Here is a 118,303-nt window from a genome sequence, read left to right on the forward strand (position 1 = left end):
GTAGCGTTAGGGTTGAGGGCTACACGGACTTGAGTTTCCAGTCTGATGTCGATGATAATAAGTCTAATTCAATGAATGTGTTCCTCCTGAATGGAGAAATAGTATACTGAAAGAATTCTAAGCAATATACTACTGTTGACTTGATCACATAGGTAGAGTACATTGCTACGATAGAGGCAGCAAAGGTAGAAGTTTGGATGAAAAAGTTCATTATAGATCTTAGAGTCATGTCGGGCAACAAGGGGCTGATTCCCTTATATTGCGACACTTGAATAGAGAGATTGTGGCATGAGGAGATATAGTAGTGGAAAGAGTTTCATCCGAAGATAACATCGTAGATCCACTGATAAAGTCACTGTCTTATATTGTCTTTGAGCGTAACAGAGGTTTGATAGGGGATCAAACACATAGGTAATTGACTTTAGGTTAAGTGAGAAATTTCTAGTCATAGGTGCCCTACAAGCTAATCACGTGAGTGATAGCATGTGTGACATGATATGTACTTTTTTGTTTATTATTTATTTGATTTTTTTTTCACTTTATATTGCTTATTGTATATATTGTGATATACATGGATCTGTATAATGAGAATCGGATCATGATGAGATCATGATAATGAGACCAATTCACCTTTAAACATAGACCATAAATAATTCTAATCATAAGTCACTCGAAAGGAACATTGAGATGATCGAATAGACTGGTATATCGTATACACATCCATACGATGAAGATGACTGATCTCATAGCTACTCGTATGAGGATACTATATATACTACGCAAGTGCTCATTGGAGAATAAGTTTACTTATTGATCCGCTTATAGAATGTTGGATGATTGACAATACCTCATTGTAAGATAATAATTCCGTTGTCTTAGTGGTGTATCTGATCCTTAGACTTGAGATACTAAGGATATAATATATGAGTACTCCACTCTTTGATACCAAACTTATAGGCCTAGAAGTTCCAAATCTAGTATAGTCGGCCATCGAGAGTGGTAGCCAAGCTTACGAGAACTATTGAGTGTCGATAGAGGATTATCCATTCTCGGTGTCATGAGAGGATTATCTCATGTGTTCTTGCTCAGGGAAATCTCTAGTCATGGTCATTTGGATTGAGAGAGAAAGAGTTCTCTAAGAGAATTCGATTAGAGCGAGACTCGAGTAAAAACCGTATGAGCCTAACAACATTATGCCCGGTATATGGTCTCTAGGATATTATATTGATGAGGGACTATAGATACACGGTAACTATGGACAGATAGATTCAAAGGATTGTATTCTCTTGTATCGTTTGAAGACTACGGCGTAGTGGCATAATACATCCACCATTGATGAGTCGAGTGAATTATTATGGAGATAATAATTTACTGAACTAGAAGGAGTTCTGATAGGTCTGACTCATGACCAGCTCAATATTAAACTTAAAGGGTCACACACATATGGTAGGTATTACAACGAGTAAAGGTTTGAATATGAGATATCTGTTATAGCCCATATCTTATTAGATATCTAATAAGCTCATGAATTATTTGATAATATAGATGAGATCTAATAAAAATTAATGAGAGATTATTGGATAGGGACCCACTAATCTAAGAGGCTTGGGTAGTTGGATGTATATTCAATACCCAATATGATAGGATCCATTAAGGTTAAGTTGATAGAGAGACTCTAGAAATAGAAGTAAACTAAAGAGTTATAGGCTAGACCCCTTTTAGCTACCACATCTTATTCTCCTCTCTCCCTCTCCTCCTCAACCAATAGCTCTTGCTTGTGGCATATGGATAGCAAAAAGGACCAGCCCCTTCTTGATTATGTGGTGTGCATAGTGAGAAGATTTCGAGTAGCAATTTGAGGAGCATCTTCGTAGCCCATGCCATGTGGATCACCACTAGAGAGGAGGATAGTTGATTTCATTCATCCTCTCCCATAGATCTACAAGTTTTTAAGGATATACGATCTCCCTAGGTAACACATCTTTTTTATACGCGTAGTTTTTTGTTCAGTCGATTTTTGCACACCAATCTTCACACGATGACAAGAGACTATTTCTCTGTAAAAATTTAAGATTTTTATTTCTGTTTTTCCACTATGCATATGATGTCGCCCAAGATTTCCTAATAGATACATGCTATGTTCTTAAAATTCTAAAAATTTTGGTTCTTTACCTAGAATTGTTTAGGATATTATTTCTCTCTTAATGGTTATATAATTAGTATAATTCAATAAAAGTTAACCTTTGGATTCTACATGTTAGTCACTTAATATGAATCTCGAGCTTATAACGTTCCTATAATCAAATATTGGGATGAAATATAGTTTCATAAACTTCTTAAGATTATATATGCTTATATATGCGGGTCACTCCATGTTTTATTTTAATGAAGAAACCTATTGAGATATGACTATATATATCTAATTCACATCAGTTCTTGCACCTTTATGCATACATAAATTAAGTCAAGAGACAATTAGATAAGAAAAATTAAAATTATCAAATCTGATAAGGATGATAAATTTTATGATAGTTATGAAGAACCCAATTATAATTCTAGTTCTTTTACTAGATTCTTGAAAAAGTAGGATATTTGTGCTTAGTATAATTTACTTGATGTGTTATAATAAAATAAAATTGCTAAAAAGTGAAATTATACTCTTGTGGATATAACAAGGAGCATGATGAGTTATTATTCTATAACTGAATTAATGTAAGGAGAAACTCTAAAGATGATTATATATATCTTGAATATGATTACTAATAAGTTAATTTTATTAACTTCTTTTTGTTGAATCTCGGATTTTGATGATGAAGTCAATTGTCATTTGTTGTCTAATCTATGTGTTGAGATAAGTGTGCAGGATTAACTACGATGAAAGTCAGACAAGCAGCAGGAGTTGCGCTGGAGTCAAGATCATAATCACATTGGGAGTTCGAGAGTTCGACGGAAGTTCGGACGGTCGTCGGAGGTTCTGCGAGAACAGATCCGAGAAGTCCGGAAGCTTGCCAAGCGAAGCTCGTCGGAACTCGCCAAGTGGATCGTCGCAAAATCCAGGAGTTTGTCGGAAGTCCGCAGAAGCATCACCGAGGGTTCATCGGATGATCGACGGAAGTTCGCCGGAAACTCGCCGAAAGAAGCGATTGACGTACCGAAGCAAAGCTACAGAAATTGTCTTAGATTTAATCGTAGTTAGCACGTTGATTAAGTTAGAAATGGGAGATGATCCCATTAGCTTAATCCTGTGGCAATTGGGCCCCTGAAGAACTCAGATTGGGTCGAATGGTTCAACCCATTCGGACCCAAGTTGCTGTGGGCGGTGCAACCGCCCCATCCAAGAGGTGCAACCGCCCAGGCTATGTCTCCCAACGAGACTGGGCGGTGCAACCGCCCCAGCCAAGAGGTGCAACTGCCCAGGGCTCAGTCTCCAAGCGAGACTGGGCGGTGCAACCTCCTCTGTCAAGAGGTAGCACCGCCAGAGCTCAAGTTTCGAGCTCTGCCAAAAGATGCAACCACCGAGCTCTGGCAGAGAGGTGCAACCTCTCTGGACAGGAGATGCATCGCCTGAGCTCGGTCTTCGAGCTCTGGCAGAGAGGTGCAACCACCTCTGGCAGAGAGGTGCAACCTCTCTGGTCAGGAGATGCACCGCCTGAGCTCGGTCTTCGAGCTCTGGCAGAAAGGTGCAACCACCCCTGACAGAGAGGTGCATCCGCCTGAGCTCAGTCTTCGAGCTCTGCCAGGCGGTGCAACCTCTCCAGTCAAGAGGTGCAACCGCCTGATCCCGGAATTCCGGGATTTGATCGTTTTGAGCTCCAAATTTGAACTGGGTTAGGGCCTATAAATACCCCACCCGTTCAGCACAGAAAGGGTACAGATCCACTCCGAATTCTTGATCTTTTCTGTGATTCTAAGAGCTCAAAATTGTGTAAAGTCCAAAAGTTCTCCTCTTTCTGTTCTTCAAAGTCTTGAGTTATAAAGAGAGGAGAGAAAGGATATGTAAAGGTTGTCTCCTGAGCCTGTCAAAAGGAGAGAAACTGTAAAAGGGCAGTTGGCCTTCGCCTATTGAAGGAAGGCCTCTAGTTGATGTCGGCAACCTCATCGGTGGAGGAAGCCAAAAGTGGAGTAGGTCAAGACTGACCGAACCACTCTAAATCTCTGGTTTGCGTTTATTTTTTAGCACTTTATCATTACTGCAAACCTCCTACATAGCTACTCTCCTCTGCGCTTTTACGAACGATTCTCTAGACGTAAATCGGTGTTTTCGTACGATCTTTACATCGCAGTTTATGCTTACGCTTTGATTCCATTCATAACTGCGAACTGCTTTCTGCACATTCACAAAAAGATTTTCAAAGTTCAGTTTCTGCGTTTAGACGTAAAACTGCATTTAGACGCAAAACTATGTTTAGACGTAAAACCACGTTTAGACGCAAAACTGCGTTCAGACGCAAAACTGCGTTCAGACGCAAAACTGCGTTCAGACGCAAAACTGCGTTCAGACGTAAAACTGCGTTCAGACGCAAAACTGCGTTTAGACGTAAAACTGCGTTTAGACGTAAAACTGCATTTAGACGTAAACTGCGTTTAGACGTAAACTACTCTTAGACGCAATGTGCGCTTAGACGCAAACTGCGCTTAAATACAAACTGTGAATCGGCTTTTGCATCATAATAGATTTCATTGAACGAACGCACCTTTCGGTTTTAAATTGCTGTAAGATTTCCGCTGCACTAATTCACCCCCCCCTCTTAGTGCTCTAGATCCTAACAATTGGTATCAGAGCAAGGTTAACTCTCTAACGGATTAAAACCCAAGAGAGATGGCATACGCCGGAAACCAAGAGGGGCATTCTATTACACGTCCACCCATGTTCAGTGGGACGGACTACACCTACTGGAAGACCCGAATGAGGATCTTTCTTATTTCTATGGATTTTGAACTGTGGAACCTTGTTGAAAATGGATTTTCAAAGTCTTCTCTTCCAATGATCGATTGGAATGAATTGGAGAAGAAGGCTTTCGCTCTTAATGCAAAGGCTATGAATGCCTTATTTTGCGCACTTGATAAAAACGAGTTTAATCGTGTTTCAACTTGCGAAACTGCATTTGATATTTGGCACACACTCGAAGTGACCCACGAGGGCACAAGTAGAGTGAAAGAGTCAAAAATCAATCTGTTGTTACATTCTTTTGAACTTTTTCGAATGAAACCAAGTGAAACCATTGGCGACATGTTTACCCGTTTCACGGATGTCGTCAACGGTCTAAAAGTACTTGGAAAAAGTTTTTCGGATTTTGAACTCGTAAATAAGATACTAAGATCCCTTCCTAAGAGTTGGGATCCTAAAGTGACTGCTATTCAAGAGGCAAAAGATCTGCGCAACTTCCCTCTTGAAGAACTAATCGGGTCATTAATGACCTACGAAATGACTTGTAAAGCTCATGAAGAGCAAGAAGACATCCTTCCAAAGAACAGGAAGGATATGGCACTCAAAACTTCTGAATGCCACTTGAGAGAAAACTCAAGTGATGAGGACTGTGATGATGACTTGGCACTTCTAACAAGAAAGTTTAAAAAGTTCTTTAAAAGAAACAAGTTTAAGAATGATACAAAAAATAAACTTGAACCCAAGAATGACCAAGTAATCTGCTATGAATGCAAAAAACCGGGACATTACAAGAGTGATTGTCCCCAAGTCAAAAGGAGAACGTCAAAGAAAAAGGCGCTTCAAGCAACTTGGGATGACTCAAGCGCATCCGAAGAAGAGGAGTCCAACACCGAGCAAGTTGCTCATTACGCCTTAATGGCCATCAAAGATGAGGTAACAAATTCAATAGATGCAGATTTATCATTCGATGAATTATTAAATGCTTTCCATGAATTGTTTGATGAGTGTAAGATTATCAGTAGTAAATACAAACTGCTAAAAAAGGAGCATGATAGCCTTATTTGTAATTTCGATAAGTTAAATACTGAATATCATGATAGTTTAAGCCCATGCATGAAATGCCATGATCTAGAAACTCTCAAAAAAGAAAACTTGCTACTTAAGGATACCTTGAAGAAATTCGAGGTTGGTAGCAAGTCATTGAACATAATCCTTACAAACAAGGGTCACGTTCCCAAAAGAAGTGGTATTGGATTCGTGAGAAGTCCTCACCAAAATCCAACCACCTTCATAAAAGGCCCCATCTTACATGTTAGACATCAAAGCAAATGCAACTTTTGTTGCAAGTTTGGACACAAGACGCACTATTGTCCATTTAAGAAAATTAGTCCAAACAAATTGATTTGGGTTCCTAAAGGAACCATAATAAACTCTATGCAACATGATAGAAAATGTAGATCTATTTGTGAGGCACCCAAAAGCAAATGGGTACCTAAACATCATCCCTTCTTGTAGAAAACTAAACCATCGCAAGCTAGGAGCAAGAGATGGTACCTTGATAGTGGATGTTCAAGGCATATGACCGGAGATCCATCTCAATTCTCTAAGCTCACTAGCATAGACGAAGGATATGTCACCTTCGGAGACAACAACAAGGGTAAAATCATTGGCAAAGGAACCATAGGTAACAAATCCAACTTCTCTATTAAAGATGTTTTGCTAGTTGATAGTTTAAAACATAACCTCTTGAGCATTAGTCAATTATGTGATAAAGGATATATTATCAGATTTGAATCTAATGCTTGCATCATTGAAAAACCACACAAAAACATATCTATGATTGCATTAAAACAAAATAACGTATACACTATTGACATCAATAATTTATGTAATGAAATGTGTTTTTCTGCTTTGAATGAGGATGCTTGGATATGGCATAGAAGATTAGGTCATGCTAGCATGAAACTAATCACTCAAATATTATCCAAAGAACTTGTAAGAGGAATTCCTCATATCAAGTTCATCAAAGACAATGTATGTGATGCTTGCCAATTAGGTAAACAAATTAAGAGTAGCTTCAAATCTAAAAACCAAATAAGCACCTCTAGGCCCTTACAATTGATCCATATGGATTTGTTCGGACCTATCTCCACATCAAGCCTAGGAGGTAGCAAATACGCCTTTGTCATCGTGGATGACTATAGCAGATACACATGGACTTACTTCTTAAAACAGAAGAATGAATGCCTTAGATATTTTACCAAGTTTTGCAAACTTGTTCAGAATGAGAAAGGTTCTATGATTTCGTCAATTAGAAGTGATCATGGTGGTGAATTTCAAAACCATGATTTCCAGGAATTTTGTGAACTCAATGGATACAATCATAATTTCTCTACTCCTAGAAATCCTCAACAAAATGGAGTTGTAGAAAGAAAAATTCGAAATTTACAAGAAATGGCAAGAACCATGTTGAATGAATACAACTTACCCAAATATTTTTGGGCTGAAGCCGTAAATACTGCATGCTACATTTTGAATAGAGTTCTAGTAAGACCTCTACTAACCAAAACTCCCTATGAGTTATGGAACAATAAAAAAACCCAATGTTTCATATTTTAAAGTCTTTGGGTGTAAGTGTTTTATCCTAAATGAAAAGGACAACTTAGGAAAATTTGATGCTAAATCTGATGAAGGAATCTTTCTTGGTTATTCTACTGTTTCTAAAGCCTTTCGTATCTTCAATAAAAGAACTTTAATTATTGAAGAATCCATTCATGTTGTTTTCAATGAGATTTCCGAAATCACGAAAAATGATCTTGACGAAGATGTTAATTTTGATTCTTTGAATTTAAACGAGACCCCTTCTCCAACGAACAACTTGGATGCATCCACTCCCGAAATATCCTTACCCAAGGATTGGAAGTATGTAGATGCTCATCCCAAGGAGCTAATCTTAGGAGACACGTCAAAGGGGGTTCAAACACGATCTTCTCTTAAAACCTTTTGTGCAAATGCCGCCTTTCTCTCCCAAATTGAACCCAAATGCGTTGACGAAGCCATGAAAGATGATTCATGGATTATCGCAATGCAAGATGAATTGAATCAATTTGAGAGAAATGAGGTGTGGAAGCTTGTTCCTAGGCCAAATGACCATTTAGTTATTGGTACTAAATGGGTCTTCAGAAACAAGCAAGATGAAAATGGTATCGTGGTTAGAAACAAGGCTAGATTAGTGGCCAAAGGTTTCAACCAAGAAGAAGGTATCGATTACGAAGAAACCTTCGCTCCTGTGACTCGATTAGAAGCCATAAGGATGCTCCTTGCCTACGCTAGTAGTAATAATTTTAAACTGTTTCAAATGGATGTTAAAAGCGCTTTTCTAAATGGCTTTATTTCCGAAGAAGTTTATGTTGAACAACCTCCTGGATTTGAAAATAATAGCCTCTCTAATCATGTGTTTAGATTAACTAAAGCTCTCTATGGTTTAAAACAAGCCCCAAGGGCTTGGTACGAGAGACTTAGTTCATTTCTTATTGAAAATAATTTCACAAAAGACAAGGTTGATACTACATTATTTATCAAGAATTTTGAAAATAATTTTCTCATTGTTCAGATTTATGTTGATGATATTATCTTTGGCTCTACAAATGAATCTCTCTGTGAATCTTTTGCTAGAACCATGAGTCTTGAATTCGAAATGAGCTTAATGGGAGAATTAACATTCTTCTTAGGTTTACAAATCAAACAATTAAGCAACGACATCTTTATTAGTCAAACTAAATATGCTATGAATTTATTAAAAAAGTTTAATATGAACAACTCAAAGGCTATTAGAACCCCTATGAGCACCTCCACTAAGTTAGAAATTGATGAAAGTGGAGAAAGCTTCAATCAAAAGACTTATAGGGGTATGATAGGAAGTTTACTTTACCTCACTGCCACCAGACCAAACATCATGTTCAGTGTAGGACTTTGTGCTAGATTTCAATCAAACCCTAAGATATCTCATCTCAAAGCAGTTAAAAGAATACTTAGATATCTTAATGGAACCACAAATCTAGGATTATGGTATCCAAAATCAGAAAATTTTGAGTTAACAGCTTATGCTGATGCAGACTTCGCTGGCTGTAGACTAGATAGAAAAAGCACATCAGGATCATGTCAATTTTTAGGACATGCCCTTGTTTCCTAGTCATCTAAGAAACAAAGCTCGGTTGCTCTATCAACAACCGAAGCTGAATATATTGCAGCAAGTGCATGCTGTGCAAAGTTGTATGGATGAAAAACACTTTAGAAGATTACAAAGTTAATCTTAAAGATATTCCCATTAAATGTGATAACACGAGTGCAATATGCTTAACTAAGAATCCTATACAACACTCAAGAACAAAACATATTGATATTAGACACCACTTTATACGAGATCATGTCACTAATCATGACGTAACCATAGAGTTCATCGATACTAAACATCAACTGGCTGACATTTTTACAAAACCTCTAAGTGAAGAACAATTTGATTTCATTATAAGAGAATTAGGAATGTTGATGTGTCCGAATAGATAAACTCAGTTTTTCGGACTATATGATTGCCATGTTTATATGTGAAAATGTGCAACAAAATCTTGTCCAAATGTATCTTATTTGTTCGAATGCTATAAAACAGATTTATTCGTACACTTTCATGAAAAATAAGTTCCTGAAATAAATCTGATAAAGTGATTCCTGTGTATGTATTTCATCCTGTAATATCTTTGCGGGTTAAATGGATTATAAAAAAAGGGGGAAGAAGTGTTCAAAGCAATCTATGCAAAATTCCTCTATAAGCTTGCTAATATTGTTTTCCTCGTATCACAATTACAATGCTTTTTGTTGATGACAAAGGGGGAGAAACATATGAATTGATAAACACTGCCATGATCATGTCTATGTCATAGTTGCAAATACTTGAGTGATGCTATAAACTATGTTATGGTTATGCCATCCTTGCATCACCAAGGGATATATGAACGTGTGCTATAGTTTGCATTATGTCTTGAGTTGATATCCTATCTTGTGAAGTAAATGCAAACTTGCTAGAATGATAATATGTGTGCATCATGTAATAGTCCCTCGCAGCTTTAAATGATAATGTTCAATTACATGGTAAATAGTTACAAACACTATCATACAAACTTGATGATGTATGTCAAGCTTTGACATCATTCTTGAAGAGATACATCATGATGAGTATCATGATGGGAGTATTGATAAGTTTAACTGATCTAACTTATCAATACGTCACTTGAATTCTTAGGTCTTGAATTCAAGGTTGACTTATCTCAACAATAGCATATAGATAGGGGGAGTTAAGGATAACTCCATTATCAATTGATTGTCATCATCAAAAAGGGGGAGATTGTTGAATCTCGGATTTTGATGATGAAGTCAATTGTCATTTGTTGTCTAATCTATGTGTTGAGATAAGTGTGCAGGATTAACTACGATGAAAGTCAGACAAGCAGCAGGAGTTGCGCCGGAGTCAAGATCATGATCACATTGGGAGTTCGAGAGTTCGACGGAAGTTCGGACGGTCGTCGGAGGTTCTGCGAGAACAGATCCGAGAAGTCCGGAAGCTTGCCAAGCGAAGCTCGTCGAAACTCGCCAAGTGGATCGTCGCAAAATCCAGGAGTTTGCCGGAAGTCCGCAGAAGCATCACCGAGGGTTCATCGGATGATCGACGGAAGTTCGCCGGAAACTCGCCGGAAGAAGCGATTGACGTACCGAAGCAAAGCTGCAGAAATTGTCTTAGATTTAATCATAGTTAGCACGTTGATTAAGTTAGAAATGGGAGGTGATCCCATTAGCTTAATCCTGGGGCAATTGGGCCCCTGAAGAACTCAGATTGGGTCGAATGGTTCAACCCATTCGGACCCAAGTTGCTGTGGGCGGTGCAACCGCCCCAGCCAAGAGGTGCAACCGCCCAGGGCTCAGTCTTCAAGCGAGACTGGGTGGTGCAACCTCCTCTGTCAAGAGGTAGCACCGCCAGAGCTCAAGTTTCGAGCTCTGCCAAAAGGTGCAACCACCGAGCTCGGTCTTCGAGCTCTGGCAGAGAGGTGCAACCTCTCTGGATAGGAGATGCATCGCCTGAGCTCGGTCTTCGAGCTCTGGCAGAGAGGTGCAACCACCTCTGGCAGAGAGGTGCAACCTCTCTGGTCAGGAGATGCACCGCCTAAGCTCGGTCTTCGAGCTCTGGCAGAAAGGTGCAACCACCCCTGACAGAGAGGTGCATCCGCCTGAGCTCAGTCTTCGAGCTCTGCTAGGCGGTGCAACCTCTCCAGTCAAGAGGTGCAACCGCCTGATCCCGGAATTCCGGGATTTGATCGTTTTGAGCTCCAAATTTGAACTGGGTTAGGGCCTATAAATACCCCACCCGTTCAGCACAGAAAGGATACAGATCCACTCCGAATTCTTGATCTTTTCTGTGATTCTAAGAGCTCAAAATTGTGTAAAGTCCAAAAGTTCTCCTCTTTCTGTTCTTCAAAGTCTTGAGTTGTAAAGAGAGGAGAGAAATGATCTGTAAAGGTTGTCTCCTGAGCCTGTCAAAAGGAGAGAAACTGTAAAAGGGCAGTTGGCCTTCGCCTATTGAAGGAAGGCCTCTAGTTGACGTCGGCAACCTCATCGGTGGAGGAAGCCAAAAGTGGAGTAGGTCAAGACTGACCGAACCACTCTAAATCTCTGGTTTGCATTTATTTTTTAGCACTTTATCATTACTGCAAACCTCCTACATAGCTACTACCCTCTGCGCTTTTACGAACGATTCTCTAGACGTAAATCGGTGTTTTCGTACGATCTTTACATCGCAGTTTAGGCTTACGCTTTGATTCCATTCATAACTGCGAACTGCTTTCTGCACATTCACAAAAAGATTTTCAAAGTTCAGTTTCTGCGTTTAGACGTAAAACTGCGTTTAGACGCAAAACTGTGTTTAGACGTAAAACCACGTTTAGACGCAAAACTGCGTTCAAATGCAAAACTGCGTTCAGACGCAAAACTGCGTTCAGACGTAAAACTGCGTTCAGACGTAAAACTGCGTTCAGACGTAAAACTGCGTTTAGATGCAAATTGCGTTTAGACGTAAACTGCTCTTAGACGCAATCTGCGCTTAGACGCAAACTGCGCTTAAATACAAACTGTGAATCGGCTTTTGCATCATAATAGATTTCATTGAACGAACGCACCTTTCAGTTTTAAATTGCTGTAAGATTTCCGCTGCACTAATTCACCCCCCCCTCTTAGTGCTCTAGATCCTAACACTTTTGAGTTATGAATTGATAGAAAACTCAACTTGATAGAAAACTCAATTTAAGATATTTATATATTTAGGACTATCCTACAAACATAATGGTGTTCAATTTATATGAAAAGAAATTGATTCAAAGATTATTTTTAAATATTTTATTATTTATCTAAAAATATTCTAAGGGTACAAATTTTATTACCTTAATCATAGTATGAGAATAATTGAATCTCGTAATATAATATTCTTAGAAAATTACGAACCAATAAGAGAAAACTCTCAAAATTTAATCTTGACATTGAAGATATATGGGTTGATACTCCTTTATCATTCAAGAGATTGTTATTATTCAAATTATTTGATAAAGGTAAATAATAAAATAACATTAGTGAATTCTCACATAATATTGATATCGCTACTAATGATCTTTTAGAACAACTACAATCAACTGTTTTAAAAATATCTCAGAAGAAAAAGAGACATTATTTTTATTATTATGGTATATCTACAAGAATTAGATTATGATATTAGAATTAAAAAAATCTTATTATTTTCATAAGTTATTAAAAGTAATGATTTTAAAAAGTGATATGATGTAATAAAAAAAGTTGAAATCAATGACTAAATTAGTGTGAGAACTCGTCGAGTTACCCAATAATTATAAAAGAGTTTATTATATAAATATTATTTAAAGGGTAATATCAAATAATATAACGACCAGACTTATAATCAAATGTTTTATTTATAAAGAATGCATTGATCATAACAAGATATTTTTTTTATTTTTTTTAAATAAACTTGTTAAGAATCATCATAAAAATAAAAGAAATAAAAAATTTGGTATGCAAATTTAGAAAATCCATTGACCTTAAACAAACTTTCAAACAATGATATATAAAGTCTATTAATATTATTACTTTCTTCATATTTAAGAAAAATTTTGTTGATCAATATTTATATATAAAGATCAATGAGAGTAAGTTTATTATATTGGTCTTATATATGGATAATGTTTTGCTTATAAATAATAATCTTGATTTATTGTATTGAACTAAGAAATTTCTTATTAAGAATTTTAAGATTATTGATATGAATGAAGCATCTTATATTATTAGAATTGATATCTTTAGGAATAGATCTCAATCATTATTAGGATTGTCTCAAAAAAAATATATTGACCGAGCCTTACAGAGATTTAGTATATAATTCTATTCAGCAAATTTTAAAACTAAAAATTTTAATTAAAATAAGTATTTTTAAAATGACTTGGAGAAAATCAGATAAAGAAAAAAATTCTTTATGTATATATAGTTGGAAGTCTGCTCAAGCTTATATTAGATCAGATTTTAATTTTATAATTGAAATACTAGGTTTATATTAGAGTTACCTAGGAATAAAAATACTAAAGGACTATAAAGAAAATAATAAAATATCTAGAATAAATAAAGGATTATATGCTTAGATATATGAAATTAGATCAACTTGAAATGATGATATTTTCAAGTGTTGATTCTATAAATTGCCTTGATAAATAAGAAGTTTACTTTATAGTTTATATTTATATCTATTGGAAGGGTAATTTATAGGAAAAAAATATAAAGTAATATATTATTATATTCTTAATAACATATGTTGATTTTATGATATGTTTTGAGGCCACTAATTAAACTTTATGACTATAAAATTTTATCTCATAACTTATGTTACCAGATTCAATTATCAAGTCGTTAAAAATACTTTGTGACATATTGGAATAGCTTTCTTCTTTAAAAATGGTAAGTACTGTTGCTCTATGCATTATGGCATAAAGTATTTGATTATTAGAGAAAATAAGTCTAGAAATAATTAATATCAATTAATAACTTGAGTTTTATTGTATTAATTATTGATTTATTCACTTAGGCTCACAACCTAAAGTGTTTGAAAGAACATATTTTTATGATTGAGTTTACGAGCTATCCATAAAAGATATGATAATATATATTTAAGTGAGCATTATTAATTGATATTTTTATTTTTATACTTAAAGTTATTTATGTTTACTATTCTATTCATATTTTTATATGTACATATTACGGTTGAATGTAATAACAAAATTATATTGATAAAACTATTTGTAATAGTCATTTTGAACTACATTAGAAAAAACTAATATTATTATGGTACACTGAAGTAAGAATAATATTGATGACATAAAATAGTTATAACTTGCATTGCCAATCAAACTTAATATAGTATTATTATATTTATTAGATTTATCGGCCTATTTTATAAAATTCATACACACTTATAAAATATTTTCTTAAAAAAATTAGAATCTAATTGGGTAAATTATTTTTAAATAAATTTTATTATATTTATTTTTTAGTTTGAAACCTTTTGTATCTTATCAATTAATAGAAGTGAGAGAATATCATATTACGTGGCTCTATCTAATTAAGTAAGATATATTATAGATATAATTAGATTTTGATCATAATTATCGGTCAATAGTAAGGAAGTCTAATTATGGTTGGATTCCTTAGAGGATGACATTGATATAAGAGACTCTTCTAATTACTTATTATAGACCCTTTGCTCTTACCTATAAATAGATATGACTTCCTAGAGACTAATACACAATAATTAGATACGCGGATACGTGGATATGTGGATACGCGGATGTGTTGACGTGTAATATGATTGAGAGATTATAGATCTTCTCTCATCTCCCTTTAGTCATGTAAACTAGTCATTGAGAGATTACATATCTTCTCTTTTCACATTTTGTCTTTAAATCCATCGTTTATAATGGTCCTGCGAATGATAAGAAGAGAGAAGAAGACGAATTAGTTCTCCTTACAAATCGATATTACTATAAAATTCAAATATGACGACGGTATGCTTACGAAAAGTACGTATCTTAAATTTCAAGATTTATTGTTATTTGATTTTAAAATTTAATATTATTTTTTTTTATAAAATAATAACATATTATGGTTCTTTATGCTTATATCAGAACTATGCTATATACTCTTATGACAGAGAAGCCATCACTCGTGAAGCCATTGGAGTTTCTGATCAAGACAACAATGGCTTCGTTGGGGGCTAGTGATGAAACAACATTGTCCTCGAAGAGCTCAATGGGTAGGAGAACGATGTGAATGGTGAGGATGCATGCAATGGTGCTTGTGGAGCACGATGCTCATAATGCAAATGTGGGAGGTGTTCAGACAAATCAAATCAGATAAATCCAGTTTGATTCTTCTTCCACCCATTCCTCGTGAAGCCATTGGAGTTTCTGATCAAGACAACAATGGCTTCGTTGGGGGCTAGTGATGAAACAACATTGTCCTCGAAGAGCTCAATGGGTAGGAGAACGATGTGGATGGTGAGGATGCATGCAATGGTGCTTGTGGAGCACGATGCTCATAATGCAAATGTGGGAGGTGTTCAGACAAATCAAATCAGATAAATCCAGTTTGATTCTTCTTCCACCCATTCCTCTATCGTTCCTTCGCTATCGTCCCCTTGGCGTCATACCTAGAAGATGAGGAGGGAATGAAGTAAGAAGAGCATGGAGTAAGAAGTGAAAAAGAAGATGAGAAGAACAAAAAGAAAAACAAGAGGATGGTTGACATGAATCGGTTAACTGATTCGAACTAATTTAGTGAATCAATTTAAAGTATTTTGAAAAAAGAATCGATCCAAACATAATAGCAAAACTGAGATTTATAGAAAGGGAAACTTTTGAATAATTTTTCACTCGAGGGAGGTAAAAACTAATCAGTAATAACTTTTGTAAGTAAATTTCGTTGGATCAACATTTTAATTTGTTTAGAATTTTAAGTTTGAATAAGAATTAAATTATTGTATATCAAAATTAGCTGTATTTACCTTTATATATAGAGGTAAATTGTAATAACATCTAGAGATAACTTAAATAAAATAGATCAGCTCTTACATTGATATTGACCGATCGATTCATAAATCGGTCAAAATCAGGCAATTCCAACGACAACCCATAATGCAGTAATCAATTTGCTTGATTTCAGGATCTTTTTCTGACGTTGATATATCTCATTTTTATAGTTTACTATGTTACACTTAGAATTGATAATGATCAATATTAAATTCACATAATTATAAAACACGGACATTTTTCCGATGGCCATTGATTCAAAGAGGAATATAAGACAACATTGCTAACCATATGATTACAAGCTTTGTTGATGATTTTTTTCGTAAAGATAAGGTCTAAATAATATCTTTACAAGCTTTTAACTTTATGATCAATTATACCAAACCCCACTACTTATCAATTTTAATTCTATATTCTATATATAACATGTAATTAGAGAGAGAGAGAGAGAGAGAGATTATACAAATGACTAGTTAGCATTAACTAAGATATTGGGGATTCATCCCATGAACTGGTCTTGTTCTAATTCCGAAAAAAGCCCAACCTTTTTCACAATTGAAGTCATACTTAAAATGAATTATGTATTTGACAAACACTAATAAACTATAATTTTTAATTAAAAGTCAGTAAAAAAAAAGTAGGATCAATTAAGGAATTATATATTGTGGGTAAAAGAGTCCATCACCCTTAGCTGCGCCTGATGGATCTACGCCGTGCCCCGTTATCGGATTCGGATCCTTTAGGGTCCTCACGTGATAATGGCTTCTGACGCGTCGTTCTGCAGAGGTAACGCGTTAGTAACGCAGTTGGGCGACATGTCATGTCTCCATCTGCCCAAGGCTGACACATGTCAGACGACCCTCCTCTGTCCCATCGCCGTCTTTAACGACCGTCAAATGTCTACCTTTCCTTCCGACGTCCGGAGCATATCGCCGTCAGTTCCGTCACACACGAACAGTTCCTGGGGCCTTTAAACGAGGGGCAAAAGCGGGTTTTCATGACGAAATTGACGGCTCCCGGCCGGTCTTTTCTGACGGCGTCAGTCCGCGGTTCTTCTTATTCCTCTAGTCGCTAACCGGCCGGTCTTCTCATTGTCGTCGATGGGGGAGAGGAGAAGAATGTGTAGCTTGATGTCTCGACGAACACCAACCCGCCCTCTTCCTTCAAATCTCCTCACGCCTGCTCGCTTCGGGTTCTGAAGCCGGACGTGTCGTTCCCCGCGTTCCATGTCCCCAGCGTCGCTTTTCTTCTGTTGCCGGGTTCGGTATGCCGAATGAACCGGAGTCGCCGCCGCTGGAACACGAAGGAGAGGGAGAGTCGCAGAAGCCACAGCTGCCGCGGCAACAGAGCCTGCTGTCACCGCCTCACAAGGTCGCCCGCCTCTCATCGGATGAAGCAGGTACTGCTTCGGTCCTTCTTCACCCTTTACTCTGATGGAGGGGTTGTTTCTGAGATGGTGGATGTCATGGTGTTGTTGGAAGCGATGGTGACCATGGCGGCGCCTTCGCCATTGATGCTGGGTTTGGGGCTCGGGCTGGGAACAGGACCGGGAGCTTCCAAACCGGTCTTCACCTTTATGCAGCTGCAGGAGCTGGAGCACCAGGCCCTCATCTACAAGTACATGGCTGCCGGCCTCCCCGTCCCCGTCCACCTCGTCCTGCCTATCTGGAAGAGCGTCGCCGCTTCCTCCTTCGGCGCCTACCACTATCCATCCTGTTGTGCCCCATTCTGCTCTCCATCCTTTACGTCCAGTGTTTGGGGTTCTGGGTTTAGGCGACTAATCTGTGGTATTGGTTCGAGGCATGCAGTGATGGGCTACGGGAGCTTGTGCTTGGATTATCGCAACAGCATGGAGCCGGAGCCCGGGCGGTGCCGGAGGACCGACGGCAAGAAGTGGCGGTGCTCCAGAGACGTCGTCCCCGACCAGAAGTACTGCGAGCGCCACATGCACCGCGGCCGCAACCGTTCAAGAAAGCCCGTGGAAGCAGCCGCGACCTCCGCCGCCGCCGCTTCGACGCCACCCAGTTGTCCATCTCGATCCCGGCTGGTGGGCGGTTTCTGCCGCCCACCAACGCCGCCAGCGGCAGCAGCGGAACCGTGACGCTTGTCCGCGGACGCCTTTTCTTTTTTCCTTTCTGCGATCTTTAGTGTATTGTGTAGTCTCAGTGAGATTTGGCTGTCGGGGAAGAGAGAGACCTAAGGAGGGTTGACATAGGAAGGCAGGGCCCACGAGCTTTGCTCCGCCGAAAGCTCCCACGAGAGATGCGGTTCAGGTTCAGCCATTCCTTTGCTTCTGAGGTGGTCGAACGTGGCAGAGACAGTGGAGCGAGTGGTAGAACTGCTTCTGTGCCCTCATGGCCACAACGGTCAGTGAGAGACAGGTCAGTGTTTTGGTCTGCCATGGTAAATCGATTCCCAGCTCTGACGCACGTCCAGTGCAGCCTTTGCTTTGTATTTGAATTTGGCCCGTACTGACAGCCTTGGATACGACGGACTCCGCAGAGGGCGCACTGCGTGCATGAGGCACTGTTCTGTGGTTGCTGCGCGTTTCACCAATCCAAAACGGTAGATGCTTCTTTGTGGGCGACGGCACTCACCCATTGTTGACGCTCCTCTCTCTCACTCTCTCTCTTCCGACCGCCGTTTGACGTACAGCATTGAAGAAAGATGCCCCCCATCATCACCTTTTCATGCTCCTCTACGCTCTCCTCCTCACTCAGGAGTATTGAAGAAGCTTGATGGCTCCCATTCATCTTCCCCCAGACGAACCATCTTCTTCACTTGATGAGATAAGAAACCTCACGGCAAGTGAGATTTTCTCGAGAGTCACGATTAAAACAAAGAAAGTTGAGGATTTTCTTTTCTATTTTTGATTCAGTGAAGCTATTTGATCGTAGAAATCAAAGTAACTCATGTTTGAAAGATATGTTTGAGCTTGCTTTTATTTCTTAGTGAACTATATATAAACCATTATCAGAATCAAAATTTTCACGCCAAACTATGAGCCATTATCATCTAAATTTCACGCTTAATCAAGGCAAACCTTGGATTGGTTTAATGTTTCTTTTGGTATCATCTTGCAAAATGAATATTGTTTAAACCTCTGATGTAAAGAACAAAGTGATCAAAATAGAAAACCTCTCTTTGTGGAGGGGTTTTGTTAGAGCTAGTCCCAGAAAATTTACCACAAGGTAATTTTGGTAACACAACAAAGATAATAAAGCGAAAAGATAAAAGCGACAAGAACACCAGATTTACGTGGTTCGGTTAATTAACTTTGACCTACATCCACGGACGAAAGAGGAGCAAATCACTACTATGAAAAGATACTATTACAAATGCCTTAGGAAGATGTTCATAAGTCATAAAACATCCGAAAATACTAAACAAGAAAAACCCAAAGTATAAGTCCAAACTAAGAAATGAGTGTGGACTTAAACCAAAGTAAATACTTAGGTTTTCTTGTGGTGTATCTGACTTCAAAGCCCAGACCCTTATTTATAGTTCCAATACGAGATAACAAGCCTGGTTTTCCCGATGTGAGACTATGGGACTTGCCAACTTAACAAATCTCCACCTTGGCATGTCCTAACAAAACTTGCTCCACCTTTTCATAACAACCCCAACGGGCAATCATTAACAATGAACACCAACCAAGTCCAAGCACTGCTTGAACTTGTAAACCGGAAGAGGCTTCGTAAGCATATCAGCTGAATTGTCCTTCGTATGAATTTTCTGAACAAGGACCTTTCCCTCAGCAATAGTATCCCATTTGCATCCAACAATTTTCTTACCCGAAGGCGGCTTCACAAGATCTCAAGTTCTATTCCGATAGAGAGACTCAATTTCTTCATTCATCGCAATCAACCACTTAGCGGAATTATCACAAGAAACTGCATCTGAGTAGGAAGTAGGCTCACCAACTTCACTTGTCTCTTCTGTAATAGATAAAGCATATACAACCAAATTTGCATATCTTTGTGGTGGTCGAATATCTCTTCGTGGTCTATCCTTGGCTATGGAATATTGTTCTTCCTCTGGATCATCTGCGTCAGTAGACTCGGGACCACCTACTGGCATTCTTTGAGTAGAAGAGTTCGACTTAAAAGAATCTGAACTACCAATCTCAAGCTCCACCTGTTTCTGCGCACTATCATTTGCACAACTAGCCTCTTTGGAAGATAACATAGATAATTCATCAAAAGTAACATCTCTACTAATTATAAATTTTGGGGATTTGGGATCAGAACACCATAATCTGTATCCTTTCACCCTAGAAGCATATCCAAGGAAAATGCACTTTTTAGCCTAAGGCTCTAATTTTCCTTCATTTACATGCATGTATGCTGGACACCCAAAAATTTTTAAATCAGAGTAATCAGTAGAAGTACCTGACCAAACTTCCTCCGGAGTTTTAAAGTCAAGTGCTGCAGAAGGAGCGCGGTTGACAACGTAACAGGCCATATTAATTGCCTCTGCCCAAAAGTCCTTTGTCAACCCTGCATTTGAGATCATACACCTTGCTCTCTCCAAGAATGTTCTGTTCATATGTTCGGCCACACCATTTTGCTGAGGCGTCATCCTAACAGTGCGATGCCGAACGATTCCTTCATTTTTTGCAGAATTCTTCAAAGTCACCTTCACAAAATTTCATGCCATTATCTGTTCGAAGCCGCTTAATATGTTTACCTGTTTGTTTCTCAATCAAAGCCTTCCATTGTTTAAAGGTTAGAAAAACATTATTTTTATGCTTCAAAAAATAAACCCAAACTTTCATGGAATAATCATCAATGAAAGTCAACATATACCAGGCACCACCCTTAGACTAAACATGAGCTGGACCCCAAAGGTCTGAATGAATATAGTCAAGAGTACCTTTCGTTTTATGAACTACCAGAGAAGTGAAGCTGACTCTTTTCTGCTTTCCAAAAATGTAGTGTTCACAAAAGTCTAGTGGCCTAGTACTCTGTTCGCAAAGTAGACCAATGGCCTAGTACTCTGTCCGTAAAGTAGACCCCTTTTGCTCAATATGCTTAAACCTTTTTCGCTCATATGACCCAAACGCATATGCCATAATTTGGTGATGTCAGAATCAGACATTGATGATGACGAAACTACAACCGAACATGTGACAGTAGTTCCCTGCAGAATATACAAGCTACCAGACCCACAAGCTTTCATAACAACAAGAGCACTTCTAGAAACTTTCATAACTCCACCTTCAGCTGTGTATTTACACCCAAGGGCCTCTAGGGTAACTAAAGAGATGAGATTCTTTTTTAAATCAGGAACATGTCTAACATTAGTGAGCGTCCTCACAATACCATCATGCATTTTAATTCAGATTGTACCTCTACCAACAACATCATATGCGGCATTATTGCCCATCAAAACAATTCCACCGTTATAAGATTCATATGTGGAAAACAAACCCTATTGGGACACATGTGATAAGAACAACCTGAATCTAAAATCAATTCATTTTTAGACCTTGTCCTGTCATCAATAGCAGAGAAAATATTTCCAACATTCTCATCAGTTGCTACACTAACTTCAGCGGAATCAATAGTTTTCTCAATAAATTTTTTCTTTTGCTTTAATTTATTTTTAAATTTAAAGCAATCAGATTTAATGTGCCCCATTTTATGACAATATCTGCATTCCAAATTTCTATGTCTGGATTTAGATCTAGATTTAGATCTACTACTGTCAAATTCTCTTTTATCCATTCTCCCCCTAACAACCTAACAAAGCCTTATCCTCATCATCAATTTTTGCATATATATTCTCCAAATCCATAAATCCATAACCAAAGAATCAAACTTATCAAGATGCGAGAGTATAGATGTACATTCAATCATCCGAAGTATATACAGACTCTGCTTCAAGTAGAGACGATTCTCCACTGTCCTCTTCATGTATAAGGCTTTAAACTTGTCCCACATCTTTTAACATATCATCTGGAATGCTCTCGGCTCCCTGTAGTACCAAATCAACTCCGTTTTGAACTAGAATTGCCTCCATCTTGAGATACAAGTTTGTTAGAGCTAGCATCAGGAAATTTACCACAAGGTAATTTTGGCAACACAACAAAGACAATAAAGCGAAAAGATAAAAGCGACAAGAACACTAGATTTACGTGGTTCGGTCAATTAACTTTGATCTACATCCACGGACGAAAGAGGAGCAAATCAGACCCTTATTTATAGTTCCAATACGAGATAACAAGCCTGGTTTTCCGATGTGGGACTTGCCAAACTAACAGGTTTTCATGCAATATTTAAGGGTTGCTATGTTTATATACTTATGACATGCAATGAAGACAGTTTTTGCTGAGTGAAAATTAGATGTCTGAAATCGGAATTCTAGAAAAACAAAAAAGGATGCATTTATCTAGGAAATACTTTATCTTAAATGTTCTAATTCATCAGTTAAATCCATCAAAAATAAATTGAAGACAGTCAAACCCTTCGAATTTTGGATTGACCGTCAAACATATTTTTCGCTATAGGTTGGGATGGTCAGTAATAGACCCACCAAAATCATATAGATAGATGTTTGAGAGCATTGAAAGACAGCATAAAGGAATGAGATTAACTCTTCATCATGATTTCTACTATTACTGGCAAGCGAAACTTGTAAATCAAAGGTGTCTTTCGGGTGCCTTTATTCCTGTCATCTTTGTCGATCTCTGTAGCCGTTTCAATGCTCACATTATATTATTTCAAAAAGAAGGGCGAAAAAACGAGACTTCCATTTGTTAATACAATTGGGTATTTTATCGAAAAAAATTATAATATTGATTTTTTACCCATTCGTTTTTTACTTGTGAGCACCTCTTCTTTTTCAATTTGAATGAAAATATCCTCATATTTTTGCCCAAATGACCTGATCATAGATATTATTTTAAAATATTTAATTTTTATAATTAATTGTCATATAAATATAAATAAATATATATATATATATATATATATATATATATATATATATATAGCATGGGCAACCCCACAGCACGAGAGAAAGTGAGGTACGTCGACCGCAAATGGTCAACTGACCCGTGAAGGTATGCCAAACTGCGCTCAAAATTCGATCTCGCACTCCTCCCTGTCTCGCTCTTTAGATCCTCACTTTCCTCAGTCTTCCGGTGCGCACTTATCCTCGCGGCAAATCTCTCGCGTCCCCTCTCCCCACCATACGACACACCATCCCCCACCGATTCAACCTCTGTGACGTCTTCTCCTGCAGCTCCCTTCCCCCCTCGAAAAAGTCATGGCCACCATCCATCAGCAGCAGCCATTAACCAACCACCATCCCCGGAACATCGTCACGTTAATTATGAATCTGGTGGCTCTCGTTGCATGCACACGCACAGACATCATCCCATGTTGACATGCATACTATCCATCCCATATATCACTCTCTCCGTAACTCTCTATCCCTTGATCCATCTGTCCATCTATCTATCTATCTATATATAAATGGATGCTCTCTTCTTCTTCTGCAGCTAATCTGTTGCACCAGGCTCTTTTGATGAATCTTCGCCAGGTCTCACAAACCCTGCAACAACAATGGCCTCCACGCCTTCTTCTCCGAAAGAGCACCATTTCGTGGACATCCATCCCGTGCTGAGTGACGACAACGATAACCTGAACAGGCTCAGAGATCGCCAATCTTCCGATGCGACCGTCAATTTCCGAACAGGCGGGGACGGTGAGGGAACGGAAAGGAGGCTACAGCGTAATGTGTGGACGTTTAGCCGGCAGATCCCCCTGGAGAGTGGCATCGGTGTGTTCGACGTGGAGAAGAAGGGATCAGTCGAGGGTGAAAGCAGCGGCAATGCCAGAGGGAAGAGCCTGGGAGGCGTAGGCGCCACCGGCAGCGATGCCGGCCACAGAAAGGGATACTTCGACATGTTCCGGACGAAGTCCGCGCTCGGCGCAAAGCAGAACTCCTCGATACCATCGTGGAAGGAGAATGAACCCGACCCGGACAACGCTGAAGGTGTCGCCGGATCGGCCGGAGCCGACGACAGAGTCAACAAGAGCGTGCCCGCCGGAAGATACTTCGCCGCACTTCGAGGGCCAGAGCTGGACCAAGTCAGGGTGAGCGAGATCGAACCCGAAAATGGTGCAGTTCTAATACCGATCGCCTTACCAGTGCGCGTATTGGAGATGATTTCTATCTCTTGCAGGAGTACGAGGACATCCTCCTCCCGAAGGACGAGGTGTGGCCGTTCCTCCTCCGCTTTCCGGTCGGGTGCTTCGGTATCTGCCTTGGCCTCGGGAGCCAGGCCATCCTATGGGGAGCCCTCTCGTCGAGCCCTGCCATGGCCTTCCTCCGTGTCTCCCCCATCATCAATCTCGCCCTGTGGCTCCTCGCGCTCGCTATCCTCGTCTCCGTCTCCGTCGCCTACACCCTCAAGTGCGTCTTCTACTTCGAGGCCATCCGCCGCGAGTACTTTCATCCGGTCCGGGTGAACTTCTTCTTTGCGCCGTGGATCGCCTGCATGTTTCTGGCCATCGGGGTCCCGCCGAGGTGGGCGCCAAGGCATCTCCACCCGGCCATCTGGTGCGCCTTCATCGCGCCCGTGTTCGTCCTCGAGCTCAAGGTCTACGGGCAATGGCTATCCGGTGGGAAGCGCCGGCTGTGCAAGGTGGCCAACCCGTCGTCCCACCTCTCCGTGGTCGGCAACTTCGTCGGGGCCATCCTGGCGGCCAAGGTGGGGTGGGGGGAGGCCGGCAAGTTCCTGTGGGCGATCGGGCTGGCGCACTACCTCTGCTTGTTCGTGACACTGTACCAGAGGCTGACCACCAGCCAGGCCCTGCCCAAGGAGCTGCACCCCGTGTACTCCATGTTCATAGCGACGCCGTCGGCGGCGAGCATCGGGTGGCACGCCATCTACGGGGAGTTCGACGCCGTATCGAGGACCTTCTACTTCATCGCGCTCTTTCTCTACTGCTCGCTCGTTGTGCGCATCAATTTCTTTAGAGGATTCAAGTAAGGAAGGGCGGAGCAATTCTCGGTCTCTGATCCGCTCAATCATAAGACCATAAGTGGTAATATTGATGGTGGTTTCTGTGTTGAAGGTTCTCGGTGGCATGGTGGTCGTACACGTTTCCGATGACGACGGCTTCGCTGGCCGCCATCAGGTACGCGGAAGAGGTCACTTGCTTCTTCAGCAAAGGCCTGGCACTGAGCCTTTCGCTCATGTCCACCGCCATTGTGTCGCTGATGCTGGTGTCGACACTCCTCCACGCATTTGTCTGGCGCTCCCTGTTCCCCAACGACCTCGCCATTGCCATCACCAAGGATAGGAGCGACGGAGCGAAGACGCCGGACAAGGAGAAGAAGACTTCCAAGAAGAATTACGACCTCAAACGCTGGGCGAAGCAGTCCTCCCTTTCGCTTGTTTCCTCCATCAGGAGAGGCCACTCCGGAGACAAGGATTTGAAATAGCTGTTCATTGCATGCATTTAGGGACAAAAATTGATTCGGTACTCAAATTGATTTTTTTGTCGAATTTGTTTTTTTTTTTTTTCATTTTTTGTTGTTGTTTTCTTTGGAGGTGAGGGAAGTTTGATAATAAAATTGTGATCCAGAGATGTTCTCCTGAACTTGAAACAACGAGAATGATTACTTAATGTCTACAATATAGCCTGCAAATAAAACAGAGACCACGAACACGTTGCCCCCCTGGTGTTAAACTCGTCATAGCCTACAAGAGACGCAAGCATATTGCAGAGAGCCAAAAGTCTTGTGTGTTTTGCACCTTTAGCTGTAAAATACGACATCTACTAGAAAACCATGGTCCCAATGATACACAGATAATGTTAAATGGTTCTGTGAATCCTCCAACAGATGATGGTGGTCAATGATGTTGACAAGTGTAACAATCGTCTCCTATTTGTTTCCTTTTTCGTGTAATTGTCGTATCGTGTAATAGATCACAAGACACAAGTCCATTTCCCATTGGACACCAGCAACTCGGTCAAAGGGGAGAGGAACAGAGAACCAAAACGAAAGCTCTAAAGATAACAATCAACTTTACATGCTACTGCCAGGAACAGGTTTGAATTTGTTGAGCTAACTGAGCTCATCCTCGGCTTGGAGGTTTTGAAGAGTACTCTTGGCGTAGATAGTAATAGCTGCAGTCGCTGCTGCTGCAATGCAGAAGCCAATTATATCGTAGAGAACCTGCTGCACTGAAAGGAAACCACCAGTGTTGGTTGCATCTGCTAAGCTCCGAAGCACCCTCCCACTGCTCTCGCAGGTACGTCATACAACAACGAGAATGAAATAAGGTTAGCTGTTGCGTTGGAGATACAGTTTTTTTTCTTTTTTACTCTGTGAAATCACATCAATAATCATAAATTTCAAGAACACAGAAACAAAAGCAGCCTAGTAGTTCCAAGACAAGAAAAAAAATAAAAAAAATATGCATGCTGTCTACATTATTTTCAAGTTTTTGTACATTTTTGTTTTTTACAAGATATAAAAAAGAAAAAGGTAACACCATGCATGCTGTCTACATTATTTTCAAGTTTTTGTACATTTTTGTTTTTTACAAGATATAAAAAAGAAAAGGGTAACACCATACATGCATGCCCCATAGGATGTTTGGAATTCACCAAATCATTAAATTATGATAACATTTTTAATCTAAGGAAACTTGCAGACTGTTCTATTTAAAAGTTTCAAGTGGTAACAAATTATAATCACACTTCCCTTTCTGGTGCAAAAGCTACATGGATTCAATCTGTGCCAACAATGTGTAATCAACATGTCAGATTGATTGACATGAGGTAAATGATCCTAATTGCATTAAGACAGGAGTAACTATAGTATTCATTCGACTGAGCCAAGCCGATCTAATTATCAAACAGGTTAAATGGGTCAGATTGGAGTGCCTGTGTCAGGCCAATTCTTTAATTCTTGAGATGATAATTAAAAGAAACTAGTTTGAGTTGACACCTCATTCAAGAACAAGCATCTCAATCTGACACAAAAATGACATGGACAACCAATGTTCTCAAAAGTCGATCAAATTTCCAATATAGCCGTCCAATAAATTGGACCAAACAACCCAGAACTTATTCCAACCTTGTTCGACAGGTTAATTTGACTCGAAACTGGTAACAAACTTGATCCTGCACATATGATTACCCAGCTTCCTTTTAAAAGTTAAATATATTCATTTAACATCCAAATAGGAAAAATAGAGTAAACTAAATCATCAGTAACAAGTAAACCTTGAAACACAAGCTAATCAGCATGAAACAGCTCAAAAGTAATATCTTATACTACAACATCATGAAGAAATATATGTGAACTTGATAAAAGTACCTAGTCTAAAATCAAACTAAAAATATAGACTGCTAAAGACATGCTAAGAACCACAACAATCGCGCTATATAACAGGCACCAAGTGATAAAATAGATCAAACAAGACGGAAGTATATAAAAGTGATTACTAAATGACAACTGAAAATTTTAAGGAAGGATAAAGAACACTTAATGAGAAGGTCTCCACAATGCGAGACAGAAAATTTGCTTTTCTGTCAGGCATGCCTTCAAAGAAGGTAGTAAGAAAGTTTGATTGGCTGCAATGTCAGATGAAAAGAAGAGATGCAGAGAAAATACAGGACATAGGAAGAGACTTGCCATAGATAGGAAACACTGTTGCACGGAAGCAATAACTTCATAGTTGATATGTTTGGCTGTCACAGCCAATTTATTCTGATAACTAGTTCCACGTTAATTAATAGTTAACCCTATCACATGCATATTGCATATTCTTAGAGCATTTGATATTTTAAATTGTGCATTATAACAGCACAAAACTTGTGATGTGTCACCTAGCAGGTAGGACAAGTCTCTGATATTCTGATATCTCACTAACAAATACTTGTTTAACCAAACATATCCAGTCCAACAAGTGATAAGTAACTTCATCATAAGAAAAAGCTCATATAACTAGCAAGGATATTCAAGGATGTTCCTTTATGTACAAGATACAGTAGTATGGAAAGCAAATAATCATATGGCCCCAAAAGAAATATAAACCATAGCAAAGATCTTATAAAATGTAAATATACACCTGCAAAAGCAACAGACTTTGTAGAAAATTTTGCAGGCTCGAAGTTATAAGCATCATGTTAATATGCAACATTTATTTACATAATATGGTTGACCAAAAGTATGCATAACATGACTCGAAAAAACTCAGACTGGGAAAGGAAACCTAGTGTTTTACAAGTGGCATTCATCAGATGTCAGCCATCTCAGTCAAGTGGGCTGATGCTGGCCACTGCAAATTTAGGCAAAGTGTGCAAGTTGGCGGGTAAGAATTCTTTCTTGTTATAATTGCAGGTCCTATAGACTATAGTGATGTTTTGCTCTTAATAAGCTATTATAAAATTTATCTTCATCCAAATATTCCATAAGTGATCTGCTACCAATTTAGCAAGATAGTTTAGATTAAGTTTCCAATCTTCTAATTATAAACTTCAGCTGTCAGTTGTCTCCAAAAATCAACAGATGAAATATACAAATATACTCAGTCTGGTAGTGGATGTTCAGATAAAATTACTATATGCACAATTGTCCGTTTAGCATTTTTAACATAACAAACATTATTTATCAATGGAAGTAACCTTCTGTTTGACATGACTGTGGAACATCAATATATCCAATACCTTATTCTAAATCATAGAGGCAAAATTCTCAAACTGAAGGATTAGTTGTATAAGTAAAAAGAGGACCAAAATTGCTGTTTTCAGATGTTGGCACCAGGATTCGTTTAGCTCATCAAAACAACTAAATTGTACGGTGATAACAGTTTCGAGCAGGTCATACTATGTTGAGTATCTTGAGTAAACAAATTTAAATATATTCATAATAGATCTCCAGCATGCAATGAAAAGAATGGAAATCCAACTGAAATCAAGAAACACCAAACATGTGCCATCATAGAACTATCTTGAAGTATATGAATCTAGTATATATGCATTTAGATGAACCACTGAAAAGAAAGCTATTTGAGTCAACAAAGGGTAACAAAGGCTGGTAAAATTCTGTAGCAATAAAATGAAACTCATCTCTGGTAAATGTAGTCTACAAAAAACAGCTCTTTGAAAATAAAACTTAAAGTAACCCGTAACTTAAACATAAGTACTATACCAACCTGTAAATTGTAATAAAGACCTCGTGTACGGTTCCTATAAGTGAACCTGATATATATGGACCATATTTAACATTTGTTGCAACAGCTGCATAGTTAAAGATAATATATGGAAATGGTGAAATCCTGAGTAAAATAACAGCTCGGAATTGATGAAACCAATCTCCTTCACCAGCTAATCTTACAATAGCTGCTTTCTTGGGCCATTTCTCCAACCATCTCTACAAAATAAGGTATGGAGTTATAAAGAAGAATTTTAAGCTTTATAAGTAGATGGACATAAAAGAACCAGAAGTAGAGACTAACATGTATATTGTCACGAAAGAATGATCCAACAAAAAAGGGCAGCGACATGCCTATACAACTCGCTGATATAATTAACAGAAAGCCATAACCATAGCCAAATGTCATCCCCGCTATCCACATACAAGGTGATGAAGGTAACAACATACTCGGAAACAATGCAATACAAGAAAAAAGTAACAGTCCAAGGACCGATGTGCTGAATGTGGCTCTCTCCCAGTCCAAAATTGGTACAACCACCTGCAAGAAGAATAAATCTATTAATTTAAAACAGAAAGAACTAGAAGAAGAAGGCTAAAAGTTGGAAACATACTCTTCTATGACACAAAAAAAGAGTATTCATCTTATATTTCATTTTGAGAAACATATATTAGCACATATTTAATTGGCAATGCAAGTTAAATTTTGCTATAGGTTCTATGATAAGCATCTTAAAGATGCATAGACTTCTACATCACAGAACAAAATATTATGATTTCGAAAGCAATGTGGTCTGCCAGTAGCCTCATGTGTAGCTTTTCTGTTGCCTTGGGTTTTAGTAGCTTGAAGAAATCTAGGTGTAGAATATATGGAAAGTTTAGAATCAGTAACCAGATTTCTTACTTCAACTGGGTACTTTAGCTGACTTTTGGTTCTTAGTCGAAGTGCAAAGGATTTAATAACAATCAAATAACAGGGGAACTGGTCGAAACGAAACACATTAAAATGAAGTTAGCAATTGAACGAATAATCTAAATTCAATGATCAGTGTAAATTATCATCCTTAACTATCTTAACCACAAGCATCTGCATCATGTCATATTTTTTAGTAATTTTAGCACCTTGAGAATAAAAATTTCTTTTTCACTAAAATCAATCTCTTTTGTCTTTTATTAACTAATCAACATAGGTAATATGAACACAATAAACTATATATCTGATTACCCAAACAGATAGAAAGAAATAGAGGGAACCTTTTTGATGATCAAAGGGCCAGCAAAGATGACGAGAGGCACCGCGGCCGCGCACAATAAAACGCACAAGAGAGCCACCCTGACCCACCACCAAAGAGAACTACGCTTGGTGGAACAGCATTGGGGCTCGCCATCACCCAACCTCACGTAATCCCCATTCACCTCCCCCGCCCCCGACTTCGTCTCCAGATCCACGATGCCCTCGACATCCTGAGCCCGGTAGGTCATCGCGCCGCGAATCGTTCAACCGATCATCCGAGTAACGGAAGAAACCTCGTAACGGACCCGCAGATTGCCCCAAAGAAAGAGGTAGAAACCGATCCAGGCGGCTGACTCCCCCGAAAAGAACCGGATGGTGGGGATGGAGACGCTTGAAGGGGAGAAGGGGCCGGCTCCGCTCCTGGATTCCCGCTCGCGGAAGCGTAAAGACTTCAAGTAATCGATCGAAAGCCCTAACAATTTGGGCGAAGAGGAGCGGAGCTCCTTTTCTTTCTATTCTTCACCTTCGGGACGCTCACGAAGCCCAATTGCTAAAGCCGTTGCCCAATACACTATTGATAGGAAAGTATGAAGAGAGAGAGAGAGAGAGAGGGGAAGGGGGCGGTGGGGTGCGTTTGGACGGGTAGACGTCCTTCTTGAAGAACGGACAACGACATACCCCAAAAAGAACCACGGACACCAGCAGTGGGGCCCGCGCTTGTGACGCGATCGGGAGTTGGTCGTTGCTGGGACTTGGTGGATTCTTTTGGTGAAGTTCATGAGTCGATGTAGTTTTTAGGGTTAGGGACCCGCAGAGAGGTGACGGAGAGAAAGCTTTGGTGACTCGTTATTGTGCTCGTTGGTCACCCGCGTCAAACACTGGCTGAAAACAATGGACCCCATATCTGGGAAGAGTTCTCATCTTATAATGAAAAAGAAAAAAACAATGAGGGCATTTAGGGAAGATGATAATAAAATTTACATTTATTTTTAAATATTAATTGTTTTTAATAATGGAATATAAAAGAAATTAGTATTGGCAACTCCTTTTGTTATTCATAATCCTATTTTAAGAATTATAATAATCCTAAAATACCCATTTGTAAATGTATATAAATGTCTTTTTCTTTTTTTTCTTCTCTTCCTATCTTATCTACCCATATCCAGAAGTATGATTGAGAAATTAAGCGTGAGATAAAAAATATATTATCAAGAAAAATCTAAAAAATAAAATTATTGAATCGCCGGTGGTGGTGGAGGGCGCGGATGGGTGGGGCGGTGGCGGTGCGACGTGGGACCGCCACGCGTCCGTTGGCAGGAGTTTGTTTAGACTTGTGCAAACGAACGATGGAAGAGTTCTTTTTATTGCCCCCAATAAGAACATTAAGAAACATGCTATCGGCATGTGTCGTGGTGACGGATAATTCTAAACGTCCGCGGCCAGCAAGATCAAAATGGCCTCCGCGTGGCTCACAAGTTTGATGTGGGGGCCACCTGAAATCAGCAATTTCCTGTGAATGAACGGCTGAGGACGCGTGTATCGATTTGGGCCCGGCGCGCTCGTAGTGCAGCGCCCTTGGTTGACAAATGGACTCGCTAAATTTCAAGTTGAATTGGTTATTCCCACCGTTTCCAAAGCTGTAGAAGGTGAGGAATTGTTCGCGTCACTCGAGACGATCTTTTTATCTTTCAAAACAAAATGTCAGTCTTTAGTCGTAGAGATAGAGTTGACAAAGATGATATTACTATTCTCATACAACGTTCTATTTTATGATTTTTCATAAAGGATTCTCTTTTTCTTAAGCTTGATGTGACGAAATTGATTCCAACTATCGCAAAAATGAGACCTCAACATCAATACGTGAAATTTTAACATGATATTTAACAAATAATTCTTAAAGAATAATGAATGCTTTAGATCATACATAAAGTAACCATCCAAAGAATTATTATGTTTGACAAAAAAAACAAAGGTCAATATCAATAAACTTCATATGCCGGGCCTCCACCCCCAACCAAAAGGAACCTCCGGTTTAACGCGTGGTGGAATCTTTTTATCCACATAACTGAGCAACTCACAAAATTCTTCTGTATAATCCAAATCCTTGTTTGCTGGTGAAATTATTGCTGTGACCTGTTACCCATTGCTGTGTCAGTCTGCTGTTTCTGCAGTTGGTAGAGAGGCGTATGTGGAAGTTGCTGCTTCGGCTGAGGTTGAAACATCTGAGAATTAGCTGATGTTTGCCGGTGCAAGTCATTCGAAGGATGAGCATCAGCCAGCCCGGTAGCAGCAAGTTTCAGACGCTGGACTTCACCAGTCAGAGCCTCGTTTAGAGCTGCACAATGGCACAACAACATAATTCACTGCATTATGACTAAGGTAAATTGAATCATATAATAATATCAGCGCTAAGAAGTTAGCAGCAAGCAAACTCATCACATCGGTTTATCAGGACTGGAACGCATATGCATCAGGTAAGTAATGCGGCATTCATAGAATGAGTACTTTGCTAACTAATTAGAAGTTAGCATATATCAGATTCGACATTAATTTAACCTAAAACTAAGATTGTTGAATTGCGAGCCAAATTCAATATATGAATTATTATATCAACTAATTCATTTTTAAAATTTTAGCTTGTTGAATTGTGGGTCAAACCTAATATATATACTTATAATTTTTATATTTTTTATCAATGTGAGACTATTCTCTTAATCCTCTTTCAATTTTTACCTTTCTGAATATCTCATAACATCTCCTCTATTTATGTGTGATTCAATTGTTTTGTTTATTGGTAAGGGTAGATCAAAGTTCAAACTATGCTTAGACTTTTCTTTTATTTACTTGGCTGCTATTCTCTCATTCCTTTATCAATCTTCGCTTATCAATCTTTATCTTGTGTTTTTCTAGTTTTAATTTGAAATTTAAATCCAGCAATAACAAAAAAAATGTAATGGCATTAGGAAAACATGTTACATAAACAAAACCTAGAATCTCATGTTAGGAGATGGCATCTGAACAAAGACCCTAAGAGCATTACTGCCCCCTCATAAAAGAAAGCTGGGAATTGCTCCTAGATATATGAACCTTAGTACAACACAATTTCTTTAAAATTAGCCAGAGATAGAGCAATACAGAACAGCAGAAAATAATTTAGGGAGGCTTGATGTGTATTTGGCTTGGTCTTCAATAGTAAGGACAAGTTTTTCTATAACTAATAGATTTAATCTTAGAATATGAATTGACTTCATTGTTTTTCAATTTAATTGGAAGATGATACTTTGAGTGTAAGTCTAATGAGGAACATTGGGTTGGTTGCTCTATTTCACAATTTCACTTCTACCCCACAAACATTCAGTAGACAAGAGAAATAATAATAATAATTTTCTGCTAGTAGACTGCTGATGATGTTGGAAACAGAATCTCAAATATACAAACAAATATATATATTCAAGAACCAATGAGAACACCCAGTCCATTTCTCATAAGCATGGGTTTGGCTATAGACAACTCAAATCAACAACTTTCTTCATCACCCTCCAAATTTGGTCCCGAATCTGCTTCTAGATATCCAATCCTGGTTTATACAAATCAGGAAGGTTTGGAATTATAAAGAACCACACCCACTACTATCCTTAGTTTATACCATGTCAGTGAAGTTACTTGTAAATTTAGATTGGTGTGTAGTCACTGCATACAAGGACATGTACTACACTGTTCCCATGAATTCAGCCTTTCTATTGCAGCACACCTCAGCTATCACATACTACCCCTTCTGGAATCATAACTATCTAGTGATACCACGAGAGCCATCAATCCTTAAACTGGATGTTTTTGACATAGGAACAAGTTACAGTCCTCATGTATCTTCATGTGTGACATGTAGAAACTAATTAAGCAGAAAATATAATAAAAAAAAACTCAAAACCAGCATATTTTGCAGTTCTAAGATGGGGAAATTTTCGAGAATCAATTTATTTAAGAAAAAACACAGGGTCTTATGAATTAGAAATAAAGGTTAGGAAAGAAAGTGACTTGGTTTCTTCTCTATTTGATCAGACATACATGCACAGTGTCCAGAAACTAAAGTTCGGGGAATAGTTTACCTAACTGAGGAAGGCCAAATTATTTTGTAAAAGAATATTTCAGAAAGGTGCCCTCTGTCTATTCTATAGGCCACTTCAATTGGTAATTTCATCTAAATTATGATTGGTTTTATTGCTACTATTTCAAGAACTGCCTATTCTACAATTGGTAAATTCAGATAAATTATCATTGGTTTTATTGCTAGTATTTCAAGAACTGCCTATTCTACAGGTCACTTGAATTAGCAAGTTCATCTAAATTATCATTGGTTTTATTGCTACTATTTCCAGAATCACTCGGGTGATTCATGAATCTAACAGACAACATAATATCATTACAAGTTACCACAACAGGGACAGGAAAGCCAAAATTATCTTTCTGTAGAAGATATATATCCTTCTTTAGTTAACAAGAGACTTGTGTGGCCTCAGGACCAATGCACTGAATATATAACCCAACATTTTAAAGCATTGTGTTTATACATCTTGGAATTTGATGCATTCATGGGGACCAACATATAAGCCATCATTTGGATGCTCATAACAAGTCACCTACCAGAACAAACACAGTAGCATAAACTTTGTGGGATTGGTCCTAGGAACTGGCTCCAATTAAAAGACCACGGGCTTACATGAACATAAGGAAGTTTCCAACTACATGTTGTCCATTTACAAGATGCAAACTATGGCAGCTCTTTGCTAAAGCAAATATCTATCCAAGTGTAACAACAAATGCCAAAGACAAACTACTCAAGTTATAGCACTTACCATCTCTCAGTTGTGCCTGTTGTTCCATAGCTTGAAGACGAAACATCAACTCATTGTTCTGGTTAGCAAGGCCTGCTGAGTCTCTCTGCAGACAAAAAGAAAGGAACTCTAGAAAATGAATAAATATCTTCAAGATGGGTCGAATCACATTCATGTCAGCTATAGCTCTGTTTCAAGACACTGAGAACTGAGAAACATAATCCATATCTCACTTGCAACAAAGTCAGCTGTGCTGACAATGTGGTAGTCTGTGTCTGCAATGCCTGCACTTTGTGTTCCAACTCTGCGATATACTTCATCCTCCGCTCCTTAGAACGTGCAGCAGACTGCCGGTTGGCTAATATCCTGAGATTAAGAGACCAAGTCAGCCAGATATCACATAAATAGAAGATTTCTTCAATTATGAACACAAACATAAACCTTTTGACACGTTTGGGATCAGTCATTGCCATCTCAATGAGCTTTCCATTCTCCATGATCTTCTTCATCTCAGCCCCAGTAAACTGGCCATTGCCAAACTCTAAGCTGAAGGTGTTTGGAGCCCCGTCCCATGAATTGGCTTTAGAACTCTGCGCTGCTAGTATTCCAGGAGAAGGCAGCAGCTTCGGCGGCGGCGCCTCGTAATTGAGCTTCCCCGTGAAACGGTCCATGGAAAGACTCCTGCAGTGACTGAAGTTCGCCATATCAGGATTGACCTCAGAACTTGGTTTCATCCCTTCCTTCCTCGATGAATCGTTGGCGCACAACACTGTACTACTACCACCGACATGTCTCTTAGAATTGCTATCTGCTTCGTTCTCGCTACTGCCAGCGACACTGGTCTTGGATCCACTCTCTCTGCTGTTCAGATCCTCGTGATTGTCCTCGGAGGAAGTTAGCGCATCGAAGCCTTGCAAATTCATATAAGCGCTGAACAAGTCGCTACCCGTGACGCCATCGGCGCCCAATCCACGGTCCCATTGGCTCTCCCCCTTCGTTCCCGCCGCCGGCGGCCTGGCAGAGATCACGAACCCCGCGGAGTGGGGAGCGGCACCCGCAGCCTGGACGGGCAGTGATGACGGTAAGAAGGCGAACGGGACATCGCTCTGGGAGTGCCGGTGATCCTTGCGAGGTGGAAGGCCATCTCTGGCGGGGGTAACGCCGGCGGGGTCCTTGGGAGGAAGCGGCGGGGAGCGGGAGACGGAGGCGTCGTGGTCATCCACGGAGACGGAGTCGGATAGGGAGCCGGTCGGCGAGGAGTCGGCGCGATAGGACTGTGGCGACAGGGAGCAGAACGCCGGCTGGGAGAGGGAGCGGGAGTGGAGAGAACAGGCAGGGGGCAACCGATGGGCCGTCGTCGGCAGCGAGGGAGACGCCGGAGGGAAGCCGGGGTACGGCCCCTTCGTCATCGAAGGCAGTTGTTTGGAGATGGAGGGGAACGCATTCCCCTGGAATTGCTGCATCGGATCATTCCCAGTTTTCTCCATGCCATTCATCGCAACCGAGCCCAATAAGAAGGGCGAGGAGGAGACACAACACAGTCGTCGATTTGGACAAGAACAGTGGCGATATAAGAGAGAGAGAGAGAGAGAGAGAGAGAGAGAGAAAGGCGCTTTTGGAAGCTCACAAATGCGAGGCTACCCAGTGTGACCGTGTGGGGCCCAGGGGCATCGTGTCATCGTGCGCGCGCTCTAGCAGCGTTGATTACGTTTCCAAGTACGTAAAAGGGCACAAAGGGAAGGTAATGATCGCGCGTGTTTCCATACCGGTGTTCGGGAGGCCCGCGGTCTCCCCCCTTCGTTTGGAGGTCTCCGCCGATCCATAGCGTTGCCTTTGCCCGTGGGGGTGCGTGGAATTATTGCAAGAGGCGCACGAACCAATGGAGATCCGATACGGCGTGGAGTCGCGCTCACGTCGCTCGACGTGCGGCTGCCTCTGGAGTCCGTTCTTGAGAGCATTGTTATCGTCACATCATAGAAGCCTTCTTAAACGGACGCGCCAACCAAAACAACGTGGGGTAGCGTCAACATGCGATACCACGAGGCGGACGAGAGCAGCACTCGTGAAGCCGTATAAGGCTCGTCGTTACAAACATACAGTCTTTGGTATTATACTCTCGATGGTGTCAGCATCTCTTCATTTCTGGTCCCCTGGGAGACACGATGATTCAATTACACAGTCACAATCATTTTTCAGAGGATTGATGCCATTGTCATAATCCATTAACTAATGAGTTTTGCTGATAAATAATTTGCAGAAAATTAACAAAAAGAATATTGCATTTGTTCATTGCAATCATGTCCAACTATTTTATCAATTATATCGAGAATCAAAGCGGTTGACATCTGAAAATACTTAAATTCTAATAAACAGGGGATATTTAAAACACACTTCAAAAGGAATGACAACAAGCATTTCAATTGAGCTTGTACATGTTGTTGCTTAAAACAATCAGCACTACCAGCTTTAACTTGGGATCTGAAACACGTTGGTAACTCGTTACAATTGTGGTCTTTCCCATTAATCCGATGCCGTCTTCCTTTTCTTTGTCTCGTTCTCTATTCCAACTTTCCTTTTCTTAGCCTCGCGTCGCTCCCTCTTCAGTCCCTTAACGTCACTTGATAGTGTAATACCACCAACCTTGAGCAACAAAACATAGCCGTTATTGAGGATACTATCTTAAAACCCAATAGAACCAAGAAGGAGAAGACCCTAACCTTTTGGTCTGGAATGTAGATCTTCCCTATCTTACCCTGCAGTACATCACTGCTTACGTTTTTAATCTGCAAGAAGAATATTACAATCAGTCTTGAAAAAGTGAGGTATATGGACAACCAAGAATTTATCAAGAGTTCAAATAGTATATCTAGTCTTATTGGCAACCATTTGATGCCATCTGGACAAGAAAAAAATATATAATATATGAAATTACAGATACAGTATTCACAGCATCACTTGACAACATAATAGCAGCTATGGACTAAATTAGCAGTAGCACATACCTTCTTTTTAGGTTGCTCAGAAGTGGTCTTCATTGCCTCTTTCTTTAAGCTGTCATTAGGAAGCCGATGCCGCCGAACCACCAAGTCCATGGATGGTCCAACTTCAACCAGTTCCATCCTAGGAATTGCCGTGCCGGATCTTTTCAAACGGAGAGCACAGTGGGTTAAAAACACCGTACTTGAAGAGAGAGCCGTGCATACAAATACACGATCTATGCCAGCAAGATTTAAATTTTCCACAACCTGCACTAGCGAGAATGATAAACTCCCTTTAGTGCTTCAGCACAAATACACGATAGACAATGTTTCAGGAAACTAACCTCTCCTCTGAAAAGATCAAGCAAAACTTCCTTCAAGTGCTTCAACTCTTCAACGCTTTCAAAACCTTCTCCTATAAAAGCAAAGAATGGCTTCGATCCAATCCGCGGAGTTAATTTCTTGTCATACTCAAAAGATTCTATTGGTCTGAAGTTCTCCACTCCCACTTCAACAAGATCGTAAATATGATGATCAAACATCCGCCCCAAAACAAGATTGTTTGGTCTTTTCTTGGAATGAGAACCGAACTGCAGAACCAAATGATACAAGCTATCTTCAATGATTGAAATAACAAGATTAACTAAGATGATCCACGTGCAACTGTTACACTCCATTCCTTGATTAGTATTAGTCACTAGGAAACACAAAAAGAGCATCACAAGCAAATTCACACCCTGTACTATTCCTCAAATTGACATTTATCAATGCAAGGAAATGCAGATGAGTTAGATATAATGGGGTAAACTTGATTTGCTAATCTGTGATACAAGAGGTAAAAAAGAGATGACAATATTGGCAAAAAAATTTATAGAATTATGTCATGGATGCTAAACTTGATACTAAAGACATACCAAGTTCTTGAAGAATATATCCAGCAATACTTCACCCAAAATAAGCAAGCACTTCCTTAATAAGACTATCATAACTATGCTCATTTTATTGAGGAATGCAAATTTAAGACATATAACAGGACAATAGAACATGAAACAACCAAACAAACAGTAGAACCACGGCCAAGAGACATGACAGAAAATTTCATGCCGGAGTCTTTGAACATTGAACTACATCTATCAATCATTTACAACCAAATTACAAATAAAACATCAAGGAAGGGTTTTTTTTTTACTCACCACAAAAAGACTGCAGTCAGTTTTAAGGGAGAAAAATTCCAGAGAAGTCTCGCCGCCACTCTCAAAAGGCCTTATGTTTTCATTCTTCTTCGTGTACTTCACAGCGTTATCTCTCTTCAAATGATAAATTTGAGTAAGCACCGTGTTCAACACATCACTCGTCTTTGTGCCATGAAGTATCAGTGTTTTCTTGCCATTCTCAACCTACAGAAACACAAGTAATAACTCCTCACATATCATGTTCTCCGAGTCGACTCACCTGAAAGTTAAACAGTATCTAAATGGCTTGCTCACAAATTTCGGAGCGCGCTTTTCGATCTCACGTTTAGCTCGATGCGTCTTGGGGGTTTTGATTTTTAGCATCGTCGGCTGCTACCAAGAACATGCAAAGATGTAATCAACAAATTGCTAAAGAATAAGACAGAAGTGAGTTAATAGCGCCTATGAATGACCCAATCAAAGCAAAAAACAAAGATCTCAGTCCAAGCAAGCGGAGGAATGGAAAAAACCTTACCAGACAGCGATCGGGAACCTCTGCTATCCGCTGGGGTTGGAAAGGAGACGAGGTTGCAGAGGAGCGGTCGAGGAATCGGTGAGAAGGGTTATCGAGTTTTAGGGTTTTTTCAAGGGTCCAAATCCGACGGTGGATATCTGTTCGGATGGAATCAGACGGAATTCGATCCGATCCATCAACAACGCATGCTTCAGATATGATGGTAATCCAACGGCCACGATCATGAGGCCCATTAAAACCCTAATTCTCCAAACTATCCGATGGCGTCTCTTTAAATAGCCTCCCCCACATTCAGTTTCGCAATTGTCTCCCACGCCTCCGCCTCCTCCTCCTCCTCCTCCTCCTCTTGAGGTGAGGTCGTCCTCCATTTCTCCACTTATTCTCTCTTGTTGGGGTTCTAAATGATGAGCACTTCTGGGAAGGATGCATCCAATTCGCTAGATTGGGTGCGATGATCTTTACTTTCGATCGAATAGGAAGATCTGATAGATCCCTTCTATGTGCTTTCTTTTTTCTTTCGCTTAATTTTAGTTTATGGATTGCTTAGGCTTTTCTTGGTGACAGCAAAGTTGTGGATGATGAGACCATGAATGCAATACAGTTATCCCTGTCTGATGCATTACTATGGGTGCTGAAAGCAGTCGATCTGATGCATCCTTGCTGTTATCTTATGCTTCAATTTCTATTTCTTCTAGGTTTTGATTTCCGTCTCTGCTCTTTGGTTTCTGGTACAAGAGTCTTCCACAGATTGTTGTGGACGGGATTCAAATCCAGTTCATGTCTTTCTAATGTATCATAGTGATGCATTAGATGCCTGTTGCCGATGATGCCAACCTTCATTACCGAAAGCAAGTTCTTCCACTTGTACTATGTGGAAAATTTTAAGAACTAGGACGGTCTGAGGCATAGGCTTTGAGAATGATTCATATGGCGATCATTTCGTTTTCTTAATTACAATTAGCATAATATTGTAATTAAGAGAACTAAAGCTAAACCTTGTTTTTTTCATAAGATTGAATCGGATTTTTAACGTAATACCAAAAGTTTTGAAGTCATAATACAGTATATATGTATGTACGTATGTATTGAAGAATTGTTTAATTTTATAACATAGTAAAGAATTGGTATCTTGAAATGTTAATACTGTTCGAGTTAGTAGCAACATTTAAGTATTTTGAATGTAACATTTAGGTCAAATACGATTTGACAAAAAAATTATTAAGTAAATTTTTATTTAAGCAAATATACTAAAAATAAAATATACAGAATTAAAATATACTAAAAACAAGAATTTATTTAAGTAAATTCTATTTTAGAATATAGTAAATAGTCGAAATGAATTAGATTTAACTAAATCAACGGTACGATAATGGTATAATATGTTGTCATTGAACTTTTAGTAGTTTATAATATTCTCAGCATCTAAATAAAAAATCGTAATATTATTAGAAAATCCTGTGATGAACCAAACAAAAATAGGAAAAGTACCATTGGAGTTTGTGAGGAAAAAAGACATGGAAGTGTTTTCAGAGAAATAATCATTCTTTTTTTGCTACGTTTAAATAAAATAGGCATTTTTTAGACCTGGTATTTTAAGTGAAATTATGTATGATATCAAGCTATAATATCTCAAACTGATTAGTTAATTATACCCATGAAGTTTTATATTAGATATTGCTGGTATTCGTTAAATCTATATCATTACAAGACTATTTTTTAATAATATTATTTTCGGAGTTCTACTTCACTTGGATCAGATTCAAAATTATAGATCGTGTATACCAAGCATTTGAGCCTTGTTTACACGGTGCCTGTTCTTGATCCAAGGTAGGCTTGCCCAGTTCTTGATTTTGGCCCGGAAGATATCATTCTTTAGTAACATTATAAAAATTTTGATTCGGTGATCATTAATTGGAGTGGCGATGGGTATCCCCATAGATCTCTTTGGAGAGACGTGTTTGGTTCGATGAACTTCTATGATACGTTAGTCCCCTCATCGAATGAATGATACGTTAGTCCTTCGCCTCGTACTGATACGTTAGTCCCCTCATCGAATGAATGACTGGTGCCAGAAATTTGTCGTAGGTGAACGATGGTTGACATAACTCATCGATAGGATGTTGCAGATGGTGATACTATTTGCACATGCCATGCCACAGCCTTCTTCGGTGGCCAGTTGCTTTTGACGCAGTCTTGATACTGGTATCATCTGTCACGATAACATGTCGTGTTTCCAAGGTAAGCAGCGGTTGCTTGCATTATTAACTCGTTCCGACAACAGGCTCTAGTCACCAGTCTTTTCCAACCCACAAAAGAGAAGAATCTGAATTAGGCACTTTGCCACCAGATAATCTACCTTTATTATATGGAGTGGTGAATCTTTCACCGTTCGTCCGACTCAATATCGGAGCCTTGGGGACTTCGATGGGAAGTATTTCTCATGGGGTATACCTCGAACTATGCAGGAGGAAGGAGAGGTATCCTGCAGATCATACATTTACTTAGTTATTTGCTTGTGATTACGGAGCATCACTCACTCTTCTTATTTGTATTTATGTATATGTATTCATGGCTTGCTTTGCGGGGTTTCCATTGTCATATCGATAGCATGCACATGGGTTCGTTAACTATGATTAACATCTATACTTTAAAAAATAGCAATTTGAAAGTAAAACATTTAATCATAATTCTCTTTTGTTAATTTTGTCGAAAAAAATCTCACATGTTTCATATAAAAGGGTATGAATGAAAAAGATAAAAAAATAATTTTACTATATATTAATTTTATATAAAATTTTTTCCTCGCTTGAAGGCTTTCACATGCTTTTCTCCCTGTTCCTGGGTGAAGGAGAGAGCTGGTTCGGTGTTACTTCTGCAGTTGCTAATGGTGGTCATGACTGAGCCTGATGTGTTGATTGTACCCTTCTCATTGTCCTTATCCAAGAGTAACTCTTGCTATAGCTCTTGCAGTCGATCTTGCATTGCGGAGGATGACTTTTTGTTAGACCCCAAGCCAACTGCTGCTACTATAGTTGCTGGCGGAGGCAGCGACGACGATGACGTGAGATGTTGTATCGCATCGCTCCACTCGATTGTGGTCACAATCGAGCCTGACGCGTCGATCGCATCGTCCTTGTCCAAGAGTAGCTATCGCTCCAGCTCCTACAGTCGATCCTGCATCTCGAAGGACGTCATGTTGTCAAACCCCAAGCTAGTCGTTGCCATTGTAGTTGTTAGCAGAGGTAATGTCATTGACGTGAGCTGTTGCATCGTGTCGCTCCACTCGGCGATGTTCACGATCGAGCTTGACGTGTTGACTGCATCCTCTTCATCATCCTTCTCCAAGAGTAGTTGTCGCTCCAGCTCGTACAACCGATCCTGCATCATAGAGGATGATATGTTATTGAATCCCAAGCCAGTCGCTGCCACCGTAGCTACTAGAGGAGGCAGTGACGGTGATGTGAGCTGCTACATCGCATTGCTCCACTCGATGGTGGTCATGGTCAAGCTTGACTCGTTGATTGCGTCCTCCCCGTTGTCCTCATCCAAGCTCATCCAAGAATAGCTGTCGCTCCGAGTAGGATTGATGATTATAATCGTTTGTGTTTTGATTAAAGTAGTTTAAGTTTTAATTAAGTTGATTTTGAGTTTAATCATGTCAACTTAATTAAGGATCTATTGGGCTTAAATTCGGATCGAATTGGGCTTATTAGAAAGCTAATTTAGTGACCTGAAATTGGGTCAGACGGTGATACCACCAAACCAAGCGATGGAATCGCTTGTGAGTTGGAAAGTACGAAGTGTATGTTTTCGGAAGACTCAACGATGGTATCGCCAATGTAAGGTGATAGTACCGTCCAGACTGGTAATCGTATCGTTATAACATAATCTTCTAAGTTATGTCAGATAATTGTATCGCTAGTGCTCAGTGTGGTAGGCGATGGTATTGCCTAGCATTGGCAATAGTACCGCTAGTACCTCAAAAAATCGGGAATGTGAATTTTTGACTTTATTTTTTAAGTCATTTGGGGTCTATAAATACTCCACTCATTTTTTGCTATCTTACTCATTTTTGCTTGAGATAACAAGAAAAGAGTATGAAAATTTTATGATTTTAAGTGTATAAACTCTGTTGACAATGTTGAGTCCCTTTCTCTTTAAATTTCGAAGTCAGTCTAAGAGAGGTGTGAGGATTACTTGTAAAAGAAAGTTATAAAGATTTTCTCTTAAGCTTATGAAAAGGAGAAAAGAGTCGTAACAAGGGTTGACGATCTTCTTTTCAACAGACGAAGATTAATCGGGTGAAAGCTGGTGGCCTCAATGGAGGAGTAATTGAGAGTTGACGTAGGTCACGATGATCGAACCACTATAAATTCGGTATACATTTTCTTTTATGCTCTCCATTGTTATTGCTTATTGATTTAATTGTTTACTACACTAACTCATTCTAAGTTAAATACATTTTCAATACCGATTTCTTCGAATAAAATTTTATATCATTTCATTTTGAAAGCACTAATTCATCGCCCTCTCTTAGTATCTTTATGATCCTAACAGTTGGTATCAGAGTCAAGTTCTCTTAGTTGATTTAACACCAAAGAGAGATTATATGACTTTCTTTAGTAATCAAGAGGGTTACTCTATCACTTGTACTCCTATGTTTAATAGGACGAACTACACGGGAAGGTATAAATGTAAATTTTTTTTATTTCTATGGATTTTGATTTATAGAATGTCGTTGAATGTGGTTTTCAAAAATCCTCTAAAGGAATGATCTAGAGAAGAAAATATTTTTTTTAAATGCTAAAGTTATGAATGTTTTGTTTTATGCTTTAGACAAAAATGAGTTTAATCGGGTTTCTATATGTGAAACTGCACATGATATTTAGCATACACTTGAAGTTAGTCATGAAGGCACAAGTAGAGCAAAATAATCTAACATTAATCTTTTGATATATAGCTATGAATTATTTAGAATGAAGCGAAGTGAAACCATTGGTGACATGTACACTCGTTTTACGAATGTTGTCAATGGTCTGAAAGCTCTGGTAAATGTTTTGCTAATCTTAAACTTTTTAACAAAAATTCTAAGATCTCTTCTAAAAAGTTGGAAAGGTAACTATAATTCAAGAAGTAAATAACTTGAATAACTTTTCTCTTAAAGAACTCATAGGATCATTAATGACCTATAAAATAACTTTTAAGACACATGATGAATATGAGAATAATCTTTCAAAGAACATTAAGGATTTTACACTTAGAACCAAAGAAGACCACTCGAGTGAAAGCTCTAAGTGTTGATGATGACTTTAACACTCCTCACATGAAAATTTAAAATTTTCATAAAAAGGAACAAAACAAATCCTGTCAAACAAGACTCTACGAATAAAAATGAACTTAAAAAGGATACAATCATTTGCTATGAATGCAAGAAGCTAGGACACTTCAAAAATGTGTGCCCACAATTGAAGAAGAAGCTGTTAACATAAAAGAAGAAGAAAGCACTTAAAGTGACTTAGGATGAGTCTAGTATATCAAAAGACGAAGAGCAAACAAACGAAAACGAGATGATGAACTATACTTTGAGAGCTCTCAACGAGGTATGTGACTCAACTAAAACCTTTTTATCTTATGATAAATTACTTGATGCATTTCATAATTTCTACGATGAATTTAAATTAGTTAGTAAGAAATATAAATTACTAAAAAATGATCATGTTTCTCTCTCTATTAAATTTGATAAATTAAAAAATAAATATGATAATTGTATGTTAACTTCTTATACTAAATGTGAAGAGTTAGACTCAATAAAAAATGAAAATATGTCATTACAACAAATATTATAAAAAATTAAATTTAGAAACAAATAATTAAACATGATTCTTGCTAAGAAAGGTCATGTACATAAAAAAGAAGGAATCGACTTTGTGAGTAGTAACACTCAACAAAAGCCAACTATATTTGTTAAAGGACTTGTACTACATGTTTTTCCTAAAATTAAATATAATTTTTATAGTAGATATGGTCATTATACTTAAAAATATTTATTTAAACAAATAATTAAACATGATTCTTGCTAAGAAAGGTCATGTACACAAATAAGAAGGAATCGACTTTGTGAGTAGTAAGACTCAACAAAAGCCAACTATATTTGTTAAAGGACTCATACTACATGTTTTTCCTAAAATTAAATATAATTTTTATGGTAGATATGGTCATTATACTTAAAAATATTTATTTAAAAAATATAGCTCGTATAAATTAGATTGGGTTCCTAAAGGAATCATAAATGAGTTAATGTCAAAAGTTAAGATAGGTAGATCTAATCATGAGGGATTCAAAATTAAATAGGTACTTAAATTAAACTCTTTTTTTTTTTAATATGTCTACAATTGAAATATAAGAACGAGAGATAATATCTTGATAGTGGATGTTCAAAGCATATGACTGAAGATCCAATACATTTCTCTAAGTTCACTAGCCAAAATGAAGGATATGTAACTTTCGGAGATAATAATAAAGGAAAAATTATTAAAAATGAAATATAGGTAACAAATCAAACCTCTTGATTGAAGATGTTTTATTAGTAGATGATTTAAAATATAATTTACTAAGTATTTATCAATTGTATGATAAGAGATATAACATTAAATTCGAATCTAATGTTTGCATTATATAGATACTACATAAAAATGAATCTATGATTGTCGAGTAATAATATGTATGCTATTGATTTTAATGATTTTTATGATGAAACTTGTTTTTCAGTTTTAAACAATGATATATAGCTTTGACATTCGAGATTAGGTTATGCAAGTATGAAATTAATTTTATAAATTATAATTAAAGGACTTGTAAGAGGTATACTTAGAATTAAATTTGTCAAAGATAAAGTTTGTAATACATGCCAACTAGGTAACCAAATAAAGAATAACTTTAATCTAAAAATCAAGTAAATATCTCTAGACTGCTACAATTAATTTATATGGATTTATTTGGATCAATTGATATCACAAGTCGTAGCAAATATGCTTTTGTGATTGTTGATGATTATAGTAGATATACTTGGGCATACTTCTTGACACATAAAAGTGATTGTTTTAAATTTTTTATGAAGTCTTGCAAACAAGTTCAAAACGAAAAATGTTTTATGATTTCTTTTATTCGTAGTGATCATGGTGGTAAATTTTAAAACTATGATTTTTAAAAATTTTATGATTCAACTAGATATGACCATAATTTTTCTTCTCCAAGAAATCCGCAACAAAATAGAGTTATTAAGAGAAAAAAATAGGAGTTTATAAGAGATGACAAGAACCATGCTTAATGAACATAACCTACCTAAATATTTTTGGGTTAAAGCCGTTAACACGATATGCTATGTCATGAATATGGATCTTATAAGACCACTACTATCTAAAACTCATTATGAATCGTGAAACAATAAAAGACATAATATTTTATATTTTAAATTTTTTTATTATAAATATTTTATTTTAAATAAAAAGGATGCCTTAGGAAAATTTGATGCAAAATCCGATGAAGATATTTTTCTTAGATATTCCTATGTTTTTAAAGCTTATCGAGTTTTTAATAAAAAAACTTTAGTTATTGAGGAATCTATCCATCTTGTTTTTAATGAGTCTCCCGAATTTAAGAAAACAATTTTGATGATGATTTTGATTTTAATACATTGAATTTGAATAAGAATTCTCCTTTCCCAAGAAACTTAGATGCATATAATTTTAAAGAATCCTTACTCAAGGAATAAAAGTATATAAATGCATATCTTAAGGAGCTAATCATTGGAGATACATCAAATAAAAAGGTATTTAAAATTATTTTTTATTTAAATTTTTTTATACAAATACTATCTTTTTTGTCTCAAATTGAACCTAAATATATTGATGATGCTCTTAAATATTACTCATCGATTTTTACAATGCATAAAGAATTAAATCAATTTGAGAGAAATAAGGTTTGGAAACTTATTCTTAGACCTAGTGATCATATTGTAATTGACATCAAATGGGTCTTTAGGAATAAGCAAGATAAACTTGGTATCGTGGTTAAAAACAAGGCTAGATTAGTGACTAAATATTTCAACTAAGAAGAAGATATAAATTATGAAGAAACGTTCACTCTTGTGACAAGACTTGAAGCCATAAGGATACTCCTTTCATATGTATATTTTAATAATTTTAAATTATTTCAAATGAATGTCAAAAGTAATTTTTTTAATGGTTTTATTTTTGAAAAAATTTATATTGAGAAACCATCCGAATTTGAGAATGTTTATTTTTCAACCATTTTTTTAAGTTATATAAAGCTCTTTATGAGTTGAAATAAGTCTCAAGGGCTTGGTATGAGATACTTAGCTCATTTCTTATTAAGAATAATTTTTTTGAAAGACAAGATCGATACCACATTATTTATTAAATATTTTAAAAATAAATTTTTATTATTCAAATTTATGTTGATGATATTATTTTTGATTTTATAAATTTATATTGATGATATTATTTTTGATTCTACAAATGAATTTTTGTGTGAGTCATTTGTGAGCCAAGAATTCAAAATGAGTTTAATGGAAGAATTAATATTTTTTTTAGGATTGTAAATTAAGTAACTAAGTGATAAAACTTTTGTTAATCAAACTAAGTATATTTTAGATTTACTAAAATGATTTCACTTGAATAATGCTAAAGTTATTAACATACCAATAAAAGCCTCATTAGTTATCTTATTGAGTGAGTCCAAGGAAAGCCTTATTAGTTATAATGACCTAAGTCAGATTCTCTCACAATTGAGTGATATTAGGAATTACAGGTTACACTTAGTTGGATCATTAAACTCTATATTATATTATAAGAGAAGAGGGATGATAGTCGACATCATATCGATCAGAGTTATCTTATTGAGTGAGTCTAAGGAAAACCTCATCATAATGACTTGAGTTAGATTCTCTCGTACAGAAGAAAAGTGTGATCATTGAAGGGTCATCTATGATATTTTGGTTCTAGGGTAATTCGAATGATCATATAAATAAGAATGTATATGCTCCCGATTCGAACCTAATTGTATAATGGTAAAGAATGAGAGAGAAGTATTCTTGATGATCAATCTATTTATATCAATTTAGATAATTAATTTAAAATGATAAAATTAATTTGATGTAGTTCGAATATGTCATATTTAGAATTAGAAAAAAAGTGTGTTTTGAGATAAAAATATGATATGAAAATCCAAAGATAGAACTAACACGTTCAATGATTTGGTTGGAGGTGGATCCTTCTAATTCAAAATCAATTTAGTTCATAACTTGCTACTTGTATGAATATTATAAAATTTACATCAAAGGCATGTTGGATAATGTTCTTGTATAGTGTTCAAGTGAGCATTTGTTCATTGGATAACAAAGACGAAAGGAGGAGGATTTGAACAAATTATAAGAGTCCAAATAATATAAAAAAAGTATGTTTTTAATATGTAGTATTCATTCTTAAATGGTTCAGCTCTAAAAAATTGAAGTGAACAAATATTTTTCTTTAATGTTATACACATCTCTAGTTGGTGTGTAACTATTTCTTAAGTGATTATAGTAAAATAACACAAAAGTTTCTCTATGTAGTATCAAGTAATATAATCAACGAGCATCAAATGTATGGACAAACAAAGGAACGATGGGTGTCCGTGTTTACATCACTCGTCCTCCTCACTTGAAAACGGATACAAATGTTGGCTGCTTCACGTTGAACTGTTGTCCGTAGTACGCCATTTTGTTTGCCGAGAGACTCCGAGACAACTCCTGAGAGCATCCTATGATCTTATCAACGACACGTTACAGTGTAAGGATTGCATACGACGATCTCCTCAAATTGCTTGAAATCTCGAGCAATAATTGATCACAAGAGGAGGAGGGGAGAGGAAACGGCATGACTGACGTGATGCTGATATAGCATATCACGTGATGTCCATGTTGTGGTTGTCAGATTTTATATGCCCAGGAAATGCCACGTAGCCGCCTCGTCATCGACAGTTCCCCTCACGTTAGAATCTTTTGCAGCGAGTGCCGTCACATGGCTCATCGTATGATCCATAAATGAGGTTTCGTTTACCTGCCACTTGATTGGACACTGTGACGGGCCCCACGAGGGCCATAAACATTTCTCACGGGGTTTAACGTCATAAAAGAATGACCCGAATTTATCTCCCAGTACTCGAGGACGACTCCCTTCCTCGTTCATGGAAACAAATAGATTCGAGAACCAAATTGGACTGCGGTGGCACATTTAGGGAGCACGGTGTCCTCATCTTCTTCCTACCACTTCACCACCCCATCCCCATCCCCATCCCCATCCTCATCCGTGCTTAATGCAACGTCGCCGACCTCCTAATTGATTGACCCTACTACTCCTCCGTCCTCATGGCCCGATTCCAGCGCCACTTTGGTGGCTTCCGCTCCTCGCTCCCCTCGCAGCAGCATTGCTCCTTCGCTTCCTCCTCCTCCTCCTCCTCCTCTGAAGAAGAAGATGATGATGATGAAGAGGAAGAGGAAGTGGATGAGCAAGAGGAGGAGTGCCCGATTTCTTCGCCTTTGATCGTGCCGGGACCGAAAGCAAAAGAGGGGGAGAGAAGGGAAAACCAGCGGCAGCACCAAATAGTGACGGTGCTGGTGGCGGCGCTGAGGAAGTCGCTAGTGATGTGCAGCGTAGCGTGCGGCCAGCGCGGCGCCTCCCCTGCTTCCATGGAGATCGGATGGCCCACCGACGTGCGCCACCGCGCGCACGTGACCTTCGACCGGTTCGATGGCTTCCTCGGCCTGCCTGCCGAGTTGGAGCCCGAGGTTCCCCCGAGGGTTCCCAGTGCCAGGTCTATCTCCTATCTCTTTCTTTGCCTTTTCCTCTTCTTTTGCTGTCGATCGTCTCCCTTTTTCATTCGGTTTGTTAATTGTCAATCATGATGTGGTTTGTATACGCGGTAATCGTTTAAGATTGTGGCATCACCATCTGTGTCTCTCACGAACACATCTTCGTTACTTGTTTGCATGATTCAGTAGCTAAATCTGTTGGAATCGTGGTAAAATGGGACTCAAATGGATTACAATGCCAGACACTCAAACAGGATTCATGTACCAGTAATTATTCCTCGCCATCACTATGCAGCTCTATTTGTTGCCGATTAATTCCTAAATGGTATCTTCTTCAATTTCCGTGCTTGACTCTGATGCCTATCCCAGTCAGCCACCATTTCATCTCAGTTTACTTTATCTCATGTAAGGAGATAGGGGTGTACTTTCTTGTATTTATATAAGGTGCTCGAGACAATGCGACACACCTGAATGCCTGAGGAGAGACTTAATTATTTGGAGGAATGGTTGGAGCTACTGAGAGCTCCTGTTTGGTGGGCAACACGATGATGACAAGAAGAGCTATAGATTAATTGAGTGAATCCCTTCCCTTTTTCACTTGTCTAATATTTCGACTGATTTCACTTTTATGAATTATCATGTAGCGTTTGAGCCATTAAGGACTCAAAACATTCATTCATCTAGGTGGTCTTTTTTATATAAAAGAGCTTTTAGTCCTCTTTGGGATAGCAGTATCATTTGAATCCTTCCTCTAGAAATTTGCACATAGTTTTTCCGATTGTATCTTGGGATAAATTTATCTGTATCTTGTATGAGAACCTGATTTTTATCCTGGGATAAATTTATCCTCCACTAGATAATTCACTTTTATGAATTATCGTGTAGCGTTTGAGCCATTAAGGACCCAAAAAATTCATTCATCTAGGTCGGTTTTATATAAAAGAGCTTTTAGTCCTCTTTGGAATAGCAGTATCATTTGAATCCTTCCTCCACTAGAAATTTGCACATAGTTTTTTCGATCGTATCTTGGGATAAATTTATCCCTATCTTGTATGAGAACCAGATTTTATCCTTGGAAAGCATCCAATATGCTTCCAGATTCTATATTTATAACTTTCTCTTCATGTTTCAATATATATATTTTTTATATTTCTTAATTAAATTTGATCTAGTTTAATGTAGGCTCTAACAATCTAATGAAAAATCTTGCATACCAAACTTTTAATTAAGAATATAACGAGGAGCTAACCTTCTTTAAAACAAATTAATCATAAAAACTGTTGTTATGTCCAATTGATTAATTGATTAATGTATTATTTAAAAAAATGAGGTTAGGTTTTGATCAAATTCTGCATGACACTTTGATAATTGTTCGTGCATTTAGTTAAACAAATTAAATTACTTTTATTGATAAATTAATATTGTTTCCACTAGATTTCTTCTTAAACAGAACCTGATATTTTTACTGTCTTTACTATTTTTTATAATAATCCTGAATTTTTTTGGGTAATATTGGTTCAAACTTTGTTTCAATAGTCAAATCTGAGAGATTTTGTTTTAATGAACTTTTTCTGTACTATGTTAACATTTTAATTAATTTTTAAAATTTTAAATTTCTAGATCTGAAGACTCCTAATACAAGTTTTGAAGATCTTTGATCTTTGGACAACTTCAAATTCGTAAACTATTTTAACAAAACTTCCTACAATCAAATTCCTAAACAAAACCATGCCATATTTCTATTTTCATTAAAAAAAATCAAACTTTTCTATTTCTAGAATAACCAATTTAAATATATCTAAGCTTGATAAAGTGAAACAAGAAAGCTTAAAATCCAATTTTGACCTTTTTCTTTAATGATACACATAAAAAAGAAATTTGAATAGAAAATTTATTCTATAAAGAAACTTCTTTACTAACAAATTAATTACTACCTGTTTTATAGAAGTCTGTTCTGAAAAAGGATATCTAATTTTGAACTATCATAAATATTTTTTAAAAAATAGTTTAATAATTTTATGTTTAAAAATATTAAGAAGTTTTAAAAATTTTGAAATTTAAAGTCAGAAAATTCTAGACATCCATTTAATAATAATAATTCTGATTTTTCTTTTCCTTTAATTTTAATTTTTTTGAAAAATATTAAATATTTAAATAAGTTTTAATTGATATAAGAAAGAAATTATTTTTGATATATTGTGTAATCTCTAATTCTAAAATAAATTTTTGCTTAAAGGAAAATTATTTTCGGATTTAGTTTCCTATTTTTTGAATTTAAAATTTAACGATTTCATAACATTTAAAATTCAAAATTTTATAATTCTTGTATTAAAAATATTATCGTCTGTTTTCATTTTTTAAAAAATATCTTCTGTTAGAGACTTGTTTTGCTAACTTATATAATAATTTTATAAATTAATTTTGGTTTCTTGTCAAACAAACAATCTTGTACATGTTGTTTCATGTTCTAAATTGGACGTTTGATTCGATACTGTTCAAATTGATTAAGGTGATGTTTATTGTATAGTGGAAGTCATTAATGATATATTTCATTGCTCTTGTTGTTTGTATTATTTCCTTTATCTCAATTTTTAGTTCTACCGTGCACATTGTTTTTATCTTTGAGCAGTAGCAATAGAACCAATCATGCCTTTCCTGATTGAATAGCCATCATTTATTTGATTTTAACTGTAGAGATCATAATTAATCTAATAAGTCATCTCATCAAATGTTTTTTTTTTTCATAGTACGAGTATATTTGGAGTTTCTGTCGAATCTATGCAGTGCTCCTATGATAAAAGAGGAAACAGCGTTCCAACGATTCTACTGTCAATGCAAAGGCATTTGTATTTACAAGGAGGTCTACAGGTTAGCTCATTCTTGCATATATATATATATATATATATATATATATATATATATATATATATATATATGTATATGTACATGTACATGTACATGTATATATAAATATATATAAATATATATAAATATATATTTATGTATGTATGTATGTATGTATGTATGTATGTATGTATGTATGTATGTATGTTAGTATGTATATATTGGATACATATTCATCCATAGAATTCCTTATTTTCTTGAAGGTGGAAGGAATTTTCAGAATTAATGCTGAGAATAGCCAAGAAGTGTTTCTCAGAGAACAACTGAATAGAGGAATTGTACTACATGGAACTGATCTGCATTGTCTAGCAGGATTGATAAAGGTGTTATAAACATCCAACTTTATTAAAGAATTGAGTTTTTAGTTAAGCTATCTTTGATTTGCTAAGCATCTCCTGATTTAAGATCATTCATTTTGTGAACACAAATATACATTCTTTTGTACTGGGGGTGTTCTGAAGTAGAGTTAAGCGTTAAGATCGATTTCTTGCACTTTCTCAAAATAAAGAATATAGATTGATTCAAAAGAAGTGAATTTCCTGTTTCAGAAACTTTTTCAATTTCTAGAATGTTCTTGTTCTCCTTGAGTCAAGGTTCACAATTTCATGTATCAAGACTATACCAATCAGGGTTTGGACTAGTACCTATAAGTCCGTGGCAATGTACCAACACTCGATATGCTGGTATCTACCAAGTTTCAAAGACAACCTAAAAAGGTTGAAAAAAGAAACTATATAGGTATCGAGTGGTCTTGTACCAACCATATACTAGGCATACCATGTGGTATAGGTCTGGTACCAGACATACCACTCTGTTTACCATGGTCCGTACACCAGTAACATGTCAGACCAGGAAATACCATTTGTACTATCGGTGGTATTGCAAACATTACTTTGAACAACTCTTCTTATTGCAAATACTTATGCCAATGATTATATATTAATATTCCATGAGCCTACAAATTTCTGTTTGTTCCATTCAAACCCAGTGATAGTACTCTTCTGCATCAAGTCTAAAAATGTTCAATTTTATTATCTTTATTTATCTAAAAGTTAGTCTAACATAAATTTTTTTCAACTACCTATTTCAAACCTTGAAGGAGACTCCAATATGTACATGATAGTATTTGTGTATTTTTCTACTGTTGCATGGATGTTTAAGAAGTTGCTATATCTCTATTTTCTTACTCTTTGCTTGATTTCTAATAACCTCCTTACACATCAGAATTTGGCACTAAACATGATCAAAAGACTTCAATTCTTATAGTAAATGAGGAATAAGAGACAATCAATGCATAGAGCCATTGGATCTACCAATCTTAGATTACAGAATTAAGAAAACAAAAATGTTGTGCAGATGAAATTTAATTCTGTTTGCGATTGAAAAATTCAAATGTATTTTGGTTCTTTTTGAACAATTCATTTAGTATTTAGCTGATCAGAAGTTCTTTTGCTGCTGTAGGCATGGTTTAGAGAGTTACCCAGAGGAGTACTCGACTCACTGACACCAGATCAGGTGATGCACTGCAACACTGAAGAAGTGTGCTCTGAAATTGCAAGGATGCTACCACCAACTGAAGCAGCATTGCTTGACTGGGCCATTAATTTGATGGCAGATGTTGTGGAGCATGAACACTACAATAAGATGAATGCTCGAAATATTGCAATGGTTTTTGCACCTAACATGACTCAGGTTACCAGAGCTGAGTACTGTTCACGCAGAGTGAATCTATACTAAGGACTTTTTCATGTCTATTTTTCAGATGGCTGATCCATTAACTGAACTGATCCATGCTGTCCAAGTGATGAACTTCCTCAAGACATTGATCATAAAGACGCTGCGAGAAAGAGAAGAGGCATCTTTTGCGGCCATCGCATTCAGTTCGTACTCTGAATCTCCAAGTGACAAGGATGAAGCAACATTATCTAAACCTTCAGAAAAATATGCTCTGTGCACCAATGAGAAAATTCTAGGCATCTATGCCCTTGATAAAGTCGCTATAGGCAAACTCTTGTTCAATGGTGAACCATCATTGGGTAGCAGTGAAGGCAGCTTTGAGCCTAAAATTGAAATGACAAATGAATTAGATGCCACAAGAGATGAGTGTCAGTGTGGATATGTATATGGGGATGTGGAAAGTATGATGGATAGGGTGAGTTTTAGGAAGGTAGTGAGGAAGTTTTGCAGTCGCCCTATTTTTCAACTAAGTAGGTGCCCTAAGAAGCAGGCAAAGCTTGTAAATTTGGATGAAGGAAGAGAAGCTTGGACGTGATATGCTTTGTATGACATGCAGAATATGTATCTTTGGGCCATTTATGTACTTCAATGTGTATTCAAAAATTTAGGAGATGGTAGCTTCTTCTTGTTCATAGCTTCAGCTTGGTAATAAGCAGAGTAAAAGTAATGCAGCAGGAAATGCTCAGCATCAACATAGTAGTAGTAGCTACAGATAGGGTTTCATGCTTCTGATTTAGTGGGATGACACCTGATTACATTCGACAACATTCGATAAAATAAAGACAAATAATTAAAGATACAAGCCTGAAATATTTTATATCCAATTCAACTAATTTGAAGGTGATGTATAGTGCAGCATTACCTACACTGAACTGGTTCTGACAGGAGACAACATCTCAGTGATATAAATGGAGCTAAGGTTTGACCTTCCTGGCGAAGCAGAGAGATCAGAGCAGAGAAATGCTAGTAAATGAATTGATGGAGAATGGGTTACATGAATCCAGAGAACGGACTCTTGCCTGGGCCATGCTTCATCACTCTCCGTCCCCTCCCTCTACCTGAGAAGACGGGAGAATAGAATCACAAAGTACATCTCACACAAATATTGTTTCTTCAGCCGTTCATATGCTTTTATCTCACACAAAGTACATCTCTAATGCAATTCATCTTCATTCAAACTTATAAGGGCTTAATCCCTTTACTTTTTTTTTATCAATTTATTTCATTCAAATCAAATCTTGCCTGCTCATATCTCATCTTAAAATTTTAAAAAGATATAATGAGATTCGATAAACTTTAGAGATAGAATTACATTAATAATCAAACACTTGTATCTCATCCTCTTTTGCCTCTATCCTATCTCACTCTTTTTCTTTTGATTTTGAGCATTAAATTGCCCCTTATTCATAAAGGGCTTAAGATTCAACAAAACAAATGACTAATAAAAGCCTTAGGACTATAACTAAAACTAAAGACTCTTAGGTCAATGATATATATGTAAACATGAAGTCCAATTAGATCTACTTTAACACTTTAAAGTATTTATTCTTCTCCCCAATATAACATGTATATATCTTCAGATCAAGCCATTCTATAGCGTAGCTCATAGATGTTGAGTCATATGATCATGAATTATGGATCCATAAATAGCATAGTTTATGGATGGATCTCTATATCAATAAAGATTCATATAACATCTCAAATAGTTCAAATTTTACGATTTTATTAGTGTGGATTTACAAATCCTTCATACACGAAGCAGCCCGGTAACTCTACGATTTAATGAACATCGAGTAATTATAATGCTAACAACAACAACATGTCGCAATTGAATGCACACATTCAATGAACTGCATCACAATAGGAAATCTTAGCTACTCGTAGATAACTGATGTGGACTTGAGCTTTTACTTCTTCCTCTACATTTCAGTAGTGCCCCTTTGTCCTTGTTACTGCAATAATGTCCACTTCTTATCCATTGTCTCTTAGTAAGCAATTCAATAGAGGGGGAAATAATTCACAGCCTCTTTTTTTTACCTGTGACAACCTCTCGTTATTGATAATTTCTTAAAGAATAATAAAATATTATTTTAATATTTATAGCTCTAAATTTTATTTTACTTTTCTTTTCTTCTTCACGTCCCTTATTTCATCTTCATTGTCGATGTCCCTATGCTCCATTTGCGGGTCACAAAATGAGATTACAAATAGTAATTATCAAAAAAGGATAATAGAGAAGAAAGAACAAGTCCACATTTGTGGCAATTTAAGTATCCTAGAATTATTCTGTAATTATTCATTCCCGAATAAGGCAAAACTAAGATAATTCCTCACGGTTTAAAGTGGTCGGGCTAGTAAAGACTACTGATTAACCTTAGGAGATGACATCCACTGTGGTGGGCTAAAGAGGACTTGATGATGTTTGGTCTTGTATTAGTTGAAGAGCGTCGAGTCAAGGCTTCTTTGAGCCGATAGCGATTTCAGTGATCTTGCCTTTTTTAGGTACATCCCCATAAGAAAGTTAAGAGAGTTTGTACTGGTAAAGATTAGTGACCAACTTTATGAGATGACACCTATCCGAGTGCTCAAAATGGGGATTCTAATAAGATTACATTCAGCATTCAGAGCGACATATGCATCCATCTCGGCGCTCGAACTGACGTTGATTCCCAAAGTATGAGACTACGGTAAGATCACATTTAGTTATATTGGTTGAAGAATTGGAGTCATGACTTACTGCAATCACGACGGGCCGTCGTTTTCTTTGTATCTTCTTCCCAATCACGTGGCTTGCAGGAGGTTCCAATCCACAGTCTGCACAAAACACGGCAAAGCACAAGAATGGAAGTGTTCAGCTTGGGAGTTCAACCACCACCTACCCAGTTTCCTTGTTCGACGATGGACTTTAATGAAAGACATCGTCTCATGAATCTCCCTCTCACTCTCCACATACGTCCATTTACTTCCCAAATCATTGATATCCATATTCTCCGTCAATCCCCACCCCATTCTCTGCGTGGTTTGGCCCGTTGGAATGGTTGCGATCGCCCATTTCCGAGGACATCAAGCAGGCTTCTTTGGCTGCAGTTCTTCTCTGTCTCCTACCCTTTGCTGAGAGTTGCCATCATCAAGGAGTATAGTGCTCTGTTTTGGACGGCCGAGCTCATCACTGTAACTGGAAGATTAGCAGCTCTTGATTCGGTCATGGGCAGCGGAGCCGTGAGGACGGCGTTGGTGGTGGCGGGGCGGGTGGCCAACGACGTGCTCAGCTTCGTTGTCTTTACTCTGCTGGACGTGGTGGACGTGCTCCTCTGCTTCTTCTACAAGCTGGCGGATTATGCGCTGGAGGCGCAGTGGAAGCCCTGCTACTGCTCCTCCTCGCCGGGTGGAATCATCTCTGGCAGTAGCAAGATCTTCGTCGTCTCCATGATCTCCTCCACCAAGCTCCATCTCGAGGACATCTCCGATACTCTCTACTCCCGCCCTTCCTTCCTCTCCGAAACCTCCAAGACTGTCCTCGACGAGCTCCGCAGGCGAAAACTCATCCGGTGGCGGCGCAGCACGTCGCCGTCCTCTGTAACCGCCGCCACCACTGTCACCGTCAACTCCACCATAATCCAGATGCTACAGGGGAAGATGGGCAGCAAGAAGTCGCACCCCGTCCGCTCCTGGTCCGACTGTCCATGCGACAGCTGCTCCCCGTCCGGCTCGCGCGACACTCTCTTCGTCCATGCCGAATGCCCCAAAGGTTAGCCTTGAACCAGAGTTCCACAGTAGGTAAATCTAACGTGACGGTCATATGATAAGCAATGCGGCTTAGATGGAAGCATGGCAGAGGAGGACGTGCTGTTCATCCATGGATTCATATCCTCATCAGCATTCTGGACGGAGACGGTGTTCCCCAACTTCGGCGACGAGGCCCGGGCGAGGTATCGCCTGCTCGCGGTGGATCTGCTGGGGTTCGGCAAGAGCCCCAAGCCGGTGGACTCGCTGTACACGTTAAGAGAGCACGTCGAGACCATCGAGAAGTCCGTCCTGGAGTGCTACAACGTCAAGTCCTTCCACCTCGTAGCACATTCTCTGGGCTCTCTCCTCGCGCTCGCCCTCGCCGTCAAGCACCCCGGCGCGGTCAAATCCCTCACCATCCTCGCGCCGGTAACCCAGCCGACGTCTCTGCTAGCTATATTTCATCTCGTTCTTTGGTGTTCTCTTGTTGATCATCGAGCATCGGCAGCCGTACTTCCCGGTGCCGAAGGGGGAGCAGGGGACGCAATACGTCCTGCGGCGAGTGGCGCCGCGACGGGTGTGGCCACCGATCACATTCGGCTCGTCGGTGATCTGCTGGTACGAGCACATCAGCCGCACGGTGTGCCTCATCCTGTGCAAGCACCACCGCCTGTGGGAGCGTATCTTCAAGTTCGCAACACGTAACAGGTAGTTGACTATACACCAAGTTGCTCGATCCCATAATAATACTCGTGAGATGTAGAGAGGATGTCCACCGAAAACATGTTTGGCGTCGTCCCATGGACTGAATCATACAATAATACACGAAGACTTGGATGAGGATGACCTAAGAATGCCGCTAACTTAAGGGAACCACCATGGTTTCCTACGACGCCCCTGTTGGTATGAGTAGTTCACCGTCTCACCAGACACCGGTGAAGCGGCTGGTCCACCCACATCCACGAGTAAATGTGATGTACTGATCAGTAAATGTGGTGTGTTTAACTGGCAGGGTTAGGACGTACCTAATGGACGGCTTCTTCTGCCACGCTCACCACGCTTCGTGGCACACTCTCCACAACATCATCTGCGGCAGCGCCGGCAAGATGGAGGGGTACCTCGACGAGGTGAGGGACCGGCTAAGCTGCGACGTCGCGGTGTTCCATGGGAGAGACGACGAGCTCCTCCCGCTGGAGTGCAGCTACGCCGTCAAGTCCAAGATCCCGCGAGCTCGCGTTACGGTCGTCGACGACAAGGATCACATTACCATCGTTGTGGGCCGGCAGAAGGCCTTCGCCAGAGAGCTTGAGGAGATCTGGAGGAATGCCAAATCTAATTAAGAGCGTTACTATCAAAGAAGAAAAAATTAGGGAGAAAAAAGAAACTCGCCGCCAAAAAAAAAGGAAAAGGGAAACAGTTTGTATCCCTCAGGAGATATTTCCTCAGAGGAAAGGTGGGAAAAGTCTTCTATGCGTGTTTTTAAGGATTTGATATTATTTCCTTTATCAATAAAATTCATACAATTACCCACGCAGCCTTTTGTTCTTCAAAATTATTGGTGTAATTTTATATGGTGATACGAAATTTATATTGGATTTGAGACACGAATAAAGCACGGACTCGAGAGTGTGCATGGGTTTGCGAGCGTTGTCAGTGCCAAACTGGAGTTCCATAAAGTAGTCACCACGTCACGTGAATGGATTGTACTTCGTGTCAGACACAGTAACATCGCTGTAATAAATATAATAAATATTTATATATATTTATAATTATTATGAAACAATAAATCACACGTCCGTATACAGTAGTATCACATGACCGTAGTACCTCTTCCAATGGAGCGCTTCAGCATCTCCCGACGCCAAAGCACTCGATAGGATCGAGTTGGATGATGATATTGATACATCCGAGAAGAATATGAATCCATACGAACAAGAATATGGAATCGAGAAATTATGGGCAGTTTCATTCTGGTCTGTTGCCAATGTCTCACCACCTTCTGTGAAGAAGAACCCATCACTGTTCTCACCAACTAACACCCCAAATCCTTTTCTTGGAAAATAAAATAAGATTCATCTTATTAAGTAAGCACATGCAACTGCATAATATCCTTAATTACAAGCTTAAAACAGCACGGAATCACAATAATACCCTTAATTACAAAATATATTAACTATCCTGTTCTTCCTAACCCTTTCTATTTGCCCTCTTCAAGATATAACCATTTACTTATTCGGGTTATACTCATTAACATATGCCACTATCCTCCATACTAACTAACACCCAAATCCTATCAAACTTCATCAAATATGAGGCCCACTTCGGTGTCTGTCGGTACAGGCCCATATAAGCCCATGGCCAGGAGACAGACCGAACACGAACCCAAAACCAAAGCCCAATGATCATCAATGGTTGCATGATGCGTAATCGGGGATTTAGGGGCTCGCACGTAAATATGGCCGTCGGCTTCCGACCATTTTACCTTTAGTGGAATTCCTTTTCGACCTTTTCGTCTTCCCCCTTAGTTCTTCTTTCTTCCACCGTCCTGCGGGCCGAGAGGGGGAAGCTGGCTGCGCAGATCTGGAAGCGGCTGTTCCCGTCGGGAAGCGGCACGAGGAGGCTGCTGTTTTACGCCTCGGGGTCGGTGAGCCGCAGTTCGCCGCGGCGGGCGGCGGATCGCTTCGCCCGCATGGACTGCTGCCGCTCTGCCAACCCCTTCCGCCTCTGCTCGGCCCTCCGGGTGCTCGGCTCCTTCATGGTGTTTCTGGTGCTCGCCATCGTCACCCTCTCTTACTACGCGGTAGTCGTCGTCGCCTGGGGCCCGCGCCTCTCTCACGGCTTCCCCGTCTCTGTCCTTGCCTCTGTCATCATTGTCGTCTTCCATCTACTGGTACGCGGAATCCAAACTATACTCAATGTCCAATACCCTTGTAACCAATGTTGGGAGGAATTCTCTTACTTGTCATAACTCCTAATTGAAATTTTATCTGCCCAACGAACCAAAAGAAGAAATAGTAATTGTTGCAGGCGTGGATATTTGTGAAGCCGCCTCAAGATCAGATATTTCGAACAGAAAGGTAAAACTAATGGTGACTTTTTTGTAAGGCCCAACAATAGGCATAATCGATTGGGTTATTAGGTAAGGGCCTGAGAAAAGGACACAATGTAGATATGTTGCAGCTTAATAGTGCTCCTGCCTATGCTGTGCTAGTGAAGGTTTCCCCTTTTTGGTTTTCTTTGCAGAGGGGTCAAACGAGTCGATTCCTTTTCTCCTCACCTCCTCTTTATATGTCTAGTCCAGGTTGTTATTGAGCAGCAAAATGAGATGTGATGCTCTAACAGGATGCAGATTGAGGTGGTCTGACATTCAATTGTCTCTATGCAGATGACTGGCTTGTTTTAATGGAAGCTAATAACAAGAATACAGAGTGTTGTACCTGGTGAGATAGAATGGCTGGACTTTTGGGAGTTCAGAGACTGGAAGATTTTAAATTTTACACTTTGCTTTCAGTAGATTCCATTCCCCCAGTACAACCAATTGTTGGAATCAATTCTGATGGGGATCGTGAGCCTGTCTTATAAGTATGGAGCTGGATTTCTTATTAGAAATGAGCAGGGTCATATTGTTTGAGTTGGATATCATCACTTGGTTGTTCATTCTGTTAAATGTTAATAATATTAAATAATTCGGAGGTGCTTGGAGAGGGTAAGAAACAGCTATCTTTTTCATATTATGCTAGAGTAATTTGGATTGGACAAGTTTCAGAAACTATAATCTAGATGTCATGATGCTTAATCTCTAAATGTTGTCATGTGTTATACCGAGTATTGGTTAATCTGTGCTGAATTAATTGTATTTTGCTTGCTTTTGAAAGAGTTATGAAGACACAATGTGCTTTTGTAGAGAAGGTTTATGCCTCCAGTCAGGGATGTTGCAAGGGAATTAGTGATTAATGGGTACTTGGGGACCTCAGACATGCTTTTACTGAGAGGCTCTTCCTAAAGAAAAAGTAATTCAAGTATAAGTAGGAAATTGTAGAAATGCATAAGTGAGGTTATTTTATTGTAGGATTCGGCATTCTTAGCTAAAAGTTGCAGAATCAAGGGGTTACTGATGGATACTGTAGGTTCCATGTCTTGGAAGTTATATTATGATGTTATGCTGCATGTTCAATATTAAGGTTTCAGAAGGGAAGAGGTAGGCAGGTGGACATTTTCTTGTTATTATATGAACACGGTTTCCTCTAGACAAGCTTCATATTGTTGCATTAGAGTTCACTGATATGCTTCTAGATTTTTCAGAATTTATCTTTTTCTTTTTGCAAAAAGAAACATTAGTTAAGATTTAACAATTCTACCAAATGACCTATTGAGGTCGTTTTGGATAGTTACATACAGATCATGAGAGAAAAGGTCTTCCCATATGACAGAAAGCTTATCAGATCTGGAGTTTTTGGCAGCCCAGTGTGCTGCTAAATTACATTCTCTAAAGCCATGTAAAATGGCATGGGAATTAAGCTGTAACAATTGATGTTTGATGCCATTAACTGAATGCTTGATTAGCCATGGGGGTTGCTAGTTTGATTTGAGCAGGTTTACTAATGTGATGGAGTCTGTCTTAATTTGTAAATTGACGTAACTATTGTTGAGTGCATATTGGAGTCCCAATTCTACAGCTTTTGCTTCACACTGTAGTGCTGAGCTGCTGCATATATACTGAAGTCCAGCTGCTTTGCATCTTCCACGAGGGTCCCGGAGAATGAAGCCAGTTCCTCCATCTTGCAAAGAACAAGATCCATCAGTGTTTAATTTAAACTAGCCTACAGGAGATTTTTGCCATTGAAGATGTAGAGTTTTGGTTAGTATCGAGTCTTTAGACAGATGATCTGGCATAATAGCCAGTGTGAGCCAGAGCCTGAACCCCAACACACTTAATGGAAGGTGTTGAGTTATTAAAGAGGGCATTATTCCTTGATTTCCAAATGAACCATAGTTGGTTTGCAATGACTGCCTGTATTAACTTTCCCCATCCTGTGATTGTCCCTTCTTTCAGTCAATCACCCTGAAACCAGATAAGTTTATATTCAAAAGTGTATTGGAGATTGTTTTGCCACCAATACCATAATTGGTTGGAAAAGGAACGGGTAAAAAACAGATGTTCAATAGTATGAAAGGTCATATTGAAGTGGCGAAGTCTATCAGTAGTAGGTAGTCTTTGGTGAAGAAGTTTCCAATAGAAGAGGTGAATTCTAGGAATAACGGCCTAAGGGGAAGGCTACACAGATCACGCCAGCCATACCAACATTCTGAAGTATTTGTATTTAGGTTCTTTAGATGAATAAATGCACCCCTTGAAGTAGCTTTCCCAGAAGGGTGACCCTTCCATATCCAGGTGTCATCACTAGGAAACTTAGCAATCTCTACAGCTTTTATAGCATCCAAATCAGACATGCACATATCCAATAACAACTGGTATTTCTAGCTCCCAGATTGGATTAGCACATCAATCTTAGCATCTGTAGGCAGCACACTACAATTAATAAATGAAGGTTTGTATTGGAAATGTATATTATAAAGCCAAGGGTCTTGAGACAAAGATGTACTTGATCAACCTTAGCAGAATTTATCTTTTGCAACTGTGTGAATCTCTGTAAAATAAACATTGTCGAATGTGGTTGTTTCTACTGTCCTTTCACCTTGTGAATATTTAAAGTGTTTTTCTATTTACATGTTTACTTACACAAGTAACATTAAATGTTTCCTGTCATGTGCAAGATCATGATGGTGTTTTGTGTAGGATGACTTATTTTGAGTAATAGATAAATCTACTTGTCTTTGCTTAAACTTTGTTAAATTCAACTTATAATTGCTCATCTAGCTGTCATCATTATTGTGGATGCTATAACTGAAAAGGTTTGTTTGCAAATTATTCAAGACCGTGTTTTTCTCTGCAGCTTGCATTGTTAATATGGAGTTATTTTATGGTAGTTTTTCATGATCCTGGTGCTGTTCCTGCTAACTGGAGGCCTTTACTTGATGAAGAGGGTTTGGAAAGAACTGCTTCTGCAACACTGTCTGATTATATTGCTCCTGAAACAAGAGCTTCTACATCTTCCACTCCAGAGGGAATAGAAAGAAGACCACATACAGGATATTGCGCTCGTTGTCAAAATGGCAAACCTCCTCGTTGCCATCACTGTTCTGTTTGTATGTTAGTCTTGTTCTTGCTATTTGATTGTTCGTAGAACTAATTAGTTTTTGTTTTCCCAGCATTGTTTATCTTTGCGAGTACTTGCTTGAACTTTTTCTCAAAGTCCTCTTTTTATGCTATAAAAGATGAACTGCCAGTAAGAATTTGTCATTGCACTATATCAATCATTAATTATTTTTTCTTAATGTATAATTTAACAAATTATACTTAATATGCAGATTTTATATAACTTAATATCAGGTAGTTTGTTGGATATTAGTGATTGAGTAATAAAACAATGTTCAGTAATTGCTAGGAATTGCGGTTTCTGAATTTGGTCATAACATCTTCTTCAATGATGGACGGTTCTTCACTCATATTTTAAAACAGGCCTCTTGACTTCTGTGGTTGTTCATTTTCAGTCATCTGATTCTTGTAGGTCAAAGATGCGTGCTTAAGATGGATCATCATTGCGTATGGGTTGTTAATTGTGTAGGGGCTCGCAATTACAAATTCTTTCTCCTATTTCTGGTATGTCTAGTATTTTTCAATATGCATGTTCTACTACACATCAGGTCGTTAGATTTTGGATGATAAGTTCTGTCCATGCATTGCTTGAATTTTGAAGTTCAGTTTGTAAACAATGAATATGATTTAATGCATGACCAAGAACAACTCTACAAGATGGCATTTGAAAAGAATTTATGGTTTTGGGAAACTGAATATTATTATAGGATACGATGGAGTTGATACTTTGTGAAATAGAGATCTTTGAAAATTGCAATAATTTTTTAAGTCAAATGAAAAATAAATGATTGGTAAAATTTCATTTGTTATCATATTATGGGTTTTTATTAATAGATCTAAAAAATATTAGTATTTTTTACTTCATATTGTTTTGTGAGCTCTTTAATCTTTTTACTTAAAATTTGTTGTCTCAAATTAATGATTTTTTATTTTTATGAATTTAATAATTCTAGTTCCTTTTTATCCTAACCTGGACCTTGGATCCATATTGCTTGATCCAGTGATCTCATTTCTGATCTCAAATTATTTTGGATCACAAAATTTCAGTTTTAAGAGCTTGTATGCCTATAGACTTCAAAATGGAGCTTTCTACTGCCATAATGAGCCACGTGAGGTTGAAACAAGGATGCAAATGTTTCCAGCCTTTTTTGTACAATGCCAATAAGGCATGAAACAGGTAAAAAGACCTTCAACCTGAGATTTTGTAGGACAACGGCTGGAAACATTTGCATCCTTGTTTAAATTTGTACTAGTTGATATCGTTGAAAATTTTGTGGTGAATAGAAAACCTTGATTTGTCGCAGAGTAAGAACCAAAAATTAAAGTTTCTTTAGATTTGTCTAAAAATGCTGCTGCTGATTCATGAATCATTGGTTCGCTTGAGTAGGATGTCGTAATGTGCTAGCTTTTACTTTATGTGAAAGCTAATTACTGTTCAATTTTGTAAATTCTGATCTTCAATCCAGAATACAAATCGATCATACCATTCTGTCTTTCTACTTCAAAAAATTGTCCTAGAGATTAATTTAGTCATCTCCTTACCTATTCTGTGTAATTCTGTATTTGTATCTGTAAAATTTTAGTTTAGACATTTCTATTATGGAAATTTAGGTAGAATGTGTAGGAAGATGGAGACTGAATAACCAAATATGTGCACAGAGCTAACAGTTAAATCACTTGTCTGATGGACATTCACCAAAGACTTGATTTCCATGCTCAAGTATGAGGTTTCTAGGTGGAAGTGAAGCTAAATTGGTGACTTGATTTTTATCCAATAATTAGTTCAATTACATGGTATGATCCTGGAATTACAATTTGTTTAGACCTATCAGTTAATCCTTGATGATTTTCATTAACAACAAATGTGGGCACATACACATGCACAGAGGATCACATCTTCTGCTGCGCAAAAGGATGGAAGTCATATATGTGGTCATTCTTTGCAGTTTGTTTTATAGTCATTGTTCATTTTACAACTGGTTTACATGATTTCACTTGCTAATGATTATCTGCAACATTCAGTCAAGTAGCAAGCTTCTTCATTGTTGTAAATGTTTGCTGATGTTTATAAAAATGGTTATATGAATTTTTGTCCCTCAAAATGCACTTCTCTAAATTTTTAATCTCAGATATATACTTTCCTGGAGACGATTTTGGATACCTTTGTCTTGCTTCCAAATTTTGTCAAGTTCTTTGGTGATGCGAGGAAACATTCTAGTTCACCTGGCAATCTTGCGGTTACATTTCTAGCTTTTGGTAAGCTTTATTCCTACATCCAAAAAATAAGAGCTTACCTTTTATTCCAAGTTTTCCAGTGGTATATTTATTATGGCTGTTCTTTATTGCAGTTCTTAATTTAGCTTTTGCATTAAGCCTTCTCTGTTTCGTGGGCATGCACACATCTCTTGTCTTGAGCAATACTACCACGATAGAGGTAATATATGACTTTTGAGAGTGTATTTTGTTTCTCATTAGACTCTGAAATTGCTTATTACGCAAACTGGAATTTGCCTTTTGTTAGAAAAACACATTCAAACAGCTATTTTTAGGTGTTTAGGTGGTTATGAGTGTGGAAGCATATAGACTCATTTTCTTTTTATCCAAATACAATATGCATGCTTTAGGTTTATGAGAAGAAGAAGGCAGTTATCTGGAAGTATGACTTAGGAAAGAGGAAGAACTTCGAACAGGTACTTAATCATTTACCCTGACAGAGCATTTTTTTCATGATCTCATCTCTTTACTATATAATTTAGGTTTTCGGAACAAAGAAGTTGCTGTGGTTCCTCCCATTATTCTCAGCAGAAGATTTAGAAAAGATACCTGCACTAAAAGGCCTAGATTTTCCAACACGCTCAGATGTTGAGCTGTGAAGTATGGTGGATCTATGCAGTTTCTCCACCAGTCACACAGCTATCTTATGTCATTTGTGCCTTACAATGTAGATGTGTATGTTATGTATATTACTCGATTAACTTCGTTTTTTGGTTGATAAAAAGGCATAGTGATCAATAGGCAACCATCTGTCCATTTATTAACCTGGAATCTATATATATATATATATATAATATGAGAGTTAGAAAATTATATACTGAATTTTACAGATCCAATGAGAACCAATACTAATATGTGGAGTTTGGTTTAGGTATGTATTTATGTTTTATTATTATTATTTAATAAAACCAAATGAGTGTGAATACCAGATTGAGATTTTATTAATTTAGGAAGATGTCACATGTCCTATCTTGAATGCTGATAGCAAGGATTTGAGATCAAATCCTATCTATCTTGCTTATCCTTGCAGAAAAAGCCATACATCAAGACTTAACTGATAATTTAAAATTCATAATTGAACACGAAAATTAGATTATGGTTGTTTATGAATCTGTAGTGTTTCACATATACATGCAAACAGTTCTCGTGAGATATGAAGCTGTTTTATCCATCGGCCGTGACGGACGCTATGCTCGCAACACCACGACTAGCGTCGGCCACAAACCAAGTCGCAGACTATCGCATAAGCACAACAAATCGGTAAACTGTACACCAAGACAGTTCAAAGGAACCGCATGGAGAATAGAGAAAGATGTGATGATCTCCATAGTATTCGCAAAATTTGTTTTTTAGGGATCTTAACCTTTTCTATTCCTGTTTTTAGACAAAGTTGGACTAATCACAGAGGGCACAACAAGTTGGGGACTGAAATGTAACTTAGGATTGTAAAGGTACGTTTTTCTCTCCCCAAAATAATTCAAATTGATCTGTCAACTAGGTGAGATTTGCATCATACCCATACGTACTAGAGTAACAAAAGGATGATACATTCTAAATTGTAATATTTACTATTGAGTATCCAACATATACTCTCTCCCTCTACATTTGTTAGTTGTTAGGATCTAACATTTTGGGTGTGATAGATAGTTGATATGCATCCTGCATTACTTATTTTATGAATGCTTCGATTTGGGATGGGTACCACCATTGATGTGAAGTTTCTCTTGACAAGAGATTTTACTTATTTAACACATTGTATAACAACAGCCCACGCAAGAATGCAGGATCTGTGAAAATTTTGACCTTTTTCTTTATTGTTAATAAGTTGTTCTTTTACACAACTGTCATCACAATTTTTGTCCAACTTCAATTTGGTTTCAATTCATATGATATAGGAAAGCTATTGATGAAAAGCACTAAAAGCGGTTAATAAATTGATTTTGTCCTACTATCAAGTTGGATAATGTTATTGGTGTGGTGGTTGTAATTACCAAAGAAAAAGAGGCTATAGAGTCTAAAACAATCTGATATTATGTTTAGACACTTTCTGCAGTTCTGCCCATAAAACATTATTTAACTACTTTGATAACTTTGGTTCTAACACAGCTTTTTCTTTTCCTTTATGAATTTATTTAAATTTATTTATTTTACCTGTTTCTCTGAATCTATCTGTCGGATTTCTTGCTCATGAATCCTGCATGAAAATGAAATTAGGAATTGTATTAATTACATTTACCTCCTAATCTAGCGATTAGGAACCTGTTACATGATTGAATCAAAAATTTGTACCCTTGCCTGTTGATATTGAAAATATTTTATAGTATAAAATAATATTTGAATATTAATTATTATTTAATATTCCTTTAAAGTTTTATTTTCTTGATAGTAAATAATCAAAATAAGGGACATATTTTTCATAAAGCTTCAATATTAAAAATTTAAATAATTTTTAAAATATTTAATGTCACTGATAAAAAAAAATATTAATTTAAAATTTAAAATTAATACTTTATATTTATAACCACTTCATAGGTGAGATATCTAAATGAGAAGAGTCTTCAAAGGTGAGGAACCCTAACTTGATATGCCTAAGTGAAGAGAAAGCTTTCAAGAGTCACATATCATATTTTTCCATTCCTTGACTAGATTTGTCAATTTATTACTCAAACTAATTAAAAAATTAATCTAAGTTATGGTTTAGAAAATAGAGTTAGCATCCTCATTACTATCTTTTTATTTTTTTAATTGCTTTATCTAACATTATATATTATTTTTGCTCATCACATATTAATTTTATTTTTTTAGTTACTTGCATTGCTCATTTATTTTTTGAATAGTTCATTTACATTTATGAGTTTTTAGTTTTTATTATCAATTTTGTTTATTCATTTATGATATCTAAATATTTTAGTTATGCCCAAATTTGATATTCAGGAATGTGTGTCAAAAGCATCGCATGTAGCCTCATCAGTTGCCCTGAAACTTCTGTATTATTTTGATAATTTAGATATCTATTTATAGTGGTTTAATGTACCATCCCGAACCCCATAATGTTATACAAACTATGGAGGATCTAGATTAGGTTTTGTAATTGTGTTGGCTTACATAAATGTTAAACATGAAGCAAAACAAATCGCTTTTGAAGCCACTTGATTGCCACGTAGGTGGTGGTATAACTTCATCTTACGTGGAGATATATCGATCCAACATTTAGGTTCAACCTAGGTGGAGATATATATAACTTTGAAGAATTTTTGTCTTGGCTCAATCTATTGATGTGGTTGATGATTTATCTTGGCTCAATCCATTGATGTGGTTAATGATTTATCTTGGCTCAATCCATTGATGTGGTTTACGGTTTATCTTGGCTTAATCTAAGTTATATGTGAATTGGTATTGTATGAGCATATTTCATTCGTACATTAAGTATAATTTTTATAATTATAATATTATGATAGATAGGATAAGTATTCCGAATTCTCCTAATTAAATTTGGACTCAAATCTGAATCACGTTTATAATCTTACAATTGTTACAATTACCTACAAATGTATTAATTACAAAATTAATACCTACTACCTTGAACAAAATGAGAAAAAGATTAAGTTGGTCTCAACACTAAATACTTTTATGGAAAGAAGATTAATAAGAATGTTATATATCTTTCCCTTAAACTAATAACTTTAAGGGATAGTCTCAAACACTTACACCTACATCTAAGCCTTTGCATATTTTAAGATGTAGCCTTTTTCTTGTTGAACTCAAAGGCTCAGACTATTGCTTTTTGCCCTTGTAGTTAGAGAGGTTTGCCTTGAATCCTAGATCTAGTTATTCCACTTACCCTTTGCTTTGACCCAACACTTCAGATTAATTTGACGAACAGGGGTCTAAAGCTTGTTATACAAACACCTCAACTTGGATATATTTATTATCATTCAGTCCTATATAATGGCATCCTGTAACTCTAAACTGCTGAAAGCATTGTAGGTTCTAGAGTAAACGGTATCAACGTCCTAAAGTGTTTCAATTCAATTTCCATCTAGATAGAATACCCATTAGGCAGCTTAAGTTATCAGTGTATCTATGTGTCATATATAGCAAAACCTTCCTCTAATCTGCTAGCCAAGTTGGAGCCTTCTTGCCTAGAGGGCTATTGCTCCGACGACGTTGCCACCCTCACCTCCTCTTTTAGAAGGAGTCATCATCGGGTGTTTAATGGGATATTTATAGATCTTATGACCTACACATCCATAAGCAAAACAAACAAACAAACAGATACTTTTTATATGATAGTACTTGAAAATTATTCTTTTTGGATTTTCTGATCCAAACACCCATCCTAATGAATTATCCTCTCTTAAATGTCATGGAGTAATCATGTATCCTAAGAAATTGGTCAATTAACAAAGCAATATGACAAATCTTGACGTCGATGGGTGTAAGTGGGAGTGGGCGGCACGAGTATTGAAGTTTCATCTGTTCTGTATGACCAGGATAGATAATTTCGAAACTAGAAATAAAATCGACTGTTCCAAAATCATAACCACAGTAAAGCCTACTCATTACGCTGCGAACCACAGTAAGTAACTCGTCCAATAACATTCGTCTAAACATTAACACATAGGTTTGCTCGGAATACTTTTAAGAGTAATTACCGGGTTAATATTTTATTGAACGTTATAGAGAAATCTTAGATGATGCTTGCCCGTGAATTATTTGGAAGCAAAATATAGTAGTGCAAGTTGGCAGTCAGCATGCATGGCCAAGATTTTTCTGTTATACGTACATTCTTTTCGAATAAGGTCATCATCTTGTAAAGTTGATGTCAGTGTTGTCAGTTTCAATCGATTATTTCAAACCCCACCCCACCTGTCATATTTCTAATCTTTTGCATTATCATGTTTTTACATATATATATATATATATATATATATATATATATATATATATATATATATATATATATATATATATATATATATATATATATATATATATATATATACATATACATAAAATAACTACGTGAAAATATATCAAAATTAGGAAACGTCAGCAGCAGCAAAAGACGCTGAGAACCCAACGTGTTAATATGACTCTCCAATTAGCATCAGTGGCAGCAGCACCACCTAGCCTCACGACCGTCGTTTACTGTGGCCGATGGCGTCCACCTCCGCCAACCGAACCAAGACGACGACGCAGACGTGCTCCGCCTCCGCGGACGAGCCGGCGCACGAGGCAAAAGAACAGGCCAAGTCCTGGGCGGCACTGGCCGCCAGCTGCTGCCTTCTCATCGTCGGCATCGGCGGCGGCGCGCTGTTGACGTGGTGGGCTGTATCCTTCCACCACTCCAACGAGCGGCTGTGGATGGTGCCCGTCGGCCTGGTGTTGTTGGGCACGCCCCTCCTCGCGTGGCTATCCATCTTCGCCTCCGTCATCTGCAGGAGCTTCAAGCTGCTGTGGACGGAGCCGGCGGCGCCACCGTTGGACTTGGATCCAGAAAGATGATCAAGGGCAAAGAGGTGCAAGAAACTTCTTCATTCTCGCATGCTCCGTTTTCTGTTGTTGGCATACTTCCAACTTCTTAATGGTGAAGCATCTCAATCCTCAATCCCCATCATCTGAGAGATCAAAGTAGTCTGACAATAATGTCAAACACAAGCTATAGACTCCGTTTATGAGAACCACAAGAAACCACAAGCTATAATCCAAAAAATTTAAATGTCAAGAAACCACAAGAAAAGTAAAATAACAACTGATGATTGATAAGAAAAATAATATGCAACAGGGAAGGTAATCTTTAGAACTAGGAAGAATGCCATTTATCAAAGCTATAATTCACAGACTGCATGTCGAACATTCGAAAGAAAACAAAGATTTTACAAATAACTTTGACTAGCCATGTGTTTGAGTAATGCTTTAGCTAAATTGCATATTTATTATTTGAGAAAAAGGAATAGTATCATGCAAAATAGACACTGACGCTAGGGTTTTCTCTTACAAGAGGAGGGAGAAAATGGATGATTAGGATTGGTCTCCTAAGGTTTATAAAAAAATTAGAATAATATTTTATTGATAGGTAAAAATAAATAGATATTTCCATATTTACAGAGTTTCACCCTTAAGTCCGTTAAGACTTAGACTCTTGATAAATAAATAAATATCAAATAAACCTCTATCGAACTCTGATTGAGCTAGACAAACTCAATAACATATTATTCAAAGCTCAGAAAATAAAAAAATAATAACAATTCAGCTCTCTTCAAATCGGCCTTGTCCTCAAGGCTGAACAACATCAAATTTTAGAAGCTTCTCTTTCAACACTTTAGTTAGAGGATATCTGTTATGCATCACAACTCATTGATCAAGTATGATCTTCACTTCTTACTAGTGTGAGAAATAGGTTGACCTTTCGGTGTAGTAGTCATTGCAGTCTTTTGAAAAACCCTCTCCATCTAATGGCTAGTGGTAGTTGTGACCTTACTTCCACGTCTTCCCTTTAGGATCACATACTTTCCATTAATAAACAACTTCATGATTAATTTAGAAAAAATTCAAGAAACATCACATAGAGTTGATAGCTACTCAATTTCAAGTATCACTTTGAAGTATTACAAGGGTAGCAAAAAGAAATTCACAAGCAACTCTAGGCCTTGTATAATCAATTTTATCTTCGAACATTTGCTATTACAAATTAAAATACATCCATTAGCAACTTTTATTATAAATTTATCACAATCTTCAATGTGGCAGACCAATCGATCAGCAATCTTACCGTCCATAAAATTATTACTGTAACTAGTATTAATCAAAATTGGAATATACTGACATTCCAAAGTTCCTCCAACTTTCATAGTTTGCAAGATAGAGTAGCCAGCTAATGCATGCACTATATGTATGATAAGTCCAACATTTTTATTAGAATCCTTACTTTTATAATCGGAGTCCACGTTGTTAGCTTCCGGTTCTTCCCCAATTAGTTCAATCATCAAAAGTTGCCCTTATTTATATCAATGCGCCATACTCTACTTTTCATCATAGTGCAAGCATAAACTCTTTGTCGATCTTTCCTTGAGTTCTTTTCGAGTTAGTCTTGTTAGGGTTTCGGTTGGGAATAAATGGGGCCGGGAGCTTGCTGATCATTTATTTGTTGTCACTTCTGTTTCGACGATTTTTCCTGCTAATTTTTTCCTCATGCAAACATGCAAATGAGATTGTAGTTGTCATAGTGCGGTGTTGGTGAGCTTTGACTTCACACCGGATATTTGAATTAAGTTCTTCAATAAATGTTACCAATAATTATCGTTCAGACTAGTCTTTGTATTGATTTGATAATCATTCAAGTCTGCTTTGATATTCTAGCACTGTAGAAATCTAACGAATTTTAGTGAGCTACCCATCAATATTCTTATATTTAGATAATCCAAAGTGAACAAGAAGCCCTCTCTTAAATTGTTCTCAAGAGGGGATCTCATGATAAGTTTCGTATCAATCATACTATTATATTGTATCTCCATCTAGTTGGATTGAAGCTATTTCCACCTTAAATTATTTTAGAGTTATGTGAAAATGAAATTTTTTTTCTACCCTAGAGATCCAACTGGTCGGATTTCCATCTTCCAATCTTGGGAATTTCACCTTTATGCATAGGTAGCTTGTGTTCTATTCTTGGTTCCTTTTTCCTGCATCTCCAAATCGGTTCAAGGTAAGACTTAAACTTTTATCTTGTTGAAACTTGCTGAAGCTCTCCAATAGGCTCTTTTTTAAATCGTTAAGGATTTCTTGCAATCGGTTCTCAATTTTGATTTCAAAGGCTTCTATTTGGGCTTTCATTGAGTTGTCAATAGCTATTGCATAAGACTGTTAACCCTCATTTCTTGTTTCTAATATCTAGTCAAGGGCATCACACTGCCTATTCAATGCAACATTCAATGACGTCAGCCCGAGGCAGTGTTGAGGGTGTGGCTATGAGACAGTGATGGTAGCACGATTGGGAGTAATTACTAAGGCTGTCGTCGAGGCTGGGTGGTTGCTACCGAGGCTAGGAGGTTGCTACTACCGTGGGATGAGACACTAGGAGCAATGTTACTAAGGGCTAGGAGCAGCAATAACCAATTATCTATTTCTATCGCACTATGGAAGGAGATACTGGTGATTCCAAGGGATCGCGAGCAGTTGAGGACAAGGCTGTGGCAATTGCTATCAATTTCGATAGTGAAGAGGGGAGGAAACAACGGCAACCGACGGTTGTGGCAGAAGGTGCATAGGTTGCTTTGTTTCTATCGCACCATGGAAGGAGATATTAGCGATGTTGAGGGATCGCGAGCGGTTGAGGATAAGGCTACGGTGGTTACTGTCGATGCCGGTAGCGAAGAGGGGAGGAAAGAGCGACGATCGGCAATTGCGACGGAAGGTGTGAGGAGGTGGTGGGGGGTTTACGTTTCAGTCACTACAAGGAGGGAAGGTTGCTGCCTTGTTTCTGTCACTGCGTGGGGTGAGAGCATCGAGGGAGGTGGTCTGGGAAACAAAGGTGCGTGGGAGACGGTGGGATAAAAATCACTATTTTTTATTTTTTTAAACTTTAACAGTTTAATCACTAAAATTTTTATATTTACAAATAGGTCGTTATAGAAATTTCAAAAATGAGGGATATTACAACCTCCGCCTTCGGCCTTTCCTACCTCTACCTCGTCGCAAGGGAAGTGTCTTACAAGGTATGTGATACACGTTGGGAACGGAGTAAGTATCGTTCGCGATGGTGGGCGACATGGTGCCATGCGCCCTGGAGTTAGCAAGTGACATCCGATTGATCCAACTCATTAGTTCCAAGTCGCCCACCACGGCATTGCCCACCACTGCGAATGACACCCATTTCGATCTTGATTAATACCATCATACCTTGTAAGCCACCTCCCTTGTGAAGCATATCATCACAACGATGGAGAGTAAATGAAAAGAGTGGTTGAGTTGGTCCATGTAACCCTTCCACACCCACTCGCTCTCCTCGACCAACTTATCGAGGAAGAGGAAGCAGTACAGAGCGTAACGATGGATGAAGGCAAAGAGGTATAGATACAAGAGGTCGGAGGCGGAGGTAAGGGAGAGTTGGACTACCATGTCATAGGCATGATGGGTGGAGGTGTAAGAGAGGATGAAGTAGAAGGCGATAGGGATGAAGACGACCATGAGGAGGAAGAAAGATTAGGAGACTAATGCATGTTTAGCATCAAACTGGTCGATGCACATCCACCTGAGGCAAGATTGGAAGCTCCTTAGCTTGTCATTAGTGTGGGAGAGGCTACATGAGTACGACACCGTGCTAAGTAGCAACGACTCGGTATTGCTGGTGATGGTCACTTTCATTATATTAATATTTTGTTATGAGTTGACATATCACGTCAGCAAACTATAATGTCTATTAATTCAGACTTGACGGGAGGGGCTTATATACTATGATTTTTGAAAATATAAGAATCATTTTAGATACGAGTAAACCATAAGGACTTAAGAGGTCCATAACCAAAATTACAAGGGTTAAAATAGACCTTAACCCAATTATTGACTACTAATATAAAAAAATAAAATATATCCATAGAATATTTGAAGGAATAATAAGAATAAAATAAATGAGTATCAAAGTTTAATTCTAAATGGCATCTATCATATTAGCATTTTAAGTTTTATAATACTAATTTATACTCTTTATATTATTTAGGAAAAAAGGATCTTTTGAATATATATGATTAAGGTAAGTTTCAAATGATTTTGTCTAATTTATTTTTCAAGTAAAAAAGTTTATGTGTTATCGACATGGTTACTAGTTGATTTTTTAAAGAATTATTATTTTAAAAATATTACAATAAATTATGTAAGTTTGCAATCGTGGAAAAATTATAAGTTTTGTAAATATTATGTGAAATATTTATTAGCTTACAATATATTTTGTGGTTCAATAATGTTACAAAAACTAATTTTGATGATTTTGTCTTGAAATATTTCATAAAGAACTTCTCAATATTTCACATATGAGAAGTTTTACATTATCTTATTATATTATATGTCAATCGAGTAGTAAGGTCCATCTTACCTTAAACATTGATAATCTATTTATAAATGGGCAAATTATTGAAAAAAATCATAACTTTGAGAAAATTTTCAAAGCATCACAACTTTGAAAAATTCCCACAAAGTAACTCTGATTATATGAAAAGATTATTTTGCTCTCATAACTTTAAAATTTTTTTGCCTATAATCCTTACTACTTGGCTTATTGGCACTTATAGTGGTCGATCGTGGCCCTCACACAAGGTAGGAGGGGATGCGAGGGTCACAATCATCTCCACAAACCCTATTGGCTCATGTTGGATCCATCATTGCCTCTTCTCTATTCGAACTCTTCTCTCTCCTCTCTCGTTGATGATCAGGGCGAGGCATGTAATCAACCATGACAAAGACCAATAGACAACACCTGCTTTCTCGCATGAGGGTTGTAATTGACCATGGCGAGAGCTAATAGGCCACATAGCCAAGTGCGAGGTGGAAGGGGACTACTGGCAGGGGAAAGTGCGACCAAGCCGAGTGGAGGTGAGACGAAGAGTGGTGATCGATGAGGGCACAATAGATGAAACTTAGTTTTGATTTGCAGATTATATGAAATCTATGTTATAATTTTGTATAAGAAAAAAGAAATATCTATATTTCTATGTATTTAAAAGCAAATTTCGATTGTAAAATGATTTTGTAAGCTTTAATAAAAAGAGTGTTTTGGTATTAGTGAGTTTTTTGGTATATGGATGTGCCTAAAGGAATAATTAAATTATTTTATTTTTTTCTTAAACTTAAATTTTGTTCGGATTTGGATACTATGAATCTTAATGAGGTAATTAAATATGCATATGGATCTTTTATATAATTGATTGACTTCTAATCAAGTATATGAAATTTGGATTGTAAGTTATTTATATAAATTCTAGTCTTGCATTTCTCGTAAGGTAACTTATAGGGATAATGGTGTTGTGTAATATCCTAATTTTAACTAATGAATTGTTTATGACTAGAGAAATTATCAAGCACGAAATTGTAAAAAGTCAAAAATAATAGTTTTACAATCTAATTTTAATTTTTATAAAATTTTCTAAACTACCGCTATATAAATAGGTATAAATACTCTTTTTGTTTTCCTTCTTCCTCCTTGGAGGATATGACATCAAAGGGGCGGTGAGTGGTGTTGGTTGGCAACGAAATAAAGGGTTATGAAAAAGAAATCGATAATATTAAGATTATAAATTATAAAATATTATTTTATTATTTTTAAAGGAATGTCAATAATAAAAATATTATCAATAGTAAAAAAGGGGTAATGAATAATAAGCTTAAAAGAAATTTTACACACCTCGTCGTGCAACATCTCAATCTCTTTGGCAGCTTAAGATAAAAGGAAAAAGAAAACGAAACACGAGAGAAGGGGAGGAGGGAAGGATCAGAAGAAGAGAAGAAGAGAGAGAGAGAGAGAGAGAGAGAGAGAGGGGAAAGAAAAAAATCGTGCAAGTAGACGAGGGAGAAAGAAAGAAGGAAATAAAAGGAGGCTTAAAAAAAAAGGGGAGAAATGGAAAGAGAGAGAGAGGAATTGGTCTTTTGCGTACTGAGAATAGAAGGAAGAAAGAGAGAAAAAAGAAGAGAAGAAAATGAGAGGAAAATAAAAATAAGAGTGAAAATTTATTAGAACTCATTTTGATATCAAATGGATTCAGATGAAGTTTGAAAAATTATATTAGGTATGATTTAAAGTTCTCTTATATTCATATTAATAATATTATTGTCTATATTATATATTGATTGATTTTGATAATCCTAGTTAATTTGATATTTATCTCGTGAAGAGAATAAAAGAAGAAATAATAGTTATTTTAGAAGAAAAAAAACATCAAAATTGTATGATTCCATCGAGGACATACAATTCGGATAAGTATCTAATGATTCTTTCTAGTTTATTTTTAAAGGCATTAATGTATATTTTATGTAATTTAGAAGTCATTTTATTATTTAAAAGTATTATAAAAAATAAATATTGATAATAAAAAAATATTTTGAACCGTTATTGTTTTATAAGTATTTATTGATCGATATTCTTTGCATTTATATGAAAATGTTCATCTAACGTTATACTTGAAAAAGAATTTAAAAAATCTGATTATTATTTTTTTAAATGAAGTATAATTTCATTAGATTTGACATGATATAAAAAAAAGGTTGAAACTCTTAGTTTGATAAAATAAAAAAATTTAATATATTATTTTTTATGATAATTGTCTATTAAGTCTGACTATAATTTAGAGTCTATCAATGAGAGTTATATACTGGTTATTTATTCAGAAATTAATTTTTTTTATCTTAACACAAAAGATATGTGTTAACTATATGTGTGACTTCTATACTTATATATGATCTGTTATATAAATTCTATATAATATGAGTTAAAGACATTAAAATTTACCTTCTTCATTCTCCAATAATTATTTTTCAAATCCATTTTTATATTTACTTCTCTACTCGAATAATCTCAAACCTCTTAAACGTTTTAGTGTAGTTTAAGCAATTCTATAATATTTGTGTGGATATCAAAAATATTAGCATGAATTTATTTTATCTGATTCATTTCCTAGATGGATTAATTACTCAATTATTAAAACTCATCCCAAATCCAAATATCTATGTTTATTTTCGTAATCATATTAAATTAATGAACATCCAAAACTAAACAAAAGAGATGGAATTGATACAAATAATTGAAAAGTTGGATTTATTACCATCCATCTATTCTATCCAAATCCACGTCATATGCTGGTTATAATATTAGGCATCAAAACATCCCTTTTGGAAGGCCATTCCATCTCCCTCATCATTAAAAGCTTAGCAGGCATTGCAATCATTCCCAGCACTGAGCAGGGCTCGGCTACCTTTACAGTCTCCACCACCATCTAAATATTCTCGGGCGACAAGACAGAGGGCACGACTGTGACGACGAGCAAGAATCCAAGATGTGCCAACTGCCCGCCCCTTCATGGAATGCCCTACATGTCTTGTTGATTTGGCCATGCTCTTTCATGGCTAATAATGTGTGGGAGTCCAGATGCATGTCCCTGGATTTCCTCACTCGCAGCTAAAACTTGTGGGGACTATATTAAACATAACATTGATTGAATCATCAACGTATTCCTACATCTCTCCCAAATTAGAAATTAACATCGCCTTTGTCCAACGTACTTTTGATGCATCAATGGTATTGCATGATTCAGCCACCTGCTGCCCATAGGTTTTTTGGTTATCACAGTTATGTAGGTCTCTCGATTATGCCTTTTTCTATTTGGACAATTTCCAGTGAGGCTGAGGCCTCCTTTTTGTCTCGCCCTTTGCCTTTACATGTTTACTTAATCCTGTGTAGAGATCATCTTTCACTTAGTCGAGTTTGAATTGAGTCAAATTTAGTTTTGGTGTAGCTAAGTTTGGGTTATGGTAGAATTCGTGGGACCCAACCGGCTGCTGCTGTTTCTCTCTACCAATGCGCATGGTAGAGCTGACCGATTGCAGTAGGTGTTGGGACCCACGCATGATGTCTTGCCCAAATCGTGGTGGGCCCATCATGGGTCCATGAACTGGTTTTTATTTCTTTTTTCGGACGGGATGAGATGTTTACGTTCACCACAACACAGACTTTATCACCAACAAGATTTTTGCTTCATTGATTAACTATATATTGAAAAGAAGAAGTAAGATGTAATTAGTCATGTAATTGACTGATGGATAGTATATGATTTTCTTAAAAAAAAGATTAAGTTATTGATATTAAGGGAGAGATCCAACAAGTCATAGCTAAATTTATCCTCGATACCCTATATATCGTGGACCGTATCCACTGTTTATGTTACACGAAGAAAGACGATAGATCATAATGCTATTTTTTCTTTTATTCTTCGGTCAAACAAGAAAACTGGTTGTTCATCGTCAATCTTTTTTGGATATTTTATTTTAAAAAAATCTTCATTGTTGAGATTTTTAATCAAATGACGTATCCTGATTTTTATCTAGGATTTTTTTCATCAATTAAACAAAAATACTTCTTTGCTCTCTATCAATAAGCGAGTGGTGTCGCTTGTCACTTCCTCCTCCTTTCCCTCAATTGTCTCTGCTCCCACCACAAGCAACGTCAACCCTCGCCTTCTCTCCCTCTTTCCTTTTCTCCGTGTAGCATCACCCACTATATTGTAGTGGGACATTGATAAAAAATCTTGATTTGATTAATCATGACAAAGACAATCTCAAATTTGAATAACTGATTTGATTATAATTTAAGTTATTGAGTGAACAACATCTCTTCCTCAAAACCTATATAATCATCTTCGGTCAATAAAAACCATCTCTTTCATAGTATATTCTTCAATTCAATATGGTATCAAAGCATATCTTGCCTTGAGCAAGCCTTCCCTTTCTTGTTGTCCGACGATAGTAATCACTCCTTTCTTCGCTATCGGTTTTCTTCCTTCTTTGATGATCCCTTCACTTGATAGTAATTTCTCTATTGATCAGCTTACTATTGTTGTAGCAACAATAACCCAACTCTACACTGAGCGCTTGCCTCATGACCATCGTCGATCTACCGTAATAGCGTCCACTCGTTGATCGTTTTCCTTATCTATCGTCGATGACATCAAGACAACAAAACTTATGCTTAGCGATCTTTCTCAAATAACAATATCTTTCTTGGTAGAAGCAGTCTCCTTTGCTCGACGACATACTATGCTCACAACTACTACTAATATGATCGGTGGACTTCAAATCAGCATACCTCAAACTGGGTGATGAATATCGATAAGTTCAGGAACCGGGTCGGGATCATGAACCACCAATTCTCCTGTCCGACATACACTGCCCGGCCCGAGCCATCCTCTTTGCCACGACAACAGAATTGGATGAAAGCATTTTCATGAAGGACTTGTTTATCCTTCTTCATATGCTGCCCCGAGAGGTCACCAACAAGCTCACCTCCGATCGCCCATCCCCATGTCTTCCTCACTATCGGATTATATGAGGTGAGCACCATTGAAAAGAAATAAGAGGTGAGTGCCCCCTTCCTCCTTAATGAAGTCACCCATCGTAAACTTCAGGTTATTGCCCCTTCTTCCTTGTGTGGCTACTCTTCTCTACCATTGCTGATCTTCCTCATCGATGGATTTCAAGCAAGCCGAGTGCCCACCTCTTCTCCCTTAATCTGCCTCGGTATAGCCGATAGACTCCTACTCCCTACTATCATGGACAAAACTTTAAATAAGGTGTTTGATGTAATGCTCATATATATCCATGCTTTTATGTTTTGTTCATGCTTTGCACAATATGTAGAGGGCTGGTTGTAGGCTTGGCAGTCCTATTTTGCTTGGTCTGCAGTGACTATCTTGGACCATTTGTTGTGTGACCGTTCAAAGCTTGCAAAGTCCATGTTTGTAATTTTCATTAGTTATTATGTATTTGCTAAAATGGTTGCTTATGGATCCTAAGTGAAATGCTTTCTCTGACTCATCTTCTCTTTATATGTCCTTAACGGACCGTAGGAGGTTTCAAGGAGGTTGACCATTTGCGGATAGACATGCAAGGGTACTGCACGATTTAGATAAAATTAGCTAAGTTCGTGATAGTTGGTATCGGAGCAGGATAACACACTTAGAAATACTTGATATGCAAATGCGGGGGACATAGCGAGACTGCGTTGAATGTAGCCAATACGTGCAACCATTTGGGGGGAAACAAGCATTGAGGTGTACGAAAAGGAGTTACTTAGAGGAGTGGGCATTCGAGATTGATATTCAAAAGAATGGTCAACCCTTTGTGTGAGAGGCATGATGAGGACACCCAAGCTAGGAAGAACATATAGTGCATGATAGTTGGGATGACTAAGTTCAAGCTATAGCTCAATGTTGGCAACTAAACTTGACAATGCTCAAGGCAAGTAGGACGTTTGGTAAAGGATGAGACCACACAAGGTGGGATGAGTTGCTCAACGATTAAAAGAGTTATGCAAAGCTCACGAAGGTAAGGCAAATTGCTAATTTGAAAAATTCAGTACTCATACAAGGGCTTATATACGGACGATGAAATATCTGTTACCATCCCAAGGCGACCGAAACTTGGCATCATTGAGCATTAAAACTTTTTTTTGCAGTAAGTTCAACATGTTGGTAGACTTTGAGGGGTGCAGCGAGGGTTGTATTGGTGCACAGTCGCAATCAAACAAATACATTCGTGGCCTAGAATAATGCATAAATTTTTCAGGAAGACGGAGTAGTCCAAGGGGATGGTGGTCTCCAAAACTTCTAAAAGGAAGAATGCGAAGAGAAAAGTTGCTCTAATGGGACATATATCCAGGAGGGATAAGTCTCGGTTCTCTAAAGGGAAAATCATGTGTAATGAATCGTACATGTCGATGAGAGGGGTACCTCAAGACAATAACTCCACAAAGCTTAATGAATTGAGCAAGCGACAAGGAGTCATCATATGAGATAATGTGTTGGAGGATATAATGTGAGATCAAGTAGGGGAGCAACCCAAGACAATATCAAATGAAAGCATACTTGGAGCTAATATAGAGATCAGACTCAATGAGGGGCTGACTGTGGAATAGTGGGCACAAGAGCATGCTTATCATAGGTGCCCTACAAGCCAATCACGTGAGTGATGATACGTGTGATACGTTATGTAATTTTTTTACTTATTATTATTGATATTTTCTCACTTTATATTGTATGCTGTATATATTGTGATGTCCATGGATCTATGCAATGAGAATCAGATCATGATGAGATTACGATAATGAGACTGATTCATATTTAATCATAAACTATAAATAATCCCGATCGTAGGTTACTCAAGAGGGATATCGAGATAACCGAACAGATTGATGTACTATATACTTGTCCATATAATGGAGGTGGCTAGTCTTAGAATTATTTGTGTGGGGATACTAGGGATATAGTGCAGGTGCTCATTAGAGAATGAGTTCACTGATTAATCTACTCACGGAATGTTGGATGATTGATGATACCTTATTATCAAATAATAATTATGTGGTCCCAATTATATATATAATCCTTAGACTCGATACACCAATGATGTCTTATATGAGTACTCCACTCTTTGATACTAGACTTATAGGTTTAGAAGTTCCAAATCTAGCATAACTAGTCATCAGGAGTAGTAGTCAACCTTATGGGGGTAATTGAGTATCGATACACTTTCGGTGTTATAAGAGAAATATCCTATATATTCTTGCTCAAGCAAATCCTTGGCCAAGGTTATTCAAATTAAGAGAGAAGAGTTCTCTGAGAAAATTCGATTCGAGCGAGACTCAAGTAAATTCCGTATGGGCTTAATAGCACCATGCTTAATATATAGTATTTGGGATATTAGATGAATAAGGGACTATAGATATATGGTAACTAAGGATAGACATATCTAATAAATTGGATTCTCCTGTATCGTCCAGGGACTACGACATAGTGGCATAATACGTTTGTAGCCGATGAGTTAAGTGAATTATTATGAAGATAATAATTCACTGAGTCAGAATGAGTTCTGATAGGTACAACTCACGACTAACTTGATATTGAGCTTAAAGGGTCATATGCATATAATATGTGTTACGATAACTAGAGGTTCAAATATGAGATATCCGCTGGAGCCCCTATATTATTGGATATCCAATAAGCCAATGAATTATTGGATCTTTTAGGTGAGACTCAATAAGATTAAATAGAGACTATTGGATAGAGATCTACTAATCTAAAAGACTTAGATAATTGGATAGAGATCTAATACCCAATAGGACAGGATCCAATAGGGTTAAGTGATAGGAACCTATATATATAAGAGAGGCAAAAAGTTGACACAGGCTAGTCACCTCTTGGCCGCCCCTCCTATTTTCTCTCCTATCTTATTCATCTGATAACCCCAGTTGAGAGCATGTGGATAGCAAGAAGGATTGACCCCTTCTTGATTACGTGGTGTGTATGGAGAGGAAGATCGTGCAACGATTTAAGGAGCATCTTCATCGTATCTACCATGTAGATCACCACTAGAGAGGATGACAGTTAACATTATTCATCCACTCTTACAAATCTGAGATATTTTTAGGGATATATGATCTCCCTAGGTAACAAATCTCTCTGCGATTTTTGATTTTATATTTTGTTTTGCGCACTAATCTTCGCACGACGACAAAATCTTTTTTTGAAAAATATATAATTTTTATTTTCTATTCTTCTACTACACATGTGATGCTTTGATAAGATTTTCCAATAGTAGTATCAGAGCCAGTTTGACTCGTGCGACGATTAGTTTTTAAACTGCGTGTGTTGTGATGAATTGCGTAGAATTGTTTTGCACATAATTGCTACGATTTTTGTCAAAGTTTTTCATATATAGAACTGCATTCCAGTTTTACACATTAGTTTGTTAAAGTATATAGGAATGGTCCTTGAGGATAACTTCTATATAGATCTTATACTTTAGTCCCTTCTAGATTTCTTTTCTCGGTTCATTATAAATTTTAGCATAAACAAACTTGAGATGACTCTCCTTGAGCTCCTCAATATGTTGAGGGAGGCTAAGAGTATCATCAAGAAAGAGAAGTCAATTCTCTACGCTAGTGAGATTAGAAAGAGAAGGAAGATAGAGAAATCCCTTAAGAAGGCCAAGGGCAAGAGCAAACCGGGTAAAGCAAAGGTTGCTAAGGACCTAGAAAAGGACAAAGGTCAGTGCTTCAATTATGACAAATGTGGGCACTAGAAGAGGAACTACAAAGAGTACCTTGTAGAGAAGGTGAAATAGAAGCTTGGAGAAGCTTTAGGTATATTCATGATTAGTCGTCATTTGTTATATTTTTATGATAACACATAGGTATTGGATACCGATAGTTCTTATCATATCTGTAATTCGTTGGAGGTTTGGACAAGTCCTAAGAGATTGGCGAGAGGTGAGATTGACCCTAAGATAGACAATGGAGCAAAAGTTACTATAGTGGCTATTGGCGAGATCACCCTATATCTACTTGGTAGAGCTACTATTGCATTAGATGCATGTTATTTCGTTCCTTCTATTATCAAAAATATTATTTCTATTTCATGTTTAATAGTTAGTGGATATAAACTAGTTTTTGAGAACAATAGTTACTCAATAATATTGGATGATAAGATTATCATTAGAGGAACATTGCATAACAGTTTATTTATGCTAGATATTACTCCATATATGATGAATGTAAGTATGTCTAAGAGGAAACGAGATGAGATGACCAGTGTATACCTGTGGCATTATAGGCTAGGTCAAATCCACGAATAAAAAATCCAAAAGTTGTTAAGGATAAATACTTAGATCCATTCGACTATGAGTCATATATGACTTGCGAGCCATGCCTTCGTGAAAAATTGACCAACTCTCCATTTAGTGAAACTAAAGAGAGAGCCACTGAGCTATTAGAACTCATACATAGTAATGTATATGGTCCCATATCGACTCAAGCCATAAGAGGTTATTTTTACTTCGTTACATTCGATGATGATTTCTTAAGGTATGAAAATGTATACTTGATGAAGTACAAGTCTGAGGCCTTCAAGAAATTTAAGAAATAAAAGAATGAGGTAGAAAACTAGACTAAAAAGAGTATCAAAACTCTTTGATTAGATCGAGGATGTGAGTACTTAAGTACATTGTTCACCCAATTCCTCAAGGACTATGAGATTATATCCAAATGGACACATTCTTATACACCTCAGCTCAATGATATATAGAAAAGGAGGAAATGCACGCTATTAGACATAGTATGGTCCATAATGAGTTTTGCCGACCTACTTGTCTCATTTTATGTATACGTCTTAGAGTTCACAACTTACCTTATGAATAGAGCTTCAACTAAGTTGATAGTATCTACACCATATGAGATATAAAAATGGAAGAAGCTCGATCTTAATGTTGTTAAGATTTGGGGTTGCCTTACCTACATTAGGAGATAACCCCAATAAGCTAAAATCCAGGATAGAATGATGTAAGTCCGTGAGATACCCCAAGGAAACTTGTGGGTATTATTTCTATCACTCAAATGACCAAAAAGGTCTTTGTAGCTAAGAGAGCGATGTTTCTTGAGAAAGAACACATTCTTAGTAGAGATAGTGGGAGCGTGATAGAGTTGAGTGAGGTTGGAGAACCTAGCTTAAGCACGATTTCATAACCCGAGTGTATTCAAATACCTAGCATATAAATTCTTACTTTACATAGATCCGACAAAGTATCTCATTCTCTTGAGAGATATGTGAGACATATAAGAAGAGATGATGTTGAGAATATTGATCTTCAGACTTATGAGGAGGCTATCATGAGTATAGACTCTGGGAAGTGACGAGAAGCCATGAATTTCGAGATGGATTCTATATACTCCAACAAAATTTGGAACCTAGTTGATGCACCTAAGGGTATCGTACCTATTGATTGCAAGTGAATCTTCAAGAAGAAGCTCAGATTAAATGAAAATGTGAAAACCTATAAAGCAAGGCTAGGGGCTAAGGGGTATCGTCAAAGTAAGGTGTTAACTATGATGAAACTTTCTTACCTGTAGCCATGCTAAAATTCATCCAAATTTTATTGGCTATTATTGTACACAATGACTATGAGATCTATCAGATGGACGTGAAATCATATTCCTCAATGACAACTTTAAGAAGGAGGTGTATATGATACAGTTTGGGGGATTCGTGTCCAAGGAGAGTCCAGATAAGGTATACAGATTGCTTAGGTCCATCGATAGGCTAAAGCAAGTTTTCCGATATTGAAACATAAGATTTGATGAGGCGATCAGATATTGTGACTTTGTTAAGAACGAAGATGAGCCTTGTATGTACAAAAAAGTAAGTGAGAGCATTATCACCTTTTTGGTATTATATGTGGATAACATCCTGATCATTGGGAATGATATAGGAATGCTCTCAATGGTAAAAGCTTGACTATCTAGATATTTCTCTATGAAGGACTTAGGGGAAGCATCCTATATCTTGAGGATTCAGATCTATATAAATAGATCTAAGAGGATGCTTGGCTTATCCCAATCCAAGTACATAGACATTATTGTCAAAAGGTTTAACATGAAAAATTTCAAAAGAAACCTCAAAGGACTCTCAATCACGAACTTATTCTTCGTAAACACTCATCACTTCATCTACATGTCTTTGTCGATGTTGTTTGGGTAGGTAAAATTGATGATAGAATATCTACGTTAGTATTTAGCTTGGAATTCCACCATTGAAGCTAAATACTAAGTCATTGCCACAATTGCGGTAGAACTCAATTGGGTCACCAACCTACTATAAGAACTTGACAATAACTCCAAATTCAATCATACAATATACTATAATAATGTCGATGCTATCTACCTATGCACCAATCCAGTGTTCTATTCATGCATGAGACACATTGTCATTAACTTTTACTTTATCATAGATCAAATTGTTAGACATCAACTATATGTTTTTCACGTAAATACTGCTAATCAACTAACATACTCTCTTACAAAGCCTCTCATTTGTAAAATATTTTAATTATATTAGTCTAAGATTGACATCATTGATAAAAGTTCAATCTTGTGGGAGTATGATAGAAAATCTTGATTTGATTAATCATGATAGATATAATCTTAGATTTGAATAACGAATTTAATTATGATTTGAGTGATTAATCGAGGAAAATCTCTTCCTCTATAAATACTTATCTCTTTAGTAAATAAAAATTATTTCTTTCATAGTATATTCCTTAATTCAATAGACGTGGCTGCAATCGTTGCTGGTGGCCCTGCTCATCGTGCTCTCCCACACACCGCAAGCCGCTACCGATCTCATCATTCATGGTGTGCTCTTGGAGCAAGTGGATGATCGCGGTGCTTAGGGAGAGAGCACAGTGGGCAACGCTGCACAGAGGGAAGGGAGGAGGGTGAGGAGGCCACAGGCGATGAGAAAGCACGAGCAGTGAAGGAGGAGGAGTAGGAGAAGAGAAAGAGAGTGAGAGGAGGCGACGGGTGATGACAGTGGAAGGTAGAGAGGTGATGATGGCCATCGAGGGCGAGTAGCAATGCTATTTTTATTAAATTAATAAAAAGAGACATTCATAGATGAAAATTAATTATGAAAATGTCATTTAATAAAAACATAATAGTAAAAGTTTTTTCTAAGGTACAATGTCAATCATCGTTTAATTTTGTTAGGATCGAGTCATCAGCTATTCATAAGCTATTGAAGGAAAACGAAGCCTTTTGTCAGCATCCAGAAGCCGATTCGACGCACTCCCATAAACAAATTCACTTGTCCCGAAGGAAACACATAAAGAATTTGTCAAAGCTTATTAAACCCCAAGCAGAAAGGTCCATTTAGCTACGAGTAGTGATCAACTTCCCACCAACTTGCCCCACGTCCATCATTTCCAAGTCCCAAACTTTACGTCTACTACACAGACCAAACACTAATTGATATATAGCTGGTTGTAGAACTAGCTGGAGCACTCTGTATCAGCAATCACATGCTTGAAGAGGGACCATTTGCTTTGCTTGAAGTGCGAGGCGAAGGCACCGTGGGATGACCAGGCCTACAAAGCATGCACCCAAGTAGGCACCAGCTTCGTCAGAGATCTCGCGCGAGGAGAAGACAAGATGAGCTCGAGTGTGCAGCAGAAGAGGAGGAGCAGCAGCTCGTTTTTGGCCCTCGGTTGCGTCTGCACCGACTCCACTTCGGTCTCGGTGTCGAGCAGCTTCGGCAGTAGATCTAACATGACTCTGCGATCCCCACGGAGCATCAAGGACTTGTCCTCCGCGGACACCCTCACAATGACCTCCGCATCGTCGTCCTCCTCCTACGCGGAGCACCCGGAGCCGAAGACGGAGAGGTCGGCGAGCACGCCTAGCTTCTCCGATCTTCTGCGCCAGCTCAACGCCATCGACGATAAGAGGGAAGAGAGGATGAGGAATTGGCGGAGCAGCAGCCGAGGCGGGAAAAGAGTGGAGGAGAGCGTGGTGGTGGTGAAGGAGACGGTGGATCCGCTGGGTGAATTCCGGAGGTCGATGCTGCATATGATCGTCGAGAAGGAAATCATGGACGATGCGGAGTTGAGAGCGTTGCTCCGCCGGTTTCTTGCGCTCAATTCGCCGCGCCACCACGGCATGATCCTTCGTGCATTCGCAGAGATATGGGAAGAGGTGTTCTCCGGCTACGACCGAACCCCCGACCTCCTCCTCCGTAGGAGCCATTCCAGGCTTCCACCTCGTCTGCACTTGTGAGAAGCTGCAGCATCGCCATTCAATGGCGACGCATTATGTACATCTCTTCTCCTCTATCCTTGTCGATGCTGTAGATGCCACGGGTTGCAGTCCTGCCTGCTTCTTCTTCTCATTGCTACGACTCGTCACTGTGTGTTGGAGCACAAATAATTAATTGCCATTCGTTAACTCTATTTCCTCGAGTTCGTGCTGTTGGTTGTTTACTTTGCTTCCTGTACCCTCTTACTGTTTGACCAGTTAAGGTATCTTACCTTGTTGTTAGGCTTGACCAGTTAAGGTATCTTACCTTGTGTTTTCCGGACATGTTTCTTGTCCTTGTATGGTCAATTAGGAACGAAGGAGGGAACCATACGAGAGAACACCGGTAGACCTAACCACGGTTTGGCACGGGCGGTTCTATTTCTCCAATTTCTCAAAATCAGAAATCCAGAACCTCATGTTTCAGTTTCGGTTCAAACCGTTTAATTTTTTATTATTTTAATTAAAATTTTAAAATATAAAAAATAATTTTATTTTAAATAAATAAAAAAAAATTAAAATTATGAAACTAATGGTTCGAATCAAAATGGGAATCATCGATTTTGATACTGATAATTTTGATTTTTTAAACTTAAGAATCAAAATAAAATAATTTGGGATTAGTTTCAATTTGATTTGGAACTAATTAACCGTAAAATCGATTCGATTGGATTTCGGATCAAATCTAAGTAGGCAAATAGAAAATATAGAAACTACTCACGTATAATCTCACTGCCACACTTGAATCAACAGATCAATCATTGTTCTATCTACAATTATTGCATGTACCTGAATTGCCATTGTGTTCCATTAATATATACGATGATAAATAACTCTGTCCAAAATCTCTTCGCATTGCATAGGAACGGGACCGATTCATCGTTGATGCGACAAATAAAAGCACGTACCATGATGACTAGCTCTGAAGAATCTTTCCACAGTAGGAACGAAGAAGACGGGACCAGTCCAAGTGAGCAGTATGGTCCTGGCGTGCAATGGAACAGCCAGTATATATATATATATATGTTCATTCCATTAAACAATGATGATGTGGAAGAACTTGAACTATATCTTTGATATTCTATAATACTTTTGAAACCTTTATCGTGCTCCTTCACAGTCGATATATTAAACGTCAAATTATCTTAAGACCATCTTCCCTCATCTCATACATAAGAAAGAATATTTCCTAATATACATTCACCTCTAACTCTCTCTGATCTAGACTTATCTATTTGAGTATTTATATGTCTCACTCATTTTACATCGACAAAATATACATATATTATTTAACCAATTTGGTTGCATATAAAAGATGTCAAGTTGACTCAAGTAAAAGCTATTGAATTCCAAGTTAGAGAAACATTTTACTCGAAGCATAATACAAGGACAAATGATATGGCGAGACTTACAGCTAATCAAAACTTGACGGTTTGACATCCAATGAAACCATAGGCAATCAATTAGGACGATGTGGCATTAGCTAAGACCACATAGTTAGATAATGATGTGGTGTAGTCCATTTTTTATCGTATTTAAATGGGAATATTCCTTATTGATAATCTAGTTCGAGGCCTATAAAAGGAGGGCAACTCATCCTTTTAAGTTCTTTGTTAACTTAGCATCGAAAGATCTTGTCAGGTATATAAGGGAGTGCGATTTTGTATAATCGCATTCAGCTCAGATGTACGCACCTGCACTACAACAAAAGTGATCTTTCATTGCATATAAGGGAGTGCGATTTTGTATAATCGCAGTTATAAATCTCTAATACCAATTCATATGCGTTGTATTAACTCATCCTTTATATTGTGGTTTTCGAAAACCATAGATGAACTAAAAACTACAGTTTAATAAATGACTATAGGATAATGTGTGTTTTTTACTATAGATGAATACAAAACTATAGTTTAAGTGATCGCGATCGCTGTTTTTGAAATTGGGAGAAAAAATAAATTTAAGAGAGTCACTGTTGCTGTCATCGGTGTTGTTGTTGCCGCCACTTTTAAAGTTGGGATAGAAAAAAGAGAGCAACTCAGTCACTCTAGTAATTTTTCAAAATTGAAGCTTTATTACCTTTAAGTTTGGTAGAGGTGGGTAGTGAGTTCTATCTTTTACCTTTAAGTTTGCATGCGATACTTACATGAGTTCGTACTTGTATCTTTAAGTTCTCATGAAACAATCGTATAGTCGCTTCATATGTTTTTTCTTCAGATTACATATACCTCTGATCTGTTCATCAACATGGTTGAGGCAGACATTCAGCTTATATACTAAGTAGATCCATTATGTTTATCCTTAAAGGTTCATCTCTTCGATAAGCTTGGAGTGTGCCATCAAGTGGAAATAAACTAGCTTACTATCTTTCATCGCTCCTAGAAGTTCCTCAACTTGGGGGTTATTGGTCTACTTCGTTTCTAAACATTCATTCATATGCTAAATTACTCGCCAAAACAATTTCCATAGACCTTTTTTCTTTCTTCTTCTTAAGAATATTACTATCTTGTTGTTTGTCATGCAAAAAGAAATACTACATTGTTGTTTATTGCATATAAAGTATCACATATTAGATAAATGGAGGTTATGCAATTAATTTTCTTTGGCTTTCATTCTTCTAGATCTCGGAAAGGGAGAAAGAAACTATAACATAAGAAACACAAAGAGTATCTAAAAGAAAGTATGTGAGTCATTGTTATTTTATTTTGATGATCCTTGTAAAATTTTCTATAAGGAGAATTTAATTTTTCTTTTGCTTGTAAGAATATACATTGACCACAACAAAATTATGAAAAGCAAATATGTAATTATCGATCTAAAGTTAGAGAACTATAGTTCTAGAACTGAAGTTAGTAAAACAAAATTTAAATGATGTGTGTTTATCTATAGCTCTGTATATATATACACACACATATATATATACATATGTATATATATACATTTATACATATGTATATATGTATACATATACATATACATATACATATACATATATATATATATATACATATGTATATGTATATGTATACATATATACATATATATTTATATATAAACATATGTATATGTATACATATATATATGTATATATGTGTATATATATATATATGTATACATATATACATATATATATATGTATATATACATATATATATATATACATATATATATATACATATATATACATACATATACATATATATATATATACATATACATATACATATATATATATATATATACATATACATATATATATATATATACATATACATATATACATATACATATACATATATATATATACATATACATATATATATATATATATATATATATATATATATATATATATATATATATATAAAGACTCATTCCAGAAATGATTAGTTTGAATTTTTATTGATAGTGAGTATGAATATATATATACATAAAGAGATATTATAAAATATAATAATTACATAGTTTTCTTAATCAATAATAAAATATAAAAATATTTATCTAAATCATTTTATAATGTAGGAGATTACGTTGAGATAAATAATTCATAAATTTGAATATACAAACATATAAATTATATATTATGAAATTCCAATAATTTGAAATATCCAACACACACACACACACACACACTCTCTTACACACTCTTTCGGTAGTCACATTAGTTTCTCATGGTCGTCTCTTTATTTTGAAGAACCTTTAATTAATTAAAATATTTATAACAATTACTTTGATCACTATAAGCATTATAAATATCGATAAGATGTTGGGAAACTCGTCTCATTACTGGTGCCCTCTATGACGCGAGCGCAGTCAATCGAACTCAATCTACCAAGAAATGACTCAAATGTACAAATCGGTCCCAAATCAATCGAACCCAATCCACGAACACGCACAATCGTACTACCTTATCAACTCCACTGGAAGGTATAAACTACAACTCGTCTCAATCTTATCTCGATCCGTCCGCCGTCCTCCTTGCGGCCCAAATGGCAATCGCCGCCTCCGCTTCTGCGGTACGCTTCTCATTGCTCGCCGCTCAGCCTCCCCATCTTCCCACTCATTGGGAGCCTGCTATCCGCCTCAGCTCCACAACAACCCGGCAGGCCGTCAGGGCCTCCGCCGCCGCCGCCTCACCCCCGTCGCTCGCGTCGTCGCCGACCGGCATAGTTCTTGTGGACCGCACGGAGGCCGAGAAGGTCAACCGTCTCAAGACCGCCTTCCTGGAGAAGGTCGTCCCCCTCCTCAAAGAGGAGTTCTCCTACAAGAACATCCACGAGGTTAGGGTTTCCTCCTCAAGCTCACTCTTCTTCCTCCCCTTATCCGCTCGATTGTACTTCGTTAAAAGGCGTGGTCTTTGATGGCGTGAGTTTCTAGGTGCCCAAGATAGAGAAGGTTGTGGTGAACTGTGGAATGGGGGATGCGGAGCAGAACTCGAAGGGGTTGGAGGCGGCAATGAAAGACTTGGCGCTGATAACGGGGCAGAGGCCGGTGAAGACCAAGGCGAAGAACTCCATTGCTGCTTTCAAGCTGAGGGAGGGCGCCACTGTTGGCATTGCCGTCACCCTCCGCGGTAATGTAAGTGATCCCTCGGCCCACCTAAACTTATGTTTTTTGCTAATTGGTTTTGAACTGCAAATTTAGGAATTAGAATTCTGTAAGAAGTATATCATCTGTATAAGGATATTAATTCATAACAAATGTTTCAATATCAACTTTTCTCTGCTTGATCTCTCTTCAATTTTCTTCTTACTTTTGATAAACATCCTCTTTGACCTAAGAACAACTTTATAGCATTGATTTAGAAGTAGTTCATGGGATTTTTTGGCGAGAGAAACTCAGATTAAGGAAGTTAGCAGCAACACCCCTTAGGTAATGTAAAAAGAAACTCTTGTATGGAGTACTATGTTTTGGATAAAAGTTTCTTGTAATTCCATTAATATGTCACAGCCATAACTATGCTAAAAGTTAAATATATCAAGGACTGCAGTGCTTTATCTCTTGTGCTGGATATCGAGTGTTTTGCATAATTTTTTTGGTTCTGATTCCATGAGATGTGAGTTTGAGTTTTTGAAATGTTGCATCTTGGGCAGATAGCCTTTTGTCATGATGAATGGTTATGATTTCTTACTGCAACACTATCATGCATAGTCAATTCTTAGCTCCCAGTTTTGCGAGTTATGTATTTGATATGTTAATGTGTCCTTGATCTGTGTCAAAATGATGGGTAGCATGTCTGTTGGAAACACATGGAAAGTTTATGTATGGCCATGAATCAACATAGCTTGCAGTAATTTTTCATTAAACATTAATATAGATTAGATTGATTGTTTTTTTTTCATCTTTTTTGGGTATCGTGAACATTTTAAATCCTGTATACAGACACATGTCAATCAGGCTGTTATATCATTGATCCTGTAACAAATGCTTATTTGTAGGCACATGGCAAACCTGTAAAGCTCCTAAGTAATTCCATACATTTTAACTAAGGTTACTTGTGCCTTGTGCTATTCTTCTACATGCCAATCATACACTGTTTTTGCATTTAGCTGCTATTTGTTTCTGATACTTGTTGCCATTTTGTCATTAAATTGTGAAACATTCATTTTCTTATCCAAAAGTAGAGTTGGCAACTTAGGGAAAAATTCTTTTTTTTTACTCACTTGCCTGTTGTAGGTAATGTACTCATTTCTTGACCGACTCATAAACCTTGGGCTCCCAAGGACCAGAGATTTCCAAGGTGTCAATCCAAACAGTTTTGATGGGCATGGAAACTATAGCATCGGCTTCCGTGATCAGAGTGTGTTCCCAGAGATCCGACATGAAGCCCTTGGTAAGCAGAAGGGAATGGACGTTTGCATAACAACCACCGCAAAGACAGATAATGAGGCGCAAAGATTGCTTGCGCTTCTTGGCATGCCATTTAGACAGGGTGGAGGAGGTCCTACCGTGGTTGTGCACAAGAAGAAGAGAAAGGCTGCTCATTTTGACAGCAAATCACGAGGAAGAAAGTAGAATAGGCACTGTTCCATCCATCCTTGAGGTTTCAGTTTGTTGCTTTCTGATAAACAACAGTGTCTGTAAGGCCGACACCTGTTTCCAGGTATCTATTGTTATTTCCATGCAATGTTTATATGATTCACCCAGATTTGCCCTAGTTTAATCATTTTCATGTTTAGTGTGCTATTCATCCTGTTTCCAGCTTCTTGCTAGATTGTGAGATTAGTGCAAGTCATATATGTTTTAGCTGTAATTTTGAAGTATTGGGGATTGAATTTAACAGGGCCAGCTTCTTGCTAGATTGTGAGATTAGTGCAAGTCTTATATGTTTTAGCTGTAATTTTGAAGTACTGGAGATTGCATTTAACCGTGATTGCTGCGCTATTAAGTTCTATTCATTACATCGATCTCAAAATAGTTCATAGGTGAATGTACCTAAGCTTGGATAAACAAGACTAACAAAAAAGCCAAAAATCTTCTTTTTTGTCCCCATATGTCTTTAGTGCTTTATCTTCTTCGATTAGGATAGTTCGGTGTGTTTGTGATTCAGGTAAATTAAGCTAAATCAATCAAGAAAGTTGGAGAGGCAAGCATTATACAAGCAGCAGGTAATCATGAGGTATGTGGTTATGGAGATCTGCACACTTAACTTGCTTCTACAACTGATGATCAAATGCACACACGTATACGATGATGAAGGGCAACTCACCAAAGGACATCGAATACCATTCGGCTGGTCTCTCAAGAAAAGGAAAAGAAGAAAACAAATAAGCATAGAGCACAGCGCAAAACAGTCCGACGGTGCACACGTCCAGCCCCGGGGAGTCTATGGCTAAATCGTCTTCTTCAGGGAAGGCGCACGGCGGTGCATGAGCTCCCTGATCTGGAAGCTCCGCACATGTCGTAGGGTTCACGTTACCCGACCCACCATGGATGTAGGATGCAGTTCCATATGGGGTACTTCGACAACACGCCTTAGACAAGTTTGGACTTTCAATTTAGATAGTTTTACCCTCTCAACAACTAAATAACAAGTAGTTCGACTAACCAAATCTTCCCAAATCTCTCTATTGCTCTTAAATCTTCTCAGTCTCTTTGACACAACAAGTTAGATATCTTTCATATATCTTCAAATCTATTTAAGAAAATAACAAGTCTTGATGGCAATTATTGCCCCCAAAGTTTTATATCGATGCGAGTATCAGACGTTTAGGAAACACATTGAGAAAAATATCATCCTCGGGCAGGTTTTGAAAAAAACAAAGTCAAATTTCTTGGTAGGCAATTAATCATTCTCAAATATTTTATTTTTTTGTTAAAAAATATAAAGGAATTAGTCAAATTTATTTCTGTTGAACATTTCATTCTCATTTTTGATAAAAATTAGGTTTTGTTAATTATTATCAAAATATTTTAAATTCTATTGCAAAACGTGTTTCTAGGACCACTCTCACACACACTATTCATAAATTTTATAAAAAAAAATATAAATTTTATTTTGACCTTTTGATGGCTGTAAGCTATTTGTAGTGATATTTGGAGCAATAATTGGTAAATGCACTAAGAATTATTTGTCATTGGTTCATAGTCATTGAACCACATAAAAGTAAACAATTATCTTTAGAGGTATTGATTAAAGACATATTGTTCATAATATTTATAGAATAATTAGATGTATTTAAAAGAGTTAATTTAGTTTATTAATTTCTTTAATTTTCTTTGATAATGCATCATCAAATATTGCATCTATTCTTAAGTTGAAATAGGTTTGTCAACAGCTTTCGGTGATATATTTTTTCATGTTAGATTCACATGTCATACTTTAAATTTATGAGCACAAGAAGGTGTTAAATCTTTTAATATTTTTCTTAGTCCTACCAAACAAAGCAAATTTATTTTTTAGATATGTCCATAAATAAAAAAGGGATAAGATTTTACAAATTAAATGACAAAAGTTCAAAAGATTTTTAATGGATATTTTTTACTTGTTAAATTCAATATATGGATTGTTTAATATGAGTTCTGATTATAAAAATATAACGTACTTTTGTTACAAATGAAGTGAGAAATAATGTTTGTTATACTTTATACGATGTTTATTATCCAATAACTCTTCTTTCTAATTGAATTATTGGTGATATGAAAATTATGATGAGTTGAAGTTGGCTATTAGGGTAATAACTTAATTATTCTAATAGGAAGTATATTATCGATCAATCACTATCCAATATATGTCTAAAAGATATAAAAGCTATCCCAATCTACCCACGTGAACATAGGTCCAAAACAAATAGATATAGACTTTCTCCACCCTTATGGTCTATATGGACAATAAGATCAAATTAAGATTATTAAAGATAGTTAAAAGCTATTCTTGAATAATATTTCATAGAATATTTCATTCTTTTACTACTATATATAAAAGTTCACTTTTAATATAGTCAATGGATCACTTTTTGACTGCAGTCATCGACCTTAAGTTATTTAACTTGGATATAAGAGGAATCATGTCGAAAAACCTCTCTCAATCTTGGTCTTTTATGCAAATGATACCTCATGAGCTCGGTGTTTTTACCTCAAATAACCCTACGTACATGGATCTGAACCACATTGGGCTAACTCGGATGTTAATAATATTTTCCCATAATATTAAACGTTAGAAGGAGGACCCAATGTTGTAGGAACACTCTCCCATTAATCCTCTTAATGAATGCTCGAGTGAAGTGGTTTTGCCCCCGACCCATAATACTTTTACTCAAGGGGGGCAATAGCCATCCTTTCTACAAATTGGTGAAAGGATTTGGGGTATTCTTGAACCTCACATAGCAAGTATAGTTGCTAAGAAGCATGATACAAGATATCGCTCTACTTTTGCCCTAGTTGGTCTAACAAAGTTGTAGTCTCCAACTCCATTGCCATCGACACTTGTCGAAATTCCCAGATTTGATGCGATGTTGGCATCTCAAGAGCACTTGAGGCCTATTGAACCATTGGCCTAGGGGGCACTTTGGTCTATGATTGTAGAATTCAACTGACTGTACCATTCTCATCCTGTCTTACCTAAATTTGAGACCTAGTTAGCGGACTCGACAGAGGATTCTTTATGGATCCAACTATAGCAGATAAACTAACATTTAGAGAAGATATAATGAGCGTTATAACAATCAAATAGGGATACGTTGGTCAACCCTATCTTGAGTTTGTCATCATTCACCTAGAAAATATAGGCGGAACCGATTCTAGCGAACGTCTCTCTCTCATCCTTGAAAGCATTTGACAGTAGTACCTATATGATAGAACATATTGTAATATTCTACAACTATACATCATTATATAACACCTCGAATGTCCTAATATGTTATGTCGCCCCAACCATATTGAAGGTTCGACACGAGAATAGTATACTCATCGAAAGCAACTTTTCATCTTCTCTTTTGCCTAGCTAACGAGGGAGTTTGAACTTCACTTTATGCCCTTAGCTTCAGTAGCAACACTCCTTGAACTCAAGCAAGGGGAAGAAGAAATGCTCATAGATTTTATCGCTCGGTTTATAAATAAGATTCAAGGCATAATAGATATCAATCTATCACTCAAATACATACCTTCATGATGGGGCTTAAGCCATTTCGCCTTTTTTGGTCATTGATAGAAAAGCCACAAGTAACTATACCCAATACACTTCAAAGGGTTAATCAATATGTTATTGTTAAAGTAATGATCTCAAACAAGCATGAGGAGTCAACAAGAGGTTGTAGTAGGAGTAACCATAATCAGTTCCAACCCTGAGGTCATCACAGTAAAGGAGAAATGAATGATCTAAGCTACCTCACCCAAGGCCTAAGCTAATCCCTCTAAATATAATTAGAACCAAAGTTTTCTTATAGATAAAGGAGAAGTAGCTCTTCAGAGACCCTTACCCGTTGAAGGCCCCATTAGCAAAAAGAGACAAGTCTAAATATTTTAGGTTTCACTGAGATTACGACCACGACACTGAAAAATATTATGACTTGAAAGAACAGATTGAAGAGCTCATATATCGAGGGCACCTCAAGTGATTTGTTTCAAAGCACCGGGAACTCTCACCCCAATCTTAAGGACAAGTGGAGAGTAGATTAATATTATCATTGGTGGATGTGCCTCGGAGGGGGGGCGGATAGTTCCTCGGGTTGTAAGGCTTATGCCCGAGCTACTATTGAAAAACACTCATGGATAAAGGGTGACCTGGAGATAACTTTCAAGGAGGAAGAGGTAGAGCTCCTTAACCTAAATCATGATAATACCTTGGTGGTCTCAATGAGGATGATCAATATAGTGGAAGAGGGTCATGATAGACACAAGTAGCCCTACTGATATTCTTTACTTTGATGCTTTTTGAAAGCTTGAGTTTTCCACTAATGGCCTTACCTCAATGACTTTTTTTAAAATAAGATTCACTAGTGGCTCCATCTTGTTAATTATAGGTGCCCTATAAGTCAATCACGTGAGTGATGACACCTGTGACATAATGCGACAATCTCTTTGCTTATTATTACTTATTTTTTATCACATATTATTTGGATATATATTGTGATGTCATTGGATCTATGCAATGAGAATTGGATCGTGATAAGATCACAATAATGGTATCTGTTGAATCTCGGATTTTGATGATGAAGTCAATTGTCATTTGTTATCTAATCTATGTGTTGAGATAAGTGTGCAGGATTAACTACGATGAAAGATAGACAAGCAGCAGGAGTTGCGCCGGAGTCAAGATCATGATCACGTTGGGAGTTCGAGAGTTCGACGGAAGTTCGGACGGTCGTCGGAGGTTCAGCGAGAACAGATCCGAGAAGTCCAGAAGCTTGCCAAGCGAAGCTCGTCGGAACTCGCCAAGTGGATCGTCGCAAAGTCCAGGAGTATGCCGGATGTCCGCAGAAGGATCACCGAGGGTTATCGGTTGATCGACGGAAGTTGGCAGGAAACTCGTCGGAAGAAGCGATTGACGCATCGGAGCAAAGCTGCAGAAGTTGTCTTAGAGTTAATCGTAGTTAGCATGATGATTAAGCATGAAAATGGGAGGTGATCCCATTAGCTTAATCTTGGGGCAATTGGGCCCCTGAAAAGATTCAAAGTGGGTCGAATGGAGTGAACCATTCGGACCCTGATTGCACCAGGAGGTGCAACCGCCCCAGCCAGGAGGTGCAACCGCCTGGGCTGTGGGGTTGGGAGGTGCAACCGCCCCAGCCAGGAGGTGCAACCGCCTGGGCTGTGGGGTTGGGAGGTGCAACCGCCCCAGCCAGGAGGTGCAACCGCCTGGGCTGCGAGGCTGGGAGGTGCAACCGCCCCAGCCAAGAGGTTGCACCGCCAGAGCTCAAGTTCCGAGCTCTGCCAGGCGATGCAACCACCGAGCTCAGTCTTCGAGCTCTGGCAGAGAGGTGCATCAGCCTGAGCTCAGTCTCGAGCTCTGCCAGGTGATGCAATCACCGAGCTCAGTCTTCGAGCTCTGGCAGAGAGGTGGATCAGCCTGAGCTCAGCTTGGAGCTCTGCCAGGTGATGCAACCACCGAGCTCAGTTTCGAGCTCTGCCAGGTGATGCATTCACCAAGCTCAGTCTTCGAGCTCTGCCAGGCGGTGCCACCTCTCCAGTCGAGAGGTGCAACCGCCTGATCCCAGAATTCTGGGATTTGAACGATTTGATCGTTTTGAGCTCGAATTTTGAATTGGGTTGGGGCCTATAAATACCCCACCCATTCAGCACTGAAAAGAAACAGACCTATACCGAAATCTTGATCTTTTCTGTGATTCTAAGAGCTCAAAAGTGTTGTAAAGCCTTTAAGTCTCCTCCTTCTGTTCTTGAAGTTTTCAATTGTAAAGTGAGGAGAGAAAGGTCTGTAAAGGTTGTCTCCTAAGCCTGTCAAAAGGAGAGAAATTGTAAGAGGGAAGTTTGGCCTTCGCCCATTGAAGGAAGGCACCTAGTTGACGTCGGCAACCTCATCGGTGGAGGAAGCCAAAAGTGGAGTAGGTCAAGGCTGACCGAACCACTCTAAATCTCTGGTTTGCGTTTATTTTCGAGCACTTTATCATTACTGCAAACCTCCCTCATCACTACTGCTTTCTGCGCTTTCACGAACAAGTTCTAAGTGCTGTTCTTCCAAATCTGCATTCAGACGTAAACTCGTATTTTCATACATTACAGTTTACGTTTTCGTTTGATTCTGCAGAACTGTTTTCCGTGCTTTTACGAACGAGCTTCTTTGCAGTTTACGCTTACATTTTAATCCTATTAATAACTGCAATCTGTCCTCTACGATTTTACGAACGAGTTTCAACATTTAGACGTAAAACTGCATTCAGACGCAAATCGGCTTTCCTTGCTCAATCATCAGATTTCAGTTCACGTTTACGTCTTGATTTCAACTGCATACTGCCTTCTGCGAGTATACAAACGAGTTTCAAAGTTTAGACGTAAATCTGCATCTAAACGTAAAACTGCGTTTAGACGTAAATCTGCGTTTAGACGTAAAACTGCGTTTAGACGTAAAACTGCGTTTAGACGTAAATCTGCGTTTAGACGTAAAACTGCGTTTAGACGTAAATCTGCGTTTAGACGTAAAACTGCGTTTAGACGTAAAACTGCGTTTAGACGTAAAACTGCGTTTAGACGTAAAACTGCGTTTAGACGTAAAACTGCGTTTAGACGTAAAACTGTGTTTAGACGTAAATCTGCGTTTAGACGTAAATCTGCGTTTAGACGTAAATCTGAATTTAGACGCAAATCTGAATTTAGACGCAAAACTGCGCTTAGACGCAAAACTGCGCTTAAACGCAATCTGCACTTAGACACAAACTGCAAACTGAGAATTTGCTTTTGCATCATAATAGTTTTTGAACGAACGCAGCTTTTGGTTTTTAAATTATTATAAGATTTCCGCTGCACTAATTCACCCCCCCCCCCTCTTAGTGCTCTTGATCCTAACAATTGGTATCAGAGCAAGGTTAACTCTCTAAAGGATTAAAACCCAAGAGAGATGGCATACGCCGGAAACCAAGAGGGGCATTCAATTACACGTCCACCCATGTTCAGTGGAACGGACTACACTTACTGGAAGACCCGAATGAGGATCTTTCTTATTTCTATGGATTTTGAACTATGGAACCTTGTTGAAAATGGATTTTCAAAATCTTCTCTTCCAATGATCGATTGGAACGATTTGGAGAAGAAGGCTTTCGCTCTTAATGCAAAGGCTATGAATGTCTTATTTTGCGCACTTGATAAAAACGAGTTTAATCGTGTTTCAACTTGCGAAACTGCTTTTGATATTTGGCACACACTTGAAGTGACCCACGAGGGCACAAGTAGAGTGAAAGAGTCAAAAATCAATCTGTTGCTGCATTCTTTTGAACTTTTCCGAATGAAACCGAGTGAAACCATTGGCGACATGTTTACCCGTTTCACGGATGTCGTCAACGGTCTAAAAGGACTCGAAAAGAGCTTTTCGGATTTTGAGCTTGTTAATAAGATACTAAGATCCCTTCCTAAGAGTTGGGATCCTAAAGTCACCGCCATTCAAGAGGCAAAGGATCTGCGAAATTTCCCTCTTGAAGAACTAATCGGGTCATTAATGACCTACGAAATGACCTGCAAAGCTCATGAAGAGCAAGAAGACATCCTTCCAAAGAACAGGAAGGATATGGCACTTAAAACTTCTGAATGCCACTTGAGAGAAAACTCAAGTGATGAGGATTGTGACGATGACTTGGCACTTTTGACAAGAAAGTTTAAGAAATTCTTCAAAAGAAACAAGTTTAAAAACGATGTGAAAAATAAACTTGAACCCAAGAAGGACCAAGTAATCTGCTACGAATGTAAAAAGCCGGGACACTACAAAAGTGATTGTCCCCAAGTCAAGAAAAGAACAAAGAAGAAGGCGCTCCAAGCAACATGGGATGATTCGAGCGCATATGAGGAAGAGGAGTCCAACACCGAGCAAGTTGCTCATTACGCCTTTATGGCCATCGAAGAGGAGGTAACGGATTTATTAGATGCTGATTTATCTTTCGATGAATTACTAAATGCCTTCCATGATTTATTTGATGAATGCAAAGTTATAAATAGAAAATACAAGTTGCTAAAAAGGGTACATGATAATCTTACTTGTGAGTTTGATAAATTAAAAGTCGAACATCATGATAGTTTAAAGTCATGTATCAAATGTCATGATTTAGAAACTATACAAAAAGAAAACTTGCTACTTAAGGACACCTTGAAGAAATTCGAGGTTGGTAGCAAGTCATTAAACATGATCCTTACAAACAAGGGTCATGCTCCCAAAAGAAGTGGGATTGGATTTGTGAGGAGTCCTCACCGAAATCCAACTACCTTTGTAAAAGGCCCCATCTTACATGTTCAAAACCAAACCAAGTGCAACTTTTGTTGCAAATCTGGACACAAGACACATTGTTGTCCATTCAAGAAAATAAGTCCAAACAAATTGATTTGGGTTCCTAAAGGAACCATGATAAACTCTATGCAACATGATAGAAAATGTAGATCTATTTATGAGGCACCCAAAAGCAAATGGGTACCTAAACATCATCCTTTCTTGTAGAAAACTAAACAATCGCAAGCTAGGAGCAAGAAATGGTACCTTGATAGTGGATGCTCAAGGCATATGACCGGAGATCCATCTCAATTCTCTAAGCTCTCTAGCATAGACGAAGGATATGTCACCTTCGGAGACAACAACAAGGGTAAAATCATTAGCAAAGGAACCATAGGTAACAAATCCAACCTCTCTATTGAAGATGTTTTACTAGTTGATGGTTTAAAACATAACCTCTTGAGCATTAGTCAATTATGTGATAAAGGATATATTATAAGATTTGAATCTAATGCCTGCATCATTGAAAAACCACACAAAAATGTATCTATGATTGCATTAAAACAAAACAACGTATACACTATTGACATCAATGACTTATGTGATGAAATGTGCTTTGCCGTTATGGATGAGGATGCTTGGCTATGGCATAGAAGATTAGGTCATGCTAGCATGAAACTAATCAACCAAGTATCATCTAGAGAACTTGTAAGAGGAATTCCTCATATCAAGTTCATCAAAGATAATGTATGTGATGCTTGCCAATTAGGTAAGCAAATTAGGGGTAGCTTCAAAGCTAAGAATCAAATAAGCACCTCTAGGCCCTTACAATTGATCCATATGGACTTGTTCGGACCAATCTCTACTTCGAGTCTAGGAGGTAGCAAATACGCCTTTGTCATTATTGATGACTACAGCAGATATACATGGACCTACTTCTTAAAACAAAAAAATGAATGCTTTAGACATTTTACCAAGTTTTGTAAACTTGTTCAAAATGAGAAGGAATCTATGATTTCGTCAATTAGAAGTGATCACGGTGGAGAATTTCAAAACCATGACTTCCAAGAATTCTGTGAACTCAACGGATACAACCATAACTTCTCTACTCCAAGAAATCCTCAACAAAATGGGGTAGTAGAAAGAAAAAATCGAAATTTACAAGAAATGGCAAGAACCATGTTGAATGAACATAGCCTACCCAAATATTTTTGGGCAGAAGCTGTAAACACTGCATGCTATATTTTAAATAGAGTCCTAGTAAGACCCTTACTCACCAAAACTCCTTATGAGTTATGGAATAACAAAAAACCCAATGTCTCATATTTTAAAGTCTTTGGGTGTAAGTGTTTTATCTTGAATGAAAAGGATAACTTAGGAAAATTCGATGCTAAATCTGATGAAGGAATCTTTCTTGGTTATTCTTCGGTTTCTAAAGCTTTTCGCATGTTCAATAAAAGAACCTTAATTATTGAAGAATCCATCCATGTTGTTTTCAATGAGATTTCAGAAATTAAGAAAAATGATCTTGATGATGATGTTAATTTTGATTCCTTGAATTTAAACGAAACCCCGTCTCCAACCAGCAACTTGGTTGCATCCACTTCCAAAACATCCTTACCCAAGGATTGGAAGTATATAGATGCTCATCCTAAGGAGCTAATCCTAGGAGACACATCAAAGGGGGTTCAAACACGATCTTCTTTTAAAAACTTTTGTGCCAACGCCGCTTTTCTCTCCCAAATTGAACCCAAATGTGTTGATGAAGCCATGAAAGATGATTCATGGATTATCGCAATGCAAGATGAATTAAATCAATTTGAGAGAAATGAGGTGTGGACGCTTGTTCCTAGGCCAAATGACCATTTAGTAATTGGTACTAAATGGGTCTTTAGAAACAAGCAAGATGAAAATGGTATCGTGGTTAGAAACAAGGCTAGATTAGTGGCCAAAGGTTTCAACCAAGAAGAAGGTATCGATTACGAAGAAACCTTCGCACCTGTGGCTCGATTGGAAGCCATAAGGATGCTCCTTGCCTACGCTAGTTGTAATAATTTTAAGTTATTTCAAATGGATGTTAAAAGCGCTTTTCTAAATGGTTTCATTTCCGAAGAAATTTATGTTGAACAACCTCCTGGATTTGAAAATAATGGCTACCCTAATCATGTGTTTAGATTAACTAAAGCTCTCTATGGTTTAAAACAAGCCCCAAGGGCTTGGTATGAGAGACTTAGCTCTTTTCTCATTGAAAATAATTTCATAAAAGGCAAGGTTGATACTACATTGTTTATCAAGAATTTTGAAAATGATTTTCTCATTGTTCAGATTTATGTTGATGACATTATCTTTGGTTCTACAAATGAATCTCTTTGTGAATCCTTTGCGAAAACTATGAGTCATGAATTCGAAATGAGTCTAATGGGAGAGTTAACATTCTTCTTAGGCCTACAAATCAAACAACTAAGCAATGGCATCTTTATTAGTCAAACCAAATATGCTGTGAGTTTGCTAAAGAAGTTCAAAATGAATAATTCAAAAGCCATTGACACCCCTATGAGCACCTCCACTAAGTTAGAAATTGACGAGAATGGAGAAAGCTTCGATCAAAAAACCTATAGGGGCATGATAGGAAGTTTACTTTACCTCACTGCCACCAGACCAGACATCATGTTCAGTGTAGGACTTTGTGCTAGATTTCAATCAGACCCTAAGATATCTCATCTCAAAGCAGTCAAAAGAATACTCAGATATCTTAATGGAACTACCAATCTAGGATTATGGTACCCAAAATCAGAAAATTTTGAATTAACAGCCTATGCTGATGCGGACTTCGCTGGCTGTAGACTAGACAGAAAAAGCACATCAGGATCATGTCAATTTTTAGGACATGCCCTTGTATCCTGGTCATCTAAGAAACAAAATTCGGTTGCCCTATCAACAACCGAAGCTGAATATATTGCAGCAAGTGCATGCTGTGCACAAGTTGTATGGATGAAAAACACTTTAGAAGATTACAAAGTGAATCTTAAAGATATTCCCATTAAATGTGATAACACGAGTGCAATATGCTTAACTAAAAATCCTATACAACACTCAAGAACAAAACACATTGATATTAGACATCACTTTATACGAGATCATGTCTCTAATCATGATGTAACCATAGAGTTTATTGATACCAAACATCAACTGGCTGATATCTTCACAAAACCCCTATGTGAAGAACAATTTGATTACATAAGAAGAGAATTAGGAATGTTGAATTGTCCGAATACTTTAACTAGTTAAAATTATTCGGATGTTATTACTATTACATGCCTTGACAAACGCTTGATCAAATAACATGTTGCAAATTATGTGACAAATATTTTTAACCAAATGCATGTAAAAAGTTCATTTTTCGGGTTGTATGCTAAAAATGGGATGTTCCCGTACACTCTTATGAAAACTCTTTGAAAAATGACTTTCCTCCGTCAAGCAAAAACAATAAAGAGATATATGTGTCATGACTTCCTTTATATGCTTGATAATGCTATCATGCTTTTTGTTGATGACAAAGGGGGAGAAAAATATGAATTGATAAACACTATGTCATAGCTGAACTGCCATAATCATATCTATGTCATAGTTGCAAATACTTGAGTGATGCTATAAACAATGTTATGCCATCCTTGCATCACCAAGAGATATGTGAACATGTACTATAGTTTGCATCATATCTTGATTTGATATTGTGAAGAAAATGCAAACTTACTAGAAAATCTCAAATGTGAGCATCATGTAAAAAGTCCTTCGTAGCTTTATATGATTACATAATGAATGGTTACAAACACTATCATACAAACTTGATGATGTATGTCATGCCTTGACATAATTCTTGTAGAGATACATCATGATAGGCATCATGATGGGAGCATTGATAAGTTTAACTGATCTAACTTATCAATACGTCACTTGAATTCTTAGGTCTTGAATTCAAGGTTGACTTATCTCAACTATGGCATATAGATAGGGGGAGTTAAGGACAACTCCTTTATCAATTGATTGTCATCATCAAAAAGGGGGAGATTGTTGAATCTCGGATTTTGATGATGAAGTCAATTGTCATTTGTTATCTAATCTATGTGTTGAGATAAGTGTGCAGGATTAACTACGATGAAAGATAGACAAGCAGCAGGAGTTGCGCCGGAGTCAAGATCATGATCACGTTGGGAGTTCGAGAGTTCGACGGAAGTTCGGACGGTCGTCGGAGGTTCAGCGAGAACAGATCCGAGAAGTCCAGAAGCTTGCCAAGCGAAGCTCGTCGGAACTCGCCAAGTGGATCGTCGCAAAGTCCAGGAGTATGCCGGATGTCCGCAGAAGGATCACCGAGGGTTATCGGTTGATCGACGGAAGTTGGCAGGAAACTCGCCGGAAGAAGCGATTGACGCATCGGAGCAAAGCTGCAGAAGTTGTCTTAGAGTTAATCGTAGTTAGCATGATGATTAAGCATGAAAATGGGAGGTGATCCCATTAGCTTAATCTTGGGGCAATTGGGCCCCTGAAAAGATTCAAAGTGGGTCGAATGGAGTGAACCATTCGGACCCTGATTGCACCAGGAGGTGCAACCGCCCCAGCCAGGAGGTGCAACCGCCTGGGCTGTGGGGTTGGGAGGTGCAACCGCCCCAGCCAGGAGGTGCAACCGCCAGGGCTGCGAGGCTGGGAGGTGCAACCGCCCCAGCCAAGAGGTTGCACTGCCAGAGCTCAAGTTCCGAGCTCTGCCAGGCGATGCAACCACCGAGCTCAGTCTTCGAGCTCTGGCAGAGAGGTGCATCAGCCTGAGCTCAGTCTCGAGCTCTGCCAGGTGATGCAATCACCGAGCTCAGTCTTCGAGCTCTGGCAGAGAGGTGGATCAGCCTGAGCTCAGCTTGGAGCTCTGCCAGGTGATGCAACCACCGAGCTCAGTTTCGAGCTCTGCCAGGTGATGCATTCACCAAGCTCAGTCTTCGAGCTCTGCCAGGTGATGCAACCATCGAGCTCAGTCTTCGAGCTCTGGCAGAGAGAAGCAATCGGCAGAGCTCAGTCTTCGAGCTCTGCCAGGCGGTGCCACCTCTCCAGTCGAGAGGTGCAACCGCCTGATCCCAGAATTCTGGGATTTGAACGATTTGATCGTTTTGAGCTCGAATTTTGAATTGGGTTGGGGCCTATAAATACCCCACCCATTCAGCACTGAAAAGAAACAGACCTATACCGAAATCTTGATCTTTTCTGTGATTCTAAGAGCTCAAAAGTGTTGTAAAGCCTTTAAGTCTCCTCCTTCTGTTCTTGAAGTTTTCAATTGTAAAGTGAGGAGAGAAAGGTCTGTAAAGGTTGTCTCCTAAGCCTGTCAAAAGGAGAGAAATTGTAAGAGGGAAGTTTGGCCTTCGCCCATTGAAGGAAGGCACCTAGTTGACGTCGGCAACCTCATCGGTGGAGGAAGCCAAAAGTGGAGTAGGTCAAGGCTGACCGAACCACTCTAAATCTCTGGTTTGCGTTTATTTTCGAGCACTTTATCATTACTGCAAACCTCCCTCATCACTACTGCTTTCTGCGCTTTCACGAACAAGTTCTAAGTGCTGTTCTTCCAAATCTGCATTCAGACGTAAACTCGTATTTTCATACATTACAGTTTACGTTTTCGTTTGATTCTGCAGAACTGTTTTCCGTGCTTTTACGAACGAGCTTCTTTGCAGTTTACGCTTACATTTTAATCCTATTAATAACTGCAATCTGTCCTCTACGATTTTACGAACGAGTTTCAACATTTAGACGTAAAACTGCATTCAGACGCAAATCGGCTTTCCTCGCTCAATCATCAGATTTCAGTTCACGTTTACGTCTTGATTTCAACTGCATACTGCCTTCTACGAGTATACAAACGAGTTTCAAAGTTTAGACGTAAATCTGCATCTAAACGTAAAACTGCGTTTAGACGTAAATCTGCGTTTAGACGTAAAACTGCGTTTAGACGTAAAACTGCGTTTAGACGTAAATCTGCGTTTAGACGTAAAACTGCGTTTAGACGTAAATCTGCGTTTAGACGTAAAACTGCGTTTAGACGTAAAACTGCGTTTAGACGTAAATCTGCGTTTAGACGTAAAACTGCGTTTAGACGTAAATCTGCGTTTAGACGTAAATCTGCGTTTAGACGTAAATCTGAATTTAGACGCAAATCTGAATTTAGACGCAAAACTGCGCTTAGACGCAAAACTGCGCTTAAACGCAATCTGCACTTAGACGCAAACTGCAAACTGAGAATTTGCTTTTGCATCATAATAGTTTTTGAACGAACGCAGCTTTTGGTTTTTAAATTATTATAAGATTTCCGCTGCACTAATTCACCCCCCCCCTCTTAGTGCTCTTGATCCTAACAGTATCGATTCACTTTTAAATATAGACCTTAAATCATCCAAGTCATAGGTTACTTGAGAAGGATATTGAGATAACCGGATAGACCTATGCGTTGTATACTCGTCTATATAATAGAGGTGGTTGGTCTCGTAGTCAGTCATGTGAGAATGCTAGAGGTACCATACAAGTACTCATTAGAGAATAAGTTCACTAATTGATCTGCTTACGAAATGATACCAGACGTCAAACAGTGATTCCATAGTCCTAGTGGTGTGTCTGATCCTTAGACTTGAGATACCAAAGATGCCTTGTATGAGTACTTCATTCTTTGACGTTGGACTTACATGTTTGAAAGTTCCAAATCTAGTATAGTCGGTTTTCAGAATGATAGTCAACCTTACGAAAATAATTGAGTGTTAACAGATGATCATTCACTCTCGGTATCGTGAGAGGAATATCCTATGTGTGCTTGCTTAGACAAAATCCCTAGTTAGGGTCATTCAGATTGAGATAGAAAGAGTTCTTTGGGAGAATCTAATTAGAGCGAGACTCGGATAAAATTTCATATGGGCTTGACATTATCACGCCCAATATATGGTATTTGGGATATTAGATGGATGAGATACTCTAGACACATGGCAATTGAGGATAAACAAGTTCGATGGATTAGATCACTTATACCGTTTGGGGATTATGACATAGTGGCCTAGTACGTCTATAGTTGATGAGTTGAGCGAATTATTATGAAGATAATAATTCACTATATCAAAAGGAGTTCTGAGAAAAATAACTCACGGGCAACTTTGTTGAATCTTGAATTTTGATGATAAAATAAATTGATGAGTTTATGATTAATTCTGCGTTTTGAGTGATGTAGGACTAACTTCGATCAGAAAAGGCAAATCGATTAAAGTAGGAGGAATCGGATGTTGGGCCGGAGTGGAACATGTCAGAAGATTATATGTCGGGCTGGAAGATTGGTCGATACGTCATTAGAAGGCTTCATGCCATGAGTTCGGGCATCGGGCTAGAAGGATCGAACATTACACCAAGGAGATCAGATGTTGCAGAGGTTAATATACCAATTGAGCAATATGTCACAAGAGATGACGATGTGCTGAAGGATCGAATGAAGCGCCAGATGAACCAATGACATGTCGGACAACATAGGATTCATGCTTGTAATCGTGTTTAGATCGAGTTAGTTTAGAACTAATTGAATTAGTTTTGGGATGAAACAATGCCAACTTAATTATGGGTCAATTGAGACTGAATCAGGATTGAATTTGGTCTGTTGTTTAGCCTATTCAATGACCTATACTAGGGTCTGGTAGTGGTACCGCCCAGACAGTCTTCCAAACTATGTTAGGTGGTGGTACTACCTCCTCCCTTTCTAGTATTGTGATCATTCAAGAAAGGTGTGAGGCTTGTAAGGGTTGTCTCCTAAACCCGTGAAAATGAGAAGAGAGTTGTAAAAGGGTGTTTGGTCTTTGCCTATTAAAGGAAGACTTGTAAGGGTTGTCTCCTAAACCCGTGAAAATGAGAAGAGAGTTGTAAATGGGTGTTTGGTCTTTGCCTATTAAAGGAAGACTACTAGTGGATGCCGGTGGCCTCAACAAGGAGGAATCGAGAGTGGATGTATGTCACGACAACTGAACCACTATAAATCCGATGTGCTCATTTCCATTCTGCTTTTATTATCATTGTCATTACTTTCTAAGTCAATTGCTTAGTTCATTTACTTTAAGTCAAGTTTAAACACTCTTTTTCAAGATCGATTTTAACGAACGAATATTTTTCAAAACCGATAAATTTGTCACTGTACTAATTCACCCCCCTCCCCCCCCTCTCTCTTAGTGATGACTTGATCCTTATAATATCATGAATGTACTAATGTCCAAGATGAAGCGAGATGAGGTGAACAATGTATACATATAACATTGTAGGCTAGGTCATATCTATGATGGAAGGATTCAAAAGTTGCTGAAGGATGGATTTAAGTATCCATCCAGTTGCAATTTGCAAGCCTTGCCTTCGTAGAAAACTGACCAACTCTCCATTTAGTGGAACTAGAGAGAGAGCCACTAAGTTACTAGAACTCAGGCCATAGTGGTTACTCCTACTTCATTACTTTCACTAACGATTTCTCTAGATACGAACATGTGTACTTAACAAAATAGAAGTCCAAAACCTTCGAGAAATTCAGGGAGTATAAGAATAAAGTAGAGAACTAGACTAGAAAGAGTATTAAGACTCTTTGATCAGATCGAGGAGGAGAATACTTGAGTACAGAGTTCACCAAATTCCTCAAGGACCATAGGATTCTATCCTATTGGACATCTCTTTATATATCATAGCTTAATAGTGTATCAGAAAGGAGAAATCACATACTATTAGATATGATGCGGTCCATGCTGAGTTTTGTCGACCTACCCGTCACATTTTGGGGATATGTTATGGAGACCATAGCTTACCTTTTGAACAAAGTTCCATCTAAATTGATAGTGTCTATACCATATGAGATATGAAAAGGAAAGAAGCCTGATCTTAAGGTTATTAAGATTTGTGGCTACCCTACCCACATTAAAAGACACGATTCTGATAAGTTAGAATCTAGGACAGAATGATGCAAGTTCGTAGGATACCCCAAGGAAACTTGTGGGTATTATTTCTATCACCTCAAGAACCAAAAAGTCTTTGTTGCCAAGAGAATAGTGTTCCTTAAGAAAGAACACATTCTTGGCAGAGATAATGAGAGCATGATGGAGTTTAGCGAGGTTGAAGAACCTAACTCAAGCACTATTTCGGAGATCGAGTTTGTTTGGGTACTTGATACATAAGTTTCAACTTTGCATAGATCTAGTAGAGTATCACATCCTCATGAGACATTTGTAGGATATATCAGTGAAGAGGATACTCAGGATGTTGATTCTTAGACCTATGAGGAGGTTATTATGAGCATAGACACCTAGAAGTAGCAAGAAGTCATAAATTCTGAGATGAAATCTATGTATTCCAACAAGGTTTAGAATATTATTAATACACCTAAGGGTATTATACACATCAACTACAAATGGATCTTCTAGAATAAGATCAGAGTAGATAAAAATGTGGAGACCTATTAGGCGAGACTAGTGGCTAAGGGGTATTATCAATGGTAAAGTGTTGATTATGACGAAACCTTTGCACCCGTAACTATGTTGAAATCCATCCGAATTCTATTAGTTATGCAGCACATTATGACTATGAGATCCGGTAAATAGATGTGAAAACCACATTCCTCAATGGTAACCTCGAGGAGAATGTGTATATGATATCTTTAGTCATAGGTGCCATGCAAGCCAATCACTTGAGTGATGACATGTGTGGCTTGACACATAGTCTTTTTTCTTTTTATTATTATTTGATATTTTATCACTTTATATTGTTTGTTGCTTGAATATATTATGATGCCCATGGATTTTTGCAATGGGAATTGGATCGTGATGAGATTACGATAATGAGACTGATTCACCTTTAAACACAGATCCTAAATAATCTTGATCATCGGTTATTCAAGAGAGATATCAAGATAATTGGATAAACTAGTGTGTTGTATACTCATCTATATGATGGATGCAACTGATCTTATAGCTGCTCGTGTGGGGACACTAGGGAGACAATATAAGTGTTTATTGGGGAATTAGTTCATTGATTGATCCACTTACGAAATGCTGGATGATTGATGATGCCTTATTATCAAACAGCGATTTCGTAGTTCCAGTGGTGTATATGATATTTAGACTTGAGACACTAAGGATTTCTTATATGAGTACTCTATTCTTTAATACGGGACTTATAGGTCTGGAGGTTCCAAATCTAGCAAAACCAGTCATCGGGAGTGATAGCTAACGTTACGAGGACTATTGGGTGTTGGTAGAGGATCATCCACTCTCGATATTATGAGAGGAATGCCTTATGTGTTCTTGGTCAGACATATCTCTAGCTAGGGTCATTTGGATTGAGAGAGAAAGAGTTCTTCGGGAGAATCCAATTAGAACGAGACTCAAGTATAAACCATATAGGTCTGATAACACCATACCTGGTATACGGTCTCTAAGATATTAGATAGATGAGGGACTATAGGTATACGGTAACTGATGACAGATAGGTCTAATGGATTGGATTCCCCTATATCGTTTTGGGATTGCAGCATAGTGGCCTAGTATGCCCGCAGTCGATGAGTCGAATTAATTATTATGGAGATAATTATTTATTAAGCTAGATGGAGTTTTGATAGGTATGACTCACGATCAGCTCGATATTGGGCCTAGAGGGTCACACACATATGTTAAGTGTTGTGATGAGTAGAGGTTTGGATATGAGATATCCGTCAGAGTCTCTATCTTATTTTATATCCATTAAGCCCCTGAATTATTGGATCCTATGGATGAGATCCAATAAGATCTAATGAGAGATTAGTGGATAGAGATCCACTAATCTAAGAGGCTTGGATAGTTGGATGGAGATTCAATACATAATAGGGTAGGATCCATTATGATTATGTTGATAGGGAACCTCTATAAATATGAGAGAATCAATGGTTTATATGCTAGAGTCTTTTTGGGTTGCCTCTCCTATTCTCTTCCGCTCTCCTCCTCAGATAGCAGGCTTGGAGACTTGAGGAGCATCGTCGCAGCCCTATTATGTGGATCACTGCTAGAGTAGAGGATGCATGACCTTCATTACCCTCTCCTAGAGATCTACAGGGATTCAGGGATATACAATCCCTAGATAACACAATATTTAATATATGTAAATTTTTGTTTTGCGGATTTTGTGCATTTGCACGACGACAAACACACATATGAGAAATTTGAGGATTTTGTTTTCATATTCTTCCGTTGCATATGTGATGTTGCCCCCCTACATTTCCCTATAGATATAGCCTAAGAGATTCGTGTCCAAGGAAAGTCTAGATAAGATGTGCAAGTTGAACAAGCTTCCCAAAGTTGAAACATATGATTTGATGAGGTAATCAGATTTTATAACTTCGTTAAGAACGAAGATGAACACTATCACCTTCTTGGTATTATATGTGGATAACATTCTAATAATTGTGAATGATGTATGAATGCTGACTTGACTATTTAAACATTTCTCCATTAAAGATTTAGGAGAAGCATCCTATATTTTAGGAATTCAAATCTATAAAGTTATATTCAAGAGAATGCTTGGTTTGTCTTAGTCCAGGTACATAGATACCACTATCAAAAAGTTTGTTATAAAAAATTTCAAAAGAGGTCTCATACTGATGAGACATGAAATTTCATTTTCTCGGAGTATGTCCCCTAAAAACTCTTGAATGAAGGGTAAACATGAATATGATACTCTATGCATCTACAATAGGATCTGTATGCTATACTTACTAGGTCGGATACAATGCATACTCTAATTGTCCGAAACACTAAAATGTCATGATAGCTAATTGAATTTTTTGAATGACCAAGATAAAATGAAGGTTTCCTTCGACTTAGTTGTGATCCTCCTTAGTAGTTTACTTCAATGCGAAAAAGCTACTCATCAATATAAGACCATTAAACCTGAAAATGAATCCGCCGAAGACACCCAAGCCAGTAAAATAATGTAAACTGGTGGTTTACAATATTCATGGGAAAATAAACAATTCCGGTTGACTTGACGGTGAGTTAAAAAATTGTTTGAAGACTATAAAATAAACCTCGATTAGTTTTCTGATTAAAGAGAAATAAAGTATTCATTTAATTAGTAGTAGAAGCTTCAGTTAAAGCAAGTGTCTAGATTACCCTAAGACCTTTATATATGATTTTCTAATCGGATCAAGTAGTGTATGTGTGTCATTTCATGTTCATATCATGCTGTGTCAAAGAACCTTTAGCCAATAGGTGATGAAAAGGGGTAAGAGGACTTGTCAGAGTGCTGCTGCTGTGATATCATGTTACGCTCATCTGGGATCGAAAGAGCCTTAAACCTGAATTGGTGATAATACCGGACCGAAATTGACGAGGATCACAAGAGTCTTGGTTAGCCAATTAGTGTCCGGTCGTAATTTTTGGCTTTTCACGCTGTTGGCTCATTTCTCATATACTTTTTAATGATTTTCCATAGAATTTGGCCCAACGTTTTGTGCTAGTCATGATTTCATTGTCTAATTGGTGTTCCTTTAATAAAACGACTCGTAGTTATTAGAATCGGATTGGATCGAATTGATTGATAAACAGTAACTCAGTGAACCAAAGCTTAGACAGACTAGTGAGCAACAAAGAGTGATAAACCAAACCTGCATATGATGCTGCTATGCCCCGTACTGGTTAATTTAAATGACAATCAAAATGAAAATAAATCCTCTGAAAGCAGAGTTGTTAGATCGTAAAAGACAGTTGACTTTTACTACTGTAGCAGCTGCCTAATCGGTGCTGCAACCGTTGTCGATCCCAACTATTAAGACCTAATG

At 37.7% G+C, this 118,303-nt stretch overlaps 9 protein-coding genes, 2 non-coding genes and 1 pseudogene across 12 annotated transcripts; 9 read left to right on the forward strand and 3 right to left on the reverse strand.

Moving 5' to 3' along the window:
- Nucleotides 1-17,142: 17,142 nt before the first annotated feature.
- LOC135675098 (growth-regulating factor 10-like) lies at nt 17,143-18,947 on the forward strand (annotated as a pseudogene).
- Nucleotides 18,948-23,639: 4,692 nt separating this feature from the next.
- LOC135673971 (guard cell S-type anion channel SLAC1-like) lies at nt 23,640-25,869 on the forward strand. The gene is made up of 3 exons (XM_065183376.1): nt 23,640-24,173; nt 24,263-25,068; nt 25,158-25,869. Exons 1-3 carry the CDS (start codon nt 23,640-23,642, stop codon nt 25,525-25,527), a joined length of 1,710 nt encoding a protein of 569 aa, XP_065039448.1. The 3' UTR covers nt 25,528-25,869.
- A 30-nt stretch (nt 25,870-25,899) lies between these two features.
- LOC135674317 (uncharacterized) lies at nt 25,900-31,076 on the reverse strand. Its single transcript, XM_065184054.1, has 4 exons — nt 30,508-31,076; nt 29,558-29,794; nt 29,255-29,472; nt 25,900-26,329 (listed from the first exon to the last, which is right to left on the reverse strand). Exons 1-4 carry the CDS (start codon nt 30,733-30,735, stop codon nt 26,155-26,157), a joined length of 858 nt encoding a protein of 285 aa, XP_065040126.1. The 5' UTR covers nt 30,736-31,076; the 3' UTR covers nt 25,900-26,154.
- A 1,268-nt stretch (nt 31,077-32,344) lies between these two features.
- Nucleotides 32,345-36,881, reverse strand: LOC103985693 (bZIP transcription factor 29-like). The gene is made up of 4 exons (XM_009403478.3): nt 35,761-36,881; nt 35,553-35,685; nt 35,341-35,425; nt 32,345-32,822 (listed from the first exon to the last, which is right to left on the reverse strand). Exons 1-4 carry the CDS (start codon nt 36,813-36,815, stop codon nt 32,608-32,610), a joined length of 1,488 nt encoding a protein of 495 aa, XP_009401753.2. The 5' UTR covers nt 36,816-36,881; the 3' UTR covers nt 32,345-32,607.
- A 699-nt stretch (nt 36,882-37,580) lies between these two features.
- On the reverse strand, nt 37,581-40,133 carry LOC135674318 (ribosome production factor 2 homolog). Of its 2 annotated transcripts, none has more exons than XM_065184056.1 (7): nt 40,005-40,133; nt 39,785-39,859; nt 39,491-39,694; nt 38,642-38,887; nt 38,322-38,564; nt 38,037-38,102; nt 37,581-37,959 (listed from the first exon to the last, which is right to left on the reverse strand). In XM_065184056.1, exons 2-7 carry the CDS (start codon nt 39,851-39,853, stop codon nt 37,840-37,842), a joined length of 948 nt encoding a protein of 315 aa, XP_065040128.1. In that variant the 5' UTR covers nt 39,854-39,859; nt 40,005-40,133; the 3' UTR covers nt 37,581-37,839. The 2 variants fall into 2 exon arrangements, with proteins under 2 accessions (XP_065040128.1, XP_065040129.1); XM_065184057.1 differs by having other exon boundaries at nt 39,785-39,862; nt 40,005-40,079.
- Nucleotides 40,134-40,571: 438 nt separating this feature from the next.
- LOC135675263 (small nucleolar RNA R38) lies at nt 40,572-40,661 on the forward strand. Its single transcript, XR_010513842.1, has one exon. It is a non-coding gene; the product is annotated as a small nucleolar RNA R38 (small nucleolar RNA).
- Nucleotides 40,662-40,823: 162 nt separating this feature from the next.
- Nucleotides 40,824-40,909, forward strand: LOC135675276 (small nucleolar RNA snoR20a). The gene has a single exon (XR_010513854.1). It is a non-coding gene; the product is annotated as a small nucleolar RNA snoR20a (small nucleolar RNA).
- A 9,349-nt stretch (nt 40,910-50,258) lies between these two features.
- LOC135674319 (rho GTPase-activating protein 3-like) lies at nt 50,259-56,098 on the forward strand. Its single transcript, XM_065184058.1, has 5 exons — nt 50,259-50,876; nt 53,622-53,742; nt 53,982-54,101; nt 55,240-55,470; nt 55,541-56,098. The coding sequence occupies exons 1-5, from the start codon at nt 50,431-50,433 to the stop codon at nt 56,048-56,050; spliced, it is 1,428 nt and encodes a 475-aa protein (XP_065040130.1). The 5' UTR covers nt 50,259-50,430; the 3' UTR covers nt 56,051-56,098.
- Nucleotides 56,099-58,155: 2,057 nt separating this feature from the next.
- On the forward strand, nt 58,156-60,765 carry LOC103985690 (probable lysophospholipase BODYGUARD 1). The gene is made up of 4 exons (XM_009403473.3): nt 58,156-59,263; nt 59,336-59,670; nt 59,750-59,949; nt 60,254-60,765. Exons 1-4 carry the CDS (start codon nt 58,357-58,359, stop codon nt 60,579-60,581), a joined length of 1,770 nt encoding a protein of 589 aa, XP_009401748.3. The 5' UTR covers nt 58,156-58,356; the 3' UTR covers nt 60,582-60,765.
- A 991-nt stretch (nt 60,766-61,756) lies between these two features.
- On the forward strand, nt 61,757-68,496 carry LOC135674320 (probable protein S-acyltransferase 12). Its single transcript, XM_065184059.1, has 7 exons — nt 61,757-62,131; nt 65,196-65,448; nt 65,871-65,962; nt 67,588-67,714; nt 67,807-67,892; nt 68,083-68,148; nt 68,215-68,496. The coding sequence occupies exons 1-7, from the start codon at nt 61,931-61,933 to the stop codon at nt 68,329-68,331; spliced, it is 942 nt and encodes a 313-aa protein (XP_065040131.1). The 5' UTR covers nt 61,757-61,930; the 3' UTR covers nt 68,332-68,496.
- A 21,818-nt stretch (nt 68,497-90,314) lies between these two features.
- On the forward strand, nt 90,315-91,258 carry LOC135675099 (transcription repressor OFP8-like). The gene has a single exon (XM_065185371.1). The coding sequence runs from the start codon at nt 90,462-90,464 to the stop codon at nt 91,083-91,085; it is 624 nt and encodes a 207-aa protein (XP_065041443.1). The 5' UTR covers nt 90,315-90,461; the 3' UTR covers nt 91,086-91,258.
- A 3,789-nt stretch (nt 91,259-95,047) lies between these two features.
- LOC135674321 (large ribosomal subunit protein uL5c-like) lies at nt 95,048-97,286 on the forward strand. The gene is made up of 3 exons (XM_065184060.1): nt 95,048-95,380; nt 95,478-95,678; nt 96,777-97,286. Exons 1-3 carry the CDS (start codon nt 95,090-95,092, stop codon nt 97,113-97,115), a joined length of 831 nt encoding a protein of 276 aa, XP_065040132.1. The 5' UTR covers nt 95,048-95,089; the 3' UTR covers nt 97,116-97,286.
- The last annotated feature ends 21,017 nt before the right edge of the window (nt 97,287-118,303 follow it).

Source organism: Musa acuminata, chromosome BXJ1-5 (assembly GCF_036884655.1).
Source record: "Musa acuminata AAA Group cultivar baxijiao chromosome BXJ1-5, Cavendish_Baxijiao_AAA, whole genome shotgun sequence".
Lineage (NCBI taxonomy): Eukaryota > Viridiplantae > Streptophyta > Magnoliopsida > Zingiberales > Musaceae > Musa > Musa acuminata.

Excerpts from the sequence above, each read along its gene's own strand:
- LOC135674321 (XM_065184060.1), top strand. The coding sequence starts at position 95,090 with ATGGCAATCGCCGCCTCCGCTTCTGCGGTACGCTTCTCATTGCTCGCC. Across the intron at positions 95,381-95,477 it reads CCTACAAGAACATCCACGAG|GTGCCCAAGATAGAGAAGGT; the intron begins GTTAGGGTTTCC and ends GTGAGTTTCTAG. Across the intron at positions 95,679-96,776 it reads CCGTCACCCTCCGCGGTAAT|GTAATGTACTCATTTCTTGA; the intron begins GTAAGTGATCCC and ends TGCCTGTTGTAG.
- LOC135674319 (XM_065184058.1), top strand. The coding sequence starts at position 50,431 with ATGGCCCGATTCCAGCGCCACTTTGGTGGCTTCCGCTCCTCGCTCCCC. Across the intron at positions 50,877-53,621 it reads CCGAGGGTTCCCAGTGCCAG|TACGAGTATATTTGGAGTTT; the intron begins GTCTATCTCCTA and ends TTTTTTTCATAG. Across the intron at positions 54,102-55,239 it reads GTCTAGCAGGATTGATAAAG|GCATGGTTTAGAGAGTTACC; the intron begins GTGTTATAAACA and ends TTGCTGCTGTAG.
- LOC135674318 (XM_065184056.1), bottom strand. The coding sequence starts at position 39,853 with ATGCTAAAAATCAAAACCCCCAAGACGCATCGAGCTAAACGTGAGATC. Across the intron at positions 39,695-39,784 it reads AAAAGCGCGCTCCGAAATTT|GTTGAGAATGGCAAGAAAAC; the intron begins GTGAGCAAGCCA and ends GTGTTTCTGTAG. Across the intron at positions 38,888-39,490 it reads CTGACTGCAGTCTTTTTGTG|TTCGGTTCTCATTCCAAGAA; the intron begins GTGAGTAAAAAA and ends TTGGTTCTGCAG.
- LOC103985690 (XM_009403473.3), top strand. The coding sequence starts at position 58,357 with ATGGAAGTGTTCAGCTTGGGAGTTCAACCACCACCTACCCAGTTTCCT. Across the intron at positions 59,264-59,335 it reads CCATGCCGAATGCCCCAAAG|ATGGAAGCATGGCAGAGGAG; the intron begins GTTAGCCTTGAA and ends AATGCGGCTTAG. Across the intron at positions 59,671-59,749 it reads CCCTCACCATCCTCGCGCCG|CCGTACTTCCCGGTGCCGAA; the intron begins GTAACCCAGCCG and ends GAGCATCGGCAG.
- LOC135674317 (XM_065184054.1), bottom strand. The coding sequence starts at position 30,735 with ATGACCTACCGGGCTCAGGATGTCGAGGGCATCGTGGATCTGGAGACG. Across the intron at positions 29,795-30,507 it reads GCCCTTTGATCATCAAAAAG|GTGGTTGTACCAATTTTGGA; the intron begins GTTCCCTCTATT and ends TTCTTCTTGCAG. Across the intron at positions 29,473-29,557 it reads TCTTTCGTGACAATATACAT|AGATGGTTGGAGAAATGGCC; the intron begins GTTAGTCTCTAC and ends CTTATTTTGTAG.
- LOC103985693 (XM_009403478.3), bottom strand. The coding sequence starts at position 36,815 with ATGAATGGCATGGAGAAAACTGGGAATGATCCGATGCAGCAATTCCAG. Across the intron at positions 35,686-35,760 it reads GATCCCAAACGTGTCAAAAG|GATATTAGCCAACCGGCAGT; the intron begins GTTTATGTTTGT and ends TCTTAATCTCAG. Across the intron at positions 35,426-35,552 it reads CACAGCTGACTTTGTTGCAA|AGAGACTCAGCAGGCCTTGC; the intron begins GTGAGATATGGA and ends TTTTGTCTGCAG.
- LOC135674320 (XM_065184059.1), top strand. The coding sequence starts at position 61,931 with ATGGACTGCTGCCGCTCTGCCAACCCCTTCCGCCTCTGCTCGGCCCTC. Across the intron at positions 62,132-65,195 it reads TTGTCGTCTTCCATCTACTG|CTTGCATTGTTAATATGGAG; the intron begins GTACGCGGAATC and ends TTTTCTCTGCAG. Across the intron at positions 67,715-67,806 it reads GGTTACATTTCTAGCTTTTG|TTCTTAATTTAGCTTTTGCA; the intron begins GTAAGCTTTATT and ends TCTTTATTGCAG.
- LOC135673971 (XM_065183376.1), top strand. The coding sequence starts at position 23,640 with ATGGCCTCCACGCCTTCTTCTCCGAAAGAGCACCATTTCGTGGACATC. Across the intron at positions 24,174-24,262 it reads CAGAGCTGGACCAAGTCAGG|GAGTACGAGGACATCCTCCT; the intron begins GTGAGCGAGATC and ends TATCTCTTGCAG. Across the intron at positions 25,069-25,157 it reads AATTTCTTTAGAGGATTCAA|GTTCTCGGTGGCATGGTGGT; the intron begins GTAAGGAAGGGC and ends TCTGTGTTGAAG.
- LOC135675099 (XM_065185371.1), top strand. The coding sequence starts at position 90,462 with ATGAGCTCGAGTGTGCAGCAGAAGAGGAGGAGCAGCAGCTCGTTTTTG.